Here is a 120,805-nt window from a genome sequence, read left to right as displayed (position 1 = left end):
ATTACTGCCTCACAATGATATACAAATGCATCTTTTGCATCTGCTTATGTTCAATAGCCATCTTCAAACTGAATTCCCTTAAAATAACTCCTAGAAATAGATGCTGATGCTTCTTTAGCAGATTTTGTCTATAGGTTTTCTCTTGGGCAGTGATAACACCACCATGCCTCACTGGATGGATGGTAAACGTCTCCACACATTCTGTGCAAATTACATATTCATCACTTACTTCCTGGAGAAGCAAAAAGATAGGAACAATTTTTCATTGAGTGTGCACTTATTTAAAAGACCAGGTGCCAAAATTGTTTATTATAAGAGAAAAAAAGGATGACTAACTATTAAATAGCTGCAGATCAGAGCCTATGAGAAATGACAAAGCTACCGTAGCAAGAGCATTCAGGGTCCTTTGTGGAGGTACCTACCTGTGGGGGGAGGGGGTGCTCAGCTTTGTTTTCTGCTGTTTTTCATGTACCGCTAAGCTATAATTTCCCAGGTTTCCCAGTGGCCTTGGCGAATGGCAGGTGAGGACATAGTAACTCTCACAGGTCATAGCACAGACCACACAGCCCAACTGCCTGGTGTACCAAGGGGCCTGCAGGAGCTGCAACCCAAGCACTGGGAGACTTAGCTCTCCATCCCTAGACGCTTATGTCTGAAGGCACACTTTATTTTGAACATCCTGTATCATGTCACTAAAAAGGAGATATTAGTTGTGCCGTGTCTGGAAGGGGCCAGGGTATATGTTCAAGGGAGAATAGTCTCCATTGAGCATATACGTTATGCTACAAGACCACAGAGAATCTATTATAATGAAAGCAGAAGTCTACCAAACATAGTCAGCTTAATTTAATGCAATCATAAACATGGATATTTTGTCAATTTTTCAAAATGATCCATGTTCATTACATTTGGAAAGGAGATATAATCTCTATTCTTAGGCATGGTTTTGAAAATATGGGCACAAGACCTACCTTATTATTTATTCAATTGTTTAAAATATTTCTATGTCTACTTCCATTGGACCTGCCATACCGACTGTGGTGTGTTAAAGTCTCCTATTAATTATGCATTTTAATCTACTCTGTTCTCTTCCCACATAATTTCTGCTTTAAACTGGCACCTGCTATATTATTGGGTACAGAGGTCCTGATCATTTATCCTCCCTGTGAATCGTGGTTTTCAGCCTTCTGTAGGATACTTTTTTTGTCTCATTTAAAGTTTTTTGGCCTGAGTTCAATTTGTCTCATGTGAGAATCACCCTCCTGCCTTCTTACTGTCTTTATTTTTCTGGTCTATCTTTGCCCGTATCTTTATGTTTGGTCTTTTGAGTCTCTGTGTCCACAGTCTGTCTGTGAAATAGAACATGGGGTCAGGTTTTGCCTTGTGAGTCAAAGTGGAGAATTGACTCATTTGTCACTATAACAAGAAAAGAGAAGAAACCTGCAAAGTCCATTTCATTCATTGGGATAGCGCATATGTTTAGTCTCAAGGCAGTCGTATTATATTACAATTATTGCATGTGTTTTATTTACTACATTTCCTTATTGAATTGGCATGTCTTCTTTGCTGCTTATTCTTCCATTTCTCTTGGCATTTCAGGCTGTCTGAATGTTTGTTCCAGTGCTTGTCTTTGGACTGAAACCATTTACAGTGCCCTTCATCTCCTCGTTTTTGTAGGGGGCCTTTGCTGTCTGCTGTGTCCATTTGTGTTCTCCTTAACTTATTATTCACTCGTCTACCATCCTGTCTCTCTCCCTTCCCTTCTCTTCTTTTGCTCAGGCTATTTGTACTTTCCTGGAACATATAAAATACAGAGAGTTCTCTCCAGTTCATGGCTTCACCCTTGTTTTAATCTTAGCTACACAATTAAATATATTCCAATATGAACAATATAATGATCACCAATACAACGTAATAATCTGTTACAATAAAATTACATCAGAAAATACATTTTCCCCACCAGTCATTTTGCTGAAGTTTTTCCAGTTCTCTCTTGGTTAGGTAAGTTCTGCAGAAGAATCCTACTGCCCATGAGTGTATAGTACCCTCTGAGTTACTGCACGTTGAGACGGCTTCCTTTAACCTTCATCCTTGACGGACAGCTGAGCTGGGTAAAAAGAATTGGCTCATACTCCTTGCTCTCAAGTCTCTGAAGAATTATGAGTGTTCCCCATTATCCACTGGCTTTATAAGATGCTCATGAGAATCTGATGCCAGTTTAATGTTATTACTCTAATAGTAATTTTAACTTTTTGCTTGGAGGTCCTATAGTGGATTGAAGAGTGGTCCCCTCAAAACATGTCCATGTCTGAATCCCTGGAACATGTGGAATACTATCTTATTTGGAAATAGAGTTTGCAGGTGTAATTATGTAATATATAATTAAGTGAAGGACTTTGAGTTGAGGTCATCCTGGATTATCCAGGTGGTCCCTAAATTCAATGACAAGTGTTCTTTGGAGAGAAGGGCACAGGTCGGTGGATCAAGTAGAATGATGAGAACTCCGTTAGAGACGGCAGAGGCGGGTGGCCAGCAGAAGCTCCCAGACATTCTGGAGGAGGAGGGCAGCACTTAGCCAAGGAATGAAACTTTGGCTAAAAGCAGCAAGGCAGTGGGGCCGGCAGCAGGCCCAGGGGAGAGGCAGCCCCACGGCCAGGGGTGGAAGCAGTGTGCTGAGAGGGGGCACGCGAAGCAGAAAGCCTAAGGTGCTAGAGATGAAGGGGTTCTCACTACTGGGGGGAGGTTCTGCAATTGAATTCCTGGGATTTGTACAGATTAGACTTTCAAGTTCATGACAGCTATTTTACATATTAATACAGCATCATACCTACAGGTCACAAAACATTGGGACATTCCAATTCCAATTGGATAATAAAAAGTTTGCTCATTACAGTGTGACCATTACCATGGGAAAGTGCATTTCTTTCATTTCTTGGAGATTCTCGAAACTTCTCCTTGTCTTGTTTCTTCGCAGCCAGATCTGCAAGGAGCGCCACGTCTGCCTGTATCTGATTGTCCTCCAGAAGCAATGCCAGCTTCGCTCACACTGAACGCCCTGCAGGAAAGGCATACCTACGCGCACGCCCAGTATGTGGAGGAGGAACTGCGCGGAACAGAGGTAGCAAGGGAAGTGTCAGTGAAAGGACTGATGATGTATTAGGTAAGACAAAAACCAGAGGGGGACGAGTCAGAATAACAGCATGTAGACGTGTACATTCTGGCAAAGGGGAACGAATATAACTAAGTAACGGTAGGTAAAGGGGTAGAGGAGGGACAACTCCCTCATTCATTAGTTATCACTGAAATGGCTCAGGCCACTGCTCATCAAACATCTAAGAAAGAGCTAGAGAGATAGGAAATAACCCTTCAGTCAAGGAGGGTGGCAGGCCCTCGTTTTGAAACTGCTGAGGCAAAATGTGCATCCCACGAATCTGGTGGGAATTACAGTGCAAACTGGTATTGTATTACTGACCCAGAATGAAGCAAATTAGAATCACCTCAAAAATCTAACAATTTAATTCTATCGGGTGGCTTTATAAGGCATGGAAAAAAATATGTTTGAGTCTAGATTTTTAAAAATAAAAGTAACTATCAGTAGGTTCTGATCCCCTTCAACTTTGAAAAGAAAGGAATATTTTCTCAGTCCCTTGTAAGCACCCTTAATAATAGAACTAGCCTTTTCCCATAAAGGATGACCCAGGACATGGTGGGGGGGGAGCACCGCTAATTTAAGTATATAGAAATTGGGGAAACATGTTAGAGCTCTGGGATCCTCCAGTGGTGAATTCTTGAATTAATGTTAAGTATGGGAGAGGTTGGATAATATGGGATCAGCTCTCCAAAATATGTACCTTGGCTATTCTATATACAGATTGTATGGCTGATAAAATTGAATGCCTACTGTGTGCTCCAAATTTTAATAACATTCTTATTTAATGCTTACAGCATCCTTCAAAGTAAGGTATTAATACCCCAGTTGATATACAAAGAAACTGCTTCTCATAGATAATGAAGAGACTGCCCAAGGTTAGCAGCGAGTGAGTGAGAACTGCACCCAGGTTTATCTGATTTCAAGAACCTCAACTCTTTCCGCTGCATGATGCTGCCTTCTCATGTATACCGGAGCTCACAGGATGAAGGTTCCGTTCTCTGGTCTTTCTTCCTTGGCTTTCTTGGCACGGAGTGGCTTCCTCAAGGTATATGGATGTCCTGAATAGGCACTCCATCCCCATTCCCACCTCCTTCTCTGTGCCTTCCTCTAATGCACAAGTTAGAAATCTAGAACCATATTTCCTAGTCTCTCCTGCAGCCGAGCATCTAACTATGAAGTGGGTCCCGCTAATGACAGGTACTTGCATGAGACTGGAAGTCAGAATCAAAGCAGAAGGCACCTTCCCGTGGCTTTGGCTGTGCCCACTGGCAAACTGATTGTGAAGACATTGGGACTTTCTAAAGCTGTGCCTCAGTGTTCAGTCACTAATTTAATGGTGCCAAGAGAAGTCTGGGGTGGGAGTAACAGGGGCTTCCTGATTCTCTTGAGTTCAGCTAACACAGCGTGTTCTCACAGTCGCTTCCGGTGACAGCCTCCTATTTTCCGACCATCATGGCCGGGGCAGTGGTGCAAGCAGCCCCAAAGTCAGCTTCTCCAGTCTTCCTAATTAACAATGCTGTAAACACCTGCCTCTATTCAGAGCCTTTCTGCTGAAAATAGCTAGAGTGGTTTCTGTTTCCTGCAACTGAGCCCTGCTGATACACACTGTTTTCCTTCTGTCCCACTAACTGCTGGTCTTTGCAACTGCCAACCCTTCAATTGTGCCTCTAAGCTCTGAAATGAAAGCTTTGCATATGTCCATCACTGCCTATTCCCCCTTGCCCAGCTTATTTTTTCTCTGTTGTTTTTATTGTCATTCAAAGATTATTTATTGGTTGCGTGTCCACCCCTACTAGAATTTAAGCTCCAGAAGAACAAGGACTTTGTCATTTCCGTACAGCTCCCAACACTTAGGACAGTCCCTGCAAATAGTGAGAGCTCAATACCACGTGTTGAATGAATGAATCTACTTTTCTTAACAGAACACTACTACTGAATTAACACATTAGTAATAGGCTCAACTATGTACATATATACATATATATGCCCTTAATAACGCCTCCTCATGCAGGTTTCACCTGGGTTTAGAAAAACTCCTCAAAGAGCACAATATGACATGAATTCTCCAGATCTCAGCGTTAAATTTAGGATGACCAGCTCCTCCCAGCCTGCCTAACGCTTTGTTTTAGCACTAAGTCCCACGTCCTGGGAACCACTTCAGCCCTGGTAAATCAAGATGACTGTTTTTCCTAATTGAATTCATGAGGTGCTAAGGAAGGGCATTTCGAATTACATTACTTTAAAGTCAATCTTGCAAATGATTCCAGGAGTGACTAAAGGCTTAGCCATCAGTGACCTTCAAGGAACTCACTCCCTCTAGCTGCTAACATTGTCCTGAAACTTCAGACAGTGGCTCCAAGTATAATCTGCGGATCCGAAATGTCAACAGCTCTCAACTGGTGCATTAGAGAATTTGGAGAATAGGAGCAATCTCAGACCTACGACCCAAGCTTCCAGCAGATGGAATGTCTTGAATTCTCTTTCCCTGAGGATTCATGTGGATGGATGCTTCGGTGTTTAGATTTTATAAACATGCATCTCAACCCAAACTGAAACTCAGAGATGCTATCATGCTGGAATTGTTTTGCACCTGCAAAAACAGTTGTGTTACTAAAATTAACGCTTGAAGCACAGGTTGTAGTACGTAATGGTGGTGTTTCTCCAGCCATGTGCCTAAGGGGTTAACAAGCAGTAGTTGCACAATTCCAGCACCATGCATTCCACAAAACCAGCCATTTCTGTTTGAACGTGTTTATAAAGCAGATACAGAGAAACTGACCAAGCCCCCAGAGGGCAGCTTGTATAGAGGAACAGAGGTACACATGCTGCTTTTCTTCTTAAGAAATTGGTCAAAGGGCTCCAGAAAAATCTTTCCAGATTGTGTGAGCTCTGAAACGTTCTACACTTTGATCTTTCCACATGACTCAGGTTCTTGGACAGACTTAACATTTTTACTAAAACTGGCTATTAGGCCCGGCCACTTCCTTCCTTCCAGGCACTATTTTCAGTAGCAGAGACACGGGGCCCCTGCACCTGTTGTTACGGTGGCCGCAGAAGGAAACCTCTACAAACCCTCGTTTGTCCACACCACAGGGCCAGCGGTGCTCAAGCTGGGGCAGGAGATGGATAGTATCAGGGTCCAGAGGGGCCTTTGGGGCCCAGGTAGAGAGAGCATCTCACCCAGCATCATCCTGGGACAACCGTGGTTGTCCCTCCAGGTCTGCGGCTGGCCACGGCCTAAGGGGTGCAGCCAATAGTGCCAGCCCCATTCTTTTAATGCAGGCTTGGGGGGTCCCAGGAGGAGATCTGGGGGTGATTGCTTAATACGGAGTCAACCTTGTTTGGCATGTTGGGATGCAAATGTCACTGAGCCAGCCCTGGGACCCTTACAATCCTATGTACTGTGATTCCCTGGGGAGGGGTCTGCCGCAGCATGGGAACAAGTGGTGAGCAGGCTCGCAGGCCCCTCGGCCGGTCACGGTTAGGTGCCACTGGCTCTGATCATCCTGGCCCTGGGGGTGCCACAGGATGGAATTTCAGCATGAGGTAGCTGACCACCACCAGGTAAGAACCAGTTTCTGCCTCCATTCTCTTTCCATACCAAAACTGCTTCTGAGACATTAGATATCTGAAACCACATGCCAGGGACCTGTCTTGGCTACCTGCTTGCAAACCTCTTTCTAGCAGGCCTTTTGTCTTTCTTCAGTAGAAATTTGGCAGAGTAGTGGGTTTCTTATTTTCTCCTTTTATCTGGGTCTGTGTGTCCATAGCTAGAATAACAGGGCGCTTTGCAAACCTAATGAATTTAATGTTCAAAGAATGGTTTCAAGCAAACGGAATGTCTAATGTTCTGTCTCTCTGGTTTAGGGCAGGAGGCCATTTGGAGCTTAACGTCTTTTTCATTCACATGCAAAATACTTCCAAAAGCACAAGTTAGAAAATTCAGGACCCAGAAACCAAATCACTCATCTTCCTCGTTCCTAAAATTTTTATCTTGGTGGTGGTTAACTTGAGCATTTGAGTGTATTTTGGATTTGGGGTGAAAAAAAGGATGCTATGTTGGGGTTTTGATGTCCAATGCATTTGTGTATATTTTTTTCCCAGGTATATTTCTTCTTTATAAATACATTTAAACAGACTAAACACCTCCTTTGGCAGTTACTTCATCAGAACATGGAAAAAATGCTATGGCTGAGCATGGCTTTATTTGGAGACTTGTAAATGGTGTTCTGGAAGCCCTTCACGGTTGAAGGATGTGCTGGGTTCTCTCAACCTTCTGACTGGGCGGAAGTGCCTGTCAGCGCATTCACAGCTCACAGCTGCACAGTGCTCCTGCTTATCAAGGAGAGACCCAGGCGCCGGCTGCAGAGAATGGAGACTATTGTTCTGAAGGTCATTACACCGAGCTTGCGACTCACACACACACACACACACACACACACACACACACACACACACACACACACAACCAAGCCCATCATAAAAGCGTATCAGTTCACGCAGATGCCAGCCAAGGGGAGCATGTGCCCCCAGTTCTTCCTTTGACTGAGGAAAGCAAGGTCCGAGGTGGTAGGCCATAGATGCCCCATCTCAGCTGCATTTCTTCCTGTCGAACCCAGCTTGCGTTCCTACACTACTGGTCAGTAACCCTTAGAAGGAGTACAACTTTTTCCAGGAATAATTTCAACCTGATTCTGGTGTTCATGGCCTTACTGGGTGATTACCTTGAAGGCGTCCATTGCACATTTCCAAATCTAAACTTCTTTCACCTGGTGAAGTCTGGCTATAACCACAGAGGTGGAGGGAGCAAGTGGGAGCAGTTTGGGACCTGGGGAACTGCTGAAAGAAGCAAAGGGGATGAGTCAGGAACTGCCCTTAACCCTTTGATCACCAGGCCATGCGACTCAGGACTTGGGCTTAAACTTTTGTGATTGCTTTTTTAATTTATTTTAAAATGGGGTGACTAAACAAAAGTATTTAGATTTAAGTCATGAAGAACTGGGATGCATTTACTTAGGGCCTGGGAGAAGAGTCGGTCTTAAAGAAGAGCATAATGTGAAGGATGCTGGAGCATCCCTTCCTCTCCAGGGCTCCCCCTCCCACTAGGAAGTCAGGCCTTCCCGGGAAACTGAGATAATCACAGGGCCACGCGTGCTCCTCACAGGAGCAGTGAACCATCAACAGGCGGTTAGCTGCGACACACGGACCAGTAAAATGCTTTAGTTAATTTTTGTTCAGGGCTGCATAATTTTATGACCACTAATTATATCTGCAGCCACACATGGAGAGGCATAAAAATAGCCCTTTGTCCTTTCATTGAAGGGACCTTTTCAAATATTAACTTAGCAATCTCACAACCCCCCGGAGGCAGCAGGTCAGCAGCTTGTCCCAGCATCCTGACTTGCTAGACATCATGGAAGCCTGAGAGGGGAATGTAGTGCATCCCCAAAGTTGGGGGTACGCCATGACATCCCCATGGGTGATGGCATCTGGGGCCTGGAATTCTCATTTCTCCCTCAAAAAGACAAGCCCTGAGTTCTGAGGGCAGGGCCTATCTCTGCCTAATGCCCCAGGTCCCAGGAAGCAGACAGACATAGACTTGGAACCAACAAATCATTCCCATTATTGACAATGTCTTACCCATGGGCCTGCTCGGTGGCATAAATACAAAATTTTAGTCGTACGTGTAAGTCTATACATGAGAACAGGAAAAGCACAGAGGTGGGTCAGGTTTGCTCACAGTGGAGAAGGAGAGTGGGTAAAAAGACCCCCTCCACAGTCATGCCTGACTTTGGGCTTAACTAGTGACCTTGACTCTTACCTGTGTGACCTTGAGAAAAGGCATTTTAATTTTGAGTCTCCATTTCCTCCATGTGAAATGGAGATAAATCCCTTCCCGGTTCACAGCCTTGATGACTGCAGAAGGCTTGCGGTTAACACATTGAGCACAGCACCTGGCTCAGGGTAAGCATGCAGTAGAGGAGGCCATCAGATGACCAAAGCTGGACCCCGGCGGGGTTTCTTGTGGTCAAAAAGGGAAAAAAGTTCTGGACCCCAAGAAGAAACAGTACTTTGTTGGTCCTGCCCCGTGACTGTGCTCTAAAGCAAACACAAAGCCAGGCGTGATGCTCATTACAAATTTAACTATATATCATATTCATTTATTATCAATCCACAGGATAATTAGATTGCTACATGAGCTCATAAAAGCTTTTTCACCTTTACAAAATTAAAAAAAAAATGTGCCACAAGGATGTAGTAACAACTGCTGATAAACAAGGAAAGGAATCTTAAAATTATAAATTTGCTGTAGAAAAGATAAAAAACAATTATATTTTCTTTAGAATTTTACCTTGAATAAAATATTCCCCTGTATAAAAAATAAAAAAGCTTGCTCTGGTTAGAATTAGAGTATTTTCGTCTTCAGATCTGGGAATTTGCATAATATCTCCATGACAGTTTTCCTTTGTACCGCGTGGCATTCAAGCATAGCAGATTAGAAAGATTTTCTTTTCTTTTCTTTTCTTTTCTTTTTTTTTTAAAAGCAGTCTTAAAATGAGACATTTGTGGAGAAGTTCATTTTCTCCACCTCTTCCTCAGCGATGTGGGGCAGAGCCTTTCAGGGAGGAAAAGGAGGGAAGGAGCTGGGTGGGAAGAAGGAGGGGTAAAGGGCAGGGTAGGGTGCGGCGAGTGTGCTGTGGAATAGAGCAAGATCACAAGAAGGTCTATCTGTAAGTGCTTTAAGATAAGGTGCAGAAGCAGACTGCAGCATCGCTAGTACTGCCCTATGTACATATTCACAAGAATAAAAAATTCCAGCTAGTTCACATTTTCTCTTCCGGTCTGAGGCATCCACTCCGCCATGCCGGCCTTGACCACAGGCGTCTCCCTGCCCGCGTGGGTGTTGGTCCTGTGTTGTCCTTGAACTTGAGGGAGCAGCCCTGGGAGACCCAGCAGGCTCTAGAGACACGCGTCTACCAAGGGGCTGGAGTCCTGAGTTAAAAAGAAGCTCCAGTACTGGAGATGGACACAGCAATCAATGCTCTATTGTCTCGGCTTTTCCCTTAGATTTGTCTAAATGGGTGTCAGAGAGAAAAATAAAATATAAACAGACAACCAAACAAGGCCAAGGAATCCCAACTGCTAGGGGATGTCGAAGGCTTAGCAGCTCTTGACACGGGCCTGGGTGATATCTGACGTTTTCTTGATGACGCTGGCCCGGGTCTCCCGGTCTGGCCGACTGCTGCTGGGCACAGGGGTCATGGCGGGAGTCAGGGGCAGGTCTGGGAAGGTGGGCCAGGAGCTGTTGTAAGGCATCGGGCAGCTCTCCTCTTTGATGGTGACCTGGAGATCGGGCTTGTTGGAAGTGACGAAGGTCGCCATGCTGGGCAGCAGGTACGTGCTTCGTGACCCCATGTTGCTGAGGTACTGTTTGCCTTCAATGTTCCTCTTCCGCCAGTGCGGTCGGCCCTTTCAAAGAAAATAATCAAGATACATATTTACTTTGTCTTCTCTTGAATGGCCTTTTTTTTTTTTTAATGCACCGCTGTTCTCACACGCTGGTGTTTTAACTAAATTTATCCTTCAGAGTTGTGGAAGGAAGAGAAGCTTAGCAACTCCACATATCCGTCAACTGAAATCCGTATCCAGCTATTCGTATCCCAAGCCCCACACAATGGTTTCTCTTCCCTTTTTCTCAATCCCTATGGGCTGCCTCCCAGAAAAATAGCCAAGACTGTTCTATGAAGGCAGGAGAAGGAGGTGGCAAGTGGTTTCTGGCTCCTCTCTGCTCTGGCTGCCCTGCCCTATCATTCGGTGGGTTTTAGGCCATGATGGCTGATCTGTCATGGCAATTTGGTTGCTCGCTGATGGCCCAACCTGATCTCTGAGTCCACCAGCATTTTCAGAGGGAGGGAAGCGAGGAATTCAGTAACAGACAGCCGTTGCCCTTTGATTGCTTTCAAATGGGCGCAGCTTAGAGCTCCCGTGTGCCGCGCAAAGAGCAGGCTCAAGGGTGGCTTCCTTCAGAGGAGCAGCTGGCATTCTGACCTTGAAGAAACAGGCTCGGAATGTGCACGACCATTGACACCTACTGCCTCTTCATAACTCCTGGACTGTACTGGAAAAGTATGCAGCACGCCGGGAAATCACTAATTCAGGCAGCCACTGGTCAGTCGGTCATTCTCCCTCCCTTCTTCCCTCCCTCCAACACAAAGCAGGCATGTAGCAGCAGATGCTTTCCATCCCCTAAGGCCACTATTTCCTGCTATTGTGGGAGCCCAGCCTGGACAAGGGGGAGAAGCAGGGCGACTGAGAATCAAAGCTGTGCCCCCGGCTGGCCCCCGGGCACAGATCACAGAGGGAGGGCACTCCAGGGATGTGGGGGGGAGGGGGCCCTTTGCGTAGCCCTGGCCGGGGCTGACTTCTGGACCCTTGGACCTGCTATTTCTGCTTGTGCTCAGGATGTTTACAGTGGGGAGAATATCACCATTTCCTGGCCGCAAGTCAAGTTCCCTTTCCTGCTGTCACAGCCTCTTTCTAACGATAACAGGTAACAACTTACCCTCTTTCCTCCCATTCAGTTCCCAGAGCATAATTCTGTCATCCAAAATCCACAAGCACGGTCAGTTTTATTTTAAGTGTATTTTACCACCACGCAGAAAACAATCCAATGTAAAACTCATTGACCAGAAGGAAAGAGGCTTGGGCAGCGGCACAGAAACCAGGCTTGGCAGGCACCCCCCCACCAGGCGCCGTGCTTACCTCGGGGCTCTCTTCATCGCTGGGCACGCTATCGGTCGTTTCGCTTTCTGTTCAGAGAGAAAACACAGGGCTGTCATTCCTGCCACTCCAGAGGTTTCAAGGCTGGGGCAGGGTTTACAAAAACACACCGGCAAATTCATGCTCTTTGTCCCCTTTGTACAGTCAAAGCCTTGAGCTTGGGAGATGCGAGAGTGAGTTTTATTTCTCTAATTCTGGCCCCTCGGAGGAAGGTTTGAGGGTTGTGGGGAAGCTCACCTTCCAAGGGCTGGCGATGTCTACTCACGGCCACTGCGTCCCAGGATGAGTGAGGTGGGGGTCCCCAAGGCCCCCCTCCGCCTGTGCACCCCATGGCCTCTGCTCACTCCTGCCTCTACGCCAAGCCCTGCACCCAGGGACGCTCCACCCCAGTGCCCACCCTGGTCCTCTCTTCCAATCCATGTCAACCAGTCCAGCTAAGGCCTAACTCGTAGTCTTCCTGGGTCACCCCTGCTCTACTCAGATCCTTCCTGACACCTCATATCCCTTTACGACCCTCATCTCTCTGAGAAAAATGACTTAACCTTCCTGTGGGGTGTGGGTGGGACCTGTGATGGGCTTTGAACCAACAGGACGCAGTGAAGGCGCTGTGATGTGTGATTACCTTACATGAGACTGAAGCCTGTCTTGTGAGGAGATTCCCTTGCTGGCTTTGAAGAAGTAAGGGCTACTTCTTGCCAACAGCCAGCAAGAAACTGAGACCCTCAGTTTAACAACCTGCAAGAAACTACTTTCTGCCCCAAACCGTATGAGCTTGGAAGTAACTCCTCCCCATTCAATCCTCAGAGGAGACAGCAGCTGTGTCCCAGACCTTGACTGTAGGTCTCTGCAGGGAACACCCTGAACAGAGGACGCAGCTAAGCCATTCCTGCACTCCTGACCCTCAGAAATTGTAGGAAAATACATGGATGTTGTTTTAAGCCACTAACTTTGTGGTTATATTGTTGTACAGCAATAGATACATTCAGCGTGCCAGCTGTGAGAAATGGAAGAGCAGAGGTAGAACTTCTGAAATACACAGAGCCTTAAAGATCCCTGAGCCTGGGTCATTTATTCTACAGACCGCAGAGAAAAACCACAATCACCTGTAGAGGGCCATGCACCCCCTTTCACCCTGAACCCACTAAGGGACTGGCCTCCGGCGTCACATCTTGCTGGTAGCACAGTTGCGACCAGGTGGCTCCAGCCCAGTCTTTTCGACTCTCCAGAGTACAAGGCACAGACCTGGCTCTCCATGAACAAAACGCTGAAGAACAAATGGGCAAACAGAGCCACAGGTTCCTCCCGTAGAAGGCTGACAGCACTGGGCCCACCTTGGAGTCTTTTTGCACATTTCCTGGCCACTGTTCTCCAGTGACTTCACCAGGGCATGAGTGATCTCCAAGGGCCAACTGTGAGCAAGCAGAGGAGAGGTCTGGCCTCTCAGACTGAGCTCACGCCCAGAGCACCCTTGGCAGGAGCAACAGTCATCCAGATGCCCTGTTTTGGCCTCGGCTTAGACTGACCCCAGCTATCAGGACAGACCAGCAATGCCAGGCACAGGACTGTTCCCACATGAAACAAAGGAGAAGCAAGAGAAAGGGAAAATTCCCCTCTGCACATAACCCTCACACTAGCTCAGGATCCAGAGGAAGCAGGAATCGGCATTACAACTCCCAAGAAAAATGAGGAACAGAGATGTTGAGAAACCTGCCAAAGTTGTGAACTGAGTCAGCATCGAGGAAAGAAAATAAAACAGCACATCCGATTCCAGGGCCTTGTGCACAGATCGCAGCAATGCCGCTTCCCGAAGCACGCCTGCTGCTCCAGCCTCTGATGAAATTTCAAGATCCCCTTCCCATTTCTGTGCTTGGCTATGTCTGGGCTCCAAAGCCAGGCTTCTCTTCCTTTCATGTATATCCAGGCCCCCTCCACTCTTAATTACCCTCCATAAATACCACCATCCTCTGTTCCCTTCGCCTGCAAACAAAAACCAGCATGCCAACAGGCAGGCTTTGGGGGCTGGAGACAGGCGAGAAGCAGCAGCTGAGGCTGAGATTCTGGGGTTCCACCGCAGCCCGGGTTGCAGTTCCAGGAGAGCTGGAAGGCAGACCCTGAGTAAACCTGGGCCAGACCTTGCACACAAGCAGAATGTTAACTGCCTGTAAGTATCTGGCTCTCGACTTCAGGGAAAGAGCTGGAGACTAGAAAAGACACACATGCTCTGAACTTATGTTTTCAGCAGACACGAATGTTAGTGGAGAGCACTGACTGTTTCTAAATTAAGATCAACTGCTTCTGAAGTAGTTCTCAAGACTTTCCATACTGGGAAACTGAGATTTCTAATTTTTATTGTTTACATGAATGGCTTTGAATGCCTTCAGCCCAGGAGCCAGGAGATGCCCGAAGCTGCAGTCTGAGGACACACACACAGGACCCCTCTCTTGAGACTCACCGTGGTTCTCACAGCTAGCTACCCCAGAGTGACTGGCCCCACGGGCTTTGCTGGGGGGACCCATGTGCCTGTGCGCTTGGTTTCTGGTCACCAAGGCCACTGCCAAGATCACGTCTTACATGGCAGATACATCTACTGTGGCTGCTGCCTGAAGATCAGTGTCACTGCCGAAATAATCAACATGTGCTGTTATTTCATGTTCCTCTTTGATTAATACAGATTTGGTGTTTTATTAGCTTTGAATACAATTGGATTTAAAAAGATTGGAGTTGCTTCACTGGGAAGTGTTTCCAGAGTAGTAACAGGTTGATGAGAAGCTCGTTTTGACTTTCTGCTCTCAGTTTCCCTGAAAGCACCCTGCGAGGGCAAAAGGCCAGGTTTGGATCCAATGGTCTCCAAGATCCTTCCAGAGCTGTGGTTCCATGATGGCCCTAGTCTTAGGTGCACACCCCATTCCCGTCCGCTTTTCACTATCAGACCATCTCGGGAACAGTATGGGGGAGGGAGACAGTGTTTTAGGTTAAAGCTTTTCTGCACTCTGATACCCTGGTACATTTTCTGGAAGGCTCTGGTACCAGTTTTATTAATAAAACGGACGAGGATTTTGTTCCTTGCTTTCATGAGAAGTCTTGACTAAATGACGCCAGAGTTGTCTTCAGCGCAAAGCACCCTGTTCTTGGCTCTGCCCACAGAATGGAAGCCTGCTGTGGTCTCCAGTTAGAGATCCAGTCTTTACTGCTGGCTGCTGGTCAGTAAACAATCTCCGTTCTCTCCGTTTTAACCAATTAATCCTGTGTTTAGAAGAAATTAATGCTTTCTTCTCCAGCTATTCTCCATCCTCTCATCCAGCCTTCCCCAGAATACCACTGTGGCTTTGGCTTACTAAACTACATTTTAATAAAATCCTGATGCCATTCATCAGGCAAGAGGCCACTTTATGGAAGCCTTTTAATAATAAAATGACTCTCCTCTACAGCTTCCCCAAGGTTGGCCTCTGGGGTATCCCTCCCCTGGATGAAAGTTCTAGGAATCCCACAAAAATTTTACGTGTCTTAAAACATCCACGGCAAGTACTTGCACTCAAAGAAGCCATCTCTTTTCTTGCTTACCACAGTATTTAGGCCACAGAGACTACAGACTCGAAAACCTGCATGTCGTTTTGTAATACTCCGGGGATTATATTTCAATGATCTGGAAGGGGGAAAACATAACAAACAGCAGCCTTCAAATACCAGTTTCCTAAACAAGTGAATGACAGTGGTTAGAGGAGGTTGGAATTCCAAAAAAAGGTTTGGAATGGTCCAAAAAAGGAACCCTGTTACAAAAAATGGGCAAACAGCCCATCCCTATTGGGGAACATAAAGTAACAAAGGTAAACGCACTCAAAAGGCTGCCTTTGCTAGCTGAACGCTGTAAAATTCCTGACTAACAGAGGAAACTAGCAGTGGTCAGTGACAGGCTAACATCTGATGTGCTCTAGAAAAACAGCAGTGATGAAACATTTTGCCTCCACCCAATGAGCTGCCCTCCAAAATGTTCTGGAGAATTCAGACAATAAAACGGTGGAAAGGACTGAAGGCCAGGCTGAGAAGCCAGGCTCCCGCGCATGCCTGCTGCCGTCTAGCCTGGCACTGAAATCCTTCTTTTCAAATCTATGCAAATGTCCTGGAAGAGGTTATGAAATTTTCCTTTCTGCCTGTGTGGATCAGCTGTTCTAGGGATTCTTCTGCTAAAGCAAAATGCCACTGCTGGCAGAAAAGCAAGAGAAAAGCTGAATCCTCAGCAAGAGCTCAGAAAGTCTTACTCAACAGATAAACTGAAGTCTATTCTAAATCACCAACCTCCGGTGTAAAAAACCATGTAGGGTGCAAGAATGCCTACAGCGGCATGACGCGGGACAAAGCCACACTGGGAGCCATCGCTGTGTAAATGTAAGGAAAGCAGCTTAGGGTTTAAAGCTTCAGTTACCACAAATGCAAAACGAAGGCCACCGTTCTGCATCCTGTCTCTGAATTTGGCTGCTCTAGGGACCTCATACGGGTGGAATCACCCATATGCCTCCTTTGGTGGGTCCTTGAGATCACGGTGTGTGGACGTGTTCTCAGCGGCAGAGCCCCGGGCTGCTGTTCAGGGCAGCACAGCAGCAGAAGCCGTTAAGAACGGGCCTTTGGCACAGCAACATGTGGGTTCTGTCTGTGCCACTAGTCGTTCATTGCGGGACACACTGCTTTACCACATTGGCCTTAGATTCCCAAGAGGCGATATGGATGTTGCCCGGGCTGACGGGTTTAATCTCCGGATAATTAAATATGTTGCTTGATTTCAAGCACACAGCACAGTTCCCAGGGCGCATACCACATGTGACAAATAGCAGGTATGATTACTGGGCAGTAGCACATGGAGGAGTTGGAAATATGTCTGTTGACTCAGTCTCTGGGGACAAGTTCATCCTGATGACAGACTATAAGCTCCTTGCAGCTGAGGCTCCATCTCACATTCCTTCCCTACTCCTAGCACAGAATAAAATTAGGAACTGGAGGACATTATGCTAAGTAAAATAAGCCAGCCACAAAAGGACAAATACTTTCTGATTCCACCCATATGAGGTCCCTGGAGCAGCCAGACTCAGAGACAAGATGCGAAACGGTGGCCTTCAGGGGTGGGACTGGTTGGCGGGGGTGGGGAGGGGCTACCGTTTAATGGGACGGAGTTTCAGTTTGCAATGAGAAAATGCTCTGGTGAGGGTTGTACAACAGTGTGAATGCGCTTAATGCTGCTGAGATGTACATTTAAGAACAGCAAAAGTGGTAAATTTTGTTATGTGTTCAACCACAACTTTAAAAAAATACATCAAGAAAAAAACAAAGTCAGGGTTCAGTATATATGAAGTGAGTTTAGTGACTAATAATTCACAAACAACCTGTCGCATGAATCCACTGACTTCTAAGGCTGACTCTAGGCCCGTCCCCGGAGGGACACCCTCACTGGAGGACACCGTTCGGCACTACAGAACGATCCTGGGAAGAATTCCTGAACTGCTTATTAAAGCCGAGACGGCCTCTGCTTTGTATTTTTAATGTTTGCAATCAATCACACTGACTCAGAATTTATTTTCCCTAACTACAATTGAGCCCCTCTCCTCAGAAATTAAATGGAGATCATCAAGAAGGGAGTATAAACTGATGTCATGGTGGTGGAAAAAAGGAGCCATCACTTTTTTCTCTAAGGATGGAAGAACCGACTGAATCTGGTTCTAATCCTGTGACTGTCTGGGCCAATTCCTGCCATTACATGGCTACCCCGCTAGGGAATTTAGGTATGAGCCCAGTTGCCTGGTCTGATTAGAAGCAGGACTAAATTTAAAAAGATGGGGAAAATATGTGGAAGTGACAATAAACTTGGTGGGATGGAATGGGGCTTGAGAGCTGAAGATTTTTTAAGTCCCGACCCAAGTACCTACTGGTCGTGTGACCTTGAGCAAGTCCCTTCACTTCCAGGAATGAAGTAATGGGAAGAGGTGATCCCCAAGGTCCTATCCAGCTTGGTCAAGCCTAAAATTCCATGAAAAACACCCTTCTAAATTTCTGAGAATTTGTGCAAGTAAAAGAGACTCAGATGAACTACTTCCCCAAAGAAATCTTACTTGATAGTCATGCATAAAAATGGCACGGGTGACCAGGTGAAGAGATGCTGTAGCCACGTCTGCTGAGAACGAAAGTGTCCAAGCAGATGCTGGTTGAGCAAATTAAAGCAAGAACCTTCCCAGGACAGAGGAGAGGTCCTTAGCTGCGTGGTGAAGCAGATGACCTCAGACTAAATGGCTGCCCCTGGCTCCCTGCTCAGTTCCAAGGTTCTAGCCCCAGCACCTCACCTGCATAGGAAGACACGGGGGAAATCTGCAGAGGGTAGAGCTCGCTCATGCTGACCGGCTGCTCGTCACTCTCAGTGGTCACCTCCACAACCTGGCAGATGTCTGGCGGATTAGTGACAATCTCTTGATCCTCGATGTTGTTGTCCAGATGTGACTGTCCTACAACTTCAAAGGAAAGAGAGCCGTCATGCACCTGACTTCGAGAAAACCTTCCTCCAAAGAGCTGAAGAAGCCGGAGTCGGATTCTTAGTCACCACAGGTCATCTGCCGTGAAACTGAAGAAGAAGCCTTAGCTTTGGGTTCATGGCTCCAGAGAAGCGGCTTGCTGGGAAGCCCGGTGCCCCGGGGCTGTTTCCAGCACGCCTGCCAATGGTGCTCTGAAGTGGCCGTGCTCCAAACCTAAGCCAGTCACAGCCAAGGATGCAGGACCAGAGGCCGCCTCCAGCCCCAGCCCCAGGGCCAGAGAGACAGTGCTTTGAACCTGACCCACTTCTCCTCTCTGCTCTTTCTCTGAAGGAAGCTGCTGTGCCATTTTCTGGGGCCTGGGGCCCACAGAGATATTACCAAATCTTATTAAGTAGGAAGGACCACCAAAATCCACCTCATATGAGCAGTACCAGCTCCCCAGAACATAAGATGAATTCTGACCACTGTGGCGCTGAATCCTGTGGGGTTTTTTTAATTTAATTTTTCGTTTGAGATCATTGTAGATTCATATACAGTTTTCAGAAACAGTACAGAGAGATCCTGTGGGCCCTTTACCCAGTCCCCCAGTGGTAACATCTTACAAAACTATAGTACAGTGTCAGACCTTGACACTCATAACAATCTATACTATTTTGTTTGGATTCTTCGGTTTTACTGGTACTCTTGAGGTTGTGTATTTAATCTATGCAACTTTGTCACATGTGTAATTTTATGTACACCACAGTCAAAACTGTATAGGCCCTCAGTACAAGAGTCTTGCATGTCACTTTTATAATCATATCCACCTTCCCCTTGTCTCTAAACCCTGGCATCTGCTAATTTGTTCCTCATTTCTATAATTTTTGTCAATTCATGGATACTTCATAAATGGACTCACAAATTGGCTTTTCTCACTCAGCCTACTTCCCTGGATGTTCATCCAAGTTGTGTGTATGAATAACTGGTTTCTTTTCATGGCTGAGTAGTATTTCATGGCATGGATGCACCACTGTCTGTTTAACTATTTACCCATGGAAGGACTTCTGGGTTGTTCCCATTCTTTGGCTATTACAAATAAGGCTGCTAAGAACATTTGTGCAGAGGTTTTATATTAACGTAAGTTTTCATTTCTCTGGGGTAAATGCCCAAGAGTGCGATTGTTGGATCGTGCAGTAGTTGCATGTTTCATTTTACAAGGAACTGCCAGACTGTTGTCCACAGTACCCTTCCCACCAGTCTCACCATTCCATTCCCATCAGCAATGTACGGATGATCTAATTAGGCACAATTCTCACCAGCTTTTGGCATTGTCACTATTTTTTTTACTTCAGTCATTCTGATAGGTGTATAGTGATAAACTTCATTGTGGTTTTAATTTGAATACCCCTAATGCATTGCCCTGCTTTTAAACAGAGCTGACCTTATACTTCCATTGGCAACTGCAGGGGACAAAATATCCCTGAAAACTGGCACCACAAAACAAATGGGACTAACAAGGAATAACACTGTTTTCTCAGGGCCTCAAAGTACTCTGCCCTCATAACCAATGTTTTACTCATGCCTAAACAAGTTATTTTAACATTTCCACTCAAGAGAAGCACTGGTAAAGTGTCATAATGCTGTTACAAATGATGAAACTCAGGCACAGAGAGGTAGACAGACTTGTCCAAAGTCACACAGTTTGGATCACATGCAGTTGCTCTATGGCCCTGACATTTTCTCAGTCATCCGTCCAGTGTTCAAGTTAGGCAGGAAGGTGGACACGTTCCAGTCTCCTTAAGAAGTTAGCCATCATGGGCAAATTCCTGTTTTCACTGCTCAAAATATTTTAATTGCTCAAGCATTTTTATTTATAAGTGGGTTCCTGTTTTAATTGCTTTCTGGGGAGTGATGAAATGACTAGCCTGGGGTGGGAGAACATTACCTGAGTTCTATTTGGAGAAGCTGAGACAAGAGTGGGAAGCAGGAGAGGCACCAAACAGGCTGGGAAAGGAGATTTGGGGATGTGATAAAGAGTCCACAAAGCCACAGCATTCAGTAGGGAAGGGAAATTGGATGCTGTTTAGGTTTTCCTGGAGGGGATAAAATTAAAGAAAAGGAAGGCAGACTATATATGGCAGGCAGACTCCCAGATTCTTATTTTATCCTTGGATGGTCCTATTTGAGCATGAGAGCATCAATTATGCAGTTTGCCAGACATAGACGGACTGCTGACATTGACCTCTCTCAGGTTTCTTCTGCTTCTCCCAGGTAAAATGAAATGGCAGGAAAATGAGATTTCCCATCCTAAGAAGCAATTGGTGGATGGAGAGAGAAACCAAACAGGGTGTGTGCGTGCATGCGTGCGTGTGTGTGTGTATGTGTGTGTGTGTGTGTGTGTAGGGGGTGGGTACAAGCATTACCTTGCACACAAAGGCAATTAAGATCTTATATAAATCTGATTCAAACCAAAGCCACCTGAACTTCCAATACTCCCAAATTCCTTTCTCTTTTGCACTGTTATTCCAAATAAACACCACACTGGCTAGGAGTATAAACCATAGCAGTGATTCAAGCATCTTTCTAACTTTATCCCCTTGTTCTGACCAGGAATTCTCTGCCTCGCCGTTCCTCCCTATTCCCCCAACACTCCCCCCTACAATGGCCAACTCAGTCATTCAACTAACAAAGACTGACTGAGCACATACTTGTACAACACTGGTGTCAAGAACTAGGGGGGCAGGGCAAGAGCAATCTAGTCAAGGATCTGGGTTATGAGAACTCCAATAGGGCCAGAGGCCAGGGACAGGACCATCTAGATCAACGGCTACAGGGAGACAGGAGGCGGTATGGGGGGCAGTAACAGGCTGACCTCTCCTGAGTGTCTCTCACTCACTGTCCCAACTGCTCTACCAAAACTACAATGTGTCACGACCTGTGACATTTCTTGACTTTCTGCCTCATGTTGCAAGTTGATTCTGAGCATCTTTATTTAACCTTTTATTTCTCTATATCATCTCCCAACGACATGATGTCTCCCGAGAGAGCTGCGCACCTATCTGCACAGCAGGCATTCCTGGCTTGCACCAGAGAGCAGCTCAATGAAACGTCTGCTGAAAACACACGCTAAATGGACAGACTGAGGCTCCCTGGCTGGAGCCGGAGTCCTGCAGGAGTTCACGACCACTTGCAAATACTGGATGTCACAATGAATGCTTTCTAGAGAAGTTCAAGACTTCTGACAATTGGGCTTTTCAGAAACCTTCAAAGCAATAAAATCATAGCAGGCTATGATTGCCAGAATTTGGGGCTAGGGGGAGGAATGTTTTAGGGTCGTGAAAATGTCCTATTTCTCGATTATAGTGGTGGTTACACAACTGAGTGCCTATGCCAAAATTCACAGAATTCACCTGAGAGGGGTTCATTTTACTCTATTTCACTTAATATCTGAACATCATTGGGTGCTTTGGAAACTTTCCATGTTGTCTGGGTGTGTTCTAGGTACCCTCCCTAATCTCTCTCTCTCTCAATGCCATGTGAACTGATTTCCCTGAACTGCCAACCTTTGCCCCAATTGACAATACAGCCAATGAAGAGACACAAGAAGAGCAAACTCCCAGCAATCTCCTAAAGCAAACAAGGTCAGAGGTGACGGACACACAGGAATAACAAAACCTGAATTTCCTGAGCACTTATCTTTGTCTTTCCCCCTCACCCCTGACCTCCCACCTACGAGACTTCACAATCCCACAAGGAAGGTACAACGACCACCCCCACTGTAGACAGGAGGAACGATATCACGGAGAGTTAAGAGTTAAATAACTAATTCAAGGTCAGGCAGCAACCAGGACTTGGCTCTGCTTTACCTGACCTTGAGACTCCACTCAAATACTTTGCAATGTCTCCCTAACAGAAAGAGTTCATGAAGTTCTCACCGAGCTCCTCTTAGATTTCTAAGCCCCTCCATGGACAAAAACTTCCGAATCTCACCTTAATGAGACTCTGGGCTCATAAACAACAGTGAGACTGCTTTTCAACAGTTCCACATTGGGTGCCAAGGAGCTAGAAATCCACCAAGCTTCTCCTACACTCCGAGCAAGCACTTCAGGAAAAGCAAGACCCACAGGAATGTAATTTTATCTGGACCTAGTTGCTGAGAATTACAACAATATTATTCATGGCTGGTTACTGATGAACTGGTTCGATTCCTTAAAAGGTCATTCTTACTTTATTAACAGCTGGTGACTTAATGTAGGGCCCCACCTGGGACAGCAGTTGCCCCCGTGCCTCGGGGAGGGCTCTTAAGAGCAGACACTTTTAGAAAAGGAAAGAAAGGCCTTTGAAGGTGGGTTGGTCCTACCACTTTATGGCCAAGCAAGCTGAAACCTAGGGAGGGCAGGTGGTACTTTGTCAAGGCCAATCGGGTGGCCGCAGGGTCAAGAATAGAGCTGATTAGCAGGGCATGTAAAATCAGGCCATCAGCGTGGTACCAGCGAGAGGAATTTCTTCTGGACTCCAGCAGAGACTCTGAGAACTGAAACCGTTAGTGCTGGCCCTGGTGACACAGCAGATGGGGGCCGCTTTTCTTACTCAAATGTATTTTAACATGATTTTGATAATGTCATAGTCATGCTCGTAGTATTATTTTACCACCTGCTGACCACAGTGCCATTTCCGTTAAGCTCATTCAACCCTCAGAACAGCCCTGGGAGGTAAGCAGGATCCGTGTTCTTCTTTCCACTTTATGCGTAAGGAAACTGAGTCTCAGAGGGACCAGTGAGTTTGCCCGAGATCACACGGGCAATACTAAATGGGTCTAGAACCTGAGTCTTTCAGCTTCTAACCTACCTAATGTGTTTTTGTTTTTTTAAATACCATACAGCCATGATCTGGGTTAGGTGCACAAGAGCGATGGTGGGGAGTCAGTCACAAGGGGCTGTCATTTCAGAGAATGGAGGGCTGACCCTGCAGGGGTGCAGCCTGTACCCACCTCAACAGGGTGATGAAGTTGTGGGTGAAGCAAGAGGGTAACAGGTGCAGAATACACTCCTCACTCCCCCCAGAAAACAGCATCGCCTGCCGTCACGGAAGGGAACAGATAATGTGTCCCAGGGAAGGCTCAGCAGCGCTCCTCGATATGGCTCCAGGGTCAATGGTGTGGGAGCAGAAATACAGGCAGGCCTGCTGGAGTTGGCAGCTTACATTTTACCCACGGATCCGCCAAACATCCATTTCTTTCTGGGCTGTTCCACAGAGACAAGACCCACAATCAACCTCGCCTCTCTCTGGGTAGGCAGGTGGACGTTGAATTGTTTGGAACAATGCAAGTTCAAAAAACAAGTACAAGGTGGGCAGGGGCAGGTCACCAGGATCCGGGGATACTAGGGCAAGTAAGGCCTCTGTCCTGCGGGCAGTCGTGCCGGGGGGGGGGGGGGCTGGCATGTTTCAGAAGGATGCGTGGGGAAGGGGCAGGATGGAGGCAGAGCTCAGACGGGAGCCGAGGGTGCAGGGAGCAGTAGCAGAAACAGGAAGGAGGCGAGGGCTGAGACACGACGGGAAGACGGGAGGCTTTGATAGTTAATTATAACCCAGGTGGGGTTGCCACGGGAGGTGGGGAGGGAGAGGAATATATACAGCCTCATAAAAAGATGGCAGGTTTCTGGGGTAAATAAAAGCTCCCTAAGGTGCAAAAGTCAGCAGCCCAACCACCGCCCGGGGCGCCTGGCTGCCCGCTTGAGAAAAACAAGGTGCGTGATTGGTTCTGTGCCTGGGTGTGTTGTGTGTTGGTTCACAACTCTGTGCGGTTTTCTAGGGCTCCTGATAAAATTGGGTGCCTTGTCTCTGGCCCGGCTCCTGACGGGTGAAGAGCTCAGCCCTCCCAGGAGGAGGCACTTGGCGGGGGTGGGGGGTGGTGGCGGGGGTGGGGGGGGGTGGCGGGGGTGGGGGGTGGTGGCGGCGGTGTGCAGCAGACGGCCTGCCAGGAACGACACAGTGCCTTCCATCTGAAGATCCACCCTAGGCTACTGTTTATCTTGCAGATGAGATTTTTCATATCTTAAGCACCAGGAAAAATAGCAAAAACAAAAGCAAAACTCCACAGTGGCCAAAGGGGCCAGAAAAAGCTGAAGACTTAGCTCTACAGCGTCGAGCCACCTGTAGCCATCCCCCAATCTTTATGAATTCTGGTGCCGGAGGCTGCCCACCTTGAGTTCTAATGGTGAGGCCCTCGTGGGGCCTTAAGTGTGTGAGTTTGTTCTCCTGTGCCTTCAGTCCTCCCTATTGATACTTGAGTTTCTAAGCTTGGCTAAAAAACCTACTCGAGGTTCACTTTAAAGTTAGCAAAATTTGGAAGCAATTACCAAAAATACCTACATCCAATAAGGTCCCTTTCAAAGCCCAAATTACATTATTTCCTAATTGCTACATGTCTAGTCACTAAGAATTGCTGGATTTGCTTGGGAGGAATGAATGGCCTCCTTTGTTTCCTAGCAATCTTTGCTTTATTGGAGGGTGGGGTCCCCTTTTATCAAGAAACACAATGGGGTTAGAAAGCACTGCCCAGGCAAGTCAGACAGAATGTCCACACCTGCAAACTTTTTGCACCGGCCTGCAGACAATTTCAATATGGCTCAGCAAATGCGCTGCTGACCTGGGCAAGATGCCAGCAGGACACTGTCAGAACAATTCAATATGTTGCTGGCCTCTTCCACTTCCTAAAAACAGGAGTCACCACACACAGAAAATAGTCCAAAACTGAAAAGAAGTCAAAACGAAAATAGGAGAGTTTTTTTTCCCTCCCCTTGAAAGCAAAGCAGGGACAGGTCTTCGGGGGTGCTCCCCCCACCCCATGCATTTAACCAGACAGGAGAGACCCGATGTTAATCAGACATGTCTCGGAAGTACTGAGACACCACATTCCTTTTCAGTGTGCACAGCCTGCTACATCTGAAAGAACATTCAGCTGTCTGGACAAGAAGGCCAGTGCAGGACACTGAGTGTGCATGTGTGTGGGGGGGTGGGGAGGTGCCTGCTTGTTTTTCCTGCTATGTCCGTGGCCAGAATAAAAGTAAAACACAGCAGCAATGAAGCAAGAGTTCATCTGTCAGGGCAACAGTACATTTCGCATTTGGCACACTTACGGGATTCCCTTACAAAATAGCACCCCCCCCACCCCACTCTCCTGGTCCAGAATAAAAATGTCCTGGGTAGCTGGCCTCCACTGGATTAAGTTATTGATTTTCAATCCATTTCCTTAGTTAAGAACCTACAGACGATGTGAAAAATATTATCACATGAAGTACTCACTCCGGCTCCCAGTTTTCATTGGATAAACATATGTTTATATAAACAGAATGAAAACACCTTGGAGGTTTCATGTTTGGTGCCTGGAATACAGAACTGGAATGCATGCTGGGTTTAGAAACAAATGAAGGCAAGAAATGGTGTCATTTTTAAATAAAGCGTGTTTTAAAGATTTGGCGAGATAGAAAGAGAATGTCTCAAATTCCACCATCGCCTGGAAATCAGAATCCCTGTTCCTCATCTCTATCCTTACGTCACAGAGACTGGATCGGCGAATTAACGGTCGCCTGGGGGAGTGTAGACAGAAGCCTTGTGATGGGCTTAACATCTGATGTGGAGCTGTTGTTAGCAATGATCACAAATTACCTAGGTCTACAAAATACTTGTATGGATCCACTTCATATATAATTATATGCCTTCCTGAGGGACACCAACTAATTAGAGATAAACTCACTTACTGCCACCCATTATGATTTTATTATTAAGCTGAGGACGCGAATCACTTCATCCAGGAGGTGATTCTCGAACCAACCTGGCATTGGTTTTTGTCCCAGAAGTAATGACCCCTTAAATCAGTACCGTCCCCAGGAAGCCTCATTCACTTCACAGGGTAAAGAACCACCAGCCTGACACACAATTCACAAACTGAAGACTCAACCAAAACATTAAAAATAAAAAAGGAAGGGGAAGAAAACTGGAACAATTCTGGCTTTTGCCAGGCACTTTCCCAGAGGCTGAATTCACCTCCTAAAATGAAGGGGCGCTCCCAACCAGCTGTCTCACCCAGAATAAACTGGATCTTAAGAAAAAAGTGCCTGAAGTCAGCAAATGTCTTTCCTTAAGAGAGCTCAGTGGGCACAGGCTTCCCGAGGACTGTCTGCAGGGGAGGGACCCAGAGGGGCAGGCAGGCAGCTCAGCCTGAGGGAAGCGAGCCGGGCTCCTGGTCAGGGCCTCGCCTCACACCAGGGCGGGAGTGAGGAGGCTGGCTCCTTAGGACCTCTCCAGGCCCCAGTGACTGTGGCACAACCGCCCCCGTGCACCAACGCCCGGCTGGACGGCAGCCTGGGAGAAGGCAAGGCTGTGCAGGCCCTGAGACCAGCGTGCGCCCCACTCTTGCTCCCTGCCCCCCTCACGCTGCATTCTGCCGAAGACCTCCATGCTCAAGGGACTCCCTGCACACACGCGTCTGCTTCCAAAACCCCAAACGGAGGGGAAGGGGCAGGGACGGGCATCTGCAGTGGCTGCAGCCCCCTGTCCACACTCAGCGGCGACCCTGGGCATGCAGGTCCCCAGGCGGGAGTCTTGCTCCCGGGGCTCTGGTTGGTTTCTTGGGCTCTCACCAGCATCAGCATCTGAAGCCTCGATGGTTTACAAAACAGAGAAAAGATTAATGGACCAAGAGGCATCCATGGGTAAAGCCCCAGATCTGGATTCTGGGGCCAGAGAGGGAATGAAAGTCAGTGGGGGGTCCTTCTTCTCCCTGCAGCCCCCATCCAATCACCCCTGCAGCCCAGCCGTACTTTGTTGAGATGTCATCACACTTGTCACCATCCTGGCGTAAAAGCCTCCAAGGGGTGGTGTTTACCATAAATCATTTGTGCACTTTACCGTCTGTTCTATTTCAGTTAAAATAATTTTTTTGGAGACACACCCTCCAGTGGTTTGGGAATAAAACTGGATTTCCATGCTTGGTGACCCCGCTGTGCGTCCTCGCTGATGCGCCTCGGGCCCCTGCCCCGGGGTCACTAGGCTTGGCTGCGCACCTTCCTTCTGGTCCTGCGTGTGTCCCAGTCCCGGCCCTCCCCATGTGGTTCCTCCACTCCCTGGCTTCAGGGACACATCGCTCCCTCAAGAGGCCTGTGATCCGAATCCGGCTCCCTGTTCTCTCCCGGTCCTTTCCCTTGGCAGCCTCGATCACAAAGGGCCACAGTGTACTTCTCTGCTGCTTCATTTGTGACCCAGCTGTCTCCTTCCAGGAAATGAGGAATCAGGCCTGCCCTGTTCCCCAACCTTGTCCTGCTCATGGTTCTGAGTCTGGTATATACAAGTTGCTCAAAGATCTCGGTGGAATCCAAGCCTGCCCTTTGGCAACATGTCTCTGTGCCTCAGTTTCTCCGGTAAGACAAGTGCCACTTGCTGCAGGTCTGCCTGGGAGCAGGGGCTGCACTGGGTGGGTGGCTGATAAATAGGCAAGCATCCCTCCCCCAGAATTCATGAGGGCAGTCTTCCCTCTCCTTCCTTTCAAGAGGGAAGTGTTAAATGAACAGCACTGTTGTCCACGTGACCAAACATTGAACGATGGAGAATCGCTTATCATCAGCCACGGGAGGAAAACACCATTTCACCTGCTGGCCTCTCCTGGTGAGGGACTCGGCCTGCTTTCATGAGGCCGGCCCATCTAGAGTCCCTTTACCTGCTCTTCGAAGGCCTTTGCTTTTCAGCCCTGCGATCTGGGGGCTGGGACTTGCACTTCGGGGTGGTCCCAAGACCTCCTCCCACTGACTATGTTACTTCCAATCACGGCTTACGAATTTTAGACCCTAGAGGGCTGCTCATGTGTACAGAAGAACGAGATGTCAAAAGAGTTTACCTATGATGTTCACCGTACTGTCCACTTCATTTTTTATAGCTGAAGTCAGGACCGCATACTCAGGAGGAAGATCACTTACTCCATTACTAAGCCCCAAAGATGACTCAACTGGTTCTTGCTAGGAAGAAGAAAAGAAAAAAGAATTGAGAACACTTTCTCATCCCTCCCTTGGCTTAGCTTAAGTTCTACCCTCAACTTTCTTTAATGCTAGGGTGAGGGTCATGTTCATCTCCCAGACGCACTCCCTAACGTCTTTAAACCGGCCTGGAGCTAAGGAAGCATATTCTGTGTAGAGTGTGCTGCCCGGTATTCACTGACTTTCATTTCCCTTCAAGGAAAGCGTACCAGGCACCTGGCTTGCCTGTGTGAAATGCTTACACCTGTCGGCAGCGGTTATGAGGTTATAGGCAGAGCTGCACAGCCATCTATGTAACTCCTAGATTCCAGGTCTTCCTTCCCTGTGAACTCTGGCTTTCTCTTGAAGGGAGGGACCCTGCCACCTCTTTTACGATCATTTCTGAGGAAAAGCTCTGCCTCAGCCATTGGCTCAAGAACAGCACGTCATGGACGACTTCTCTTCAGATAAGTTTTGCCCTGGACTCTTGGCCACAGGCGTGCCCTGCCCTGGGTGGGGGGCTGATAACAGGCAAGCAGCCCTCCCCCAGAGAGTCCCTGGCAACCCCATGGACTTCACATAATGAACGGCTTCACATAAATGCCTTTCGAGTGCCCGGATGCCCCATGTGGCCAAGAAGCCACCCATTCATTCTAGGGAAACGATGAGAACAAATTTCTTTTTCTGCGTACAGTCCTCAGTTCGGCTTTGCCAAGTGCACTAGAACCTTCCAACCTCAGAGAGTGCAAACCACCTCTGGGAGGGCCCTTCCCGCGGGACACAGTGACTGCCAGCATTTCAATGAAAGAGCACTTCCTCAGGGTAAGATTGCATTTGTATCTATGGCTGATTGAGTCAGACAAGAAAAGCCGCACAGGACAACTGGTTTGGGAAACAAAATGGAGAGGAGGGTGGAAAGGCGGGAAGACCACGAGATGGGTCAGAAGAGCGTATGGGGTAGGCATGCGTGTGCTTCAAAAAACCCGGAGTCGCGATTACACCTCTAAGGCACTTGCGGTGCTCTTATCAATTCATGTATGTGCTACTTGATATCAATGAGGAAACCCCAAAAAACTTAGAGAAGTCCCATAGGGGGCGCATGAGGTTACCTCCTCTTTCGTGATCCCACCTGGCAAGCTCCCACCATGACAACTTCAACTCAACTGCAAAGACGTCACTTTACTGTACAGCTAGTGCTAAAAAAAGTCCCATGCTACATGGATGACAAGATGCACAGAAAGGTGTAGCCAGGAGGTGCCTGGGACAGCCCTGCTGGGGCAGAATTTTGACCCCTTTCTCCAGCAGCATCTTGCATTTTCCCTGCTTTTCCAAGTCCAAATAAGTAGTCTGTCCTTTCAGGGAAAAACTCAACTTGCTTATGACTTGAGTCACCATCTTTTCTCTTCCATTACAGCCAAACTTGTGACAAAGACCTGCCTGGCCCACCTGCACCCTCTGGTGCCCTCATTAGAGCCTGTGGTGTGGCCGTCCCTCCACATGCGGACTCAGGCACCCCCTGGGGACGTGGGCTGGCTTCCGAGTCACACAGGCCTGGGGGCAAAGCCTAGCTGCTGTACCTCTCATTAGGTGCCAGAATTTATTGAACCTCTTTAAGCCTCTCTTAGGGCACCGGGGCCGCTGTACATCGAGGACAATAACAGGACGCACATCACTGGGGTGATGTGAAGATTAAATGAGATAAATATGCATCTGGCATCTTTTATTAAATAGATGCTTTCTACTATCAATGGTCGCAAATGGAACTCTGCTGCACACATCCAGTGAACTTCCTTCAAGCCCCTTCTCCCAACCCCACGCTGACCAAGGACCGCGCTCTCCCCACCGACAACACAAACTAGGTGAGGTTGCTGCAATGCCCCACCTTCCCAACAGCCTTCTCACTGGGTCCTCAGTGGCCCCTCTCCATCTCGCCCTCCAAACACGCCCCGTGTTCCAATCCACTAGTCCACCTCCTCGTCCGTGATTACCCCAAACGAACTAAGCCCAGAAGATGTGAAGGAATTCCAAAAAGCACTGCTAATTTGGAAGGGTATCTTTTGTTGTCTCAAGTTATTTTTCCCTCATTCTGTTTCTAGGTTTCTTACCAAAGAAACAAGGCCGTCAGCCTTGCATATATATTCCAAAACCTAAATTATTCTGACTTCCTGATGGAAGGCTTCTAAATGTTCCACATGATCTTCAGTTTAATGAATGGCAAGTGATACTTTCATCACTTTACACTTGAGAAAACTAGGACTCAGAGACTAAATTAATTTTCCAAGATCACACGACTGGTGGTGTACGGAGATACAAGAGCCGACTGTCTTTGGTTGGGCCGCGGCCCTAGTCCCAGAGCTTTCTGTCTCCATAACCCTGCGCTGGTTCCAGTGGAGGCTGAGACAGACCCGTTCTCTGCACGGTTATCCTCCCCACCCCAATTCCTGCCTTGCTGCCCGGGCCACCTCTGTGAGGGAACAGTGTACCCCACCAGCACGCACAGAGTCAGGCTGCTGGAACGTGGCTTTGCCACTCCCTTCCCACCGCTGATGTCAGAGTCTTCACTGCAAACTGTCTCCTTGGCACTGTCCCTGCGGAGGGACGATACGGGAAACCGTACCCTGAGATGCAGCCAGCCCTCCCCGAAAGGCCTCCGCCCAAGGTGCGGATCAATAGGATCCTCATTATATGCAGCCAAATTCTTAATCTGATTAGAGTAGGAATATCTAAGCCTAAACTATATCCATTCTAAAGGCAAGGACTGCAGATGATGGAGAGGGTTCTCTGTGGAGCATGTGCAGAGAGCTGCATGCAGGTCAGGGGAGGCCTCTGTACCCGTGCCCCCTGGTCCTCTACGGGCCACCTCGCTGTGCCATACCCCAGCCTGGGTGCTCCTGGATCAACCCCCTCTTGCTGCGCCCTTTCTGACTTCACATACAGGCTCCCCACATCAAGTAGTTTTGGTTTCTAACCCTCTCACCTTGCCCCAGAGGAGACCAAAAAGAGACCGTGCTTGGGTTCAGACCGTCCACGGCACATTAACTCTGCCAAATATTTATGCACAGAAGCCTTTTTTCTTATTACAGAATCCAAGGTTTGGTCTACAGTTTAAGGGGTTTTAGGCAAAAGCAAACTGGCGCAGGACAGAGGGCAGGGGCAGGGGCAGGGGCAGGGGCAGCCTTCTGTGACCTCTGACCCAGTGTGCCTTTGGTAGGCTCCGAAGCTCGAGGGGCCTGGGGGTGGGGCCTGTGTGAGAGGACAGCCAAGTGCCACTCATCCCCCTGCTCCAAGTCTGTTCTGTCTCATGCCTGTGACACTGCCCCTTGGCTAGAGGTCCCCTCCCTTGAGACCAAATAGAACAGCCATAAGGCCATCTCCCAGCCCCAAATTATGATCCCACCCCTGAAATGCTTGATTTGCCCGTGTAAAGGTGGACCCTCCAAGGCAACTTTAAGGACATCTCTAGGTCTCCACTAACACATAGGCTAACAACTGGGCTTCATGAACGTAGCCCAGGGAATGGCACCCCCGGTACCAGAGAGGTGCTGCGGCCTCTGGGAAGCAGAGCTCCAGTGAAGCAGGCCGAAGCCTCCCACCTTGTTCTGAACCGCCTTCCTGCCTTCCCTGGGACAAGCCCATCCTCCACCTCCGCCTCCCTACTCGCACTGCGACTTCCCTTTTTGACCTTTCTCCTTGGCTCACTTTTCTCTTCATCGTCCCCTTGGCCTCTGTCTCCATCTCACGTAACTTCTCTCTCGGAGAAGCACCCGCTTTCAAGGCCTCCGGGATCATCCCTGGGCGAATGAGCACATCGGCCCTCCAGCCCCGACCCCAGCTCGCCGTGAGATCCAGCTCTTTCCCCAGCGTCTGCTCTGGAGACCTGCCTGCCACATCCAAGCTCACGTGCTCAGTCCCGCACACCTGCACCCGTCAGCCACGCTCCACCGCCAACAGGCCCCTCGGTGGGGCTGAAGACTCCGGGCCTCCTCTTCGACCCCCTCCTGTCTCCATCCTCTGTACCCTCTTCCCTTCCCTGGAGAAATGGCTCCTCCTCTCCACTCCAGCTGCCACGCCCTCCATTCCACCCAAACTACAGTGTCTCCTCCTGTCCATTCCTGCCTGTCGCCCTTCACTGTCTTCCCCAAGGAGCTCCGCCGTACCTTATTCTCCAAAATCATCCAAAGAGCCTATTTCCCAGCCTGTATTCAGACTGTGCCCTTAGCAGTCCCCTAGGAGTCGCCGGGAGCTGAGAGAGGCACTGAGCGGGCAGGGCAAGCTCTCTCTTCTGCTCCATCCCAGGCAGCCCTGATTTTTGTGTTTCTCAAGTGGGTTGCCAGCACATGTTGTAAGGTTTATGTCTTCCTCGCAATGAGGGGACCCGTCCAGTATCAGCCCTGACCGGAGGTCATTCGGCTTGGCTTTGGCCAGTGGCAGGTGGCACGTTGTTTTTTAATCCAGCCCAAGTCATTGTTAGAGGCGAGGGCTCTATTAGAAAATTCTCCTGAACCAGTATGTGCTTTCCTGTAACTTCCACCCAGAGGTGTGTATCCAGAAAGAATACAGACCAGACCTGCTCTTTGCCAGGCGACTTTAGGGGTTACATTTTCCTGGACTATACGTCTGTTATAGCACTGGTGCTTTGATCTTGGAGCACCTCAGTTTCAAAGCACGTATATTTCATTTGCAAGCAGCGCTACAGAGCGGCAAGTATCCATCTCTAGTCCCCCCCATCTACATGCCATTGTTTTCCACTGCTCCTCACACCAACTCCTGCTCTAACTAAGCCCATGTCCTGACTCACCCAGTGAAGGTCAAACAGGAGCTCTAACCTCCAGGCCTTCATTCATGATACTCCCGAGACTGGGAAGGACCACCCTCTCCCTCCCTCCATCCCTCAAGGCCTAGGCTCAGGCCCCCACAGCTCTCTGAAGGCTGAGAGGCACTGGGGGTGGCCAGGGTATGGGTTTTGGAGATGGAGCCACCTGGATTCAAATCCCAGCTTCAAATCCAGTGCTACCTGGGAAAATGACTCAGCTTTTATGCCTGTTCCCTTCCATGCCAAAGGGAGGTGAGCTGCCCATTACAGGGGGAGGTGAGGGACACAATATGTAGAGCTTAGCATTTGGTAGGGGCTCAAAAAGTCACAGACACTCCTCTGGTTACCCACATTCATCCTTATTGGTCTTGGTCTGGGACATCTGTTGAAACACACAGATGCACCGATGACACACAATATAATACTGCTCACTATCTGTTCCTTATTCTTATTTCCTTAGATAGCCAGTTAGCTCCATGCTGGCGAGGCTGAGTCCAAGTAACGCATGGCTCACGGAGTACATGATACATACTCCCACAGAGACTCTCGGCGAATAGCGAGGTGGCGTTTCCCACCTACCACGTGGCCAATGGGCCTTAGGTCTCTCAGTCTCAAGAGAAGCTACTTGCTACGGGAACATAAAGCATGGAGGTACTGCCCGAATGACTCAAGAAAAATTCATTTGCCTCCCTGGGCCAATATGGCCACAGCTCACCCAGGGCTGTACCTTCCACAGCTCGCTTCTGCGGAGGACGTGCCACTGCCCATCCAAACGAAGATGTCCTTTATTTACAAGAACACCCCAATGCCACCAATTTTAAGATGCACGTTTCTTCACATTTCCACATTCCTCAAATAGGACATGCCTTATAATCAATTATGGGCCATAGTTTCATCGCAAGCAATTTTTCTTGCTTAGAGATACATAAAAAAATGGTGTGTCTTATAATCACTACCACCTGATATTTGATGGAGGGTGGTAGATATGTTTGTGCAAAGTTGGTGAGAAGTGAACATCGGTGAGTCTAGTCTTATTTCTCATTTACTGAGGTTATGCAATTAAACATGCATTCCAGTGTAAAGCCCCTTCTCCCCCTGCACATATTTATTTATGCATTGACCAAGTCAACAATTACTCATGCACCTACTTACTGATCAAATATGTACTATCTGTTCTGTACCAGGCCCTGAGCTAGATGCCATGAAAATAGCAGTAGCCCTGATATAGTCATACTTAAGATTGTAGCAAGTTCTTCATAATCACATATTTGTGGGGACGTTATACTTTTCTAACCAAACACTAATCAGAATATAGACCCTAACAAATTCCAAACTGTGGGGAACTTGATACAACCAATAACTAGTTCTTTTCAATTGCAAGGAACAATTAGACATTTTTTAAGGTGATACAGAGGAAACCTGTAGATTAAAAAAAAAACTTAACAGACATCTCTAAAACTCAGTGTGTGGACCTTACATGGACCTTAATTCAAGTCAATAGACTATAACCATTTTAACATTTATGAGACAACTGGAAATCTGAACACTGTTCATTTGATCATATTGAGGAATGCCCGTCAATTTTTTCAGATGCAATAATGATACTGTGTTATTTTTAAAGAGCGTCTGCCTTTCTAAGACATAAGCTTAAGTAGGTATGGAAGAAATGGTATGTTGTTTGGGGTTTGCTTCAAAATATTGTGCTGAATCATGTGAAATTGTTCTTCCAAGTCGAAAATGGTTGAACATCTGCAAATGGAAAAAATATCTGCATGTGGGAAGCAGGAAGGTGGGTGGAGGTGCATTGAACTTCACACCGTACAGCCTGCTGAAGCTCACATACCCAAGCCCATCCTGATGGAAAACCTTCGGGAGTTAGGAGAATTGGTGTGATAGTGGAGTGCAAAAAAGCTTCCAAGAACGGCACTAACTGAGGGCCTGGGCTGACCAGCCTGTCATGGAATATATATATAAAATGTAGGGAATCCACTTTAATGTAAGCATGTAATATTTAATATGCTTCCAAATAGATTTAATAGTCTGAAAATGTACTTAATATTATCAGATAGGAGCTGGCTGCTGGAGCTTAGCTAGAACTAAGTGACCAATTGGCACCAGTTGTGGGGACCAGATGGAGGCTTGACATGGTCATGCTCGGTGTGAATCTGTAACTTCATTCATAAATTGCTCAGTGAAATTGGATAAAGCCGGGGATAGGTGTACCTAGGGGTACAGGCCAAAGAGGAGACATGAAAAGCCCAGGGAACACAACAGCAGAAGAAGAAAGATGAAGTACTTCCCAGAGATCACATTACTTGTTTTTATGAGACAGAACATGAATCATTGATATGGTCAGGACTTCGGCCTTCTCTCTCTGAGCAATTGAAGATTACCTTGATGTGCTTAACTCTGTCTTCTTTTTCCATCTTTGGTTTCTTTCCTGTGGCAACAAAAAGAGTTTGGGATTAATTCATCAAGAAGATCCAAAGAAATATTTCCTCTAAATTGCATTCTTTCTGAAAGCCTCAGTGAAACTGTACGTGCTTTAATCTGTGCGTGGTCAAAATCCAAATGTTTCTTTTACTGGTGACTGAGAGGCGTCTCCCTGCCAGATGAGAGCAGAAGTCTCACTCACAGCACGAACAGGTGTCCTGGCCTTGCAGCGACCAAAGCGGAAAGAAATCACAAAGGTACTGAGATGCGTGGGTGTAAGGTGATCACTGTTTCAGTGACTGAGTATCTTTATCTACCTTTCTTGGAAGGCCGCTCAGACAGGGGCAGCATCCGGTAGACCCTGAAGGCGTTGTTGCCTTTCTTTATGCTTTTATCCTTGACTTCTTCAATGTCAGGCAAGGAGTTCATGGCACACCGAAAGTTCGCCTTCCATGTTTTTGGATCAGGCTTATCAACTCCTGGTTGATGCTTTCCTAACAGAAGAGTCAAAAGAATTAAGGTTGAGAAAAAGAGGGAAAATATTCGATGCGGAGGAAGAACTTCTGGAAACAGAATAGCTGGTCAGGTAGTGCAGAGGACCCTTTTAAATCCAGGCGATGCTGACAGCGACCGACTGTCCTGGTTTGCCTGGGACTCAGAAGATTCTTGGGATGTGGGAGTGTTTGTTTTAAAACCTGGACAGTTCTGGGTAAACTGGGACAAGCTGATCACCATGCTTTTCCGAACAGCTTGAGAGAAAATGAGTAATAGCAGAGGAAACAGCATCAATGGAAGTAACACAGAAGGCCAGGAGGCCGACAAACACATGTACAGTGTCTCTTTTTCATAAGACTCTCAAGTATATATTAAGTAAAAAAGTCCATTCCTATATATAGCTCTCTGTTTAAATTTTGTTTTAAATAAATATATTCTTGACTACCTTGTGGAGAGATAAATTCAACCCAAGTTTATAGCTTCAGAACAAGTAAGCTCTATATTCCTGGCACACCTGGAGAACTTCACCAAAATATCCCCTTTACAGGAAATGTAAAAATGAGGTTTCTATGGGGTGAGTAGAGCATCACTTTGGGGTGCAGACGTTTGCATCCCATGTGTCCTGGGTGTGCCGGGGAACAAGTCAGGTCACCTGTCTTCTTGAGGCCAGAAACCAGGAAATTTTATACGTGTAGAGAAATAAAAATAAACGATGGGTAACACTGTCTTACGCAACTAAAATTTGCTAGGAGCATAGAACTTAAATGTTTGCACACACACACACAAAAAGGTAAATATGTGAAATGATGGATGGTTTAATTAACTTAATGGGGAGAATCCTTTCACAGTGTGTATGTGTATCGAATCATCACGTGCATGCTTTAACTGTCTTACAATTTTATTTGCCAGTTATACCCATTGCAAACAAGACAGACATGAAGACAACGAGCCACAGTGACTGCCTCTATCAACGTGCAGGGGGTTTGGTACCTGTATGGATTGCCCAGTTTCTAAACAATGGTGCATCTTTTTCTACGTCCCACCCATGTCTAGCTGCATGCATCCAGGGGATCTGAAAAATCTTCTTTTCCTGAAAAAAAAATTAAAAGCAAATGAAAACTGCAGCCTTGGGTTTCGGGCCACCTCTGCAGGGAGTTCTTCTGTTCTTTTTTTTTTTTAATTGAAGTATAGTTGATATACGATATTATATTGGTTTCAAGTATACAGCATAGTGGTTTGACAGTTATATATGTTATAAAATCCTAACCCCACTTAGTATAGTTACTGTCAACAGAGGAAGATGTCACCCAACTATTGACTATATTCTCTATGCTGTACTTTCATCCCTGTGGTGAATTTATACTATGATTGAGATTTTGTGATTCCTTACCCCCTTCACCTATTTCTCCCACCCGCCCCACCCCCCTCAAACCCTCCCCCAAGGGAACCACCAGTCACTTCTCCGTGTCTGAGTCTATGGCTGTGTTGTTCATTCAGTTGTGTTTTGTTTTTAGATTCCACAAATAAGAGAGATCATACGATTCTGTTCTTGCTGGTAAGATTCTCCACCACGTATCCCTGGATTTGTTCACTATCTACAGTAAAATCTGCTGTAAACCTAATGCACTTCCCCACTGGGCCCCAGATCCTGACAGTCTACTCTGGAGAGACTGAGTCAGCCGAGTCTGGCAGAACAGGAACATATCCCAAGGCCGAAGGCGATGATCTGGGATATGCTAATGCGCTGTTATCTATGTCATTTTTCTTTAAAGGACCGCAGGTAACAGGCCACTGACTGAAACTCCTCATGCTTCTTATTTATTTCCATCATTTGGTTAAGAGGCACTCCAGTTGCCTTAGGTAAACTAAAAATTAGGCAACTTTCCAAAATAACACTCATTTGTGCTGCTCATGCGAAGTCAGGGCGCCTGAGGCCACTGTCACAGAGACCAAATATTTCAATCAGCTTGTACCAACAGCGATGGAAGGTTTTGTCTAATGTTCTAACCCCTATGTGTCTAAAGTGGCAAGAAGTGCACACAAAGATGTATCGGGTGTGCGGAGATGCTACTTTTCTGGAGAAAAGTTCCTCAGTACAGTTCTTGTATCAGAAACTCTCCATCTCTCGCAGTCCGAGGAGCTCAAGTGGATCCTGGCAAATACGTGGTTAGAAACCAGTGCTTTGAAAACAAAGTCGCACTCATAGTTAAACCACTTACGTGAAACCTGGTTCAACTAGGCCTCCTGATCGCACCAGCAGTGACTAAGGCACTTAAATTTGACTGCACTTTTTCTTAGAGTATCGGTTACATTTTTTGCAACAACCTAATGAGCTATGTATAGGTTATTATTATCACTTTACAGTTGAGAAAACCGAGGAAACAGCCTTCAATTATTTAGCCAAGGAACGCATGGAAGTAAGCGTCTAAATGCAAAACCGAGGTCATGTGACCCCATATTCAGACACCGAATCACACCACACCTGGTCTCCCAGTGTTTAGATTTAGGTTTCTGTCATGACCACAGTTGGGTGAACTTGAACGCTGTGGAGATTAAAGCCCAGGAAAACTCTTTATTTTTTTTGAGTTCTCGAGGTAGTTCTGGTAATTTCTAGGCATGGGGATCTCTGCACATGCCCTGAGGAAGGAAAGAATCTGACAGTAGGGATTTCCCACTACTGTGGCCTCACACGAGGATGGGGAGAGGGTCCCACCTGCCCCCAAAGGAACTCTGGGTGCCTGTCTGTAGAAACAATCACTATCCTGAACCAAAAATATTTCAGAACACTTGAGAGTTCCCCAAAAACTGTTAAAAGGGAATATTCTAGTGTATCTAAATCTCAGTTAATAAAGAAGAACTGAAAGCAAGAGATTTTTCACAAATCCCCCTTGTGGGTTCCATATTATCCACTGAAACAGCAGGGGTTCAGGGTAGCCACTTTAAATGGACATTGATTAGAAAAGGGCTCAATGAAATGTTATCTTTTAATGTAGATGAAAATCAGAACACAAAGTTAAGTTTTTGATATCCACACGAAAATGAATTTCTTTTGGTGAAAGAACTTTTCCGGAAGTGTATTAACCCAAATCTAAAGGTTTAGGCTGAAAGATTTACACCCTTAAAGAATCTGCTGTTGTACTTTTTTCTAGGTCAGAGAAGTTCTGTGGTGACACAATCTGAAGTCTATCTCATGAAACACAAAGTTGATTCTGACAAGCAGATCTCTGCAAGCATTTGCATGTGTGTGGGCAGAGACACATACGCAGCCAAACCTAGTCTCACAGAAACCACGCAGAAATCATGAAATAACAACAGTAATGACTGAATCTACAATTTTCTACCATGGATCTTCTTGAAATGGACAAAGGACCTGAACAGACCTTTCTGCAAAGAAGATAAATAAATGGCCAAGAAGCACAAGAAAAGATGCTCAACATCAGTAACCACTAGCGAAACGCAAACAGAAACGAGATACCATTTCACACCGGCTGGGATGCCTAGTATCAAAAAAGCAGAAAATAATATGTGTTGTTAAGGATGTGGAGAAACTGGAGCCCTCATACATTGCTGGTGGGAATATAAAATAATACAGCCACTGTGGAAATTGGCTTGGCCATTCTGCAAAAAGTTAAACACAGGATGACCGCACAACCCAGTCATTTTACTCAAAGACTTACAAACAGGTGTTCAAACAAGTATTTATGCACGAATGTGCATAGCAACACTACCCACAACAGCCAAAGGGTAGAAACAACCCAAATGTCTGTCAATTCATCAACAGATAAGGCTGTACATGCATAAAATGGGGTGTTAGTCAGCCACAGAAAGGAAGGCAGTGCTCACACGCTGCAACATGGATGAACCTTGAAACATGATGCTCAGCAAAGGAAGCCTTACACAAAAGGCTACAACTGAATGATTCCATTTATATCAAATATCCAGAGAAGGCAAATCTATAGAGACGGAAATCAGATCAGTGGTTGCTGTGAACTAAGGATTTAAAAAAAATAAATGGGGAGTGACAGCTTAATGGGTACACTGTTTTCTTTTGGGGTGAGGAAAAGTTCCAGAATTCGATGGTGCTGATGGTTGCACAATATTGTAAATGTACTTGATGCCAGTGAATTGTATATTTTTAAATGATTAAAACAGTATTAAAAAAAAAACTACATGTAACGTTTGACTAGTTTTTCATATTGCAAGAAGAAAAAAAAAGAAACCACTAATAATGCACATCACACATATCTTTTTTTTTAAAGACCGTGTGGAAAGGTAAAGAAGGTAAGATGGTTTTGAAAGTGAGAGATTCTGACCAGTAAACACTGTGCCAACAGGTGGTGGTGTATGGGGCAGGGATGGCGAAGCTCTGTGTCTGTGCAGACTCCATGACATCAGTATGTGCTGTCGGGAGCCCTGACTGCCCAGTGCACCCAGGCGGTGACTGTACACACCGCGCACGGAAGGCCCACGCCTACCAGAGTCCACGCGTGTCTACACGGAGATCGCGGCCCATTTGAGGGCCGGAGGGGCAAGCCTGAGTTGTGAAGGACACTTAAGATCGTCTTGAGCAATGCAGAACAGACGTACCTTGGTCCCAAGTGGAAACCAGTTCTCTTCTCTCCCTCAATGTTTATCTGATGTTTCAATTTAGCTTGCTATTTTTGTTTGAACTCCCTACCTTGTTTTACGATGGCCTGATATTTATATACGTACAACCCTACTTTCCAAGTGAAGAGCAGAAAAGGGCAGGAACTAACTGATGATCTCCCGTGCGTGGGGAGCGGCCCTGGCACTGAGTCCCGGTGGGCGTTCAGTATGAAATAAGAACGTGGGTAACAGGAGTGGGAAGCAGTCAGAGCCATGAGAAAGACCATGGCCCTGGAGGTGGCTGCCTCCCCCCTTCCTCAAGAAATGGCCCAGGGAAACCACAAGCAAGCTTCTGGACAATTCCAGGGCTGACCCAGTCTCCTCAACAAGTCAGTGGCAAGTTCACAGTCAGGAGACACTTTGAGGCAGATGAACCAATCACAACCTGTGGACCTTCTCTGGATTCTGACGGAACAAATAAATTATAAAAAAGATAACATGGGGACTACTTGAGGCATTCCGAATATGAACAGGGCAGTGATGGCATTAAAAAGTTCGGATGAATTATTATTAATTTGTTTATCCAGTTGGTAACGGTATTGTGAATACAAAGGAAAATGTTCTTGCGTCTTAGAGATGTACACGGTCAGGGAGCTGCTTTAAAATATCACACACACATACACAAATTTTTTTTTGAATGTTAGTAATTGTTAAGTCGAGGTATGAATTTAAAATCTAGGTGGGAATTTCCTGTACAATTCTTTCTAGTCATTAGACTATTCAGACTATGTATATTTCCAAATACTCCTAATAAAAAGTACGTGATGCGGGCCAAGGCCCCTGTCACGAGCTAGTTACACTGCTGCTGTCAGAAGAATCCCAAGGTCACCTTCCATTGCCACCCTCCCCCAAAGGTACTGAAAGTAAGGGACGGGAACAAATTGAAGGCCCCAGTTAGCCACCTCTTTGTCTCTTACTAAGAATGCCCTGGGTGTGATGGGCTGTCCATTTGAGAAACGTGACAATGGCCAACCCAGGGTTCTCTGGTCTAATTGTCTTAGCAGAGCAGAGACCCAGTCACCCAGGTTGCTCTGCAAGCACACATCACACATCCGGCGTTCACAGAACAGTATTTACCCAGTGGCTCCGAGTGCAGCACGCAGGAACACCAGGACAGCCGCGGCACCTACCCTCAGTGGCTTCCAGCCCTGTAACACCAGCACATTCCCAACATGACGGAGGCCTCAGTGAGCGACAAGGCCCACGAGTGACAATAGTCTTCAGTGGGAGAAGAGATTTTGGAATGACCTCAAACCACTCAAAAACACAAGCAGGGAATTGTAGGCAGAATGCTATGGATGGGAAGGAAATCATAGTACGGTCTCAGTTAGAATACTTCTGTGGACACAGAAGGCCAACAAGCCGCTTGGCAGGAACCTTTCTAAAAGACGCCCTGTGGAGTTGTAGGTATGGAGGGAAAATGTCCTAGAGCCATCACAGGGACAATGAGAGCACGCACGACCCCAGCCACACACACGCTCCAGCCAGGCCCCTGGGGCCCGCGGGCAGCCCTGCTCCTGTGCCTGTATTGTCAGAGGAGCACCACAGCTGCAGCCAAGGGCAGGCCCTCCCTCCTGCCTGCCTCATGCCCAGAGCTAGCGGAGGAGCTGGGGATGGCAGAGGCGTCTCCTTCCCCCACTGCCTGGGAAGAAAGCAGTCCTGAGCCGAGAGCCAGTGAGCTGGGTGAAGCCCAGCAGTGAGAGCCACCTGAGAGGCGCTGAGCGCTCAGCTACAGGACGAGGGATCGCTTACTTGTTGGTTCTCTATCCAGAAAGCACGATCAAGTGGATGTAAGGACAGGTGCCTCAGGGCAGAGTCCCGGGAAGGAAACAACGCTCGGAGCGTGCCCGGATTTCCTAGTGCTGTCGTGACAAACTGCCACAACCGGGTGACTGACAGACACAGATATTTCCTCTGTCACAGTTCCAGAAATCAAACATCAAGAGCTTAGCAGGGCTGCATTCCCTCAAAGGCTCCAAGGAGAACCTTTCCCGGCCTCTTGCAGCTCCTGGTGATCCTGGCGTTCCCTGCGTGTGGCTGCGTCCCGCCAGTCTCTGCCTCCTGCCTCACGGGGCCGCCTCCTCTGCGGGTACGTCTTCTCCTCTTCTCTCTTATAAGGCCACTTGTCACCGGACGGGCCCAGCTAGATAATCCAGGATGATCTCATACCAGGATCTTAATTCCATCTGAAAGACCCTTTTCCTGGGAGTCCCTCTCGGTGCCTTCTCGCTGCTGAGCTGCACCCAACCGGCTCATGGCTCATGGGTTCTTTTCCCAGGCAGAGAGGGAAAGGTCACATCCCCAGGTTCTGGGGGCTAGGATGTGGTTGTATCTTTGGAGGGGGGTACAATTCAACTATTCCAAAGGACGACGATCTGCAACATGCCAAGGCTCTACTTGGTACAGGAGACACGGTGACATTGTAAGTTCGCCAGTGCATCAAGCCAGCCGAGACTGGTGACCGTGTTTTAAAAAAAAGCAAAAGCAAAACCGAACCACTGACTTCTCTTCAGAAATCAGGAACATCTGCTTTAATTGCACACTCTAAATTAATCTTATTCTTCAAAATAGAATCCTACTTAACCTCTCTGTGCCTCAGTTTCCTTGTGTGTAAAATGGAAAAAATAACAGTATCTACCCCAGAGTGGGTATTATATGAATTAATGCACGTGACTTGTGTAGAGGAGTACCTGGCACTTAATATCAGTTTTATCATTCCCTTTATCATTGCTATTCAGCAGCCTATGTCTTTCCACTCTCCTTGACTATCACTTCCCTTTTCCTTAGACCTCCACGTGGGCCCCAGCTCACCAAGCAGGCCACAGTGCCACCTGATTTCTTGTTTGTTTCTCTGAACGAGGCTCATTACGAAGCCCCTCCAGGATACAAATCTAAAACATGATAGAGAGAGCAAACCTGAAAAAGACCTCAAGACCTTAAGACATTGCCAGTCCAGGCATAAGACCTTAAGGTACAAGACAGATCACATGAAATGAGCATATGATTCACTTAAGTTATTCCCTTTTTTGACATAAGACCTGTCAGGGAGTTTGCAATAAGAGCTTAAGGTATATGACAGGTCAAATGAAAAGAGCATATGGTTTACTTAAGTTACTTCTATTAACTTCATCTTGCACCTTGTTTCAGGAAGGACTCACTGAAACAGATACAGTGACCCTTGACAACATGGGGGTTAGGGCTGCTGATCCCCTGTGCAGTCAAAAATCCATGTAGAACTTTTGACTCCTTCAAAACTTAACTACTAATAGCCTACGGTTAACCAGAAGCCTTACTGAGAGCATGAACAGGCAACATATATTTTGTGTGTGTCTTATATACTGTATTCTTGCAATAAAGTAAGCTAGAGAAAAGAGAATGTTTTTTCAAATTATCACAGATCTCCAAAAAATGTTACAATATATTTATTGGGAAAAACCCATGTATAAAAGTGGACCTGTGCAGTTCAAACCCGTGTTGCTCAAGGGTCAACTGTACATTTAAAACAAATCCTATTGATTTAAGATAATTGGAAAAACAACTGGCTGAGGGAAAAAAAGAACAAAAAGAAATGAGATCTGGGAGATACCTGAAAAGATCAGATAAATCCAGGAGTTGTATTCATAAAAAAAAGAAAAAAGTTACGCTGCAATATCCTGTATAGTTAACTCATTAGAAGCTCTCCACAATTAGGCTCTAAGCTCTGAGCACATGATACAAAGATACAGCCTGACCAACTTAATTATTCATCATTTCCTTGAGATTAAAAATGAGGGGGGAGGTAGAAGACAAAAAAATTTGCTCAGAAAAACTGTAATATTCCTGGTAGTGGGAGAGAAACCACTCCCCTGGCCCCTCTTAAAGAAAGGTATGATTATAGTCGGTGCTTTTCTACATTGTAGCTATATATTTTCAGGGTTCTCTATTTTTATTTCTTCCTGATTCACCACTAACAGGTAGAACCAACTAAATTAAGAGTTTGAGATTGATAGAGTAAGGGAGTATTTATGTATACGTGTGTGTGCGGGGAAAGGGTATTGCAAATGACAGACTACTTCTTAGGACAAGCTGGCACACATAGAGGGCTTCATGATAAAGAGAAGATATTCTTTAAGACAAAAACAAAAAGTTTTCTTCACAAAGAGGATACTGAAAAGAAAATCAGTATGTTCCATTCCAGTGTAAAAGCCCTAGAGCGTCCATGTCCTCTAATCCTAGGAAGTCAGGAAAGGAGGAAAGGAAGTTAGAGAAGGAAGAGGCCAAGAGTCTTTAAGGAAAAATACAGCAAGAAGCTGCCCATCAACAGTCGTCCAAAATAAAATACCCAAGATGAGCTCAAGGTCTGACATCAGTCTGAGACGATGATTAAAGTCTTCTTTAGGTAACTTGATGTTTTTATGACCTTTTTTGCTCTGTTTTTTGTAGTTAATAGGTATAAGATTTTGAACACAAAGAGAAATTTTACTTTGAGTGGCACATGCTTTTAGTTAGAGGAGAGGGCACGTATTTGCTCTCTCTGTGTCTCTCTCTCTCACACACACACACAGGCACCCATCTCGCTTACCTTGTTAAGCCACCTGAGCCCTGGTATTGTATTTGAGTTTATCTGCTCCTCCAGCCACGGGCGCATCCGCATCCTCTCCACCGGCATGGTGCCCTTTTGCAGAAGACAAACACAGTATGAGGCATTGCTGCTGCTGACTGTCACGTCTGCGCTGTGAACTTCTACACCCCTGCTGACCCTCCTCTCTTGCCTGGTCCTCAAAACCCCACGGCACACGTGTGCGTGGGGGCGGGGGCTGGGGAGAGTCCTCAGTGAGCCCAGAGCCATCAGCCCCGGCGACTTCTCCACTCATTTCCCAGGAGCCGTCTCGAACAGGACGGGCTAGCTCTTAACTGAGAGGGTCCCAGGGACGTAAGAGGCCTGGCCTCATAGCAGCTCAGCTGGCTCAAGGGTCCAGCCGCCTGTGAGTGACCTGCCTAAAGCTAGGTCTCACCTGCCCCTGCCCTGGCCAAGGGTGCCCACAGGCAGACAGTTCTGGGAAAGACTTACCACAGCCAATTCATTACTCTGTGGTGTCTGCCCTGCAGAAATGCCTTGAACCCCTCATGTTAGCACGTACAAGCTCTGAAGGTACCAGTGCACTTGTCTGAGGTTCTCACCCCCACCATTCCCTGCTGATGGGACCTGTCCACGCGCAGGGCGCCCAGCATCTCGCACTGGCTTCAACGCGGCTCTCATTCCTCTCTGCCGCCCTCCCCCGCTGCCCTGGCACTGTTCTCCCTTCGCCTTTAAGTTACTCTCCCTCTGAAAATCATTTCATGGCCTAAAGCCCGTTCCTCTATCAGCCTGCTTAACACCTCTCCCACCTTTTCCGATACATTTCTAGATTGTCTTGCTCTTGTCTGCCTAATACCCAGAGTGGGATCACTGACCAAGTACAGTCTCCGACTCATCTCCATCCTATTTGCACGTAAATTTAAATCTAATGTGGGATTCAAAGCAAAACGGATGCCATTCTGAGCCTCCATTCGCCAGGACTTCGTGGGCGGTGGGGCGTGAGCCTTGGCTCTGTCTTCTACTCTTTCCTCCTCCAAGGATGAGCTCTGGGAGTTCTATTCAGATAAACTTGGGCTGAGACAGTCGAGGCACTCTCTGCCTGCTTACAGAGGCCTGCCGGTCCCCTCGAGGCCCTGGCCCCTGCTCATGCCAGGGTGCAAGCACTATTCTGTGAACCATGTGGGACCACACACCCCACCCAGAGAGCCTGATTCAATTCTAGAACCAAACCCTGCAGCTCCTTCCCCCTGTGCACCTCTCCCGGTTCTGATCCACTCATAGTTGCAGATGCTCTTGCACCTCGCTCAGATCCCGCTCTCTGCTCCTGTTTTCTGGGCCTTGCCGATCCCGACCCAGCCTCCAAGGCTCTCAGACAACTCCAGCCTGAAGGAAATCCCTCCTCCCTGCCTCCCACAAAACTCACTGATCTGACACGGCTCATTTGAACAGCAAACATTGCTGCAGGGCAGCTATAGTGCTGCCCTTTCTCTTATCTAGCTCTTACCTTAACTATAAACTTCCCAGCTAGGTACACCCTCTCTTCCTAACCAAACTGTAAGCTCTTTTAGAGTAGGGACCCCGCCTCGTATAGCTTTTCTATAATCCTGCAAAGCCCACATGCTGCCTTCCACACAGACGTTCAGTACAGGAACTGGGCGGTTCTGAAGCTCAGCCACCGTGGACTGCCCCTGCAGGCTCGCTCCGTCCGCTCATACGGACTCAGGTCACCATTGTTTGGGGGAAAAGTAACAGGAACCTCAGGGACAGTCCCCAGAGAGCCCCCAGTACAACTGCTCTTAGTGGGCCTCAAGTCATTCTGCTCAATTCAGTCACTCATCCACCCACTTATAGATATTTCTAGAGAACGATGCTCCAGGAACTGGGAAAGGTAAGGCAGTGCCTGCCGTGCAGGATGTCCCAGTCCAACAGGAGCCAGGAAAGAAGAGCCCTGCATGCAGAACCAGAGGAGCTACAGGAGCATTCCGGGGACCTCAGGAAAAGCTGTCGCCACTACATGCAGTGGCTGATAGGAAGACTCTGCTCAAGCCGGTACCCAAGCCCAGTCAGATCACCCCTCCTAAGATCTCAGGACGTGGAATGGAGCAGCGAGGTCTGAAGGAGTAAAGAAAGTGGAGAGAGGAGCAGAAGGCGGTGTCGCTACGGCAGCTATAAGGTCTTCTGCAGGGACCTCCTGAGTGGCAGAACTGCTATGGACATAGTGCAGCCACTTGCTCTAAGCTTAGCAATATGGAAAAATGGTGGGCATGCGTAAATGCCCACTTCCAAACTCATCATTATAATAACGTATTTTCTCCTGCTTGTTTTTCACCAAAAACTCATCTGGAAAAAATGGTCACTGGAAATATTTCAAAAAGCTTTCTGTTTTCAAAAGGAAAGCCTATGTGAGGAGACAGAGAGGACCCTCATCATTTGTGGATGCTACATATGCAAATCCCCCGAGACGCTGAAATGTGTTTGTAACGCCCACATCAGTCCTTAGGCCACCGTCAAGGTCATTTACAAAGAAGAGGAAATTTAAGTTGTCCAAAGCATGTGCTCCTGGCACAGGAGACATTCGGCCTTGTTTCAGCTCCCACCCTCTAAACAAATGTCCTTTCCACGGTCTATTTAGGGCAACACTTCTGTTTTTGTTGGTGGTTTTACGTTTTAAAAAGGCCCCCAGGAGTGGCCTGTCGCAAGTGATGTCCACTGCTCCTGAGAGCAGGAAGGTGGTGACGGGCCTGATGGAGCCAGTAGGTGCGTTGGTGACCCTCCTTCAGGCGTGAGATGTAGTGCTGGGGGCTAGGAGTTCAACAGGAGCAAATCAGTAATATGTATTAAAAAGGAGTCTTTAAACAGAAACACACACAATGTAAGAGTACAAATTGATCCCTTGACAAAATGTTGTGACCAGAACTCACAGAAACTGAAAGTCCTCATAAGGAGAGGGAAATCTGGGCACACGCACACACACAGAACACCACGTGAAGACAGAGGCTGGAGTGAGGCAGCCGCAAGCCAAGGGAGGCCTGGAGCCCCTGGAAGCTGGGAGAGGTGAGGACTGATCCACCCTAGAGGCCGCGGAGGGAGACTAGCCCTATGAATACTTTGGCCTCCAGAACTGTGAGTACATTTCTTTTGTTTTAAGCCACACAATCTGGCCCTAGAAAACTACTACAGAAGGTAATCTCAATCGGGTTAACAGGGCTCAACCTGGTGGAGAGGTAAAAGAAGGTACCTTGAGGCAGTGGGAAGGAGAGGAGGTGCTGCAAAGGGCCTGGGGCAGGAGGGCCAGCTGCCAGTCAGCCACAAGGAGGGTGACAGAGGCAGGCGGACCGTGCAAAGCCAGGAAAACCATGCCTAGTACTTTGGTAATCATCCCAAGACTGAACAGAAAACTGGATATTTATGAGAATGAATATGACCAATGTTGTTAATAGTAAAGGTAAGAGCTGATTACAAAATCTAGACCAGCTTTAACGTACATACCAATCTCGGTTCAGTATGTCCAGGTGAGCCCTGCGATTCTGTTTCTAAAAAGTCCTAAATCCTCAGGCCACACTTTGAGGAACGAGGCTCTAGATTACCTTTTGTTTTTAATCAAGTCACCTCGCTCTTCTGTGACTTCTTGCAAAGTCTGGTCATTCCAGCAGGCAGACCTCTGCCATCTGTCCCAGTAGGTCAGATCCCACTGTACCATCTATCAGCTGGTCCATCCTGTCTTCACAGACTCTCTTTCTAGTAAGGATGAAGCTCAGCCGAACTTCAACGTTTATCACATACATAGCCAAAATGCGACAGAAATCACACATAAAATTTTTTCTAAATTTTTAATCAGGACTGTCATTAATTATAAGCAGGTTTTTAGGAAAAGCAAATATAGCAAACACACCAGAATGCACCATACTCTGTTATAAAGGTCTTCACTTATTTGGATTCTCTGTTTATTTTTAAATAGCTAGGACATCCCCGATGATACACAATGAAAAGCTAACCCTTTTTCATATGAAGACACTTCCTCTTTTTTACTTGATTTTATAGCCTGGCCCCACCTCCTGCACACTGAACAGGTCCTGAATTACCAGGGGTCTTGCCACATGACACAGATGAAAAAGGTTGCAGTTTGGCATAGATTTCTCAGGACTCTCAGGGGATGAGTCTGCACCCTTGCTTCTGTGGATTCTACATTGAGCCTAGCACCAGAAATGCATCATATAGTTGACACTAAAAATAAATTACATTTCCAGAGACTGAAAGGCTGGGGTGACAGTCACCATGGGTCAGAGGACAGAGTACTGAGAAAAGATGCTAACTCAGCATGTTTTTGCTAGCTTCCAGCAATGAAATTCAAGGTGATAAATGCGTCTTCCTTCTGTGAGGCAGTTTCCCGTGAGCACCAACACCCAGGCCACATGAAATCTGAGCAGGGTTTAAGAAAGCAGGGAACTAGGTAAAGAAGACACAGAGGTGCTATTTTTGCCAAGAGAACCAAATACACCAGAAATTGGGGCATGTGTTTCAGTCCTGACTTTGCCATTTCTCATGTGTGTCTTTGGGCCAGTCACTCAATTTCTCTGCTCCACACTTTGATCAGACCAGGAAAATGAGAGGTTCCAAAGAGATAATTTCTGAGGTTATCTATGATTTTAAGAGTCCTTTTGTAACATGAAGGCTCATAATCTGATTTATCTTTTTTTGTAAATGTCTCCTCTGGTACCCTGGGTTGTTTTTAAGAACAAAATGCTAAAATTTTATGGTTCCATAAACCTACAATATGAATCATCTACCCTCGAGCCTGCCAAAGGCACTTTCTAAAATCACCTATCATTACACCTTTGAGATTTGGGGTTGGGATCATCTTCAAAACCATGACATTGGGCTATAAATCAATTCTGTACATGGCAGGTATTTAGAACATTGCTGGTGCCAGGCATGCTGCATAAACACATGCAAGCTGTTCACTGTGATTCACAGGAAGTGAAGAGTCAGTCCTCCATAAAGCTGACAATGCCACAGGCCTGATCGATGCCATTAACAGTGATCTTGAATTTTGACCTAAATAGCTGAAGTCTGGATCTTGGAACAGTAAGAACAATGGCTATATGCTACACATAAAAACCAGCGTTTTGTATGAGTTTCTTATGTAACTCTTACAACCCTAGGAGGTAGGGGCTTTATTGCCCCATACTATAGATGAGGGGTAGGCAGGGAACTGCTCAAAGGCAGCCTGATGGTATGCAGGGGAGGCAAGGCTCTCATTCAGGTCTGTCCGAAATGCCCAGGCTTGGAAATCCTAATGTCTGCTTTCGTCTTACTCTAGAAAGCACTTAGTTCGGTGCTCTTTTAACTGTTTTTCTTACTAAACCTTTCCCAACTCCTCTCTGTTTTGCATATCCCTGACATATCAATCTTTCTTAAATATCATTTAAATCATGTTAATGTTCTGTTCTAGAGATTTCTAAACATCCCTGCTAGATTTAAGGTAATAAAATCCTTGCCTGAGAAAGAGGGGGGTGCTTCTGGTAATGATACAATAGGTAATTCAAAACCTAACTTCCATGGTGAATAACTAAGAAACCTGGAGAAAACATGCCTTTATAAAACTGTTTAAAAGCATCAGAAAGCTAAAAGGGTAGTAAAGAATTAGGAGGGCAAGATCTGAGGGAAGAAAGAAACCCAGGGAAGGAAGCCTGATAATGGGGCGTTCTCCCAGCCCAGGGACATCTGCTGACTCCAGAAGTGGAGGCTGCAGGCATAGAGGCTGAGGAGCGCTCTTGACACATTAAAGCACTAATGAATTAAAAGATCTGGGCCCAAGTAGGAAAAGGAGTCCTGGAAAACCCACATACTAGCACTATGCAAGTTAAAACTAAATGGAACAAAACAAATAAAACTTTGAATCACATCAATCCCTGACCAGATTAAAGTGATCTGGAACTATCAGAAGTAAATGTAAATCATATCTTGAGAAACATAACACTATCCTAGGACTCATATTATTTCTGGAGTTTTTCATATACAATGGCCAGCATTCGATCAACATAGCCTAGGAATACAAGGATAAAAGACAAAAAAAGAAAGAAAGAAAGAAAACCAAGGGAAATAATGGATAACAGAAACAGACCCAAGGGATACAGACACAAGTCTTCTACAGATATAATGGATGTACAGATACCACATGTTTTCAGATACAGTCTCTAAAACAACTGTACCTAATATGTTCAAGGAAATAAAAGACAAGATGGAAAACTTTAGCAGAGACCTGAAAACTATTAAAAGCAACCAGACCTTCTAAAACTAAAGAATAAATAATTAAAATTAAGAACTCAGTGGATAGATTTATCAATAGACTGGACATCACTGAAAAAACAAACAAATAAGTGAACCCAGAAGACAAGTCAGAAAATAAACAGAATGAAGCACTTAGAAACAAAAGGGTGGAAAATGTAAGAACATTAAATACACAGCAGATTTTGTTTAGAACTTAAAAGGTCTAAGATATGGGTAGTTTGAAGTTCCAAAAAGACAAGAGAAAGAATGAGGCAGAAGCAGTATTTGAAGAGATGATAGCAATTAATAATTAATAATTATTACAGATTTAATAATTACTACAAACCTCAAAAAGATAAATAAAAATAAAACCACACATACACATACTGTAGTACACTTACAGAAAGCCGCAAATATAGAGAAAACTCTTAAAAACAGCCAGAGGGAAAAAGACTCACCACCTTTAAAAAAAAAACCCCCACAAAACCCCAAAGCCTTACAGTGACTACTCAACAGAAACAATGGGAGACAGAAGACAATGGAAAGATATCTTAAAAGTACAGAAAGAAAAAATTTCTTAAATAAAAAAAAAACCTTTTTTTGCATTTATCTAATTAAAAATTTTCTTTCAAAGTAATTCATGAATGGAATTAGTATGCACAAGTAAGCGAAAGTTACTGTAAATTTCAAATCATTTTCCTTGACATGGTTATTGTATAAAATTAAGAGTAGCAAAGCGAGACATTTGTGGAAGGCAAAAAAAGAACTGTTAGCATTACCAGAAATGGCAAACTTCTTAATAAAAGGACATAATTTATTTCCTCCCCCAAAAAAAAGTACTGAAAGAAAATAACTACTATTTAAAAATTTTATAAACAGTGAATATTTCCGTCAAGAATCAAGAGGAAATAAAGACATCTTCAAGAGAAAAACTTTGAGAATTTCCACCAGTGGTCCCACAGCTCCTCAGTTCCCTGTTCCAGGGTCACAGGGGAGAGGTCACAACTGGGGAAAGGGTGAAGACAAAGGCATGGGAACGGAGACGCTAACAACGAGGCTTACGTTTGAGCACGTGCTGCAAAGGCTGACTGCACAAGTACGCAGTCCCACTTCTTTCGCAGCTGCATCATTTGTTTGAAACGTACGCCTAAGGGCACTTCTCATCTGCTGGCCCTCCTGACACAGCCATGTGCCCGCCCCTCTTACCAACCTACAGAAATGCTACCCTCCCAACAAAAGCTAGCTCGAATCTATTTTCATCCATTCCACCTTTGCTCACAACTTGAACTGGACCTTCTTCTCCTATGTTGGCCGTATCCAGTCATCCGGTGTTTCAACAAATATTTATCAAACACAGTTTATTGCAAGGAGCTGTGCTGAACACCAGGGAGGCCTCAAGGATGTGTAAGACATGATCACTACCCTCAAGGAATTAATAACTCAACTGGGGGAATGAGACATCAATCACATAAAGCTAACTAATAATACTATAATTATAATAATGAAAGACTGCAAAAGAGATCAGAAGGCCATGCGATTAACTGCCAACTAAGTGACTAGTTCATAAGGAATCCATAAATCATTATTAGATGGGCTTGTAAGGGGAAGCTTTATGGTAAAGGAAGAGCTTATAGGATGGGGAGGAAATTTCCTAGCAGAGAAAAAGTAGCAAGCAAGCCAGGCCAGGGAAAGGCTGGAATAAATGACCAAAGAGGGACTGAGTTAGACTGTTTGCTCGAGTAGACAGAGCAACTGACTTACCCACCGGCACGCGTGAAGCTCCGGAAGCCGCAGCTGGCACGTGAGAGGCAAGGGCTGGGTATTTTACATGAACCATCACCAACCCTCACAACTGTCCTAACTAGTTACCTATTAGTATCCCCATTTTAGAGATGGGGAAAAGTATAGCCTGAAAAGATAACTGGAAAAATAAGAAAAACATGTCCAAGTCCCCCAGGCCCCTGGGTGAGGAAGCAAGATTTGAACCCAGGTCTTCTTGGAGGATCTCAAATGCCTGGCTAGAATGGGCTTGTTTACCAAGTCTGCCAAAATGTTTGAGTGTCGTGACGGAAACACAGTGCTTCACCATCGTGAACCAAGCAGCCCTCTACACAGGGGCAAAGGGAAGGAAGAAGCTAAGCTAGAAGCTACTGCTCTGTCCAGAGGGGTGGCTATGGGAATGCGCAGGAAAAAACACAAGCGGTGACACACTCGTAGGAAGATAACAGCAATTTCTAGTAGTAATGTTTTATGGATATACAGTAACTTCCAAGATGCAAGCTCCTCTTACATGACATTCTACACTCCCCACACCAACTTGTATGTACCTTTCCAGCAAATGTAGAGTTTCAGCTAAAAATTACATGAATTGACAGGACGTTGGAGGTGAAAATTGCAAATCATCATCAACGTCACATTCATACCAGTGCTTCTCAGGGACCAGACAGTAGGCCAAGTGCTTTGCGTGCATTATTTCATTCAATCTTCGAACAAGCTATCTGAGGTAGAGTATCATACCTCCATTTCACAGAAGAGGAGATGAAGCAGTTTTTCCAAGCTGAGGAGCTTTTCAGTGGTAAAGCTAGGATTCAAACCCGCAGATTGCCTGACTCCAAAGAATATGCACAAAAACCTCTACATCAGTGTTTTCCAAACAGTGTTTAGCAACCTATTCAGGGGGCATGAAACCAGTTTATTGGATGAAGATCAGCATTACTAGATCTTTAAGGTTAGCACTTTAATTTTAATGTACAAGAATACAGGAAAGAAACTATGAACATCTTCCAAATAAGAGTAAGCATTGTCTTATTAACCTTCTGTTTCAGGTTTACATTACCTTACGCTGGTCCTGTGGTCAACAGCATCAAAAGCGTTGCAGTAGGCTAACTGCTGCCCAGGTGTGTATACAGATGCTGGAGCGCGTGGGTGGCAGGTGGTGGGGGATGTAATGGGGCAAAGCAGAAAGCGGAAGAAAAGGATATAGGCAGGTGAGAAGCAGCAAACCCTTAGAACTGTACTGACTCCTGGAAGCCAGAAGCGAAATGCCTGAAAGAAGTGAAACAGCATGTGCTTGGCATCAGAACATCATGTTCAGTGCTAAGATAATATGACTCTGGACATCAGGGTGGCCGGGGGCTTGGGGCCTACCCATTTGGCTGTATTTACTACTTCTCCACCTGCAGTATTCAAATGCCCCTATAGACTCTGGTGGGACCCTGGAGAAGGAAGTCAACAATCACCAGTTATGAAGGCAGAAAGACATTAAACATTTGGACAGAGTGCTGGGCACAGCAGGCGCAGGCCTCTCAGTGTACATACTGTCCACACTAATGCAAAACCAGTTTTTTAAAGTTTTAGTAAACTTCAGGGGAGTTAATAAGCAATGGAAGTGTGTGATATCCATTGCATCCCTGATGTAGTCCTCACATCATGTACTGATTGTTTTATCTTACTGAACTTTAAAAAGATGCATGTCATAGATTAAGAATTTTAGTCTCTAGCACAGTTTTCCTCAAGGTCTGAACTATTCAACTATGAGTTCCCCTAATATGTGGATTTTTTTTTCAGGAACCCAACCTTGAGTGATGGGGCAGGATTGCTGTAAATGACCACCCTCGATATATCATCACCCATAGCTATACTTTGCTGTACTTTTCTATTCACTTTTATCAGCATCCCAAAACTGCCTGCACAGTGTTCTTACCTGGGGAATTAAAAGAAAAAGAATCTCCAGGATTTAGGAACCAGGAACCTGTTTTACTACCCTAGAGCAATTCTGATATGCAGCTAAATGTGGGCATTGCTGCCATTCCATACCCACTAGCCCAATGGCCCCAGATCCCGTATGTTTAATAAACACCTCCCATTGATCTTGGAAAAAAGGGGAGCTCAGTGTGAAGAGATTTAGTCATAAATGGAATACAAGTACATGTGAAATTAGTGTTCTAAAACGCCCTCCTTCAATTACCAAGGAGCAAGTTTCCCATGCAAAGAGTCATCCAAATTAGAGTTTTGCATATACACCATCCTACCCACAATTTTCTTACTAGGCATGTTTTCTATATCCTTCTAGAAGATAGTACCATAAGTTCTTTACAGAAATTTCCCTATCTCTGACCACAAACTACTGGGGTACCCGAAACAGTGTGATTTAGCCTCTGACAGCAACCTGCACTGTGTCATCAGACTCTAGGCAGACAGAGAAACTGGCTTAAGGCCTCCATGTGTGTGCTTGAAAGACACCAAGATAAATCGCTGGTGACCCAACGGTCATTCTAGGAAACAGTTCTCCATGTGGTCTAAAGAGAACAGGAGTTCTCCATGCAGGCAGTTACCCCTGAAGGTATAGGGATCGTGCTCTGTCTATGCCAATGTGCACTCCTCTGAGAGAGGGTCCGGGACCAGACAGTCCATCCCTGCACAATGGGCTCCACCTCCCCACACCCTGTCCCTGCAGGGCCCAGCCTCTGCTCCATTCTCCTCCCAACACAGCTGCCCTGCCACTTCTCCATCCACATGGGTCTCGCTGCCTCCCTCTTCTTCTTTGCTCATGTGACAAAAATTCATGAATGGGCCGAATGCCACCCACGTAACCATGATGCCAGGATGGGCTTACCTACCATCTCCCCTGGGCCCCCAAGTCTCTGCAGGTCATTTTTGCTCCTCCCTCATCAGCTCCTGGTCCCCGTCCGCACAGAAGCAGTCAGATCTTTCCACCCTCACATTCCCTGTAATTCACCTCTGTGCTCATCGATCCCAGCAGGCGATCTGGCCTCCAAGATCAGAGAAACACAGAGGCCACCAGGCTCTTCTTTCTAAATTCCTGACCCCTTTCCCTCTCAAACTGATCTGAACTTTTGTGACCTCCTTTTGTCCTTCTTCAGGCCAGGCAGGTGGTAATGCCACTCTCTGCACCAGGGAATGTGGAGGGTTTAAGTGGAGAAATACTGAGATAGGTTTAGGGTCTGGTGAATTCACGGTATCTTTGGAATATCCAAAAAAAGCTGTTGGGTGGGCAATTAGAAATAAAAGGCTATATCCAGAAGAAAGGTCTGGAAATAGCCAACCAGCCCTTTACGGATCGTTCAAATGCCATCTGTTCCTGGACTAACGTGACCAACTACAAATTTTCCTTGATGCATGAAACACGCTGCCTGTGACATGTATTTTAGGCAGCCTTAAAGTCTTTGTTTCATTTCTGTGTGCCTTACTCCCCTGAGACAAACACTCCCTTCTAGCTGGTCACTGTGTTCACATTGCTGCCTATGCTGACATGTAGATCTATGTAGTCTCGCACTTTGCAGCCAGCAAGCACCCAGTAAATATAGACCAGCCTGCCCAGAAATACTGGACATATTCTGTATCCACACAGACCAACAAGAAACAAAGCAGCTGCCAGCCACAGGTGGTTACCGAACACCTGAAGTGTGGCCAGTGTGAATGAGGAACCATTTGTCCCCAGGGGTGGACACATAGTTTCAAGGCCAGGTCTAGTCTTTCCAAATCACAGAGAGTCGTCGGTGTCTGGTAAAAAACAAAGAGCTGCACAAGACACCCTGTGGGATTCCTGAAGAGACAGGTTACCCACCTGCCTTAAAACTTCTATTTTGAGAAAAGCCTGAGTCACTCCGAAAGGCTGATCACCTTTCAGACGGCAAATAGTTGGTGAATGGGGGGGGCTTCTCTATACGAGTGATTCTTATCCCCGTCTAGACCTGCGAGCCCTGGAAAACACCAGCAGTCGGCAGGCACAGAGCTACACCACGATGGCATTAACAACAGCTGGCAAGTGTTCGCAGCTGGACAGAGTTCGGCAAGTTCTAAGCTTGTCATGAGTATTAGTTCACTGGATTTACAACAACCCTATAGGGCAGGTGCTCCTGAAATCTCCATTTTACAGACACGGAAACAGACATATACAGTTAAGTAAATTGCCCAAGGTCACAGAGCTACTGAGTGGTAGCACTGGGATATAAACAGAAGGAGTCTTCCCACCTCACTTAGCCTTTGGACCATGAGGCCAAGCTGGGGTCCACATAATGAGGGTCCAATGCCTCCCAGTCTGACACAGCATCTGCACTGGGGGCCTGTGCTAAAGGGGCCCCCAGCCAGGGCTGAGAGGGCACCACACCCCGCAAACACTGCACTAGCTGGGCCCCAAGAATGGAAAGCAGCTCCCCTTCTCCTTTCCTCAGGCCCCCTCCCCCCCCATTAATTCACCCTTCCTGCCCTTTTTAGTACCTTCCTGGCTGGTGGAAATTAGCGAGACATACAGCATATCCTGTCCGGCCAGAGCTTTATTTTTGTAATGTGTACTAGGAAAACAATATTCCCCCACTCTCATACTCCAAACTGAAAATATTTTTCCACTCCCCACCCCTCCATCTCCACCCCCTCTAAAAAGCAACAGGAAAGAGCTGGAAGGTTGTCTTTTTTTTTTCTCCTTGAGTTACTGAGAGTATCCTCCAGTACTTACATCTTAGTTTCTGCCTCTGCAATGAAGCAGGGTCACCTGGTCTGCAGCAGGGGCCACCTGGAGCCTGGAGGGCTCTTTTGAAAGCAAGGGAGGAAGAAAGTGTGCCCTGCCCGGCCTATTCCTGATTAACCTGGAGAACTATTCCAGGAGCACAAAAACACCCCACAGAAAGCAGATGCCCCACCTCGTAATGTTAATTCCACGATAAGTTTTGTAAAGTACTGAAAACCACCAAAACGTTTCAGTTTGGGTATCGGTCCATTTCCGCCCCCTCCAGTGTACATGCAAAGCAAACACTTGGCTCTGAGCTCATTTTGCTCCTCCCTTATTTTTAGATCAGAAACTCTAGGGTGCAAATCCCCATGCCTGCAAACCCCAAGCCAGCCTGCTGAAATCTCTTCTCCAACTCACTGCTCTACTGGAATTAAGGAGCCAGTTTTTAAATCTACCCTTTACGAAAAGCTTTCCCTGATTCATACTGATTTCAACTAGCCCTGCAACAATGAACTTACTCATAATGAGAAGCCAGCCCGAAGAAATAGCTGGATATTAATGATAATCCACCTTGTCTGACTCCCAGCTAATTCATTTGATTTGGAACCTCCTAATAAGTGGTTATCATCTCCACAGGGTTTAGCAGTGTCCTTATTCATCATCTGGTAGAATGGTGGCCATGATGCAGAACGTCACTCACGGTCTGACTGCCACTATGACTCCGGGACAGCATGGCCACCCCTGGGCAGGGGGGAAACCAGGGCAGACGACTTCAAGGCTCCTGTGTCCACCACAACTGGGCCGGGAGAGCGCCTGTGGCTAGTGCCCTTCTTTACCACCAGATCTTACGAGACTAGGATGCAGGAGTTGTGACCTTAAAGCAGAAACCATCCTGCCATTCCCCTAAAACTCAGAAATCCCTTAGTCTCTGCTACTTTCTCCACGACTGTGGGGGCTGCTCAGTTCTGGCAGTGTCTCCACCCCAACCACGGCTACCCCCCAGGGCACTGTTTCACAAACCAAATGCAAAGGGTAGCAGACCTCAGGACCCTCATGCCTCCGTCTTCTCATCTGAAAAATGGAGATAACTTCCAGATGGTTTGTGGTAAGGACTAACTAATTGTGTCAACTACCTAGTCTCTGTCTGGTCTATAGTGGATATCTAATAATTAATAGTTTCCACAGACACATACTTATGGTCAAGGGTTATGTATAACATTATTTATTATTTAGAGCAGAAAATTTAAACTGATCCAAATACTAGACAATAGGAAGATGGTTATATGTAGTAGGCTCAAATAACAGAATATTTTCACTATCAGAGAATATTTCATTTGTATGGGAAAATGCTCAGAACATATGTTAATATAGAGTCAACATATAAAGTTATATATTCCATGTGTGGATTTTTATACATTCTATAAAAGACATAAGTTACTACAGCTCATAATATAGTATCAGTTAGTAAGTGAGAAAGAGCAGGGCGTAGGGGTCGTTTGCCAACCATCAGGGCGATGCATGAGGGAGGGCACGCTGAGCCGTGGCTGGCTTCCCCAAGGCGGCTGAGTCTGGCACTGACCCCCTGCTGTCTTCTTGGACAGCGCAGTTCCAACCAGAGCTCACCCGGCTTGGGGGCTGCAGCCGACGCCTACGGACGGCCAGCACTGCCTCACACAGCTGGGCAGCTAGGGACCATAAGGGGCGTGGGGAGAGCCCCCAGCCCAGGCGGCACCGAACAGGGGAGGGAGGCTTCTCTTATCAGAGTAAAAGGCTGCAACCCTTTACAGAAAGGGGTGTCTTAAGGGGTGCAGTTCCCACAAGGAACCACAGTCCTAGGACGGCACCATGAGGGCCTTCCTGGGCTCACTCCGAGCCTGAATTTTCCAAGAGTCCGTATGTCAGCAGAGGGCCCTAATTTTAGATTAGAAAATGGGAACTATATGGCAATAGAGAACATTCTTCTCAAAGCAACTGGGAGAGTTTCTTTCTGCTCTTCCCCCCTCCTTCCCTCCCTTTATGAACGACTTAGTCCAAAACCCCGTCAGGTGGAACTGAGCAAAGTAGATGGACTGGATCGAACAGTGTTACCACCCAAATTTCTATCTACCTGGAACCTGTGACTATGACCTCATTTGGAAATAACATCTTTTGCAGATGTAATCAAGTGAAAACGAGGTCCTACTGGGTTAGGATGGGCCCTAAACCTAATATGACCATGACCTCACAAGAACAGGGAAATTTGGACCCAGGCACAGACAGAGGCGGCCATATGAAGATGTAGAGTCTGGGGTGGCACATCTACAAGCAACGAATGCCAGCGCTGGCCAGCAACCGCCAGAAGCGAGGAGAAATGCGTGGGACAGCTTCGCCCTGACAGCCCTCAGAAGGAGCCCAGCCTGCCAACGACACCCCCATCTCAGACTGCCTGCCTCCGGATCTGGGAGACAATGAGTTTCTGTTGTTTAAGCCTCCCCAAGGTGTGGCAGTTTCTTATGGCAGCCCTCACAAACCTAACTGACAATAGGATAGCAGGGAAGAAGCGCCCCCGTGTGCAGAACTGGTGTGAAGAGGGTCAAAGCCCACAGGAGGCAGTAAGGGTGGGTGCGGGAGGGCCGCAGCAGCTGGCCTGGGGGCAGGGCTCCCGGGGAGCTGAATGGGCTCCTGTACAGGAGGGCACAAGTCCTGTCCGTGCAGGCGACTCGGGAGTGAGGTGAGGAGGATGCCAGTGGGGACATGACCCCAGATACAGAGAGGCAACTAAGGATACTAAGTAGTACATTAAGGGTAACAGGTGCCAAGTGTCTCATTATGGAAGAAGGAAGTCCACATACAGAAAAAAACTAGAATAACCCTGGGTGTTTCATTAGAAATGACTGAATTCATGGCTTTTCATGTATCTCAATAAGTAAACTAAATACAGATATAAAAAGGCCTGTGTATGTGTTAAGCATATGTATAGACAGCACGTATATTCCCTAACTGTCCATCAGAGGGGCCGGGGCAGCAATACACCACGGCGATGGGCAGATCGGGTGCCACATCTTAGTTCCTAAGCCTTCTACCAAAAGGAATCAGGGCTTCTTGGAAAGAGGGCTGACTCCAGGACTAGGGCAGGGAAAGCAAAAGATGAGCCTGAACCTTTTTTTTTTTTTGAGCGAGAAAGTAAGAAGTGTTCAAAGGATGCTGGGAATGCATCAAGAGGAAACAGCAGCCAACTTGAAGGGGCCCCTACTGGCCAAATCAGAGACAATTTAAGCACTGAAATAATGATAAAAATATGTTACATCCCATTGAATGAAAGAAGCATCTATGACAAAGCAAGCAGGGAGAAGAGAAAGTTTTCCCATCAAGTGAAAGCCAACTAATAAATGTGGAAAGATACTGTAACTAGATGACTGCCACTGGCGACTGTCAAAAGTTGTAAGTATTCAGTCACAAAATATCAATGGATGCTAAGGCCAGTGAGTGGCAGGTTGATGAGAAGTGGGGGCCCTTACAGATTTCAAAGCACCTCTCACAAAATATTTTTTATTACAAAGGGGAAAAAAAGTAACTTTACAATGAATAAGACTGACAGATACCTGCTCAATCAGGTGATCAAATAAACAACCCCAGGAAAGATGACGCAGTAAGAACAGAGCACCACACGATGAGATTCTTACAGAAGGTGCACAGCCCGAATCTGACCACCAGGGAACTACCAGCACACCCACACCGACGGACATTCTGTAAATGGCTTGTAATTGTCCAAAATGTCAGGTTCATGGAAATTAAGAAAAGATTAAGGAGGCGTGATACCCAAAAAGAGATTAAGGAGGCGTATTGCTGTCCATTGTCAGGGACATGATTGAGACGACTGGCAAACCTGAATGGTGTTACTAATGTCAACTGCCTGATTCCGACTGTCGTGTGGTGCTTATGTTGGAGAGTGTCCCTGTTTGCAGGAAAGACACACTCAAGTATTCAGGAGTGATGGGATGTCACGTTGCCAAGTTACTTGCTAAAGGTTCAGAAAAAAAAAATTCTTTGTACTATTTTTGCATTTCAGTGTAAGTCTGAAATTAGTTGCAAAGAAAAAGACTTGGTGAGAAAGACAAAAGCGAAGTACAGAAGTGATTCACAGTCCAGAGAGAGAAACAACAGCATTTCTGCAAATATGACAAACTCTAGAAAATTCCCTCTGCAGCGAGTGAACTGCTGGCAGGTTTTTCCTAATCCAGGCACCACGCGACAGAACTAAATCCACAGATCAATCACCCTATCCGCCCATCCATAAGGGGCAGTGCAGTCAAACAACAATCATCTGAAGAAGGAGCCTTAAAGTGTCATTCCTGGGGAGGACAAGCAGCAATGGTCCATAATTCATTTAAACCTAGGTTCTGCAGAAAATGAAGTGAGACAACCAAAATGCCCGTCAGCATATTTTAGAGAAAGCTCTTGGAGTTAAGAATGGAAGAGTTACCTCTTGTCAAGTTTCAGCACTAATCTTTAATTGAAGTTATTTACACTTGCAACACCAGGTTGGCTTCCAGGTGACAGCCTCACCCTACAGGTGAAGTTAGCTGCAAAGGAGAGAAGTCAGAAGCAACCCACCGACACACACACATGCTGCCAGCTACCGATCTCATGTTTTAGATACTCAGCCTCCAGAGGACCTGCACCACTGTAGTCTCTGCAGGACATATCAGGCCAGCTCCAAGTTGTCACCAGCACCCCCAAAGCTGGCACCCCAGCATGGTTTCATTTCTTTATGACAATAGTTCCTGCTCCCACAGCCTTCCAAGCATTCGGCTCATTAGAAAGGCCCCTGTAAGGGCTTTGCTCTGGGCTTCTCATTTACAACTTTTCTTCAACTTGCAGAATTCAGAAGCTCAAATAACCTTTGGCTGCACTTGTTCTTAACTTAGCTGAAAATCTCAGTAATTACTTTGGCCTCAGAGCAACCAGGGGAGCACATACCTGCTTTTCTCCAAGAGTCTAACTGTCACACCATAAGAACAGAAAAGTAAAACCAGTGGAACCAGAACAATTCCTTCCTTCTACCAAGTTGGTACCAAGCAGACATGCTGACATCTATCTCCCTGCCGCCCCTCAAGCCCAGCAGTTACCTGCTATCTGCCCCACAGCCTGAAGAGTCTTGTAAATGCGGATCTAATAGCCCATTGCTGCCCCCTGCATGGCTCCAGTTTCATCTCCCTCTCTGCCCCAAGGCCTCTGCACCTACTGTCCTCACTCTCAAGAATGTCCCGTCACTGGCTGGCCCTCCTCAGGTCTTAGCTCCCGTCTGCCCCACCTGATGAGAAGCTTTGTGAGGCCAAAGACCACCTCTGTTCCAGCGCCTTGAGTATGGCGAAGGATGGGGTCTAATAAACAAACTGTGCACTTAGTATGTGTGCTGGGCAGCTGAGACAGTCGAAGTGGGAACAGAGAAGGGGGCCTTGCAGCCTAGCAAAAAGAGGCTGGAACACAAGCAATTACAGTGAGGAAAACGATGATGTGCCATTTTCAAAAAAAGTATTTATAAAGTGGTACTGGGAGCTCCACCTAAGAAAGCAGTGAAGTATACATTTTTAAATTACTTCTTACAAACAATGCTTTAAAGTACCTTAGGGTTTCAAGCTATGACCTGTAATCTTATTTATTGCAGAGTGTATGGAGAAGTCACTAGAAACTTACTTATGCACATCAATACAGTGTTGCCCATCACTGAGAACTCAGACGGTCAGTATGGGGACCATTCACTTACCTTCCAGAATGGAACACTTCTGAGTGTGAATGGCGCCTTATTAATAATTATACCTTGCTTCTAAATAGATGTCAAGAGGGACCATCTCTGGGAAATCCAGGATACGGGAACACTCTGGTTGTAGGCGACAGTTGCTCTTTTATTCAAAACCCTTGGACCAGGCATGTTTCAGAATTCAGCAGTTTTGAATTTGAGAGAGATAATATGGTACATATAGAACCATACAGAACACAACACCCCCAGCAATATCTGGAGGAGAACCTCTAATCCAATCTACTAGTATTTCTGCAGTAAAACATGAACATTCACACTGACTGAGTTTAGTAAAAACTACAATTAGCTGCTTGCCAATTCAGGGCAGAATAGACTGCCAAATGAGCCATGATAAAAACTTCCCTTTTTTCGGAGCTTTCTGGATTACAAATATGGGATTTTGGATCTGTAATTAATTTTAAATTATTTCTATCCTCGGACTATATAACTGTTCCCACGTTATACAAGAGAATCAGTATCTTCTCCCTTAAATTGTACTTATATTGTAAGTTATCTGGCATGCACTATGCTTAAGTTAGTGAATAACAGCATGTTTTTAGTCCTGAAATTTAAGTTTAAGGCAAACTGCTTCTGGGTATTAAAAAGCGGAGAAATACTTTCACTGAATATTTTTATAAAATTTGAAATTTGAAGTAGCCATTTAAAAATTATTATTGCCTTATATTAGGTATACTTAAGCACAATCTAATACATAAAATATTTTGTTATCAACAAAAGCCTTAAAGAAGATTAAAAATTCCCTTAAAATATCCCCCTTAGAGTTCTTTACAATGACATTCAAAATGACATTGTTCCTTCTCCTATAATATTTAAAATAGTTTACACCAAATACTAATTATAAAGAATACTTTCGTGAGTATCAGGCTAGGTCAAGCTTCTTTGTGTATTTGTTATTGCTTATACAGTTTGAGTGAGAACTGCCTGATCCGTTTGAGATGGGTACATGAGCCACTACCCCATTACTATAAGCCCTGCTGCTCTGTGGAAACTATCATATGAAACAAAAAGACTAAAACACTTACGGTGGCACAAATGCAAATTCACTCAAGGAAAATGTATGCTCTCCATTTTTTTTTGTCACTTAAAATACTTTTGAATGAAAGAGCAGATCGATCACTGCAATGGATGAAGCATAATATATCCTGAACTCTTTAGGTTCTGTGCGACTTGGGTAGAAATTGAGTTTAGAGATCCTTGGGCACATATTTCCTACAGGAGTGTGGAGAAAACATACTGAGGCTAAGCATCAAGGTGAGGGCCAACTCTCCCCAACCCCTACCATAAGGGCGAAGGCACTTACACGGTGTTTCTATTTAACACGCCCTGAATCAAATTGTTTATAAACGTAGGCATTAAAAAGTCAAAACTTGCCTTCAAAATAATGCTGTCCTGACTCAAGAAGTAATGATGGCTGTGACTATGTACAGAGCATCTAAGATGTACCTAGTAAACTCTGCTATGCCTACATTACCTCATTTAACTCTCTCAACGACCCCACGAGGTGGGTATTTTTATTCCCAGTTTAAGAAGAGGATGCTGTGGCCTGGTCCATGCCCAAGCTGAACCTCCATCACTGAGTTCCACTATCATGAGATCTGAGCTGCCAAATACAGACTTTGACCTGGGGTGGACAGTATCTCCATGAGCCTTTGGGTCCTCGAACATAAATGCCAGAAAACCAGCCCTTGCCCGGACACCACGAGTTCTGACAGATGCTTCCTCAGGTCAAGAACATGCCAGTAGCAGGAGCGCTCAAGTCCCCCAGGCCTGCAGATGAGAAATGAAGCAAGGAGCCAGGGCACTTGTGGCATTTTGCCACACTTTCTCTCTGTTTTTTTTTTTTTTTTTTTTTGGTCTTTGTTCTGTGGCAGGGGTGATTAGAACACAAACAGCCCACCAACAAGGATGGAACAAGAAGATTAAGTGAGCTGTCTGGGGCTTTTCCTAAAAGAGGAAGTCTTTTGCCCCGTATGACCCCAGGGCTGTACTGATGAAAACCCTTTCTTGGTGTGTGAGCTCTCTCACCAGATCCCGCGCGGCAGAGATAAGCATGGGCTTAAAACCTAAAGTCCCTAAGCAGAACTTCGTCAAACCGTTCTAACATTCCCCTCGGGGGCTGTGCTCACCACCTGACGGAGAAGAGGTGAAAGAGGGTTATAAGGTGAAAGATTCCACACTGTCTCCGGCCTCTCTTAGCCTGTAGCCAGCAGAAAGGGGTGGAGAGAACTGAGGGAAGGGGCCAGATCTCCAGTGGCTGCTGCTTGCTGCTTAGAGAACACTTTCTGATTATTGCAGTTTCATAAGGAAGGTGGAGACCCAAGGTTTTGCCTCAGGAAAATCGTTCTGCACCTATCATTAATGGACCCATCAAGATTAAGGGTTAAACAAGAGATCATATCCATACCGAGGGATACGGAACAAAGAAATTCATAAACAGCATTCCTTTGTTAATTTACTCATACCAGATGCCAGGGAAGTAACACAGCAGAAAAGGCAACAGTGTGGATGAACTATGGAGCTTCACTGAGATGCTCGTTCCAAATCCCAGCTCTGTCACTTACGAGCTGTGTGACCTTGGGTGGGTTACTGACCCTATCTGTTCTCACAGGGCTTTGCAAGGATTAGATAAGGAAATGTGTAAAACATCTGGAATAGTGCTTTATACCTCGTATGTGGGTTGGAGTAAAAAGAGGTATAAAATTTTTAGACAGCAGCGTGGCCATAAGTACCAAAAATTTTAAATGACATCCTCGGGCCTAGCAATGTCACTTCTAGGAATATTTCCCGAGCAATTTAATGCATGAAACATATTTTCTAAAAAAAAAAAAATTCCGTGATTGTCAAATCTGCAGCAGATACAAAGGTAAAAGTCTTTCTTGTTAAAAAATAATAATAAGATGGGAAAGCTGTGTGAGGTTGCACAGATAAATTACTTTCCAGATACATCTAAAATTACAAAATTCTAAAAGCAATTTTTTAATCCATCACCTTTTAAGAGTATTTTCTAGAAGAATTCATAGAAGGCAACCAGGACCTAAAAGGGTAGACTGGCATTTTGAGGTAATTCATAAATTTGAAATCATGCTGGGTCTGTCGGTCTGTTTGGCCCCAAACCCAACTACCTGGATGGCATCACATTCTGCAATTCAGCGAAGCTCGAAATTATGGACAGATTTCAAAGCATATGGACTCAGGCTCCTACACTGCATGTTCATATCGTCTCTCCATATGGAAAATGGGGAAAGAAGCGACCCTGTTTTTCCCTTATTCAGCATGTCCCCTGAGCACTGCCTTTGCAATACAGGAGAAGTAAAGCACCCGGAAAGCCAGAGCTTCCCCACTGGGGAGTTAAGAAGAGCTCATGTGCGACTGGTCCTCTTTTCATGAATAGGATGGAACTCTGAAGCCATCCCTCTAAGTCAGCAGTAGGAAAGCCCACCAGGAAAGGACATCTCAGTCCTCAAGTCTACCAGAAAGTACAGAGAAGTTCATCACCACGGATCACGTGAGAAAAGTGCGAAGGTGGATAAATGGTGACTCGAGCGAAGTGTTTAACAAACTTTTGAGTTACATTTATATAGTATTTCATTCCAAACATCTTATTGAGCCAAGGACTGTGAAAAGCACTATGGGAAACTGTGAGAGGTACAACGCCAAGGACCAGGTCTCTATCCTCAAGGAAGTCTGCACGCAACAACAGGAGCAGGCACAGAAACAGCCAGCGCTGGACAAGGCCTCTTCTCCTGAAAGTGATGCTACAGAAACACGCTACAGATGACACTGGGGATGACGCACCGACCACACGATGCGCGGCAGCCCAAGGGCACTGCATACGGGCCTGCAACGCACTGGCTCCTGGCTCACGCTCTGCCTCGACATCACCCATTCACTTCACGAGCCTCATGGTACTATGACCCTGCATCTGATCTAGGTGAATTTTCTGGAAGGCATTTTGGGGAAGTTTTACTGTATTGTGTAAAAGCCCAGAAGAGAGGATTCTGGGAGGCTTCAAAGGGGAGAGGGCATCTGAATTGTGCCTGGAAAGGTAAGAGAGCCTCAGATGGAAAGGAAGGAAAAACACCCCCAAAAACAAAAGGAATAATAAGAGTAAGGCATGTCTGAGCCATTAGCGATATGGAGAAGGCCCCTCGGGAAACGGCAGATGTGGCAAACGGCCGGGAGGCTGGATCGTTCACAGAGAGCCATTTGTCCCTGGCCCTTAACACCCCACCCCACCCTGGGGCACATGCAAACATGGGTGACATCCCTTCCACCTGCTCTGGGCCTGCTCCCCACTAGCAAACACGGCCCAGTCAGCTCCGAGGTAGTACAGATGGGTCTGTGTGTGGATGGAAAATAACAAATGGGCAGCTGGGTCAATCATTACCATTGAACTCACCCAACATTGATAGAGTACTGAGTATATGCAGGTCATTTTGCTGAGCAACACATGTTGGCACCCCTACATTTCAGTCACGTCAAGAAGGCAGCCACTGATAACAGATACAGAATGTGATATATTGAAAGACAACTCAGAAATACCTAAGGCCTTTGCCTAAGACCTTCAAAGCTTACTCGTCCAAGGAAGCAGAGAATGCAGCAAATATCCATCACGAGCTATCGCTGCAGCCAGTCAGCCAAGTGGATAAGGTTTCCCAACCCGGCACTGGTACCGTTTTTCACTTTGGCCATGCAGACAGGAAGAGGCCTCAATGTGGCACAGCCAGTCCTGCTGGCTTCCTCCAGGCCTCCTGAGGCCCTGCAGTTTATGCTCCACACTTGCATCCAAGAACCAGCCCCTCCATGGTCTTCCATGGCTGTCACTCAAACAGGGTGACCAAGCACCCCTCAGGCCGGGCAGGGAGGCGCAGTCTCACTGCTCACATGACCACGAGATGCCAGTCACTCTAAGCCAATAGGATGTCACGTCCTCCAAAGGCCTGCTCTGCTACAGGGTCATTTCGGGGCACCTTGCCTCTCACTCTCTTGGTTCCCTAACTTGGGTTCCTCACGCATATTAAAGGCAAGCATGGTGTATCTCCTGACTTGAGTATTGTAAACCTACTCATAATCATAATCACTTCACTCTCTTTATAAACCAAATCAAAACAAACAAAAGAGAGTACAAAAAACATTTTTGTACCTCTGCATCACTTCCTCTTAGAAACATAAGAAAGCACCTCAAAGACAGGCCTGTTTATATCAAAAGTACAACCTGGTCCTTGACGAAATGCTCGCCGCACCCGTGGGCGATGAACGCACGGCCCCTTGGGTCTCCTGACGGGGCAGGCTCACAGCCCTGCCACACCCGGATGAGGACTGTCATTCTCTACCATTTTCTCTAAAATGTAAGGGGAGAAAATGTTCCAAATGCTCAGTGACCTGCCCCACCAAAAAAACTTGCTCTGTCCACAGAACGAGGCCTTTCCTTACTGGGGAACAGAAGAACACGTGCCCTGAGGTAGTTGTGGCCCCCAGGATCTGACCCTGACACCCCTGGATCTAGCTGCTCCCCACTCCCTGCTCTCCATGCAGCAGGAGTGTTAGGAATTTTCAAACTGTCATGTCTTTGCTCTTAAGGTTCTTTCAACCAAAGACGCGCTGCTCACCCACTTGCCTCCAGCTGACACTGCCCTTGGGGCCCGGGGAGGGGTGCAGTGCACCCCAATTTCTCTGGTCAGAGGTACAGCTCCCTCCTGCCCCTCCCCTGTCCTTTGGCCTTCTATGCTTCCATTAAACATGTGTTTCATCCTTGTGGTTATTTACTGGCCCATCTCTCTACATGATAACCTCCTTGAGAACAGGAAATTTTCAACTTGACATCTTCGCAGCACAAGGCTTCACACACACAGCAGTTCAAAAATATCTGTGTGGGGAATTGATTCTTCTGAGAGTTTTTACTTAAAACAGTTATTTGCAGAAAGGAGTCTTCAACTTAATTTCATCATTATCATATTGTTTTCATGGTACTTGAAGCTAATATTAAGGACTTTTTAAGAGCTTTGGACCCAAGCCTGAAGGGAATACAAATTTTTGAAACTCCTTACCACTCTGCTTTATGTCAAACACAGACATCACATATCTTCTTCCCAACTATTTAAAACTCACTCTTACTTATAACCAGTAATATTAGCCTGCCAAGCTATATTATTTAATAAAGACCAACTTTTCAAAGGGGTCGAGTGAAATGAAATAGTTGAACACAACATAAGAGTAAACCAACAATAAATGTGCTACTGTACAGTTGTGATATTTTGCTGAATTTCTTCATCTGCTATAGCTCTTGTAATAACGCATAAGTGGTTTCTCATCCTGTCGATAATTTACAATAAATGCACAGGTGTTTTTATTCATTTTACTTTTCTGATCTGTTATTACAGCAATATTTTTTCATCCACTCAAGCAGTAATACTGAACTGTTACTGAATGCATTATATTTAAATTCTGATGCCCCCAAATGTTATTCTCCAGCTGCTTTTACCCACTCTCATCCTCAGGCCACAGAAGGGGTGAACCCTAAGGCCTTTTTCATGAGCCCCAAGTACTAAAGGTACAGGATGAGCAGCAGCAGCAATGAATTCACCACCACCATATTCAAATATGGCTATGTTTTTCCTCTCACCAGAAATTTTAGGCTTCAAAATACAACAGAAAAAAAAAAGAATCAGTTCTTTACTACAGACTTCAGCACAATACACCACACATTTAATCTTGCCACAAGACCCTGGCAGGTCACTTGATTTCTCCAGCTAAGAAAAAAGGAAGGACTATAATCTCTGAGGAAATTTCCGATTCTAGTAATCTATGATAAGGTTGAGTATTTTTATCTGATTCCCTACTTACCAATCCAGTCTGATTTACCTCATTCAGTGCAGTTTAATTCTTCAACAGGTGCTTTATCAGCTTGACAACATTGCAAACTTCTGAAAATGATTTTGTACGGTGTGCTACATCCACATACTGTAATGAGGCAGAATCTTCGTTGGCTTTTCAGACCACACTGGCATGTCGTTTTGGAACCCACAGGAAGAAAGACTCAGTCCTACGACTCAACAGCAAAATAACAAATGACCAGTTCAAAAATGGACAAAGGACCTAAATAGGCCTTTCTCCAAAGAAGATACACAAATGTTCAAGAAGCACATGAACAGATGTCCAAAATCATGCTAAGGGAAATGCTAATCAAAACCAAAAACAGATCCAGTCTGATCTCACATACCCATTAGGATGGCTATTGTTAAAACACCAATAACAACCAGGAAATGGCAAGTGTTGGTGAGGATGTGCAGAACAGGGAACCCTCATGCACTGCTCAGGGCAATGTAAAATGGTGCAGCTGGCTGGGCAAAAATTTGGTGGTTCCTCAAAATGTTAAACCTAGAACTCTACTGTATGACCCACTGGATTGAAGAATTGAAAGCAAGAACTCAAACCTACTTTTCCACCCACGATCATCAGAAGCATTATTCACAACAGCTAAATGGTGGTGACAGCTCAAGTGCCCATCACCAGATGAACGCAGACGAGCAAAACGTGGGAACATCATTCAGTCTTAAAAAAAGGAATGAAGTCCTGATACAGGCCACCACATGGATGGAAGACATTCTGCTAAGCGAAATAAGCTAGACACAAAGAATCCATATTGTATGATTCCACTTAGATGAGGCCCCTAGACTAGTCCAGTTCACAGATGGAAAGTAGAACCTTTGTGGCCAGGGAGTCAGGCAAGTGGGGTCATTGTTTAATGGGAATACAGTGTCTGTTTGAAGTGATGAGAAGATACTGGAGACGGATGCGGGGATGGCTGCACAGCATTGTACAAGTACTTAATGCCACTGGATCGTACACTTCAAGAGGATTATAATGGTGAATTTTATGTTACGTAACTTTCACCTCTATTTAAAAACAGAGTAGCCACACGTGCACGTCTGAAGTTACTGCTTGCTACCACTGTTTCTCTCCATTCTGTCACAGGTGGTAATTATTCTTTAATTCCAGAGAACTTGAAGTATACACTGGCCAAACACCCACAGAGGGGCAGGGGGAGGGAGAGAGAATGATGGATCTCCTAGTCACATAAGGGCCAGTTTCCCCCTCACGACCATGTCATCTCAAGCCACATGAGGAGAAAGTCGGTCCTAGGCAGGCAAAGGGCTTGACCCTCCAGTACCTCCCCCAGGGAGGGTTTTAGAGCAATATGGTTTATTAGCAACACTGCTAGTTCCCGGGTCCACCTTGAAGGAAAGGGAAGTAGAAAGTGCAGATAACTATCAGGACTTACAGGGTTTTCCTGAATGACAAAAGACACCAGCCAACAGCTGTACATGCCAAACAAAGTCAATGGGGAAGAATTGTAGAAAAACAGCCATACAACCAAACAGTAAGTTGTTTTATGCCTTTTAGATTCATGATCGACTAAGAATCTGTCTTTTAGAAAATAAGATGTATACACTTAGCCAAAAAGATGTGTCATATTAGCGCAGTAGCTTCCCCTACAATCTGAGACAACCCCATGTGGCCTATGGGAGAACTCTAGAAGGGGTTCCCACATATCTAGAACTGCTTCCGGAGCAGTGGAATTGCTCAACTGTTCGGTTCTGCGTGATCTTGCTGTATATATTAAGCTCCTAACCGTAACGAATGTAGACCTTCTACCTAACTAACTCAGATCTAAGCTGATCACTTTTTTCTTTTTTTTACCTTTTTCTTGTACCTGCCTCTACAGATAGTTGGCATGGAGTAAATACCTGGTAACAAAAGACGGACTGAATGGTCAAAATAGTCCATTGTTCCAGGTGAGTGACTCATCTCAACCCAAACTGAAACCTGACTTTGGAGGAGAAAGAAAAGAAAAAGTCTTGATGCACTAAAAGCACCAGTAAAATCCCTCCTATAATATTTTAAATTCACCCCAACTTCTCAGATCACCAGTATGACCACACCCAAAAGTAGAAATAGCAGTTCAGCTACATTCCGTGTAGGCTCCCCAGGGTTCCACCTTCATTCTGTAACAGGGGGAAGAAAGGAGAGCAGGACCATCTGTGCTGGTGCTCGGTTAGACCTAGGACGCCCCACATGCCCACAGGGTCCTCCCGGGGCAATAGCCCGTGTGACTTCTCAGGCCTCATTCCACCCTGCAGACCTTCACTGTAGGGAGTGCCCAGGAGTTCAGTTTTCCCATACAAACAAAATCCAAACATCCCCCAAAGAGAGTCAATAAAGATTCACCTTCAGGATTACTATTCTAAAGTGAGATTATACTTTCCTGGTCTTCTGTCAATTGCAAATCCCCGAACCTACTGGAATTCACTTAAAACTAATCTACTGTGTTTTTATTGGAAGCAAGCAATCAGGAAAGCTCTGACCCACTGAGCAGCTGGGAATTTCTCCACGGCAGGTTGGGTTTAGTCTTTATTTTTCTAGCTGTTGGCTCCGCTAACATGATTCAGTGAAGGTCATATTTAATCTCGCAGGGAAAAGCTACCTAAGCAGTTCTCAGGTAGGTTTCAGAAAAAATAAATTGCCTTGGATAAGTCTGTTGCTTTCCACCCAAGAGTTACAGTCAGAGAACAAATGAAGGCAACAGGTTCTTTTGATTTCAAAAGAATTTCGCTGCATATATGTTATGGCCTGAGGGTTTTTTAATAACAAAGTTCTTAATAACTACCTTACCATAAAGTGGCAGCTCCCAAATGTTTATCTCCAGTTTATCAGCAAATACAGCTTATTCATATATACAGGGAGTTATTAGTATCATCACTGGAACTCGATTGTCAAAGGCATGGACTGGTAAGATTTTTTATTTTTAAAGGTCTAGGTACAAAGGAGAAAACCGAACAATTCTTCACCTTCTGGATGTTGAATCCCTAATACAAAGTGACAAATGCCAATGTTCATGTGTTCAACACATATACCATTAGAGGCAAACGCAAAACAGATCTGGCCATCCACCCCGAGCTGGAATTCAGCCTTCTGAACTAACCTTTGCTTTAGGGCTGAAAATCAAATCAACAAATATTTATCTAGTTCTTACTGCGTATCAAGTCCTGGTGGGGAATGCAAAGAACTACGACAGGATCCTAGCTCTCAAATAACTCGCCCTGTAGGTGTTACAAATGGAAAAATCCAAGGAATCAACGACTTTCGTAACAGTTCAAGAGGCTTGAAAAGATTCAAGATGTTCACGACGAATCGCCAAAGGAACGGCACATAACCGTGTGTTGCTTCTGAAGAATTTCAGAGCATTTTATTATTTTAGGCTGGAGAGATCAGGTAAGGTTTGCGGTGGCGGGGGAGGCACAGCGAAATGCAGTTATAAACACGATGGCCACTACAAAGTGCTTTTCTTTGTTCTTTTTAGGTTTGTCCCTGTGTTGCTCTTTACACTTGGCTTCCTGTTCTTATCCTCAATTAATATGGCAGCCACCAGCTATATGAGGCTATTGCACACTTGAAATGTGACCAGCCTGAATTCAGATGTGCTATAGACACATTGGATCAGGAAGATTAGTATGAAAAAAAGAACATAAATGACCTCATTAATATTTTTGTATTACATGTTGAAATGAGAATATTTTGGACACAGTGGGTTAAACACAAATCATTAAAATTAGCTTCACTTACTTCTTTTTTACTTTTCTAACATGGCTACTGGAAAATTCAAAATCATATGAGTGGCTCACATTACACTTGTATTGCACAGTGTTGTTCTAATTAGTATTTTTTGGGGGGTAAGGGCTATGCTTTGGCATTCTGCCTTGGAATTCCTGACAGTTACGCCCAACACTAGTCTCGTACCAATCCAAAAATGTCTCCAGTATCTATAAAGGGATCAAAACTATTCAAATTTTTTTTCAGACACAAATTAGGGATTTGGAGGCTTCTTCAGTTATGAAGAGTCAGGAGTCACACCCTAATTGAGTCATACTAAGCCATTCTGAAATAGGGGTCTTGCAATGGTTGGTGTCCAGGGAAAAATAAAACTTCCCTGGAGCCCTCAGGGCTCCTGTCAAACACCTTAGCCACTGAGACAGTGGAACGTATAGGGTATAAAGGGAACGTATATGACATGAAGAGAGTGACACTGGCATTCACTTCCCCTCAAGACACTCCACTATGCGTGTACCATGAACACTGGGTCTGCAGCCAGCTGTCTAAATTAACTGTTCTGATACCAAAGGATAATTAAACTTCTCTGGTGTCCTCAAGATGGTGAAATGATTACAGCCTGGACTAGATGCCTAAGTTAAGTTCCGAAGGTGCCAGGAAGACCTACCTTTCCGTACATTTCATGAGGGATGAACCTTAGACGTTGGAGACATTATATTCCAAAAGGTTAGGATGAGAACCCTGGTTCTCTCTCTCTCTCTCATTTTCTGTTTGGCGCTCTCTCTCGCTCTCGCTCTCTCTCGCTCTCTCTCTCTCTCTCTCTCCCCCCTTTGGGAGAGAAGAGGGGTGGTTGCTCTGACTGATGTCTGCAGAGTGTAACCCACTCCCACATTCCACCCGTTTTCATAGCATCATCTGAGGGCCTAGGTATTGGGGAGCAAAGAGTCACCACCGTGGCTGGAAAACTGCTTACAGAGATCAATTAACTGTCAATTACTAGTAATAAGCTACCAATGATGAACTCTTTCCTCCTGTCCCAGTGTCTTCTGTTTCTGCAGCGTTCATACATAAAGGACTTATCTGAGAAGCAGGGTGACATCTCAGACCCTCCACAGTTCTTGACAAAAGAGCATGTGCCAGCCTCATCAAGGAGCCATGAACCTAAGTGTCTTCCAGTAGCAAGAGATCAGATCAGTCTGGACAATGGCATCTCTTGGCACTACATGGCAATCCCCTGACTGTAAAGCCTGGTTCCACATATCAAGGCGGAAAGAGCTCAACCATGGCCAAGTTCATACACAACGGCCTCATTAGCATTACCCTATTTACTTCCCTAGTCTAACATTTACGGGAGGTGAGGTCAGAGAGGACACTTGAGCATTGTCTTGAGAATATTTTTCTCGTTATAAGAGCAATTGCTCTGTTGTATTAAATTTCAGAGCTAACAAGGGTTTCAAGGGCGGGGGGGGGGCGGGGAGGGAGCCAAACACCCACAATCCTACCATCCAAATGTTTTCTTCCAGGTTTTTCTTTTTTCTGATGAAATATATACAAATGCACACACTTCTAAAGTAAAATTAGCTGAATAGCCTCTTTTTCTCCACTCAACATACATCACATTTTCCCATCACTAAATGCAAGAACATGACTTTTAAAGGTATCTGTACGCATTGTCTGGATGTGCCGTAATTCATCTAAATGTGTTCCTATTGTTGGGTATTTAGGTTGTTTCCAAGCTTTCACTATAACAAAAGCTAATTCAATAAACATCCTTGTACATAAATCTTTGTCCCATCTCTGGTTACTTCAAAGGAGTGGGTTCCTACAAGCGGAATTACTGGAACAGAGAGTTTAACATTTTTAAGACTTGAAGTATATAAGACCAAAGTGAATTCCAGGAAGTTTTTTTCAGTGTACAATCCCGACTACAAGATGGGCTCAAAATCAGTGACCTGCAGAACCCAGTGATGACGTTCCCAGTTTAATCTTAATTTGCACCATCAGTGTTTTCAGGGAGCACAGTATTGGCCTATTCTGTTGTCCTGATTCCTTATTTACTTCCATCAACCCGACAAAAATAAGACAGCAGCAAGGAAGACCAGCATAAGGAGGGGAGAAGCCCGCAGAGGGCTTTTACAGTACTTTTACAGGCAATTTTGGATTGAGTCTGAAGCCTCAAGTCGGCTATCAATTCCTCCATCACTTTTCCAGCTTCCATACTACCACCTCAACAGCGGCTGCAACCATTCCCCAGCACCAGCCACTCACAACCTTAAGTCGGCTGATGCCTGAAAACTTTCCTATCAGACGTTATCTTCCCCAGGATAAAAAGGCCCAAACGCAAAGTCAGAAGCAGAGGGTCCTCCAAGTATTTCAACTTGCCCTTGAGTTTCTGAGTTAATTACCAACTTGTGCCCCTCCCTGCCTCCAAATTGCCTCCAATGACATTTGTGGGGAGACTGAAAGTCTAGCTCCTTGATGATCTCTTCTCTCTCCTTCTCAAGATTCTGGAGGCACTATCCTCCTCTCCACCTTATTCTCACTTTCATTTAATCACCTCCTCCTCTCATTAACCCCTTCCTGCATTAACCCCTCTCTGCTCCTACTCCCCATCCCACGCACCCACCAACACCCCACCTAGGTGTCAGGACACTCTCTTCTCACCACTGTAGGAAGGGGCAGAGAAAATGCTCTTCAGAAATAACATGTTAGATATTACTTGAAATAAAGCAATTTGTATGCAATTCTTTCTCACTCAAAATGTCAACTGCGCAAATTGGGAAAGTCAGGAGGACTCTAAGCTTCTGGCGCCAGGAAGGCGTGTATTCTATCTCTAAAGTATTTCTTAGGATCCTACAAATGCCTGACACTCGTAAGCTCCGTAAGAACAAATTAAACTGGAATCTCATCTTTCCTTTGGTCACATTAGGTGTGCGCGTATCACATGCTGTTAACACAGATAGCAACGGATTGCTAAGTACACCTGAAAGAAATTACTTAGGAAAATTATATAACAAGCAGTTAACTCTCAAAAATGTTTGTGCAATGAAAACTAGACAGGGTTTTATCACACAAAATCCTAAATTAAGGTATCTTGTTGCACCAAATTGGTCATGCCCTTGAGATAAAAATGCTCAGACTCCATCGTCAGAAAGAAATGCACAAGTCTTCTGTTTCTCATAAAAACAGCGACTGCGAGGCATGCACGCAGGGCGTGAGACACAGGAGAGATTTTTTGCAAGACTCCAGTTCTTGTTACTGAAGCTGAGTACTAACCTGATAAAAGGGAATATAAGCCAAAATATAAACAAGAAACCTATACCTCTTTATGGCCTTCCTACACAAAGAGACATAGCCATTAAAAAATCCTTCTTGCCTCTTCAGAATGGAAAAGTCTTCGAGTGTCGCAACCGTAACACTAACACTAATAACCATCTTTGTATGACAAGCAAGGTCAACATGGGCAGAGCCGACAGTGACCAGATTCCCTGCTCTATGCACTGTTTAAAATGTGGGTAAAAGGTTCCATCTGCTTGCTTTCCTGAATAGTGACCTCTGAGCCAATGAAAAATGAAGATTTTGCCCTGAGAAGAGATCCTTGATTCAACGGTTCTCCACCTTTGCTCTGGCCACACATCTGAGGGACAGGGATCCAGGACACACTGAGTATCAGAGGCTTACTATGGGGGGTGGTAGAGGGGTGGGGAGGGGAGGTTCTTGGGGTGGGAGAGGCAAGGAGAGGAAGGGGCTAGAGACAGCTTCAAACCTAAGGTTCCCATGTGGTTGTTGAAAGACCCCGCCTCCCAGGTGATTGTGGTACACACCTAAGTCCCATACCTCAAAGAGGACCCCTCTTTTATAGATGTGAAAATGAAGGTCCAGAAAAGGGAAGTGACTGAAGAGTTAGTAAAAGGGCCGAGAATCAACTCCAGCCTCCAGACTCAAGTTAATGTACCTTCCACCACACAGAGCCTTGTACATAGCTGGCTGTCAACAAATGTTTACCAAATAAATGAAATAAGGGCATAGTGTTGGTGTTCACTTAACAAAATAATTGCCTGGGATACTGCAATGGTTCATATCCTGGGGTCCCTGGACCCCCAGCAGAACTCAAAGCTGCTAATGGGAAAGTGACAAACTCCAAGGTGCTGGGTTTCAGAACCTCAGGAAGTTTAACAGGACTGTGAGTTCACCTAAAAACAACTACCCAGGATCTAAAACATCACGTTTTTCCACTTCTGGCTGGAATGCCATCGACTAGATTTGATGATGTAGTTCTCCCACGTCAATCAGGAGCTCTGATGGGAAGTCCTTCCAACTTAACACAGTCTGTTTCAGAGGCAGTTTGTCAAAAGCTGGAGCTGGTGAGGGGGAAATCATTTTAAAGGGATCCTTGACGGTAAAATACTGGTGACTACAGGCCGGCTGTATGCATCCCAAGAGGCTCAGGCAGAGTCCAGGTGCCTGTGGGCTGGATTTTCTGCCTGTGCATTTCCCTTGGTATTTTATATAAAATACTGACCTCAGATTTAAATCTGGACCTGTAGATAATTTATCATTCTTTGATGAAAAATTGAGATTTAATCAAACCAACTCACTCCCATTCCCATCAGCCACCCACACCCCCAAAGCCCACCCCTCCACTCTGCCTTGGGCAGACATTACACATCAAATATTGATCATACTCAGACCAAAAGTATGGCAAACAGGTGCAGAAAGCCCTGACCTCCTACATCTGTGTGGGATGGGACATATGTCCCATGGGGATGAAAAGAAATGATTTTATTAGTAGTAATAATAGACATGTCACAGCAATTTATAGTATTTTGTAAGTTACTTTATATATTTCATGTTATATGTTATAAATATATACTATGTTATATTTATTTTCACATATGTAGTGTTAAGCACATAGTAAGCATTCAATAAACACAAGTTAACCCAAGCCCCATTAAAGATGTTACAGCAAATTACTAAAATCAACTAAGAGCACACCTATCATAACAGATAATGAATTAAAGAGTCTGAAGCAATGGTGAAGAAAATTCAGACTAAAGCACAGTGAGCTTAGGGAGATTTTTTTCCTGATATAAAGAAGGAAGAAAATATATTGGTCCAGTCACTGTAATTTCCATTATTTGGTCTCCATGGATACCATCTAACTTTTCTTCTGACAGGAAAACATTCCCTGACAATATCAAATTTCATTATTAAATACTTTGAGGCTTTACATAAAATCATTATACTGTGTTTAGTTTCTTACCATTATCTACACACTCTCAGAGGTAAAATCCCTTCTTGCTGAAAATTCTATAAAAGAAAGGCACCGTTCAATCTATAGTCATGATTCCCTGGCTTTTTATGTTAATAATAATCCAAAAGAATTTTGGAAGTTAATGCCCTCCCCATTGGTAAACTGCTGTAACTCACCCAACCTTCTTTCATACACAGTATCTCATTTGTTCCCAGGAGCAACTCTATGAAGTATACAGTTAAGTATTATTATCACCTTCTAGAACACTAACCTCAAAAGGTTATTATTGTATTTATTCTTTAATTGTGTGCTACCAGCTCACTAACTAGGATGAAATCTATCTCCCTAGAGGGTAAAGAGGTTGCCTTCCTGTTTCGAGTTAAATCCACAGAGCCTAGCATGGTGTCTGGAACACAGTGAATGTTCTAGGAATATTTACTGAATGAATAAAGTTCCTTGTCTGCCTTAAGCCCCTTCTGATATAAAGCATATAACAGAACCAGGTCCCAGATGCCCCATTTAGAGTTCAGTGGTCTGTTCTCTATCAAAAGGAATCGTGTGAAAAGGCTAAAAACAACAGAACTTATGTTTGATAACACTAAGAATAAAAATACAATGTCCTCGAAAACATGAGGAAATCAATGCACATCAAATGTTAAATGTCCGAAGTTTGAAATTTTCCACTTTTAAGTTTAAACATATTTAACTAGCTTTGGCGTATTGAATATTTACCTTATCAAGTAATTCGGAAAGCAGAGTAAAAGAACAGTGGAGCCACAGATCAGAGCTGTTGGGATTTCAGGGCAACCATCTGCCGTAACTTGCTTCCAATTTAACTACAAAGCCGTACTTTTGATTATGATAACATTTTTACAGGTAAGCAAGTCTGTAATATGTAGAATTATCTCTGACTTTTGAAGGTCAAAGTCAACTCACTGAGAATGAAATATGCAAATGTTTAATATTAAGAAGCAGTTACAGATCAGAACAGACAAGAACTCTAGGATCTAGAGACGAAAACCTAACTTTTTACACAACAGGCTGTTATAAATCATAATCATTCACCAATTTCAGTGAAATTCCAGACTTTGCCACATCAATCAATAGATGTTCCAAGGTTATCCCTTAGAAATGCCAGTTTAAGTCCTAAATATTTTACCTCCTTAAGTTCCCTTAGAAAAAACAAGTTTTTGCAGGATTTTTTAGGTTTCGGTTTTCACCCTTTCCCCATTCAAAAGAAAAAAAAGGAATGATGGTGCTGGGAGTGGGGGTGCGGGTGAGAAAACTAGAGAACCCTGAATCCGTGCTCATGATCAAGTTAAACAGAGGTCACCCTCCTGGCCCTGGTAAGGGAGCGCTAATCTGTCTCATATCCAGACCCTCTACCCTTCCTATCAGTCTGTCACAGGCCCCTGTCTGCACCTGCCCTTACGCATCAAAATGTGCAGGCCCAATATTATCTGCAATCGGGATGAAACTAATAAATGCCTGCAGGCTTGACATCAACCTTGGTGATCCTGAAAGTCCACAACAGGAAATGTAACGATCCTCCACCCTCCCTAGCCATTCATCAAAGGCAGACCTACTCACGGCAACAGGGAAGCCAGTGGCAGAAAGCAAAAGACAACACTTTTCCTCATTTTAAGAAAGGCTGCATTTTCTTGCTCCGTAATCAGGGACAAGGAGCACTTCCCACTGCCCACACTGGAGGAAGGAGGCAGAAGAGGGAGGCAGCGGGTAAAGGAACCTAAGTTCCAGACACTGTACCACGGTGTTAAAGCGAACGAAAGCCACCCCGCTGATGTGTGGCGACCTCGGGAGCACTGCCAGTCCCAGGGGCACGTTTACAGCTGAGGACCAAGGGTCCTGCCACAGGGACTGGTCCGGGCGCCCCACCTGGTGCCCGGGGTAGTCTGGGCGCCCGGCTCGGGTTGCCCGCCTCCTTCCCTGCTCCCCCTCTACGGGAACAGGGGCGAGGGCGGCAAACGCACCGAGACCGGGGCCAAAGGGACGGGACATCCCGGGACGGGAGGTAACATCCCGAAGCCGCTCGAACTTGCAGAGCCCCTGCCGAGCCCCTCCCGGTCGCCCCAGGCCGAGACACCGCGAGCGGCGGCACGGGGAGAGCGAGCCGGGCCGGCGGGGGGGGAAAGGAAGTGGCGGCCGCGGCCGCGCACCCGCCACGCTCTGCCGGCGGGGGAACACGCCGCTCGGCGCCCAGAGCGGGGTCGGAGGGCGCGGGGCGGGCACTCACGTCCCCCCGCCGCCGCCCGCGCCCGGAGGCTCCCCGCCCCCACCTCGCCCGCTCCGTAGCCGAGGCCCAGCGCGCGCGGCCGGCCTGGGGGCGCCGGCGGGACCCGGAGGCGCACGGCGCTAGGCCGCGGCCGGGGCGGATGACCCCTCGGCGCGGCGCCCCCCTAGGACGCGCCGCCCGGGCCCCCCGCGCGCCGGGACAAGGACAGTGACAAAGCCCCGGGGCCGGGCCCAGCGCTGGCCGGCGGGAAGGAAGACCCGGCGTCCCTCCCGGGCGGCGGCGGCGGCCCAGCGCCCAGGAAGCCGGGCGTGCCGGCCAAGCCCGGCGCCCAGCCCGCTCCCTGCCCGCCCGCCGGCACCCGGCGCCCGCCACCTCTCCCCCAGCCCCGCGGGCCGGCGAGCCCCAGGACCGCCGCGGGGCGCCCCATCAAGTTTCCTCCTGCCGCCCGGCCGGGGCGCGGGCGCGGGGCGCAGGCAGCCGGCGGCGGCGGTTCCTGCTTATTCACACCGGAGGCTGCCTGGGGAGAGGCGCCACCGCCGGGCACCGAGAAGGACCCGCTCCCGTCCTTCGGCTCCGGTGGCGACGACGTCTGTAAACACACACACGCACACGCGTGCACACAATTCTGTTTTAAAAGGAGGCCCGACTCCAGCGGACCTGAACCCTCGCGCACAACACCTGGGGCGCAGAATCACACAGAGCAGGTCTGCGTCCATGGAGCCACCTCTCCGCATCTGCAAATCCAAAAGTGAAATTAAACCTCCACCAACCTCCTCCTCCTCCTCCTCCTCCTCCCTCTCTACCTCCTCCTCCTCCTCCTTGCAGCCTCAGCAGCCCGAGGAGCAGCAGCTAGAGCAGAGCCTGCTTCCCCCAAAACCCGATGATCCATAATAGCGCCGACTGTTCCTCCAAAAATCAGTATTAATATTTATGAATCCAGCATTTTCCGTCTGCAAAACATCGTGTCAAAGCATCAGAACGCGCGCACACACACATATCCCCTCCAGTCCTCATAAACATGCCCTCGAGAAAAACACACACGCACAGTCACAACTATTATTTGAAAAATGTTACCTCTCAGTGTGTTTTTTCACGCTACCAATACAATTCCGCAAGGTTTAAGTGTTGCTAGGGTGTGTGAAATGGAAATGAAAGCCCGTCAGTTGAATAATTGCAGGAGCAAAACTAAAAGTTACTCCCCGGCTTGCCTGAGAACAGTCCAGATCGAAAGCAAAACAAGGAGAGGAAACTGCGAAGAGCCGAGGCTGGAAATCCCCCCCCCCAACCCCCGCGCTCCTCCCGCCGCCCGCTCCCCCCTCCTCGCCAGCCCGCCCCTCGTCCCTCCGCCCTTCCTCCCCCGTGTTTGTTTCAAGCTTGTGCAACCGGGAGGTGGAGGCGGGGGGAGGGCGCCAGCCGCCCGGCCGGGAGGTGCGCAAGTTCGCCGCGGCTGCTCATTGGCGGCCAGCGCCGCTTTCATCATTTCTCGGAAAAGTCCATTTCATTTTCACTTCCCCACGTCGCGGCGGCGGGAGCAACAAGCGGCTGCTCGTGAGTGGGCTGCGGGCACTCCGGGCGCTTACACTCGCCGCGCTCACCCCGGGGGGCGATGAGGAGGGGCGGGGGGGCGGGGGGCGCAAGCTGCCGTTCAGGCAGAAGCTGGTGGCGCCGGGAGAGGAACGCAGGTCTTTGACTCCCCACTCCCGCAGTTACCTGAAGGTTGGGAAGGAGGGAGGAGGAAGCAAAGGGGTTCTTGCCATCCACTTGGTGGGGCAGGTGTAAGTGGTGTTAAAAACCGCCATTTTCTGAGTGAATTAAAAAAAAAATCACTTTGTAGCACTGCCCGCCTCAAAGGAATAAAAAGGAGCAATTAAGTGACAAGATAGCGTGACTTAGATATTAATGGAAGAACTAGGCCAAGTGACTTGCGCCCTTAACCTTATTCGTATGAAGCATGTCATCATTTGAGGGGCCGCTGGCAACTGACAGCAGCTTTTTTGGGGGCTAGGGTGATAAGGCAGGTCTTCCTCTAGTAAGTCTACCCCAGCACATGCCAAGACTGAGATATCGCCAGTGTAGCAGAAGTTACCTTAACTGAAGAAAGAGATGGGCAAGGGAGTGAGTTACTTTTACTTAAAAGATGTCTCAGTCTGGCTGGTCCAGGGAGAGGCTTTTAACTTACAGCCAGGTTCAAATGTGGCCTCTTTGACTAGCTGTTTAACCTAAGGCCTCAGTGTTCAATGCTGTGAAATGGGGATAAATGAGAGAATACAAGACTAAAGGTACTGCACCTGCCACCTTCCTGGGTTGTTAGCTCTAACGAATACAATTCGCTCAGGACCTACCACTTTTTGGTCTCTTATTTGCAAGTATAGATGCTCATCTAATTGCACCTGTTTCTTCCCCTACCTGCAGTTTAATCATCCTTCTCCCAAACTTCTCCACTCACCAGAAAAAGTCCTTTCTGGGAGGCCATAGCTATTTATTTACATGTAAACCCCTTTGTGAAACCATGACCCCCACACTCCTCTGTGCCCCAGAACTATTGACTTGTCTAGACTGAAGAATGCTTTACCCACTCATGGACAGAACTTAAAAACCCTGGAAGCATTTGTGATGTTCCCCATCGTACATCCAATCGGTAGTATCCTTTTGGCTTGTTGATGTGCCTCCCAAATATGTGGACCTGGCTCTCCATCCCCACCACGTTGCCTTCATTCAGTTACTGCCTGGCCTTGGGGCCATGTCCCTATCCCAGACTCCTCCAGGCTGGCAGCCACACTACTGTCCGGGCTAAGAAGCACAGTAGCTTCAAGCAAAGCACAATTCCAGTCTTCACTCTGCCCTCAGCAATCTCTCTGCAGCCTTGAGGATAAAGTCCATGTTATTGGATGAGACATACAATGTGTGTGACAATCTGGCACCATACTTTTCCAGCCTCATCTCCTGCAGCTGTGCCCCACAAGCCCCCCACCCCTCCCTTGTCTAACCAGCTGCTTTTGTAAAACAACGGAGCCATCCTCTTGGTTGTTTTTTTATCCTTAGCATGGTGCCTGGCACATAGGCACTCAAGTACCTGTGATTAATAATTACTTGCCCATAAAATATTTAGACTTTATCAGAGTATTTTATTAAATACAAATGTGATCATCCATATTGATATCGATGGAAAATACAGAAGAGCTGAAAGAAGAAAATAAGCTACCTGGTATTCTACCAGTCAGTAATAGACTGGTTGGTATTTTTTATGTATTTCCTTCTAGCAAATTTTCTCAAGGGCCATTTCTATTCCTCATCTACTCAGTCTCTCTGTTCCATTTAATAATTCCCATCATGCTTCCCATTTTCCATGATGCCTATGTGACATCCCTTTGTCCTGTGCTATTTCTTGGCTAGCTCCTCTTCTGCTGCCAGCTCCCTAAATTATGGTTTTTCCAGACATTCTGTCCTAACACTGCTATTTTCTCATTCTATATACCTTCTCTTTGAGTCCTCTCACCCAGGCCCAAAGCTCAGATACCACTATTTCATGATAATTCCAAGATCTATAACTTCTGAGGTCAGGTCCTCGATGTTCCTCAGGTGCAACAAATTATTCGTGTCTAAAACTAAACTCACAACATCTTTCCTATGACTTCGTATCTGTCACTTCATTGACCAGCCAGGAATCTGGGAGGCATCACCAACTCCCACCTTTCCTGAATCCCTGGAGCTCCCTGAGGCCTGGGTATTGTTTCCAGTTCTCCAGGCCCCTAGACACACAAAACGGAATGATTTCCCTCTGTTCTTAATGCCATCAATGACAAGTCACTGCAGATCAAAAGTGTAAATACGACTCCAAAATCCATGTGGTCTTGATAGACACAGTCAAGAAATATTTCTTAACCCTTTGATGAAATGCATATAGTCATAAATCTCTGTGGAAAGTGGATTAATATAGCCAAGTATAACCTTTTTGAAAGTCTCTGGGAAAAGCAGCCTTTGCCATACCAAGGTAATCTGAGCAGACATCTTCGTCTATTACAGTTATTGCTTGAGCAGTCCTGTGTAATGAAACTAGTGATCTCCCAAGTGAGGTATGTTCGTGTTCTGTTCATGGAATGGAACATCATAAAAGATATACCTGGATGTGTCGGGACTGATTTCTTGTCAAGGGAGTCGAGGAATAACTGTGGTTACTTGGACATGTAAGTGACTGATTGCTACATGAACCGATTTCAGCTAATAAGGAAACTTAAAGACAGACACATTTAAGGATAATAACCCTTTGAAAATGGGTCTTTATTTTTCTAATAAATGAGAAATACTTCCATAAAGTCATTCAAGAAACAAATATTAAGTGCCCAAGAACTTTTTTTGGCACTGGGAATACAGCAGTGAGCAAAACAAATGAAAAAAATCTATTGCCTTCTAAGAAGTTTTCTTACAGCTTGGAAATTGGCATGTTAATTTTCGTTACATCATCAATGGCACCTCCACCTACAATCAGAGCCTTTAGAACTGTACATGTAAGTTAAGGATGTAGAATAGGATAGCCTACTAGCTAAAGTGTTACATATGGACAGCTATGATCAAATCAGTGCCCCGGCAGGCTGCATGTGATGCTCCAGTTTTCTCTGCAGTGTCACTGCCACCACTTCTGTCCTGGCCATGGAAGCTCTCCTCCATGGCGCTATAATTCAGGGGTTATAAAATCATGGAAAATGAGTGTTCCACACTTGCCAGAGCATCTGACCAACACAGAGCCATGGGTTATAGTTCTGCATTGCAAAGAATATTACTATGAAATCCATGTAAAATAAACATACAGTCAAGTTAGATTTTAGTTGAGATAATAGAACTGTGAAGACATTGAAAAAAGGTTTTCAATCAAAGTTCAAGAATCTGGGGCATCAAGTCAGGGTTCTTAACTATTACCTCAATTTCTTCCATTTTACTCGAAACCCTGAAATGATGTTCATTTTGTTGCAATTCTCTGAAAATCATGAATTTGAATTGGGTACTATACTGTCCAATCCTTAGTCATAAATGTTAATTTTGTCCTGTTCTGATGAAGTAAGGGAAAAAAATACTCTTTAAAATTGCCAGGGTGTTTGTGTGTGGGGGTGGGGGAGAGTTTTTCTTGTCTACAAGGAAAGGTTTCACCTTGGAAAACTTCATAAATTGTTTTTTACTACAATTTCTCTGTTCCATCGCAAATGGCTTTGAAATATTCATTATTTCTCTAAGGTGATAAACTCCAAAGTAGTACTTTTAAAGTCAGAAAGAGAAGGTGTCTGTAGCTTTGTCTTGAGGTTCTTTTGAAAAAATTACTAAAATAGTTTCAAGTATTAAAAATATTTTAAACAAGAGACAAATTTTAAATGTGTAACGTAACTTGAGCAAACCACATGATTCCCTGGCTCTGAATAGTTGAAGGATTTTCTATCCCAGCTTCCACTCTTTCTCTGTAAGCTCCTCACTCACCACATATGAAGCCTGACGTGTGTTCACGTCCTCCCCAAACTTCCTAGTGTTTTGATTGATACACCTTTAATCTATTTGAAAATGTTTGGAAATTTGCCAATCAGAAAGAAGTGTCTTAAAACCAAAGATTGGGAGTAATTTTAAATTCTCTCACTTCCTCGAAAAACTTCATCTCGGCTAAATCCAAAAGGTGCCTGACAATTCCTATGATGCACAGCTCTTGACGCTTCCGCCTCAACCTCTGCTGCAACTCAGAGCATTTCCTACCGTGCTTGCAGAGCTCTGCAAAGCTCTGGACCCTCGCTGCACTGCTGTGGATGCAGTTAGACAAGCCCCTGCTGACATCCTAATGGGGGTGATGTCAACAGGCATCCAAGTATACCAATAAAAGAGTTACAGGTCATGTAATGATTCATAGGAAATGAGAGCTTACACAGAAAAATGCAGGGGAGGTGGCGGGGCAGAGCTAGATGGTCGTGGCTCTTCTGAGAAAATGACATTTAAAGCAAGACTTGAAGAATGAGAAGATACTCTGTTACTGACTGCACTCCTTTCCTAGGCCTGCCATACCAAAGCCAGACAATTACGGAGGCTGTGAGTCCCAGATCAAGGCTGGGTCCCGGTCCACAGGGCTGGTTCCTGTTCCGTGCTTCCCTAGCTTCTGGTGGTCTGCCAGCAATCTTGGGCATCCTTTGGCTTGTGGACATACCACTCCAATCTCTGCCTTCATCTTCACAGGATTCTCCCTGAGTATGCATCTGTGTCCAGATTTCCTCTTTCAAAAGGACACAACCTAGTCATATTGGATTGGGGGCCACCATACTCCAACATGATCTTAACAAGTTACATCTACAAAGACCTACTGCCACATGAGGTCACATTCTGAGGTTCTGGGGGTTAGACTTCAACATACGAATTTGCAGGGAGGGACACTATTCAACCCATGACAGGTACCAATTGTGCAATGAAGGCCCTGAGCAGAGGAAAGAGTGAGGACCAAGGCCCTAAATGGCATATTTTGGGCACTGAAGGAAATGAGTAGGACATGGGCAGATGCCCAGTCAAAGAGTTTGGATTTTATTCTAAGCTCAATGGGAAGATTTTAAAGGATTCTGTGATTTTAAACGGTCACGCTATAAATCACCCAGTTGTTCCCTCATCATCAATGAAATGCAAGGATTTCTCAATTTGTTGATTTCTTAGAGGAATTAGCAACTTTCATTGTGGTTTCACTTCATTACATGATGAGTTAGCTGAGGAAATACATCACATTTATGATATTCTGAAAGTTTAGTCTTTTTATATTGTTTTTGAATTCCTAAAATATTTATTTCCCTATAACTTTCTCTGATTCTCATCTCCACAAATGAATTTTTTACTTCATTCTTTCTAACCCCCAAAGAAACCTTCCTTAAAAAATAAATAAGTGAATAAAAATAAAGAAGATACATTCAGCTGTGGATTCCAGGCACACAAACTATTTCCCTCAAGACTGTTTTGAGTGAACAGTGATAATTTTCAGAGATTATGTCACCACAAGATCAGTATTCATTCCAAAATGTAATGGTCACTTCTTTAATTCTAAATATTTTCAGGCTTTTTTCCAAGAGAATCACCTTGGGTAATAGTTTTCACAAAGCTGAATTTCTGTTGCCAGGACAATCAGCATAAGTAAAACTTCATGGTTTGCCTTGAATGTTTTGTAATTTGACAGCAAATATTAGTCTAAACAGCCCGTCTCATATTTTCTCAGCCTCAAAGTGTGAATCCCAAATTTCGGCACTGCCCCGCTCAACCACCAGGAAGTCTCCTTTTTTCTGTTTTACATACTGAGGTTCTGAGGAGGATTTCATCTGGGGAAAAGGTTCTGTTGCTTTAAAAAATTTTTTTTAAACATGAGAGCAACAAAAACTGGCTGTTGGTTTTACTTCATTTTCAGATAACTAGAGATAAGGAAGAAAACACAGCTAACCATGAGTGAAAAGCCGTCAGACTGAAGGAGGGAAAGAAATACGGACACCAAGCAACAGAGGGCTGTGTGAGCGTGGACATAGGTGCGTGAGTAAGTTCACACCGGGTAGCCAGGCAGAACCACCTCCCAGGAGGTACCAGTCTTACGGGTTTCTCATCACTTGAGTCGCTCAAGGTGTCCCCATTTTTCTTTGTTTTTATTTCCCATCTTGATGAGGACCTTTCACCTTGTCAGTGATGCAGAAGCGTGACCCCTTGTTTCTAAGGTATATGACTGAGGTCATGCTTTTATGACACCGTGGGACAAGCCATTTTCCCTCCCTGAGAGACTGGAAACGTGGAGGAAACCTCCCGAACCCTGTCATCTTTCACAATACTTATAAATATTTTACCACATGTACTTTTGTTGGCATTTTTGCTGCTGATGAACTTAAGTATGATACTGGGGAATATTTATGCTACATTCAGGGTATAAGGAAAATAAAGGTTTTATATGTACAGTATGGCCGACCCAAGGATGTTTGCGTAAATAAGACCAAAGGGAACAACATCAAAATCTTATAGCTGTTGTCTTTAAGGGACAGGACTATGGATGGTTGTTTTCCCATTGCAAAATTAACACTTTTAAGAATAGAGTTCATGATGATTCATGTGAAATTTTAAATAATATTTTTGGGTGATTTAAGGAAATTATTTCTGGATATGCTGGAGACTTTTATATAAAATATATGTAAGTTTTAGCTAGTTTCTTCCACAGTACTTCAAATAAGAAAGCACTGATAAGATTACATTTTCTATCTTACGTGATATTCTTTTAAGAATTTTAAAATCTATATCTCTAATTATATGGGAAATATTTTTTTCTTACAAATGCTTGTTTCTCCTAGACTTTTATTTTTAATATCCATTTTTAAAATTACTTATGTTTTTATCTTAGCAGTTCAAATATGGACTCTCTAAAGGCGCACAGAAGAACAAGCTTATAAATTAATGTGTGTCCAGGTCAACAGCTATTAACAAATGATACATCCCATGATCATTAATATTTTTTGCTTTGATTAACATCATGTCTTAAATATGCTATTTGAAAAAAGATTGAGAATTAAGCGGGATCTATAATTTAGGAAACTCTTCTTATTAACAAATTTTAATTTCACTTACATGCAAATTTATTTACTGTATTCTTAGCAATCAAATTCAGATTCTTAGATCACAGACATGAATGAGGACTCTAAGAAAAAAATAGTAAACTTTTATGTTATATTTGTTCTTTTTGCCTTTCTTCTTTCTGGCACTTTCATATTTAGTCATCATATTTCTTATTCTGCTTGCTTGATTTCCACCTACAGCCATATCAGCAGAAGGAGAGAGAAAACACCTCATCTGAGTTCAGTAAGGAACGGCTCTCTCTCCTCTCAACACACACATACACACAGTGGAGGAGGGGTCTCTGCATGCAGATGCTCATTTGGGATTCAGGACATTTTTTTCCCACAGAAATAAAAAGCTATAATAGCATAAGTGTATAGTTTACTTTCATATGGGTTAAAAATAAGAATTTGCAGGCTGGCCTGAGAATATACCACTTAACAATACTGTACACATGAGAAAATCTCATTCTGATATCTGAACAGCTGTTTTCAAAAGAAACTTAGAACACAGTGGTTTACGTGGGTCTGGGCCTGCCTGCCCTACAAAGAGCTACCACGCGCAGCAGTCTGGAGGAGACAAGGAAGAAAGAGGCCTGCTTCCTGATGTCAAGAAATCTGCGGTCTGCATTGGCAGACAGGACCCACAGTGAACAGATGATTACCTCAAGACAGAAATGGTATGTGGCCCCATGTTGCCTCAGGTAATGTTTTAATCCATTCACAGTATCCGTTTCTTGACTTTATAGTAATTGCTTCTCTTTTTTTTACTTTAACTGGTATTTTCTAATAGAATAATATATTATTATAGTAGGATATTAGAGCAATACAGACTTAATTGCAGTAACAAAATCAGAAAGATTTTGAATGTCAGTAACTAAGTAATTGAATAAACTGGTTGAGCCATTCTGGAAATTGTTATGCACCAATAAAAAAGAACAAATGAAGAATTTGTCTGTTGATCTGGAGAGGGGGCCAGGATGTATTATAAAGAATGAAAATAGCAAGAAGCAAAAAAAATTTCATATCTTGAACTCCTTTTTGCAAAGATAACAATGACCCCTACCCCCCAAAAAAAATTGAATTAAAAAAGATACAGGTATATATACAAAGCTGTTAATATTTTGGTCACCTGAGGACTGGTGGGTCACTAATTTTTTTCTTTACTTATCTCTTTATGGAGGAAAAATAATTTTAAAATGAAAACTTGAAAACATAGGGCAGATTAAAGAGAAAAATTTAAATCACTTTGATTTCTGGTTTCTATTTTGTTAGGTATTGTGTGTGTGAATGGGTGTGACCTTCCCTGGGTAATCATTTATAAATAGATTTTTCTTGATTGTGCACTGTTTATGTCACCTCAGGTACTTTAATCCAGAGCCACCCGACAAACCCACGATGGAGACGTGGGTAAGCAGACAGGCATTTTGATTCCCTGTGGGATCTGCCTGCTCTCCGAGGGGCCCTTCTGGGTCTACCGTCCCAGTGTAGACTGCAGATGCCTGGAGAGCAGGAACCAAGCAGTCCAGAGCCCTTTCTGTATAACTCTGCTGCCTAAATGGTAAGGAGGACTTGCCTGGAGTATGAAGCTGGGGGGAAGGGGGAGTGATGCCTGCCCTCCTTAAGGTTCTCTGCTGTCTGTGGATGAATCCTCCTACACCGTCTTAAAGAACCAGCAGGGCTTCCTTCCAGGCCGACTGGATGTGCTCACAGGAATGAAATGAGCAACTGGCGGAGTCTAGCCCACTGAGTCCACTTGAAGAAGAGCTGTGTACATTTCTCTTCGGCCCTCCTCACAAGTCCATGCCACCTGTTCAGTGGCCTGGGAAAATGTGGGTACAGTTTTCTCTGGACCTCTTCTGAAGAATTATTTACCAGGAGATAGATGTCGGTCCATTTTATCAACCTGACACTTTCGTTAGTCAAGCACAAAAGTAAACAATTCCAGGTAGTAAACAATAAAGCCTAGCGAGGACTCCAAAGAGGAGGCTCAGAAGGCTTCCCACAGGAAGTGGGACTGGAGCTTTACCTTCAAGAATAGGTTAAAAATAAATAGAATAATTAAAAATAGATTGTGTGTGTGTGTGTGTGTGTGTGTGTGTAGTTAATAGCCAGCTTTAAAAAGCCTTGACAGAAGCTTTCAGACTTAAAGATGCCTTCTCATCCTACAAAGAACACCCATCTAACAAACCCATCCAGCCCTATAGTCCAAGTTCAGTTCTGTGTTTAGGCCAAAGGGATTTTGTTCAATTATATATTAAATACATTGGTTGAGTTAGGAAACTAATTTTTTCCATGAAAAACTGGAGACAGGGTGAAGGGAGAAACACCTAGGTCTAACATGTGGAAGAAATCTGTGCATTTAATAGGATCTCTATGGCATATCTTCATTCTCTAAAACTATAGATTGAAAATTATTTCCTTGTGGTACTTGAACTGTTTTCTTAGGAGTGAGAGAGAAGAGTTACAGACACCAGACCAGGGCCTGCAGATGTGGAGGCCCACATTGGTGTACACAGGCTGATGCAATGGCAGTGGTGGACTCTTCATGGTCACATTCAGGTTGTACAGAAGAGTAGCCTCAAGTTATTTGTCAATTCATCATTCCACTCACAAGTCACTTTAATTACAAGGCATGTCTATTCCATGATACCAAACAGCTGGTGAAAACTAAAGCAGAAAATATCTAAGATCCAGATGTTTAGCTTGTGGTCATGTAGGCAAAACACCTGTGCACTAAACTAGCATCTTATCCAGATGTTTGACATTATGTGCCTATAATCCTTTCAATATACAGTTTATTTCTCCCTGTCATTATAATGCCTACATTAAATAAAAATTCAGTTTATCTCTTAAATTTAGCCTCTAATTTAACAAAAATAAAGGAATTCCAAGAATCCAATGTAGGGTGAATCAAGTTTTTCTGCTGTAAAAACGTGAGAGACTTGGGATTCAGAAAGGCAGAGTACAGACATACCCACCCAATGACCTTCTCTAAAAGTCACCAAGAAACGTCAAGGAGAAGAGGTAACAGACATGTATGGCCGTCATCAGGAAACTAAGATGTCTGAACCCACAGCACAGGGAGACAGATTTTAGAAAGAGGAATAGAAAAGAGCAGGGAAAAAAGACTGAGCAAACAGAAGGCAGGTCAACCCTTAGTGCCAGCAAAGAGGCTTTGAGGGATCATCGTGAGAAGTGAGCTAAATTTCCACATAGGACCCAGGAAGGCACAGGAATCAGAAAAACTGGGCAGGCGGCAGCAGGATTAGATTACAAGTCTGTGTGAGAGGCCCGTATCTCCCTCCAGTTTTCCACCGCATCTAGTCCCCAAGCAGTTTCTTGACTTCTCGTCTCCCTCCGGTTTCTGAGGAAGGCAAAGGTGGAGTTCCTTCCAGAGGAAGAGAATTGAGGAAGTCTGTATGTCCAACAGTGAGATCTCCATCCCCTCCCGCTGCTGAGACCCAGAGCACGAACATTCAGAGCAAAATCCCCAGAGAAAATGCCTGCGAACAAGCGGTATCAGCTGGCCCCCCGTTTGCCCCAGTCAAGGTCACCAACGGATGAGCCCAGTGCACGTACACAGACCTTCGGGTCAGATCTGCTTTTTGGTGTCTTACTCTCAAGACCCTCTAACACAACCATGGTGAAGATAAACAACATAAAGAATTCACAGGAAACAAAGGTGCTGCAGTAAAGAAAAACCTTGAAACAAAACAAAAAAGAAATGCTTTAATATCATTAGAGATGTGAGAGCAGATATACGTATGAAATAAAAACAAAATAATATGAAAAGGAACCATTAGAGAATAAGAAAAAGCTACTAGAAACTAAAAATATGACAGATTTTTGATTCCATAAAATAATTAGAAGATATTAGTAAATCACACATAAAGCATAATAGAATAATAGAAAAATAGACAATAGGAAAAAAATAAGAAAAATGGATGCTCAATCCAAAAGACCCAATATCAAGTAGAAATTCCAGAAAATGAAAACAGATAAAAAGTGGACAGAAATTAGTAAAGGCAGAAGAAAACTCCTCAGGGAATTTTGAGGAATATGATTTTTCAAAATTTAAAAGGCACCCCAGTGTCTAATACAATGTGTGAATGAAGATACGATGTGAAGATTATATCAAGACTGTTCGCAACTAGGAAATAAAGGGCCAGTTGGGCCATAACAAGGACTGGACCAAACCTCCTGCAGGAAACAACTAGAAAACTGGACGAAACATATGTAAGAGCTTTTGGGGGGCATTGAGCAATAGGCAGTATAGGAAGGCCATCCTTGAGAAAAGGAAACAAGCCTGTGAGCCCCACCCTTTCTGCTGGAAGCAGTTTCCATACTGCAGTCACAGTGATGGGCACCCAAAGGGAAGCGGGAAGGGAGCAAGGAAACACAGATGAGAGACCAGAGGGGCTGGGCAGCTGGAAGCTGTGTGGCAGAGCTCTCAAAAAGAGGCAGTTACAGAGAGAAGAGCCCCAGAAATCTGTATGTTCCCCTTCGTGGTCACTGAGTACCAGACCAGGCATGGGGAAACCACTACTCCAAACTGCTGGACAAAGAATGGCAGGGGCATGGGAAACTAATTTCCATTAAATAAAAAATAAATAAGATTTCCACCAAAGTCTACTTGTTTAAAGACCAAAACTCAAATAGAAACAATGGGCAAGTGCCTAAACAGAGAATTCACAGGAAAAAAAAAAGGGTAATAGATACTGAAAAATACATTCAACCGCAGCTGTAACTACATAAATGATCATTAAAATAAGAATTTTTAAATAAATGATTTTGGCAAAGACCAAACAGGTTGATAAGAAATGATTTTTGCAAGTTCAAGGGAAACCAATGTTACTGTATACCTGTCATAGGAGAGAGAATTGATGCAACCTCTTTGGAGTGCCACTTGGCAGTCATATCCTAATGTAAAATGACCATGCCCTTTGAGCCACTGCACCTGAGTATTTATTGTATTACTATATTAGTAGATATAAACTAAGGTACCTGGTACTCATTGCAACACTGTTAATAGTATTAAAATGTCCAAATCATCTAAAACTTAAAAAGTCAAAATCAAAAGTCCTGTATTGGACATAAAACCTAGAACTCAGTTAAAAAGATAAGGTTTGCACACTGGAAAAATTAGGCAATAATTCTAGGGCAATGTATCAGCTTGCATGTTATCTGCAGGCAACTTATGCTGCCAATTCCTGAAAGTAGCCTTTTGACAAAGACAAAGTCTGCTGTTGTTGAGGGTTGAAAAGTGGCCCCTAAAAAGGTATGTCTATGTCCTAACACCCAGGACCTGTGAATCGGACTTCACTGGAAATTGGGTCTTTGCAGACATAATTAAGGATCTCGAAATGGATCCTTCTGAATTATCCTGGCAGGCCCTAAGTCCAAGGAAAAGTCCTAATAAGAGACAGAAGAGAAGACATGCCACAGAGGAGAAGGCTGTGTGCTTGCAGTGAGGTTGCCACAAGCCACGGAGTGCTAGGACCCGCCAGAAACGGGAGGCGGCCAGGAAGACCGACAACTCCGGGTGCACGTATGCTCTTGCTGTTTACATACCATTAGTAATTGTTGATTAACACCCCTACCTTTCAAAGTATACAAACCCAAACAGGTATAAAATCGTTCACACTACAACTGTCTACATTATTTCATTTAACACCCAGATCCTGGGTTTGGGAGATTTTTCTCATACCTCATCTCAACCTCATGGTCCTGTGTAGGGCTCCAGACAGTCTCCCCTTTTCCAAGTTGGTAATTTGTCAATATCAGGCAAAGTCCTCACTTTGCTGTTTCTTCTGTCTTTATTCCCATTCAATGCCAGGAGAGATGGAGAAATTGGGAGGAAATGGAATGGCACAGGAAGACTAGCTATTTGTTAATTCTGGGAAAAGGATCAAGGAGGTTTGTTTCTGCTCTACAGACCTAAGAATAAGTTTTCAAAACCTTGTTTATTTTGGCAAAACTGGACAGCTACATGCAAGAGAATGAAACTGGATTATTGTCTAACCCCACACACAAAAGTAGACTCAAAATGGATCAAAGACCTGAATGTAAGTCATGAAACCATAAAACTCTTAGAAGAAAACATAGGCAAAAATCTCTTGAATATAAACATGAGCAACTTTTTCCTGAACACATCTCCTCAGGCAAGGGAAACAAAATAAAAAATAGACAAATGGGACTACATCGTGCTAAAAAGCTTGTACAGCAAAGGACACCATCAGCAGAACAAAAAGACATCCTACAGTATGGGAGAATATATTTGTAAATGATATATCCAACAAGGGGTTAACAACCAAAATATAAAAGGAACTCACATGCCTCAATACCCAAAAAGCAAATAACCCTATTAAAAAATAGGCAAAGGATATGAACAGACACTTCTCCAAAGAAGAAATTCGGATGGCCAATAGGCACATGAAAAGATGCTCCACATCGCTAAGTATCAGGGAAATCCAAAATAAAACCACAATGAAATATCACCTCACACCAGTTAGGATGGCCAACATAGAAAAGACTAGGAACAACCAAATGCTGGTGAGGATGTGGAGAAAGTGGAACCCTCCTACACTGCTGGTGGGAATGTAAACTAGTTCAACCATTGTGGAAAGCAGTATGGAGGTTCCTCAAAAAACTCAAAAGAGAAATACCATTTGACCCAGGAATTCCACTCCTAGGAATTTACCCTAAGAATATAGGATCCCAGTTTCAAAAAGACATATGCACCCCTATGTTTACTGCAGCACTATTTACAATAGCCAAGATATGGAAGCAACCTAAGTGTCCATCAGTAGATGAATGGATAAAGAAGATGTGGTACATATACACAATGGAATATTATTCACCCACAAGAAGAAAACAAATCCTACCATTTGCAACAACATGGATGGAGCTAGAGGGTATTATGCTCAGTGAAATAAGCCAGGCAGAGAAAGACAAGTACCAAATGATTTCACTTGTCTATGGAGCATAAGAACAAAGAAAAACTGAAGGAACAAAAATAGCAGCAGACTCACAGAACCCCAGAATGGACTAACAGTTACCAAAGGGAAAGGGACTGGGGAGGGTGGGTAGAAAGGGAGGGAGGAGGGGAATAAGGGGCATTACGATTATCACACATAATGTAGGGGGGGCACGGGGAAGGCAGTATAGCACAGAGAAGACAAGTAGTGACTCTATAGCATCTTACTACACTGATGGACAGTGACTGTAATGGGGTATGTGGTGGGGACTTGATAATGGGGGGAATCTAGTAACCACAATGTTGCCCATGTGATTTTATATTAATGATACCAAAATAAAAAATATGAAAAAAAACTCCTGTTCATATATTAATACTTTTTGTGAAGACAAACAAAATAAATTAAAACTATGTTTTCAGAGTAACAAATAAGGCCAGTGATCTTGATAAACCTTACAGTAGAAAATGTTAGCTATTTCACATGGTTCAACAAAAATAGGAATACACTCACATCCTTTCACAGTTATTAGCAAGGCTTATGTCCCTCACTTTAATATTATCTGACCTATTTTTAGCAGAATGACCCATTTTCCTGAAAGTGGTGAGAGATTTGGACCAAACCAATAGTCCCAGCCTTCTGACTTCCAAAGAAGGAAGGCAAGTATGCTGAACTGAACACTTACTGAATATATATAGACTATGTACCAGGCATTTTGCAGGATGAAACACCCCATCATCCTAATAGGTCATTCCCTCTGAGGATGGGGATGGAATTCCCATTTCGGTATTTTGCCATCTCTGCTGGGTCCACTGGAGCAGGCTCCTTATTGTTATATCTGCGCCTACTTTTGTTCCCTGACAGTCCATTCTGGACTCAGATACACCAGAGTGTTATTAAAATAGCTTGTGTCACTTTCCTGCCTGAAGCCCATCAGGCATTTCCCATAGCAATTAGAATACAACCCGCACTCCCTTCAGTGGCCTACAAAACCTGCATGCCGTCTGGCCCATGCCCAGGAGCTCTCTCTCGCTTCATCTGGGACTACTTCCATTTGCTATGCTTTGGCCCAGGGGTCAGCCAACTCCAGCCCATGGCAGAATCCAGCTGATTGCCTGTTTTTGTACAATCAGCTAAGGATGATTTTTACATTTTTGAATATTTGGAGAAACATCAAAAGAAGAACAATGTGTTACATGTGAAAATGATATGCAATTCAAATATCAGTGTCTATAAATAAAGTTTTATTGGAACACAGACACACTTATTCATGTATGTGTTGTCCAGGGCAGGTTTTGCGCTACAGTAGCTGAGTACTGTAACCAAGACTGAATAGCCAACAAAAGCTTAAAATATTTACTAGCTAGCGCTTTGCAAGAGAAGCGTGCTGAGCCCTGCTTTAGTCATACGGGTCTCCTTTCTGTTTCTGCAGCTCACCCTGTTCATTCTTTCCTCAGGGCTATTGCCATTCCCTCTTTCTAGAATGTTCATCTCCAGCTCTCTGCATGGCTGGTTGTTAACATGAACAAAACCAGTAGAAGGTCACATACTATCTGACTGTCTCTCTTGTCTGTAAAAGGATCTGTCTCTGATCCCTGGATAGAGAGACTGGATTTAAGATTCTTTCTTACCTGATGGCAGCAAGGAAATGAGAAGCTTTCTGGAAGCCAGGGTAGGCTCTGAACTACACTGACCTGCTGATGCCATCTGCAGCCGGTGTAAATGGAGACACAGAAGCTGGATGAAGAGACTGTGTTCCATCTCCAAAGCTCAGGGGACCGCAGGGGGCTTCAGAGACTCTCTCAGTCATTCAGTCACATCTCCATCACATTATAGCCATAATAATTTTTGGTGCAATTTGTGGATGTGGGACTACAGAGGAAGATTAGGTTTCCTTTCATTACGGCACCCCATGGATAAGAGGTAATATGTGGTACAAAGTGCACAGATCTTAGATCAGAAGACTGCCCTGCACATGGGCTGCAAGCCTACACAAGCCTTTTGCCTGGGCTGAGCCAGTTTCCTCTTCTGTAGAACACCAACTTGCCTAGGCCTCCATGAGATTCTTAAGGAGCACATGAAAAAGCATATCGTAAAACTGCTTTGTACATTAAGTCTTCATATACAGTATTTCTCACGCCTTCTCTTAATACCATGAAGCAGAAACGCTGTATTCTGCTCAACAAATACCACAGTTGCAACAAGCCCCACACACAAGTGCGTGTTTTAAGACTATTTCATTCAAATGGTTTGTCCTTAAATGAGTTATTTTCTTCTTCAAATATATAAAGAGAAGATACGTATAAGGTTTTAAGGACTGTCGGCCTAAAATGCAAGTACATTCTGTGAGATGCACTGGGCCGTGTGTCTGAGGCTGAGGCCGAGAAAAGGAAATGCTGAAAAAGAAGGCTGCTGAGAGAACAGGTCAAAGCCAAGGGGAGAGAAACCCATCTGCGCCCCCTCTCACGTTTCTGTGGTAGTTTTATTTTAGAAACCCATATTTTCTCCAGGCAATTCCGCGAATGGGGTTCACAGTAGGGATGGCTCTAGTGTAACTGAGTGTACGGATACCGAGGGGAGCATTCTGACAGAGGCAACGGGGGTGGGGTGGGGGGCACTTTGGAGCCGGGATTTGGAGGAAAATGCAGTAAACCCGGAGGAAGCAGGGACGATGCTGGGCCAAGAGCTAGTTTTATCATGCACTGCTATCTCTGTGCAGGCCTGTGCGAGGGCCCTGACCCAGGGTCCCATCGATGCTCTGCCCCGTGCTGGCTGTGAACCTGCTCTCTGGGAGCCAGCTTTCTCACCCATGGAATTGGGGCAATATGCTCTGCCTTTCAGAGTTATGAGGAGTAGAGAGAAGCGTGTAAAGCAGTGTGCACTATGCCTGTTCAAAGGACGGCTGGTGCTACTGTCCTAATGTGCTGGCCCTGGAACTACAGAGGCGGATCTGTCATTAAAATAATACAGTTCTTACTAGGCTGCAGATACCAGTTGGAGAGCAGAGCTGATAGGAGAGGCTGACAGAGCCTATCTGGGTACCTGGAGATGCTTCACACAAGAGCACTACAAGAATGGGCACCTGCTTCCTCAGCTGCCCGAGCAGCAGTGAGGAGCTTCCCTTTGTGCAAGGCCAGAGCCCTGGGACTGACTCAGAATGGGGCCCGGGAACCAGGGAATGGATCCAGAGTGCGGTCAAGAAGGAAAGCCACCCGCTGAGCCAGGAAAGCTGAACTGAGCACTGGGTAGAGAGAGCAGGAAGCAGAAGCAGGAAGCGGCACACTCGGAGCCGCAGGAGCAGGTGGTAAAGCCCGAGGGCTGGGCGGATGTTTGGAGCTGGGGCAGTGGGGCCGTGCCCTCCAGAGCCGCTACAGGACTGGCAGACAATGCAAGGCTGGCAGGCCCATCCACCCAAGCCCACCCCCTCCTACCTGCCCAAGCCTTCCTGGAGGACCCTCACCCAGCTGCCTCCCACTCCCCAGTGGTGTCCACACCTCTGCTCCTTTCCTCACTTGCAAAGAATAAGAGAATAAGTAGGAGCAGCAGTGGAGCCAGGAGAGAGGCCACTACCCTGGCCAGCAGCTTCTGGTGAGAAAGGAAACTCCGGGCCCCTCACAATCCGGAAGGTCCCCTTGGCCCAGATGAAAGGGGCAATTCCAGGTGGCAGGGGCCAGCCCTCCACCCACTCACAAACCCAGTTCTCTTGGCGCAGATCTCTAAGCAACTCATCAACTCACCAAGTATCTTCAGAGTGTGAAGCTGGTGAGGCCTCCATGGGTTCCGATGAGAGGTGGGCCCGGATCCAGGGGGCGCTGGCTCTCCACCCACGTCCATTGTCCCTTCTGCCTGCCACACCAGCCCGCAGAGAGGCTTCCCAGAGATAGTTCAATACTACCTGCCAGTGTATGAAAGATGAAAGGCAGTTTAGGATTATCAATAATGTGTAAAACACTGGGGGGTACGGGGTGGGAGATCAATACTGGATTGTTTTCAAGATTTTGTGTAATCTTTCGTATACATGTACTTGGTCAATTTCCAAGAAGAAAATAACAGCATGTAGCATTTCTCAAACTTTGTTATGCTATAGAAAATGTTAGGGGTTGAATTGTGTCCCTCTCCAAATGCATACGTTGAAGTCCTGATACCCAGTACTTCAGATTGTGACTGTATTTGGAGATAGGTCCTTCCAAGAGGTAAATAAGTCACAGTGGAGTCCTCTGAGTGGGCTTTAATCCAGTGACCAGAGGGTTTATGAGAAGAGATCAGGACAAGACAGAGACAACAAACACATGCACACACAGAGCGCTGACCATGTGAACACAGAGAACGGGGGGCCGTCTGCAAGCCAAGAAGAGAGACCTTGGATGACACCAACGCTGCCCACACCTTGACACCTTGATCTCAGACTTCCAGCCTCCAGAGCTGGGAGAGAATACATTTCTGTCATTCAGGACAGCCAGTCTGTGGTACTTGGTTATGGCAGTCCTAGCAAAGCAATGCAGAAAACCTGTTAACATCTTAATGATCAGCCTGGGACATGCTGGAACAGCATTAACGATCATCACAATACCATTTAATTAAAATTTGTTCTGGACAGTTATTCATTTTTATTTGTTAGGCATCTACTATCACTGATTTATGAGCACCAACTTTCTCTGCCTTTGCATGAGTTCTTTGTATCTGATTCACATGAATCCTCAAATGGCTCGTCTCTGCCATCACAAACACTTCCCACGTGTTCTAGGCAGTAGGCCTCATCCTTGGCTGGGGGCTTTGGGACTGTGGTGGCTTTGTAGCTTGGCTGGAACTATGTTTCCCAGAAACCTGACCAACACTGGAAGGCAGAGAAGTAAGACGGTCGTGGAAGGTTGGCGTAGGGCCAGGGGTCAGCTGCTGTCACAGGTCACACTGAATGCTGCTCATCTGCTGGCTCACCTGTGGATACAGGGATGCAGCTTGGCCTACGTTTCCCCATCTGCTTCTTCAGCTTCTCTGAATCCCGGTTAGGTTTGTGAGTAACTCCTGGGCGAAGTGCACCAGCCTTAATCACCGCGGTTGGAGGACTAGAGGCCAACAGACCAGCCTGGCACCCATGGGTCCCAGCTCCCCCACACAGGTTTCGGTTTGCGTTTGTTCTCTTCGGGGCTCCACTTTGCGTCTCTCTGCCTCTCCTGAAGCCTGCCCTTCCTGTGGACTTCAGGCCCAAGGCTTGACAAGTCTTGTTTAACCATAATCACGGGCATTCTAATCCCTATGATAAGTTCCTTGTTCCACTCAAAGTGGTTTCACTTCTCTGATCAAGCTTTAACTGATACAGGTTTTGGAACCAGAGTGGGTGCTGCTGTAATAAGAACCTAGACATTGTACACTGGCTCTGGGGCTGGAGTAGAAAAGTCCTTCAGTGACAGCTTAAATAAACACAAGGAAAATATTATTGGAATCTGAAAGAAAGGAGTCATTTTTATGTAGTGGTGAGACATTTAGCGACATTGACACCCATGGTAACTTGGAAAAAAGAAAATGGACCAAAGAACTGTATACTCTAGGGAAGGAAATTTCCAGGCGGTGTTGCGTGCCACATGGCCTCTTCCAGCTGTCTACAATAAAAGGTGAGCGTATAAAGATAAGCGAAAGAACAAACTGCTAGATATAAAGGTGGTAGCACTTGCTGACTTTGAAAATAAAACGGTTTCTCATTCCCAGATGGGAAACAAATCTAAAATTAACAAATGGAAAAAAAAATTAACTTTATATGGTAACAGATGGAACTAGACTTCCTGTGGTGATTATTTCACAATGTATACAGATATCGAATCAATATGTTGTACACTTGAAACCAATATAATGTTAGATTTCAATTATACCTCAATTAAAAGAAGGAAGGAAATGGCTTCTGGATATGGGTCCAGTAAGCAGTGAGGGAGTGAGTAGAGTCCATGGTCTCTGTCCCACAGACGACTTCTGAAAAGCCTGGACAGAATACACAAAGCAACTAAGGAGGGCTCTGAAGGGAAATCCTAGCTAGCAGGTGGGCTGGGAGGGAAATCAAAACTCCATGGAAGACCAATAAATGGTCAGTATCCTGGGCGTTTTCCTTCCACATCTCTTGGTATAGACCAAGGACAACCTGAGACTCCATTGCTTCAGCTGCACAGACAGAAAAAGGCCCAAGAGAAACCCCCTCTTTCTGATAAAAAAAAATGGGGATGCGAGTCCCAGAACCCCCAGAATTGGTTGTCTCGTGGTAGGACAGACTCACATCGGCTATCCCCAAGGACCTGAACCACCAGCCAGAATGCCAGCTTATGCTTTATGAGGGGGAAGGGGTCCTTCCGTCGGCCTTTGCCCTCCCCTCTGCAGTCCTTTCCAGTTCTCCGTGAGCCTTGGAAGATGCCTGATGAGCATGAAATCACTCATGAAGCATCCTTCCCCCCAGTAAGATGGGGGACTGCATTACTCCTTCTGACCCCTGCCTTCATTGGTAGATTCCTGCTGTCTAGCTCCTTGCTTGAGAGGGTAACAGTCACCCTTCCTGAGGTACAGCAAACACAGTTCATTACTATCCCTCCAGGGTAATAACACTTCCTATGTCCAGTCTCAGAAGAGTTCACCTGCATGTCCTGATATAACACAATGATCAGTTCAGGATACTACTATCTCCTTAGTCAGTAATTTATTGACTGTCCTTTGGTCTGACCTCACTCATTACCTTTTGAATCTTCTTCATTTAGTCCAGAGGTTAACTTAATCTCAACCTTGTGAGTGTCCTATTATTACCCCATGTGCTGGCTACAGTGTCTGCTCAGAGCAATGCCTGGTGACTAACTGAGGGGCCAACCAAAGGATTCTCTCAGACCCTATTTTGAGAAATCCCAGACGAGCACATATAGTTGCTCATTGGAGAGCTTCATCCTATGGCGCATGGGGCTGATTTTGCTACACTGAAACACACTTAGGGTAACTTCTCCTGTTGTTCTCACCACCTCGGAATCCATTTTCCATTTCTTTTGCTTGTTTTTCACTCTTCCAGCTACCCTTCCCTCCATACTTATACCACGGCGCTCACACACAAGCTCTAGTCGCACTGACGGATCACCCTGTTCCTTCTGACAAAGACCACACCCTCACACCGGGGCCGAGCTCCACCGGCTGTTCCCAGCCCTGAGCCTCTTGGACTCTCAGCTTCCTCCCCTGCAAAATGATGACAGCCACTTTTGTCATCTGTTTTCTTCACAAGATTGCTGTGAAATTCAAATAAGGTGATGTAGGTAAGAACACTGGGATAGGCTTGGCCAGCCACACAAATGTAAGGAAAACGTGTGGATAATTTGCAACAAAAATAATTAGGCATTCATGTTCATTCACGTAAATGTGGCTTTGTTCCTTTCTTGCATCTAATTAAATCAGGAGAAATGTCAGGTATAAGATTCTTAGAGTCCAGGATTATGCTTTTGTGGGGCAAGAGAAATATGCCTTAGGGATATAATTAATTTGCTTTTTCTTTAGGATTAAAACCGAATCTGGAATTCTTAGGGCATTTCCTCCTTCCAACCATTTTGATGCAAATGTAGGAAAGTTCAGCAGGGATGAATATTCTAAATATATATTACTTTGTTTAATGAGTATCTGCATGAATACTTAGCGCTCATCACATGACCGGCCCTTTCTAAAGCAAGAGTTGGTGGATGGCAAGCAAAACCTTGAGCTTGCTTGGAGAGGAAAATGTGGAGAACCAAATAAGCAAATTTAATTAGAGATTTCACGTGGAATGATTTGGTGATGCAGGCAAATTCCACCCTGCCTTGCATACAGCAGGGGGGCTCTGTCTCGGCGTGTAACACTTCCAAGGCCCGTGTGCATGGGAACCATTTTTCCCTGCTGCACAGGGGCTTTTGCAGCTGCTGTAAGGTACAGAAGCTTCCTTTTCAATACAGAATGTTCTCCGGCTCCTGTAATCACCTGCAGCTGTTTGACCACTCAGTACAAGAGGCTGAATGTTGTGCATTGTCTCTGGGGCTGCTTCAGACCAAAGCACACTATTTTCCGCTTCCAAGAGTCAGTGAAGGGGCACCTAGCAGTGGAATTTAAAATATTTCTCCAATTAAGCTCCAGACCTACAGAGTTGGTTTTGAATGTGAGAAGAAAGGGACAGCAAGTTGGCAGAGTTGCTCTAAAAAAAGCCGTTCTTGAGATGACAAAGCTCTCTGTTTGGAGCAGCTTTCAGCCCTCTTTCTGAATAAGGAAGCACCTGCCTGTAGCAGGGTGCAAAGCCTTTTTCCCTCCAGGCAAAAAGGGAAGAACCGTTTTTGGATTTTTCGGTGCTTTATCTAATGTCTAGAAGCAAATGCCTAACGAACATGTAGGGTACGTGGTGGAGCGACCATAAATGTTAGTTGAAGGCATACATTAGGGAACACCATAATTTTAATTAAGGTTTTTAACTTCAGGGAGGACTTCCTTTACAAAACGCCATCAGTCAGAGTTCAAGTTTTTCCTTAAAATTCTAAAAAGATATGATTGTGAGGTTGTAGCACCACTGCGGGAGGGGCACCATGGATGGGTGAAGGGAGAGAATGGGGTGAATCCACTTGGCAAGCCTGGTTAGTTAAACCAAACCTGGCTTGGCACTTAATGGGATGAGGGAGGTCCTGGCGTATTTCCCTTAGACCCCATACCCCTTTCTGATCCACACATTTCAGGGGCAGCCATTAGACCCTGGTTTGTCACCAGCCTGTCACTTTATTTTTCTTTTCACATTGTTGACGACTGACCACACTAGAGTTGGCTACATCCCAAATACTTGCACCAAATATCTAACACGAAGTGTAAAACGATGGTATTTAGTTGTATTTTGGAAAAACACTTGGGTAATGGTTGTAGATTCTATAATTAGAAAAAGAAATAATGCATAGGATTGTCATTGTCTTCTATTATCCATTCAACCACCATGTCTTGCTTTCATTTCTGTCATAAAGACAAAATAGAAACAAAATGTCAAGGTCTTGTTTTTGCCCCTCAGTTGTCATAGGTACCCACAGAATTTTTCTCCTCCAAATGGGACCCAGGTGGCAGGGAGGCAACTTTCAGAAAAAGAACCAAGTACTTCCACAGGACCAAGACGTCCTTGGCTGAGGTGACCTTCAGGGCCTAAGATACAAGGTCACACAAGAAGGCTAAGTGCACAGAGGCACTGCATGTAACCTCTTCTTTCTCCCTGTCCCAAGTGTGAGGACCTTCCTCAGGAGAAGACACCAGGGATTTGTCATGTCCACAGGAAACAAGCTGTGGGTCTGATAAAGCCAACCTTGCTGGGGTTTCTCATGGAAGGGCTCATAGTATCCATGTTCCTCTAGTGCTGAGCAGCGTAGGGACATGGTGGTGCTAGATGGTGTCAGAGCATGCAGCCCCCCCGAGCAGGATCTCCAGAGCAAATGTCTGACTCAGAGCTGGGACTCAGAAGCAGGGGGAGCATGTCTTCACCTCTCTGTGTCTGCCCAGGAGCCTTTTACAGTAGAATCCTCCAACCAGGAAGGGACTGACGGTTTGGGATCCTCGTCAGGTAAACCACGAGGACAGGGGAAACAAAGAGAGCAAAGGAGAGGGGAAGGGAACATTCCTCCATCTGCTCCCCTGCCTTGGACCTCGGCTTAGAGCGTCACCGAGATCACGGAGCCCAGTGTCCTTCGGGGGGTAGGAGACCCTGGAGCCTCTTGGGACAGCTCCTGCTTTAAGGGGCCCTTGTGCTGAATGGTTGATCTGACCTGGAAGTACCTGCCTTTTCTTCTCTCTGCACGTCTGACATCACCGACCTTCCCTCCAGTGAGCTCACGAGGCTTAAGGTGGTACAAACGCAACCAAACCACATTGCTATGCTTCTTTTTCTCAGCTTCTTTTTATTACAAACATTTTCCTCCTAACACGTTTAAGGGTGTGGTACCTAAATGTACATGTGACCTTCTTTTCTGTCAGAACTGAGAAAAGCGATGCAGAATTCAGGATGTCCTAGTTCTGAATATGCATCCTTCAGTTTACCTCTGCCAAAGAAAGTGAGATTTAGTGTATCCAGCCTCCGTCATCTGGCCTCCTTGAGTTTGCTCCTGGGGGCTCAGACCGAAGACCAGTGCTCAGAGACCATCCCTGTGTGGAACTGAGATACTAGGTCTGGTTTTCAAATGTGGAATTTCCTATTCAGGGCTTCCCAACTCATTCCTGTCCCACCCCACAGGGGGAGGGGGGAATACGGATAGACTCACTTGCTAAAAGAGAGAGGTGAGGGCCCGCAGCTGGTCGGGCTGAGCTGTTTCTGAAGCTCACAGCAGCTCTGACTCATCCCTCTACAGCCCGTTAGCTTCCCACTCCTCTTACTACACCAGCTACGCCTCTCGCTCTGACTCCTGCAAACCCACTTATTTTCAAATTTGCTCAATAACCATGACATTCAAACCCAACCCGCTCCAGACACAGGATGCTGAGAAAACACACAGTGCGGTGAGGACTGAGGGTCCCCAGAAGAAATAATGACCACAGATGAGGACTACTTCCTGGGAGATGGGTGGCAAGAAAGAGCTGCTAGTAAGAGATGACAGCAAGTTGTAGGACATGTGCCATCCTGCCCAACTGAGTTCAGGGAATGTAGTCATCCTAACTGGCCATGTAAAGGAAGTCACACCAGATTTTAATTGAATTCACAGGCTCATGCATGATTGGGAACATAATACTTTGGTGCCCACGCCAGCTTGAGTTGGTAGCAATGAGCTCAAATGGTTTTCTACCACAATGTAGTGGTGCTCAACTTATTTTCCCCACCACGCTTCCAGGCCCTGTGGCCAAAGTCGCAGAAGGAAAGTCAAAAACGGTTTCCAGAGAAGCGTCACGTCTTTCCTGCATGGTTTCAACTGCCAGTGCAATAAAAGAGGCAATGAATGTGTAAAGGAGGACTGCAGCTGGATTTCAGAGAAACTTCTGTGAGCAAAGACAGAAAGAAACCACCAGTTTGGTGCAAAGTCACCGAAACCGAGTAGCAAGGAGCACCACTTCCTCTCATCCTTCCACCAGAAACCATGAGTTAAAGACGTTTTCAGTTACATACCCATTTCTGAATTTGCATCCTAAGCCCACCTATATCCAGTCAGAGTCCAGGCATTCCAGAAGCCTCCAGTACTTTGCAAAGAAGAAATATTCAAGACTGATTCAACAAATATTAGTTGAGTACCTACCACGTTTCAGCACTAAGACACAGGGAGTTAGGATAACAATTAGTTGGCTTGGATATCAGCACAATGAAATTAACCATTAGACTATCAGTGGAAATCCCAGAGATATATATTCAATGAGCCTGAATTAAAAACAAAATTTATTTTCTTTCCTGTCAATTTTTTTAAAACTTTTTTGCTTTAAAAGTTAGACCAATATGGGGTATAGGCTAAGCTGTGTACATCTGTATGGGGCTCTCAGGGGAAGGTTCAATGACATGTCTGAGAGAATAGCTCTTTAATCTCCTTTTTAAACCTGAAGTCATTGTCTTTCCTCCAAGCCTGTAGGCCAGCTGGTGGCAGTCAATCACCCAAACGCGAACCCGTGATTCATCCTTACCTCCTTCTACTCTCTTACTTCCAAGTTTCAATCAGTCACCAGATCGTATCACTTTGACCTTTTAAGCACTACTCAGACAGTCCGACAGTGACCTCCTCTGCTTATATCACACTAAGTATTCATACATGGATACTGTTCTCACCACCCCTATTTTACAGATGAAAAAACAGGACTACAGAGGTTAAATGACTTGCCCAAGTTCCCACAACTAGTATATGGCAAAGCCCAGTATTCAGGCTGGAGTCTGTCTGATTCCAAAGACCAGTGTTCTTAAACCCTGTGCCTCTAATTTAGCAATAACTGCACTAGTTTAAGCCTCACCCTTTCTTCTTTCTTCTTATTGGTCTCTCTGCTTTCATGTTTTATTTCCCAGTTCCTTTTTTACCTTTATTATACTTTTTAAAGTCAAGTGCGTAAAGATTTAATATACAAAAATAAAACTCACCCCTTTTAAGTAACATCTGAGAAGTTTTGGCAAATGTATATGGTTGTGTAACCACCACCATAATCAAGCTATAGAACATCTCCATCACCCCAAAAAGTTCTTCTTGACCCTTTACAGTCAATCTCCTTCCCTAGTTCCAGACTATAGCAATTACTGATCTTATTTTTTCCCCTCTATAGTTTTGCATTTTTAAGAATGTAATACAGATGGAATAATATAGTATGTAACTTTTGGTGTCTGGCTACTTTCCCTTAACATAAAGCTTTTGGTTTTCTCCATGTTGTTGTGAATATCAATACTGCTATTTTTATAGCTGTGTAGTTTTCCTCTGCGTGGATGTTATCACTGTTGGTTTATCCGTTCACTAGATGAGGGATATTTGAGGTTTTTTTTCCAGTTTGGGGTACTATGAATAAAGCTTTTATAAACATTCACATATAGCTCTTTGTATGAACACGTCTTCTTTCTCTTGATTAAACCAATACATAAGAATGGTTTTGTGGGTCATATAGAAAATGCATGTGTGTGGTTGACTTTATAACAATCTCTCAAACTGTTTTTTAAAGTGGCCATATGTAATTTTGCATACCAACCATCAGTTAATGAGAGTTCCAGTTAATCTACACCTTTATCAGCACTTAGTATTGCCAGTCTTAAATTTTAGCTATGCTAATATGTATATATGATATCTCATTATGGATTCTAAGGCCTAGTAATGATAGGCATCTATTTCATGTACTTATTTGCTATCCATTTATCTTCTTTAGTGAAATATCTATTCACATCTTTTACTCATCTTTTAAATTTGGTAGTTTACCTTTTGATTATTGAATTTTGAGAGTTTTATATTCTACATACAAGTCCTTTATCAGATGTGTTTTGCAAATATTTTCTCCAAATCTATGGCCTGAGTTTTCATTTTCTTCACAGTGTCTTTCAAAGAGCAGTTCTCATTATGATTAGTGCAGTTTATTGATTTCTTTTCTTTTATGATTCCTGCTTTTTCTTTCTTATCTAAGAAATCTTTGTCTACGCCAAGGTCATAAAATTTTTCTCCTACATTTCCTTCTAGATGTTTTGTAGTTTTAGCTCTTGTATTTAGGCCTATGATATATTCTGAGTTAACTTACATATGGTGCAGGGGAAGGACCAAGATTCATTCTTTTAGCTATGGCGGTCCAGTTGTTTGAACACCATTTACTGAAAAGACTATCCTTTCCCAATTATATTATGTCGGTGTCCTTATTTTGGTACCCTTATCAAAATTAATCGACCATACGTATAGCTCTACCTCAGGTCTCTATAATATGCTCTATTGATCTATGTATCTTATCTTTATACCAATACCACATTGTCTTAAATACTGGAGCTTTATAATAAGTCTTGAATTAGGTAACCTAAGTTCTCAAACTGTTCCTTCTTTTCAAAGTCATTTTGTCTATTCTAGGTCTTTTGCATTTGATATAAAATCAGCTTGCTGATTTTGACAAAAGACTTCCTAGGATTTTGATTGGGACTGTATTGAATCTACTGATCAATTTGGAGAGCATTGGTATCTTAACAAAACTGAGTTTTCTAATCCATGAATATTGTTATTCTTTAATTTCAGCAATGTTTTGTAGTTTTCCATGTATGTCTTACATTTCTGTTGTTAAATTTATTCCTAAGTGTTTCATTTTTTGATGATATTATAAATGATTTTTCTATTTAAATAGCCAATTTATAACTTTATAACCTGTGATCTTGATAAACTCACTTATGTGCTCTAGAAGTTTTTTTTGTAGATTACTTGGAATTTTTAATGCAAATGATTGCATAACCTAAACACATTATTATTTCATTCTTCCAAATTGACATGCATTTTATATAATTTTCTTGCTTTAAGATACTGGGCAGGACTTCTAATACAATATTAAATAAACAGTGGTGAAAACCGACACCTTTGCTTTGCCTTCATCCTAGGGATAAAGCATTTAGATTTTGACCATTAAGTATGATATAACCTGCAAATTTTTCAAAGGTGCCCCTTTTCAGATTAAGGAGGCTATAATCTATTCCTTCTCTTACCAAGAATTTTTTTTATCATGAATTGATGCTAAATGTTGTAAAATGTCTTTTCTGCATCTACTGATATTATCATATGGTTTATCTTTTAGCATCTATCAGTATGATGAATTACATTGATTGATTTTCAATCATTTAAAGAGCCATGCATTCCTTGGATAAACCCTACTTGATCACAAATATTAGTGCTTTTAATGTTGCTGGATTCTGTTTCCTAATTTTTTGTTAAGGATCTTTGCATCTGTGTTGATGAAGAATATAATCTCATATATATAATCTCCATATAATCTATAGTTATTTTTTTCTTCTATGTGTCATTTTCTTGTTTCGGTGCAAAGTTAAGACTGTTTTCTGGAAGAGTTTGTGTAGGATTGATACTGTTTATATCTTAAACAATTGGTAAAATTTGCCACTGAAGTCATCTAGTTTGGAATTTCTTTGGGAAGAGTTTTCAAATACAAATCCAATTTCTTTAACTCAATTCCTTTAATAGAAGGCTATTCAGGTTACCTGTTTCTTCTTGAGTGAGGTTTGGTAGTTTGGGTTTTCCAAGGAATGCATCTATTAATCTAAACTATCAAACTTATTGTTAAAAAAATTGACCACAATGGTCCCCTGTTACCCTTTTAATACCTGTTGGACTTGTAGTGATGTCCCTCTTTCAGTCCTAATATTGCTCAGTTATGTCTTTTTTATTGTTGTTGTTCTCCTGCTTTATCAGTTTTGGTACAGATTTATCAATTTTAATGATCTTTTCAAAGAAACAGCTTTTTGTCTTTTTTAATTTTCTCTTTTCCCCATTTCTAGTGCGTTGATTTCTGCTTTTGCTTTTATTATTCATTTCCTTCTGCTTGCTTAGGGTTTAATTTGTACTTATTTTGGGGGTTTTTTAAGGTGAAAGTTTAGGTTAACAATTTGAGAATTTCCTCCCTTTTCAATATAAGCTTTTAATGCTATAAATTTCCCTATACATCCTGCTTTAGCTGTATCCTAGAAATTAGAGGTGTCATCAATTTCATTCAAATTATATTTCCTCATTTTTTTGTGATTTCTTCTTTAACAGTGGTGATTTAGAAAGGTGTTGATTAATATTCAAATATTTGAAGTATTTTCCATATATTTTTCTGTTATTGATTTATGGTTTCATTTCAAGGGATCTAGAAACTTACAGTATATGAATTTCTGCATTCCATACTTTTGTCTCAAAATGACACTTGAAATGCAGAGTATCTCTATATATTGCTATGTGAATAAAGCAAGGTAGAAATACATCTTATAAACGTTTTCAGATGGAAGGACAAACCACAAAATAAATAAACAAAAGTATTCCCTGTAGGATGGATGGAGGGAACCAAGTAGAGGTGAAGGGGAGAAACTAGATTCCTCTGAATATATATTGTTTTATAGATTTTGCTTTGTAAGCATGATTATAAACAAAATTGAATAAAATTAAGAGAAAAGGAAAAAACTCTTACAATAAAAAACAATTACGATCACAAAATCATAAAGGCTGGTTTATCCACAATGCTTTGTTTTTGTTTGTAAAAATAAACAAATGCTTCATTTGGACTTTCTTAAAAGAAGTATTGTGGTTTAACTTGGCAAACCAGCTTTTGTCTGGGATCCAGAGACTAGAGGTGGGGATATAAACCCTAAATCTTAGGACATTTTGTAATGAAAAATGCCTACTTGATTATTCTTCTCCTAAGTAAAATTTCTGAGTTCCTATTTTTTGTAAAGAAAGTAAGACTAGCTCTATTATTTCTCTGCTGAAAACCCTTCAAGGACTCCCCACTGCTTACCTGACAAGTGTGATACATGGACCCTTGGTGGTATCGGAAATGATTTTAAGCGATTCATGGATAAATATTTTCCACATTTTTAACTGTAATGCATTTATTGTAAAGTGTAGTAGAAAAATGCAACTAGCATAACAAAACTGTATTTCAGGGATATTATTGCTTAGGCCCAGATTAAGTAAAAAGTGAGCTGATTTTAATATTAAGTAATATTACAGAGACAACAGATACGGCAAAAATTTGAAGAGCGTGGGGAAAAAGGTGTTTTGGAACAGTGACTGACAAGCCGAAGTTCAAGTTTTTCCACATGACACACGGGATGCTTACCTCTCCAACTTCACTGCTTGCCACTTCTTGCCCAGCATTTTATGCCTCAGTGACAGACACCGAATGCCAGTGGTTTTCCACTCCCCAAACTGTGTCTTGCCTTCGTATGCCTACCCTTTTCTTCTCACCTGCCGTCTGGACTCCAAATAATCCTTAAAACGGCTTTCAGGCAGACTGTACAGCTGTACTTCTCCTATAACTGGACTTAACCATAATATATGGGAATGGTGTCTTTGTGTGTTTTTAACCCACAGAAGTATGAGCTCCTTAGAGCAAAGATTGTTTCATTCATCTTTGCATCTCCAGTCATGGCACAGTGATTATTAACTCAAACTTGTCTTGCACAAAACCTAGAGTCAGCATGGAATATGCTTAGTCATAAAATGACAGAGCTCTTACTGAATCTCTTCTTTGTGCAAGCATGGTAATAGACAAAAGACGATCAAAATAAAGCCCTCCATTAGTTACAATGATTTTACTTAATCTTCAGAATGATTTTATGAGTTAGGAACTACTCTCTGTCTTGCAAGTGAGAAATTTGAGGCTCAGAGTGGCAGCAGTGTAACATAATAGTTAGAAGAGTACATTCTGCCATGAAAAACCTATGTACAAATTCATTCAAGAGCTCTGAGTACGTTACCCAACCTCTCTGAATTATAGTTTTCTCTTCTGTAAAATGGAATAGTAATAACACTACTTACCTTTTATCTTGGATTTGTCTTCAGGATTAAGTGAAATAATGTTGATAAGGCAACTTGCACAGTGCCTGGTACATAGCATTTATTAAACCTGTGTATTTATAGCACATTTATTAAACCTGTACATATATATCACAATAATCATAACATACTAACGTAAAATAAGACTGCTGTGTTGCTTCATGGCCTGCCTCAAAAAGAGAAGTCATAAGTAATAGATACTACTTATCATAAAGTAATATACATTTGTTACATTGCGGCCACTTTGAGCCTCTAATTTCTCACCTGCAAGATGGAGAGTAATATAAACATAAAGATATTATAGCCAAAAATAATTTAAAACCAGCTTAAATCTTCTTTATATCACCTTTTGAAAATGATGGATGATTACATTTATAACACATGACAAAAGGTCTGTAATATCCTCCACACCCAGCATGTATCTGCCCAAAGCGCTATTGATGACAGCATGTAACCACCTCCGATCTTTTTCTGCCTTGTGTCAACCACCCTGACCAAGACAAAACAACAAAATTCTCTCTTCAAACACAGCCTTTGCTGGCTCTCTCTCCTTTTTTTTTTTTTTTTGTGCTTTTCCCATTTCACCTGCCAAATCTGGTGTCTGCTTTTCCTGAGTAACTTTCTGCCCTTGCCACTGTAAATCAGTTTTTCTGTGAACCTAAAACTGTTCTAAAACATAAATTCTATAGTTTTTAAAAGCCTTTAGAGCCTTCTCAGTATATATGCTGCATCATAATTCTTTGGCATGGTCTGGGCAAAACTGACAATATTAGTCAGGAGAGTAATAAAAAAATAATAATGGCTAGTATTTTTTGAACATTTATCAGATGACAAGCTCTCTTCTACGTTTTTCATATGCATTATCTCATTTAATTCTCTAAAAATCCTAAGAGTAGATACTATTATTATCTCAATTTGACAGGTGAGGAAATCGAAGCAGAAGAGCTTAAAGCCACCTGCTGTGGCAGACGTGGAGAGGTGCCACCCAGGTGCCTGCTCAGGTTGCCCGCCTGTGGGGAGCAGAGGAGAGTGGCCGAACTTCCATTGTCAGCTCCCGCAGGGTCGGCCACCGACGCCCAGCACCCTGGCTGGAGGTCCTGCCCTCCCGGGCTACGCAGTCAGGTTTCTGTGTGGGGTGTGGGGTCTGAAGGCCTGGCCATTCAGCCAGTGCAGACGCTGCCAGTTCAGAGCTCCCTGCAGGGTGGGCTGAGCTGCATCAGTCCCACTTCCTGCACCCGGTCTTACTTCTGCCCTGCCTTCATAGGTGCTGATCCTTAATAACATACTGCACCCCGAACTCTGTCTCCGTGTCAGCTTCCGGAGGCCCCGACCTACAGCACTGGCCAGGACTCACATGGCGGCTACGTGGCAAGGCCGCGAACCAAGCCCGGGCAGTCTGATGCTCTTCAGCACTATGCTATGCGGCTTCCAAATATAAGAATAAGTATAAAACACTCCGATAGCAATGGTTGAACCTATTACCTGGAATAAATAGCTTAAACTTTGTCTTTAAATATTTATATCAGCTTTTGGGAGAGAGAATTCACTTACCATAAAATCCACTCTTTTCAAGTATACATTTGATTCAGTGTCTTTTAGTCTATTTACAAAGCTGTGCAACCATCACCACTGTCTAATTCCAGAACTTTTCATCGCCCATTGCCCTAAAAAGAAACCTTGTACCCATGAGCAATCACTCCCTATTTGTCTTTAATTTGCATCCTCCTAAACAGTAATTAATGCAGCTAATCTGTTCTTGCCAGTTATGAAATTTACCTACCATCATCAAAGGTACGAAGTTTCCTAGTTTCACTCTCTTTAAAATATCAAAGCCATCAACATGTCCAAAATTCTTGTTTGGTAATCTCACTCCTGGGAACTTATTCTTTAGAAAAAATTACAAAAGGTGTATGTGTAGGGGTGGGATCAAACTATTTGCTGTAGCAGAGTTTGCAAAACTCAAAAACTGGAAACAACTTTGTCCATTGTGGGGGCTGGTTAACTAATCATGGCACTTCAACAAAATGGAATCTTATGTATCCATCAAGGACCAAAAAGCAACAGGAAAATGTCAAGTATAATATTAGCCATAAAAGCAGAATACAAAATGGCATCTACAGCTATGTAAAACATGTACATATGGATAAGGATCGAAAGGAAATGGAGCAAAATGAAAACAGTTGCTGCAACAGGATGTTGGAACTGTGACTTGTTTTCATTCTTCTCAGTTCCTTTATTATTGTCAAAAGTCCTGACAATAAATTAGAATTAAGGGAAATATGCGTATATCTGCTCTTGCCAGTAAAACATCTCATTCATAATCAGGGTGGGGGGCTAGTAACATGCAATTCTTGTTAAGTCAAGAACTTTGGAGTTCTATAGACTTGGACTTTAATTCTGGTTCTGATACTTACGAGATGTGACATTGGGCAATTACCTAACCTTTGTAAGCCTCATTCCACAACTATTAACTGGGGCTAATAGCACACCTACCCCTGAGGGTGGGAAGACAGAGTCTAGCACCGCTTCATAAAGGATGGCTACTGCTATTTTTTGATACATAAGTAATGATGGTGGAGGTGTTGCTGGTACTGACAAGGGAACAGGGGACAATGGAAGGAGAGAGGTTTGTGTCTATGAAAATACTACTAACACTGAAAACCTTGAATGGCAATGTAATTTTACACGGAATACATAGGCAGAGGACTTTCCATCATCTCTATCAACTGATTACTCCTATGCAGACTAAGTGAGCATTGCTTCAAAGGAGAGTTGAGGTTGCAGGCACGATCCTTTTTTAGCTGGAGATGCTTAGAAATCTGTAACTACAAGATACTCATTGGTGTCCTGGCTGTAAACTTCATCAAAGACAATCAAGTACTGCTGAGTCTGGGTGACTCATTTTCTTAATGAATACAAAGGCCTACTAACTATTCTCACTGCTCTAATTGTTGATGCTATCATCATCGCTAACAAAGAGCCAGTGAGGCATATTAAGCAAATCCTGTCCCTGTCTTTGTCTTCCCTCCTGTTACGGATGAGTTATGTTCTTCTCCAAGGCCCACGCCTCCCTTTTACACAGACACCAGCCCAGACTTTCCTGCCCACTCAAGTGCCTGTCGGTTCCTTCTACTTTTACCTCCGTTTGTCCTCACCTCTCATCAGCATATAAACGTGCTGTAGCATATCCCATCTTATGCTTGATCCTTGCCTGAGTCATGCCCTTCTAGGTACAGCCTGTTTCTCTGCCCCCTTTACAGCAAAACTCCTTGAGAGAGAATAGCAGAATGCTGAAAATGACTGAATCTGAGTGATGAGCATGTATGTATGTTACATTATTCTTGCTACTTTTTAAATTTAAAAAGTTTATTGGGCTATATTTGAACTGTACGCATTTCATACAATTTGATAATATACAATTATTTTATACAGTACAACTATCATATAGTTCATATGTACGATTTAATAATAAATAGGCATATACCCATGAAACCATCACCACATTCAAGATAATGAACATATCCATCATCTTCCAAAGTTGTCTCATGCCCCTTTGAATTCCCTCCTTCCTACCCCTCCTTCCAGGGACCACTGAATTGCTTTCTGTCACTATATATTCATTTGCATTTTCCAGAAATTTTGTTTTTTGGTTGGACTTCTTTTACACAACGCAATAATTTTGAGATTTATCCATGCTGCAGCATGCATGAATAGTTCATTCCCTTTTATTGCTGAGAATTATTTATACCACAGTTCGTTTATCTACTCACCTGTTGATGGACACTTGGGTTATTTCCAATTTGGGACTATTACAAATAAAGCTGTTATAAACATTCATGTACAAGTCTTTATATAGACATGTGCTCTCATTTACTCTGGGTAAGTACCTAGAATGGAATGGCTTGGTCATATGGCAGGTGTACATTTACATTTTTAAGAAACCACAGGATTGTTTCCCAGGGTGTGTTGTATGAGTTCACACCCCCACCAGCAGTGTAGGAGAGTTCCAGATCTTCCACATCCTAACGAACACTTGGGATAACATCAGATTTTATACTTCTGCCATTCCAATAGTGGTGGGTTCTCGCTGTGATTTTAATTGGCATTTTCCCACTGGCTAATGAAGTTGAGCATCTTTTCATGTGCTTATTGGCCATACGCAAACTCTTCTGGTGAAGCATCTGTTCAAGTCTTTTGCCCATTTTTTTACTGGGTTGTTTGCATCTTTCGAAGAATTGTCCATTTCATCTAACTTGTTGGATTTACTAACGTAAAATTGTTCACAATGTTCCTTATACTCCTTTCAATATTGGTAGGGGTACCACCACTCTTGTTGCTGATGTTGGTAATTTGCGTCATCTCTTTTTTTTTGGTCAGCCTAGCTAAAAATATATCGATTTTATTGCTTTGAATTGGGAAGTGAAAACACACATCTACACAAAAACTTGCACACAAGTGCTCATAGCAGCTTCCTTCATAATAGCCAAAAAAGTGGACACAACCCAGATAAACATCAACAGATGAATGGAAAGACAAAGTGTGGTATAGTCATATAATATAATTCAGCTATAAAAAGGAATAAAAAACTGACGCATGCTGCAACATGAATGTACCTTGAAAATGTTAAGTGAAAAAGCCATCCGCAAAGGCCACTGATTGTATGATGGCAGGAATCTAGGGTTTACTCTAAAGTGACCACACTGTCATATCTCAGGAATGAGAAGAGCAATGTATAAAAACAACCTCAATTATTCTCCTTTCCATCTTTAAAGAAACTGACGGGAATAAATAATCATGGCCCCTTCATGCAAAAAAACACAGAATGATGTGAACGGCACCCCCTAGGTTGTACAGTGAAAGATTTGGGGCTGCAAAATACTGTTAATAATGGGAGGTGAGGTTTTCATCTGTGCCAGATGCTTTGATTACCAGAAAGAATACAGATTTGGACATCCCACCACTAAAATAAAACAAATTCAAGTGTGAAGTCATATTCAATTTTATCATAGGCTATTCCTACGAGGGAAGGATTTTTCAAGATATTCTAATGCTTTGGACAGGACATCAATTTGTCTCAATTTAGCATTAATCAAACTGGCATTCAATTATCCTTAATTTGAAAATAATATTTGAAAGTACTGCTTTAATTGCTTATTATGAACATGTCTAAAACAAAATGCACAAGAGAACAAGGAATAATTCAGTTTAAATGAGTGTTTTTCCCACTTTGGAAACAGAACAGAACAGTGTTTCTTTTATGAGCCATCCCTAGCATTTAGACAAGAAATTATCTTGTAATCTTGAAGGAAGGTCGAGGTGACCACTGTTCCCAACTGAAGTCCAACCATCCTGAATTGGATGACACTCAAAAAAAAGGTTACTCCAAATTCCACAGTCCTCTGTATCTGCAAAATGACCTGGCATCAGAAAAGGAATGGCTGAAAGAACCTATCATGGTTAAACATAGCTCTCCCCCCTCCTTTCTTTTTCATCACAGGGCAAAGCAGAAATCAAGAAGCAAAACTGGAGCTCAGAAAGCTGTAGCCAACTGTCTATTTTTTCACAATCTGCCCACACCTTAAATAAACATGAAACATTATAACTGGCTGGAGTCAGATACTACAGGAAGCAGAAAGACCCGAAAGAAAAACCTCAAACATACGACCTTCATCTTTTTTCTATATGAAATCTACTTTGCTTCGTGACTATAAATGTTTCCTCAAAAGATGCTAAAACCAGACATGATGTCATAGAATGACCAGATCCACAATCTATTTCAAAATTAGTGCTTTTCTGAAAAACACACATAGCAAGAAAATGATGATGGTTTATCAGAGGGGATCAGAACGTGGTAATGCTTATGGTGCAGTGGGGACAGGGGGTTTACAAAGCTTTGCTGGAATCTAACATCTCTCTTGTTATCCAAAGCAACAACCTCAGGAGAAAATAAAAGAACCCTGGTGAGTAGACCGTCAGCGCAAAGGGTGTACATCTGCTCTCTGCTATCGGAAGGAAGCAAATGAATGGGGCCTCTGACCTGGAACCAACTAGCCCAGCACTTAAAATGGCAGCATGGGAAAACTGAGGGCTTTGGTGTCAATTCATGTTTTCTGGGATGAATATGCTGAAAGATTTTCATTCGGTTTTGAAACTAAATAAAAGGATCCGGAATCAAAGTGAGCTATGTTCCACCCCTCCGCAAAGCCCAAACATCACTTCCCATGTTAGCATTCTAAACTCACAAGCCTTTCATCTTTTACATTCCAATAATT

At 44.6% G+C, this 120,805-nt stretch overlaps 1 protein-coding gene and 2 long non-coding RNA genes across 8 annotated transcripts; 2 read left to right on the top strand and 1 right to left on the bottom strand.

The window, feature by feature from the left end:
* Positions 1-9,279: 9,279 nt before the first annotated feature.
* IRF2 (interferon regulatory factor 2) lies at positions 9,280-83,277 on the bottom strand. 4 transcript variants are annotated; one of them, XM_073219176.1, is made up of 10 exons: positions 83,103-83,277; positions 82,832-82,978; positions 45,377-45,469; positions 37,159-37,258; positions 35,991-36,167; positions 35,634-35,680; positions 28,313-28,430; positions 18,256-18,420; positions 11,915-11,961; positions 9,280-10,621 (listed from the first exon to the last, which is right to left on the bottom strand). In XM_073219176.1, the coding sequence occupies exons 3-10, from the start codon at positions 45,461-45,463 to the stop codon at positions 10,313-10,315; spliced, it is 1,050 nt and encodes a 349-aa protein (XP_073075277.1). In that variant the 5' UTR covers positions 45,464-45,469; positions 82,832-82,978; positions 83,103-83,277; the 3' UTR covers positions 9,280-10,312. The 4 variants fall into 4 exon arrangements, with proteins under 4 accessions (XP_073075277.1, XP_036852422.1, XP_036852413.1 ...); XM_036996527.2 differs by lacking the exon at positions 82,832-82,978 and adding an exon at positions 54,480-54,555; XM_036996518.2 differs by lacking the exon at positions 82,832-82,978 and having other exon boundaries at positions 83,103-83,276.
* Positions 46,388-55,347, top strand: LOC108403378 (uncharacterized). The gene is made up of 3 exons (XR_001854671.3): positions 46,388-48,496; positions 54,469-54,540; positions 55,211-55,347. It is a non-coding gene; the product is annotated as an uncharacterized lncRNA (long non-coding RNA).
* Positions 83,278-83,433: 156 nt separating the features above from the next.
* LOC108403377 (uncharacterized) lies at positions 83,434-92,680 on the top strand. Of its 3 annotated transcripts, none has more exons than XR_001854670.3 (4): positions 83,434-83,576; positions 89,431-89,545; positions 91,097-91,290; positions 91,975-92,680. It is a non-coding gene; the product is annotated as an uncharacterized lncRNA (long non-coding RNA). The 3 variants fall into 3 exon arrangements; XR_012124034.1 differs by lacking the exon at positions 83,434-83,576 and adding an exon at positions 83,699-84,307; XR_012124033.1 differs by lacking the exon at positions 83,434-83,576 and adding an exon at positions 86,680-88,241.
* The last annotated feature ends 28,125 nt before the right edge of the window (positions 92,681-120,805 follow it).

This window comes from Manis javanica, chromosome 12 (genome assembly GCF_040802235.1).
Source record: "Manis javanica isolate MJ-LG chromosome 12, MJ_LKY, whole genome shotgun sequence".
In the NCBI taxonomy this organism is placed as follows: Eukaryota; Metazoa; Chordata; class Mammalia; order Pholidota; family Manidae; genus Manis; species Manis javanica.
The sequence above is the reverse complement of the archived record's forward strand: the minus strand, read 5'-3'. Positions and strand labels throughout refer to the sequence as shown.

Bases quoted from the DNA above. Each gene is read 5' to 3' on its own strand.
- IRF2 (XM_073219176.1), bottom strand. From the start codon at position 45,463: ATGCCGGTGGAGAGGATGCGGATGCGCCCGTGGCTGGAGGAGCAGATA. The intron at 36,168-37,158 runs GTACCAAACCCC...CTCTTCTGTTAG, and splicing joins AAACTGGGCAATCCATACAG to GAAAGCATCAACCAGGAGTT. The intron at 11,962-18,255 runs GTGAGGTGCTGG...CTCTCTGAACAG, and splicing joins CCCCGTGTCTTCCTATGCAG to AAAGCGAAACGACCGATAGC.